Source organism: Vidua chalybeata, chromosome 3 (assembly GCF_026979565.1).
Source record: "Vidua chalybeata isolate OUT-0048 chromosome 3, bVidCha1 merged haplotype, whole genome shotgun sequence".
Lineage (NCBI taxonomy): Eukaryota > Metazoa > Chordata > Aves > Passeriformes > Viduidae > Vidua > Vidua chalybeata.
In genome coordinates, this window is record NC_071532.1 from 47,637,751 (window position 1) to 47,781,929 (window position 144,179).

General features: G+C 36.4%; 1 protein-coding gene across 6 annotated transcripts; it reads right to left on the reverse strand.

Annotated features, from left to right (window-relative positions):
- Nucleotides 1–386: 386 nt before the first annotated feature.
- STXBP5 (syntaxin binding protein 5) lies at nt 387–107,398 on the reverse strand. 6 transcript variants are annotated; one of them, XM_053937936.1, is made up of 29 exons: nt 107,109–107,398; nt 105,219–105,316; nt 78,783–78,864; nt 77,891–77,991; nt 66,352–66,486; nt 65,175–65,238; nt 62,704–62,787; nt 53,653–53,776; nt 52,518–52,596; nt 46,125–46,279; nt 45,020–45,092; nt 42,789–42,936; nt 42,476–42,543; nt 41,387–41,427; nt 40,303–40,523; nt 38,607–38,785; nt 36,689–36,814; nt 36,057–36,208; nt 34,573–34,656; nt 28,713–28,778; nt 25,190–25,249; nt 25,044–25,091; nt 18,188–18,238; nt 13,842–14,081; nt 12,105–12,462; nt 9,523–9,688; nt 8,689–8,800; nt 6,813–7,033; nt 387–6,144 (listed from the first exon to the last, which is right to left on the reverse strand). In XM_053937936.1, the coding sequence occupies exons 1-29, from the start codon at nt 107,259–107,261 to the stop codon at nt 6,103–6,105; spliced, it is 3,531 nt and encodes a 1,176-aa protein (XP_053793911.1). In that variant the 5' UTR covers nt 107,262–107,398; the 3' UTR covers nt 387–6,102. The 6 variants fall into 6 exon arrangements, with proteins under 6 accessions (XP_053793911.1, XP_053793907.1, XP_053793906.1 ...); XM_053937932.1 differs by lacking the exon at nt 34,573–34,656 and having other exon boundaries at nt 28,713–28,775; nt 107,109–107,397; XM_053937931.1 differs by lacking the exon at nt 34,573–34,656 and having other exon boundaries at nt 107,109–107,397.
- Between the last annotated feature and the right edge of the window lie 36,781 nt (nt 107,399–144,179).

The window sequence follows — 144,179 nt, forward strand, 5'->3', positions numbered from 1 at the left end:
TGTAAACACAGCAAAGAAAGAAATACCAGTTTCATCTCTTCTCCCCTTAAACAGTGGATTCTTCATTTAATAGACAAAATGCAGCTACAGAAAATACTTTGCTTTACTGAGTCTGTACAATGAACTCCCATAACTTTTCTGGTAACTTAAAAAGATAACAGGACTTCACATTGTCACCATCAGTATACACATTTCAGAACGTTTTTAGACATGTTTGGGGACATCACTTCAGATGAACCATTTCACACCTCTCAGGGTCCATCAGGGCTACTCCTCATCAGCCAGACTGGCTGCTCTGCTTGCTATAAAGCACAAGTCACACCTTCCTGCTGCTCCAGCCAGCAGAAAAACAACTGGTCAGGAAGAAAAGGAGTAAGCTACACTCATTTCAGGAGAGATTTGAATCGTTTATTTTGCCCAATTAAGAGCCCTTCAGCATAATGACACATTCATATACACATATATGAACATTTTTTTCAGAAACATTAATGTATAATACATTTTAAATTTAAAATACCAGCTGCACAGGTATTTTTATTTACAAAAATATTCCATACTTAATTTTTTAACTTCATTATGATGACATAGTTCAGTCCAAGTACATGTAAGTAAAATAACTCTATGCAATCTAACATAGTTGAGTTTTAACAGTACAGTTTGCAGTTCATATGAAACTATATTTGTAGACAGATGGATTTGCAACCCTACCTAAAAATGCATATTCCAGTAATCATCCTCAGAAGAGCTAGTGGGGCTCAGCAAGACTTAACTGAAGAATAAGTTGCAATGAACGTAAGGGAAAAAGAAAACACACATGTACACACTAACATATACAGAAACAAGAACTGCTACACATTAAGCATGCTTACCCAGATGTGGGCAATGTTAGAAAAATTTACGGATGTATTTTTTTTCCCCCATGGTGCTGGTACAATGAAACAGCAGCATAACTAGAAAGCAGCTTGTTTTCCTAGTTCTAACCACTACAGATAGCAGAGCTCAGGTCTAAAATAACACGGTACTGCTTATTTACAATTCTGTTTTAAAAGGGAATATTTAAAACATGTTCCCACCCCTCTCCCTTTCCATCACCTATGACTGAATGGTAGTGGTAATCCACATACAACTTCTTACATGTTTTCAACTGAAACAGTTTAACTTTTAGTTATTTGCCTGGTAATATGGAACTTAGGTACTAACAGAAAGAAATACAAGTGTCAAACTAACCTACAGCTGTAGGTTAGCTTAAACGGTTCTAGGTGCACATGGAACTACTGAAAGAAATACTGATTGACATCTTTCATTTGATTGTTTGCTGTTTCTGCCTCAATTCTGTTTTTCCTTTCTTTCCACTTTTTAAAAATTTATGCCTACATCTTTAAGTCTAAACTTTATAAGGTATAAAAGAACCCAGAAACAGTACACTCATTGGACTTGAAACAGAAATAAGGTAAATATGTAGCACATCTTTATAATGGGCTTAAGAAGAAGAAATTGGCCCAGGTCAGCTTTTCAATGAAAACTGAGGTAAAACTGGTTTAACTGATTTACCTACACTACACCCTTTCCCCCCCTGATTCTGTTAACTTCCACCCCTCAAGCATCATTAATTTCTGTCTACAGAGTATTTGAAGATTTTGTGGTAGTAGCAAAGTTATCAACATCCACCCAAAAAGACTCAAATCAATTACCCAGGAAATTGGCTGGCATGAGGGAAGATTCAAGTGACAAGTTGCCCTTCTACCTGGAGAAGGAGGCAAGGCACTGCAGTCCTTCCCCCCACACCAGATTCTGTCTGCAGTCAGGGCCTGCCCAGACATGTTAAACCATAAGCAGAAAGTAGAGGGCACTTCAGCCACAGACTTAAGTTTTCCAACACATGTTGGACACATAAAACCCCAACAAAACAAATCCACATAGAAACCAACCCTGATTTACTTGTAAAGAGCTGATGTATAATCAAAATACACAGATTACTCAAAGAAAATGTTTATTGGACAAACCTCACTTCAGTTTTGGAGAATTTTAAAAGTCCAAGAAATAGAGCTGAAAAAAGTCTCTCGTGTGTACCAGAAAAAAACCCAAACCATAGAAAACCAGTCAGCCATGGACTGCAGCTATTGAGAAAACATTAATATTAGGCTAGCTCCCTATTTTCTTGCTCCATACTTGGAGAATTGTTCACGGATGTTCATAATGGGAGGTAAAAATAATTGATTATTTTCTGCAAAGCAAAATGGGCTATTTGTTTTATTTGCTTAGTAATTGTATCATCTCGATATGAGATATGAATGTATTCATAAGCTTAAAACAACTTCTATGGATAATATACATACTTTAAGTACTTTGACTTAAAACTTGAACGTAAGTCTTTTTAAAATTAAAGGTAGAAGTGTACATATAAAAATTATTTAAAACTAAAAGTATATTCTTAAGCAGTATGTATAAATATAACAGATTTCTTTTGTATTATCTAGTAACAAATGCGAAAGTGTTGCAGTAATTTATAAACTGAATGCTGACACAGAATACGTGCCTTTCATTAGATTCTATATCGTATATACATATTTTGCTAAGAAAACACACATTCTAAATAAATCACATAATTAGCAAAGGTGCCTGAAAGTAATCTGTTCTAAAGTCTTTATTGAACATGTGTGTTTATATACAAATAATGAACCTGAACTGCACAAATGCAGAAACAAAATTAAGGAATAACATATCATGATTGAATTAAAGTGCAGGAAAAATTCAAGTTTAAAAGTTCAGGTAAGATCAGTGCCATTAATTAAGAAAAAAAAAAAAAAACAAAACCAAAAAAAACCAAAAACCAAACAAAAATTCCCACCTCTCAAAAAAAAAAAAAAAAAACAAAACCAAAACAACTCTGAACGAAAACACCACAAAAAACAAACCAAATTAAAAAAACCAAAAAATACCAAAAACAAAGCATAGAAAGGAAAATAAAAGGAAAACTTAAAGGGAAAAAAAAAAAAAAAAAAATGAACTTCCTTCCAAAAATCCTCCTTTGGATATAGCTTTCCAATCACCTGCCATGCAAGTACCACCTCAGGCACAAAAACTTTGCATAAAGACAGACAAGGAACACAGCTATATATTATTCTACTTTATAACTGACTGCTGAAGAACAAATTACTGGAGATTCTTGTGGTACAACACTTTCAGATTGATTTGGAATACACACATATTTACACATACCAGGATTCAAAAGTTACGATTTGGCAGGACTAAGGTGAAGAAAAGCTTCTTCATTTTACAGTTCCTAATGAGACACACTACATATAAACAGATAGGTAGCAGCAGGTAGTTTCTTACTTTCATTAAAAAAAAGTAATAGCTCAATTGTATTTTATAGTTTTCCAGACACTCTAAAAATGTCACACAACTAAATTGCTAGTGAAAAAAACAGGGGTGCTTCCCTGCAAGGATTTCAATACACTTTGCTGTACAAAAGGTGCACCACCAATAGCACAGTAAGATGCAATGATGTGTGTGTGATAGCCTTCCTTCTACTGAGAAGGAAAAAGTAACATTTTAGACTAAAATTTTACATAGCCCCTTTTATTGACCAAGAACCATTTGTGTATGTATCTCATGAGAAACCATGTCATTAGTCCTCCTATCTAGTAGCATGCCCTGAACATAAGCACCAGAAGAGATTCAACTACGATAGATTCTGTAACACCAAATAAGCCACTAATCTTCTGGTATGGCCAGATGGTCTCTCATTGCCTCTTATTATTTTGCTTGCTGGTGGTTATCAAATGCATCTTGATGACGAAGTATGCTTTCCTTTCAAGCCAAGGTCATCTTCCATTGAATGATACCATAATTTGTTGAAGAATACTTTTGCAATCCTCTCCCCCACGAGCCTGACCAGATTAATTCCCCAGGATTCTGTTGCCCTGAAATGTACTTTATCTTCAGCAGGTCAAATAATAATGAGTCAACTGAATTTAGAAATGTGAGACAAGGAAGGGGACAAGTGTCATCTAGGGTGGTTTTTTTTGCATGTGGTATGGGTAGTGGTTTATCTCGTTTTCTTCTACCTGGATGTCTCACAAAAGGGTGTTAAATGGGCACTAAATTTGACACTAAAAAAAAAATTAACATTGCATGGCAAACTGAGTTAAGTAACTCAAGTAAACATTGCTATGGGACAGAGTAGCTATGGGACAGAGCTATCAAGAAATCATAATACTGCTTGTTTGAATTGTCATATTCTCATTTTTTAAGTCCTTTGAGCAGTGGGCATAGTAGAGCATGCCCTTTTACTGGCAACACAATTCAACTGTCTTTTTAAAATGTTGTTCTACCTAAAGTGAGAAAATGTATCAGTTGTGCTTCAAAGCCCAGATGTATTTGCCTCTCATTTGAAAAGTGATTTAAGAATCATAAGTAACTTCAATATTTTGCATACTTGAGGTGTTTTGTAAGGTTGCCTTATATGCAACATCACTTCACAATATAAATATAACCAAGGTTTTGCTTCGGGAACATTCAGAAAGTTTGTGAAAAAAGTACACAAAATGCAATGCTTGGAGAAGCAAACCTAAGTGATTAATTTCAGACAATGTAGACCTATCAGCTTCTAAGTACTCCCTTTTATAAAACAAAAACAGTCAATAACTATTCTTACATTGAGGAAAAAGGCCTAAAAGAATTTTTGAAATTAAAGCATTTATTTTAAGGAATCTTCTTTTTTAAATAGAGCCCTGGTCAATCACTCCGATATAGCTTTAGTGCAGTAGCCATTAACAAGTTAGCTTAGCTGTATTATTTACCTCACCCAAATGAAACATTATTTCAGCAATTCCTGAAGTTTTTATGCACACTTTACCACTGCTTACAATGAAAACACTGCTTCAGAGATTAAATCCAAACTTTAGGACAAGTGCCTTTAGTGCTGCATGGGGCTGAGACAGGTACTTGTAAAATAGCACTATCAGCAGAACTTTGCTAAACAACATACTGACAATTATTAAGTATTAGATGCTTGCTTGCCATTATTCATGCATCAGCACCTCCATGGTGTGTAAAAGTTTGAAAACCTGAGTCCAAGGTTATCTGATTTCATAGTAAAGGACTAAAGGGGCATCTAGAACTTAAGTCTTGAGCAAAACTATCCCAGATATTTTAATTAATGGCTGTAAAGATACATTCTGTTAAACATTTATAAAAACTCACAGCATGAATGGAACCCACAGCCAACTCTAAATGTTACACAACCTGAACCAATAACTGTTTTTGGCAAAAATAATATTTAACTGAACAGAAGTTGAAGAATTCTTACCACAAGGAAGATGTTACCACATTTCACATTGCACGGCCATAACACAAACGAAAACTCTCAGCATGACACATTCCAGTCATATTATTCACTTGACTTTTTAATGCAAAAATTATGTATTCTTTTGTTTTGCACGTCACAGAATATGATGTGAATACATCAGGGGTCCAAGAAAAGACTATGCACAGGTCAACTATGTATACAATTTTCAATAAGAAATCTTCCAAGCTTCCAGCTTTTTAAATGAAAGAAATGACAGGAAACTTCAACTCTTCTTCAACAATAATGGCAAATATAGCAAGTCCTAGAGAGGGTAATTGTAAGTCAGCTACTGTCCAGCAAGACAAACAGCTTGATTCCAGCTCTTGGACCCCTGATTTATTGCCTCTCCTTACAGGAGGGTATAACACTGGCAGCAATTACAATAGCACAAAAACGTTTGGCATATGAAATACCAACACAGGATTGACCCTGCATTGCCCCTGCCCATCTCACCACGATTTCCCTTTACTCTCTTTTTCCCATGTTCCAGTTACCTTCTCTGTTCCAACTTTATGCTAACCAACAGCTAGGAAACACTCAAGTTTCTTTCTTTGTATGTGTGTTTCTTAGATATAAAGCTCCTCAGTTAAAGCCAGGACTGAGGTAAAACAGTGTGTCATTTGTGCTAGGAAACAACAGTATCCAATGGTGAATACTCCTTTAAATTTCAGTGGTCCTGCCAAAATTAATGAAAATACAAGATTTTTTTCATCAGGACAAAACTAAACAGATGTGATTGATGAGTGTCATCAGAATTGGTACCACTTCTTGTCTTTGTACTTCAACATCATCTAAAAAAACAAAAAAAATTCTAATTACTGTTTCTGTAATGTTTCTGTAATGTACAATGACACAAACAAATAATATGCTTACAAAGCAGCATGAGAAATAAGGATTTTAGCGAGGCTTTTCAAAGTCACAAACATCGCTGAACACTGAGTGTTTAGCATGATGAATTTTCTAATGGTAGCGTCATTGCTGGTGATCTAGCCTCAGAAAAAGACATTACTGGGAGAATGGAGAGGTTGCACAGGAGTCAGCATGAAAATGGATGAGAACAGCCATTCTATGCTAGTCACTGAGGAAGAAAACTAAGTCACATTCACAGGGTTTGCATACAACTGGATGTTTCTTAAGGACAGCAGGAATCTGACATAAAACATTACTCTTCTTATTAATTCAGTGACAATAAGTAATTTTTTTCAGTAATGGGGATTGAGTTGCACATTTCGAAGCTTACATGTCACTCCAGCAGACTGCATGCTCTAGAGCAATGTGCCATGAGACAAGACTGTTTACAATGAGTACTTAATTGTTAGGAGTGACAAGTGATGGATGAAAGGGAAGCATCCTTTATCAATGATACTGCATGCCCTTTAGATACCTCTAACATGCCTTTGCAGAACTCAGTCACTTGCAGAATTGGCATTTATTTGACAAACAGTTCAGTTTAACATACCTCATGAGCGTGTTTTGAGAAAGAATCAGCACTGTAAAGCATAGCTGCAGTTTTTTCTTCCAGTTCTCCCAGTTTCTGTCCTCTTTCATCCAGTGCTAACCGGGCTCGTGCCAGTTCACCAACTACACCAGATGCTGCTCCTTTGACACCTTCGATACCCCCAGGTCCTGGAATATGCTGGGCAAGACTCCTTGATGCCTTCCCAGATGCTGATTCTCCAACTGGAGGCATTTGCAAAAGCAGCAAATACAGAATAGTAAGTAATTGTATGGTTGTAATGGTTGTAAGAACAAATCAGCACAAATGGTCAGCTGAACAGCTCCAGACTCCAGTGATGGCACTGACTACACTGACTTTGCTCTTAATGGGAGTCACCCAGTTCAGTCTTGACACTTGATATGCCAATCTCAAGCAGAATTGTATAGACTACAGAAATCTGAGTATTTGTTTTAAACAGTGAAATATTGTTTGAATATTTTCTTTTTTTTACCTCTAGGAAAAATAATACTAACTGGTTAAATACATTTTGATGCAGTATTTCAAGACTCTCTGATTTGATTTTATGCTTCTATTAAGAACAATTTACCTTTAAATTAGTATCATAAACATCTTTCTGTGAATTCCCAAAATAAGAGAAATCATTTCACTTATTACAGATTCTGCTGTGACCCTCATGGTAAATATGGCTATTTTAAAGATATTCTCAAATGTCTTTTGAATTGTCATTGAAGTCTCTGTCAGTTGTTTTTTTTTCATTCATTAGGATTTTTTTCTTCGATTCAATACTATTTTCCTTCTAAAGATCCAAGCCCAAACTTAATGGTGGAAACTTGACATGATATAAAGAGATAGCTTCTAAAGCTACATGGTATTTTTCCTCTGTCTTATTCATATTAAATTATAATTCGTGCACATAAATTTCTCTACTGGAATACTTGACCACCCTTCCATAGTATTATATACATATATATATATATATATATATATATATAAAATGTTTATATATATATATATATATATACCCAAAAAAAGAAACCTTTGACACAAAAAGTGACCTCTAAATATCTGATATTTGCTCAAAATGTATAGGCTTTATTCTGTAGAGATCAAAAGAACCAGCATAAAAGAAAGGATTGGCAGGGCACCTTGTCCATTTTGACAGATACATTTCACATTAATAAGAAAAAGGTTCTTAAAAAGAAGCTTGCATAATATGGTGTTGCATCTAGCAAATATCTAAATAAATAAATGGAAGCTATTTTCCTTCAATATATTAAAGTGCTTAATGTCACCACAGTAAGAAAAAGTAATCAAAAAAAAAAAAGAGAAAATTATAAAGCAATGGAAATTTTGCCAAATCTGAATTTTACTGTCCTATAAACAGAGGACTGAATTGAAATATACAGTTCTGCCCTTGCTGTCATTTCTAAGGCAGCTCTACACAAGCAAAACATGGAAAATCTGGCAAATAACTCAAGTAGAGTGAAATTTTAATTTTCTCGCTGTCCAGAATAGAATTCTCCAAAAGCAGTGCCTTTCAGTTTACCAGCATAAATAGAATCATGGTCAGTACTACATGCTTCATAAAGATGAATAAAAATAAGATTATAAAACAAGAAATGGGACAACTTATCTACTGCTGAATAGATGAGCTAAAAGAACCTGTGGAAAAAAAAAAACAACAACATACCAAGCTTTTCTGATTTTGTTGGTAAGGTATACAACACAAAATCTATGAAAAAAATATTTGTCACTCCCTATTTTACTCTCCTCTTCACAAAGGTAATGTTCCATGAACACAGGTAATACATTTACCAAGGATCACTAGCTTCCTTGGGAAGAAATACCAGAAAAATAACAATTAATAAAAACTTACAGAGTTCTTCTCTGTCAAGTGACTGTGCCCCACCTCCAAACAGGCCTTTGAAGAAGCCCCTGTTTGGTGCTTCTGGTGTTTCTACAAGAGTGAAGAGCTCACCCAACATTTCCTTTGCAATGAAAATGAGACATAACAAGGCATAAATTACTAAAAAGAATGGAATATTCTTGCACTTTCAGGATTTATTTAATGGATTTAAATTTCAAAATAAATATGCTTTAATGGGCATCTGTCTTGGCAAGGTGATGTAGGAAATAGAAAAATAAAAACATATTAAGAAATTTGTCCAAACCATCTGCTTCTGATGGTTTCATGCTTAGAGCTCATGGAATTCATGAAGCAAATGCTTCATGATTGCTCAGAAGCAAAGAAATGCATTCAAGTAAAGCTTATTTTTGCCTCAGCAACTTGGACAAGGCTCCTGACTTTGTTCTATTGAAACTGCATCTACAAATACTTATTTCCATGTAGCAGCATGAAAGTAGAGCCTGCAACTCTGCTATTTTGTTATTCTATACAACTACCAACCCGAAGCACAACAGAATTTTTCAAGCTGTTAATACCCCTGAAACATAATAGCTTTCTTCAAATATCCTAAGTTGGCATTCCCCACTTGTGTCAGCACACACCTCCCCCAGTGTCAACTGATCAAGGGAATTTTAACTGCATGTTAAAGGAGGAAATTTCCTGTTGATCAAAATGAAATTAAGAAAGCAACTGATTCAGCTACAATAGAATGGATGAAACAAAAAAATTTAAGGTAGAAGTGATTCATTCAGAATCAGACTGTACAGTGAAGGGAAAAGTGATATTTTAAAAAGAGTTCATTACCTGAAGATTTTCACATGTTTCTTGGCTGTAGGTGAGCCTCTGTATTTCAGTTGGTGAGACAAGATAGAGTGCTTGTCCATTATCAGTGAAGCAGAACGTTCTGGCTATCCGCATATTGGTGAGCGGCAGGTAATACACATCCAACAATGGCCTTAAACTTGGCAAACTTAAGGAAAAGAATTTAAAAGTCCATTAAATATAGCAGAAATGTCTCTTATTCATCAAATGGCTCATTTTTAAACTGCAATACATAATTTTTTCTCTTCACCATCTGCATGAGTACCACATAAAAAGGTGCCATTTAATGACATTACAGAATCTCAAAACATGAGATTTTTCAAGGCAGCACCTCAAAAGTGAAATTTAAACATCTGCATCACAGATGCATTTAAAAGTATCTTTTAAAATGATAGTCTGAGCATATAAATCACAAATTCAGTATTTAATGAATTAGGCATTACTTAATAATTACCAAGGTATTCTGATAAGTATCTACCAATAGTTTACAATGAAACATCCTGTCTCTTCTCTCAGGTTAATAATTTCTCCTTGACTAAAAATACAAGTCCATAAGTTCTCTCCTTGAGAAAATTTAGAAATAGAACATGAATGTTCTGTCAAAGAAAAGCAGAATACAGTAGCCTCAAACAATCTTATGAATTAAGTCCCCTTTTTTCTCCAACTAGATGTTGAAGAGAAAGTCCTCTTAGAGCAAAGTTTGCTTACCTTGTATTTTCTGATTCTGTACATGTAACTGCAGAACTTACTGTATCAATCTACTGAAGAAGAGACAGCACATTTGGGCTAGAACAATATTCCCCTACGAAACATTCCTCTCCCTTAATGGGACAAAACACCTAATTTCTTGACAAGTAGAACCCAAAATAAACCACTGTCTCAAACACCCCCTATGAAGTTCTTCTAAAATAATTACAGAAATTGTTAGCTGCCAATGTCCCAATAATACAATAAACAGCTTCTGCTGCAGACACCATCCACATAAGATTATTAATTCTAGACACTAAAAAACCAGCAAAAGGGCAAACTGAAATTAAGACTAAAGAAAGATGTAGTAACCACAACAGTATCAGGCTGCCTTGTTTTGTTTTTCTTTTTCTTTTTTTGTTCTTTTGATGCTTTGATTGCCTTTGGAGGCAAGTAAGAAATAAAAAGCAATATTCTCTTGTAAACATATCACCCAGATATGACACCTCTGCCGTGCATGTATCTAAAATAAGAATATTCCTAAGAGTCAGTAACAGGAAAGTGTTTTTCTTCAGATCAATGGGAGCATAAAACATTCTTACAGCTTTAAAACACAAAAACATTAGATTTGCCAGGACAAGCATGACATCAATGAGAGCATTTTCATTGTTTCTGTTACAGATTTGTTTGTTACAAAGTCCTATCTGAATCTATATCAATCGTTAAGTACTGGGCATCTTGGGTATGATACAGTGCTCTGACAACTTTACATGAACTACATGTAAGATCCATCCCCAACAGCAATTCATGCTTACAAAATGGAGCTCAGCACTGGAGTCCAACTTCTCCACACAAGGTAACAATTCAGCATTTATAATTTAGCCCGTATGTAGAGTTATTAGAGAACAAGTTGAATCCTGAAGAAGACAGGACTTTTTTCAATATATGGTATCTGAACATTACTAAGTATAGTTTTAATTAGGAAAAAACCCTGCAAGGTGAGCAGCATTTTGTAGAGATGTTTAGAATACATAAAACATGGGATATACACTAATGGAGTTACAGACTTACATACTACAACTAAATAACAAGTTTCAATTGTATCAGTTTTAGCTTTACACCTAACAACTTCCTAAAGAAATATTTTTTTACAGAATTTTCCAAGCTGAAAGCTTCTTTTGGCAACCTTAAAATAATCTTTTAGGAACTTTACTGGCATAAGGTTACAGGGCCATTCATCTTATCATCAGGCCACAACTAAACTGCAGGTGCAAGTACATACACACTGCTGGTTCAGAATAGAACCAGCACTTAGAAATATTCAGCACTTAGAAATATTTAAGATAAAGGACATGAAAATTACACAGGTGACCTGTAAGTAAATTTAAACACTAATACTAGTACTACACATGTTTAAACTCATAACTTAAATCCCTTACTTTAGATGACTTATTACTATACAACTGCTAGCAGTTAATTTTGCCTTCATAGCCTAAGTTTAAGGCCTTTAAGACACAAGCAAGCTACACAAGAAAATATTGAGGCATAAGTGTGATGCAAATAGCTGCACAAAAACAGGCAGAGTTCTCGTCAGGTACAAGCTAAAGGTCTGATTCAATGCAGTTTTCTCCATCAGGAAGTAAATTCAACTTTTAGACAAACTCAGTGTAGCTTGAGCTAAAGTGGTAAACTCTTTCATGTGTTAAAAACATAACTAATAGGAATGTGCAATCAAAACTATTCAGGCTCAAGTGTTAGAGAATCATCAACCCTGAGTGAATGTCATTTTTTAAAAATTCATCATCCTGTGGAAAAGGAACCTGTGTAGCAGAAGCCTATTTCTTTTTATATTTAAGTTACTATCGAACAGGTCTTACCTAAAAGTCATAATATGTCCATTGGCACAAAAACATGCAAGGCAGATACTGTTACTCAACGACACTATGTCTCCACGAAGAACAAAAGAAGTCTCTGTTATATTTTGCTTATAAATACAGTTCTGGGATGGCAGTGAGATAACTTTTGCTTGCTTTTCTGAACATATCACTGCATATTGGTTTTCACTGATTTCCTGAGAGGAAGAAGGGGACACTGAGACAGGTCGTCGCTTTTTTGCTTTTTCATCTTTATCTTCATAGTGTTCTCTCCAGGTTTCATGTGCTGGTGGGACCAAAGATCCTGTGGTGTCCAAAAAAGCCATTCTCAAGATTGCCCCTTTTAGCCTCAGGATGGTTCCTAGGAAAGAGTATTTGAGCACATTTCTAAAACAGTTCTCCTAAATTGCTTTTCAAGCTACAAAATATTCCTTTAAGAAGCTAGGAGAATGGAAAGAAAACAAGAACTTCAGTTTGCCTCCCTATGAAAACAGATGTACAGCAACCTTGGGCATTTATCTAAAAACCAGTGAAGCACAAATGTAATCAGGAAAATGTTAAACCAGTTTTCAAGGGTAAAGTGGGTGCATACTCTTTCATTAACTTCAAGGGAAACGTATTTGTATTTAAGTTCAGTGTCTCAAATGCAACTCATTCTCTCCTGATGAATACACAATATGTTTAATATCAACAATAAATGTTATTAGTCAAAGGTGAGCACCACCTTTTCCTTCAACTGGTTCAGAAACAAACATGCATTTTTTTATTTCTCCCCTACAGTTCACACTTGAATCCACTTCTTTAGCTTGAAATGAAAAAGTTTTCCTCCTTACTGTTCTAATCACTGTCTCTGTAAGCCAGACCTTAAGCAAATAAATTTTATTTTACTTTAATTCATTCACATGTAAGTAACAATATGAACATTTGCTAAGTACAAAATATAAAGCAATATCTTTTAAGGATTATGCTGCAGATCCAAAAGGGAAACACACTACCTAGCCTGCAGCATTGCCTTTATGACCAAATGTTACCAAATCTGACCACTGCTGCCAATACCTCACCCAATGGGCACAAATCTCATATATGGTCTAGATGTCCACTCCTCATCATTCCTACAATCAAATAGCATTGCAATTTGTATGTTTGATACCATCTGTGTAGCAAAATAGACATGTTCTGCATGAGACAGTGGTAGCAGGAAAGCTGAATCTACAACTAACAGTCTATCCAATAAACCACTAATACATAATTACAACAAAATCAGTTGCTGCATCAGAAAAACAAGATACATGGCCTTACACAGCAATCCAAATGAATGTATTTATAACTAATATTTCAAGCTAGTTGTTCAATTTACAGCCTTAGTTGTCACTCCCTTTTCTTGCTGCAGGAATACTGATTGATTCTTACCTCATGACTAAAAAACAGTAATAAACGGAGCATTTGATACTATTCATCTCTTCTGCTATCTCTGTTTAACAGCTGCAAACATTGTTTTCTCAGCAAGTAAACACTCAAGTTACATTTTATGAAACTGTACTTTCCATTTTTCCAAGTTGAGAAACTCTGGTAACAAAGTAACCAATCCAGCTTCTTAAACTTACGAGCTAAATCAATGCAATATATATTTTTAATTAATCAATAATTGAAAAGAAAACCCCAAACAGTTTCTTAAAAAATATGAAGAATGACAACAATACTTTATCAAAGCGTACTTTAGCCTGTCTGCTTTGTACATACCACTAGGAGAAACAATTACTGGCTGAAGAAGTCTTTGCTCTCCTCCTGGGGGTAAGTTCAGTACAATGACAAGCACTGTACCCAGCGTGGTGCCAACCCACAGGCAAGGGGAAGGCGATGTGTCAGCCTTTCTTGTGAAAGTCTCACAAAAATGAAGAGCTGAAATTGCCTCGCGGGACTCTTTATCAATGCTAGTTACACTAGAACTCCGGGATCGACTGAAAGAGTTGTCTTTGACATCTGAAAATAAATCAGTATTAATTAAAAAGAATGGCAAATCGGAGGGATTAAGAGAATTTAATTTTTTTTTTTTTTTGTTCTTTAGCATCAACTGTATACTAACTATAATGTTACTGATTTTTGTAGTCCTATTCTTCCTTAGTCATATTTCCTTATTCCCCAATTTCCAGCTGTTTCTTGAGCAAAGCACCCAATATTTGTTGCAGAGGTTGCCATTAGGTAGTTATCATGAACAATTTTAAGGCATATTTCTGTTTTCTAGAGCCAGAGAATAATAGTCATCAAGTGGTATTCCTTTAAAAGGTTGAATAACAAACCTCTCTGCCAATTAGCTGATTGAGCAGATGAAAAAAACATTGGCTCCCATGGAACACAGTTAACTAATCTCAGGAAAATACAACTATTTTACTTTAGGAAATGCAGTGACATGTGCACAGCATGATAGGATGGAACCTGTAATGACTCACAATATTGTTCCACTTTAGGAAACTGTGTGCAGGAGATCTAACAGGCTATTTACACACCCCCAAACTTTTAGTAAGAGGAAAACAAATGCTACCAAATGCCACCTGGTACTGCTATGCAAAGCTGAAGATTTCCACTGGGACTGCTGTGCATAGTGCCAGTAATAGCATTAAAGCTGTTCTGGACGTCTTACTCGCTTGTTTAGCAACAAGCGAATTCTAACGTTAACAAAAGTAAATGCGCTGCTCCACTCTTGCTGTATGCTATCTGTAGGTGTGGCAATATCTGATCCATCAGCAGACACTGAATTTATCTATGCATTCACAAATTAATGCTGTACTTTCTTATTTCGTAATTGCAAAGTTTTAGCACAAGACAGCCCTCACCAGCAAAAAGTTGGATGCAATCTATACTGTGCTTTTTAAAAAAATGACTCAAAAATATTTTGAGTAGGGTATAGACGCAATTGACATTTTAAAGCAGGATTAGGAGCTAAAGAACAACATTCAACCATGTACTGTTTGGAACTACTACTATGTTAGTTTCATTAAATTATTGAAAAACTTTCTACAAAGAATATCCAACATGCATTTGGAAAGCACACATACTAGATTTCAACTGACTAAACACACACATCCACTTAACACAAACAGTGAATCTTCTCAGGAATTGCCTCATTCCAACAAGGATAGAAAAAAAACACTGTCCTGTTGAATTTTAGCTGTCAAATATGAAACAAGAATTATAGGAACTAAATCAATCAGATGTTGACATACTAAGTTTTCACATTAAAAACAATAAATCCAGTGTAAAATAATGAAAACAATAATTTGTTTTTATAAGTCTTCTAATGACCACCACCTCTTATGATGCTTGATTTTTTCAGGCTTGAGTATTTACTAATGTTTTTTTTCAACTTTAACATGGATTAATCAGTCTGAATATAATCAATCATATAGTAACTGCAATAAGCATAGCTTTACATGTGTATTTGTGTGTTCTACCTATTTGATTTGAAGCACATGTGTTCAAATTCCAGAAGCATTGGAATGGACAGGAGAAAACCAATGAAAACTAACTTGTCAGACATATGGACATTTTTGAGAGCGGACAATCCATTCAGAAGAGAGAACAGAGGGTTGAAAGTTTAATTGCTTTAGTGCATCCTATTTATCCTCAAGTTAAGGAAGAAGTTTGTAAATGGATTAGATTTAGATGAAGAGGAAGGAACAGCAGTGTGATGAATCACTACACACCACCAGAAGGATGGAAAGATGAGGCTCTTTTGAGGAAGTAAAGCAAGGAATAGCACCTAGTGGCAATAGCATCTTAATCACTGGATTAGAACATTGAAAAACAATGGTATAATGCAGGCAAGGGTATGATCAAGACAACTTCTGTTTTAGAAAGTGGAGAATAAATACAGAAACACATACTTCAGATTTTTATCTGTTCAGAGAGGAAAAGGAGCTGGTTAAAGATCTAAAGACAGAAAATTAATTTGAAAGAACAAGATCATGAAAGAGTAAGTTTCAAGAAGCCATGGAAAGAAATGAGAGACAATGATAAGGATAATGAATTTAGGAGAAAGGCATTTCAGCTGTCTCCTACAGCCAGTAGATATGGCCACATAAGTGACAAAAATACAAGCAAGCCAACACTGAAGAACACTATGCAAAAGGTATATCACTATGAGAAAAAATAGGAGCAAAATTAAATGTAACTGCTTAAGGAAGTGATTTACAGACCTGAAAACCTACAATAATTTTACACAGAACAAAATGAGGTTTCTAAGCACAGATATTCACATACATGCAAAGTCAAAACCAGTCAAAGGCTATTACAATTCAGAAGGTACAAACTATTTTGAGTTTATCAGAAATGATGTGATAAAAAATCCATTATTTCAGTAGAAGGAACAGCAAATATTAAGTGATGTAGAAAACACTGTAACTCTTTCAAGATTGGAAAATGCTGAAAAAAACTTTCAACATTCACTTTTCACCACTCTTCATTAGGAAAAAGTAACACTTCCAAGTACTTTTGCCATCAAGGAACTGTGAGTAAAACAGCAGAATTACAATTGGTTGATACATAAGTATAAATGTGTTTCAGTTTGCAAAGTATGAAATTCACCCTACACCAAAAATTATCCCTAAACCATTAGTAAACATAGCATGGAATCCCAGAAACATATTGAAAAGAGTAATCAAATTCTTCAGCTCTTCTGTGCCAACATGGCCACAGTCAAATTGCTCTAGTTCCAGACACTGAGCTTAGAAAGATGAGGAAAAATTCCCAGAGGAGATTAACAGAAGCCACCTCAGGTTTAGATAACTTAACCTAAAGAAGAAGGAATTCTGTAAAGAAAAAAAATCTGTAAAAATGAAATTAGAGATATGATGACAGATTTCAACAGCATAAAAAAATTACTAAAAAAGATAGGGAATGCATGTTATCCCTGTTTATCATGGAAAGGACAAGAACAAGTTAATATGGAAGCAAGGAAGATGGATTAAATAACAGGAAATCTGTCTAATTAGACTATACAACATTGAAACTTTGTCTCTGGTGTATTTCTAAATAACTTTTTTATTAGAGGCTCATGAATAGATCAGAGGTTAAATTGTCAAAATATCTGTATCCCTGACAAAGGATCCTTGCCAATCCTTGGATAAGGAACCTCTGAGAATTGCTTCCAACTTAACATTTCTCCAAGAGGGGCAAGCTGTAATTGTAAATCAGGGTGGTCCAGCATAGTTTCAGGATATACCAGTGCCACAGACTTATGCCCTTCTTGACAGCAGCAGCACCTGGCAAACACAGTGCTACAGCTGCCATCTGATCCTGGCTGTCTTCTGCTGGGCTGGTGGTGGCAATTCTGCTGCAGAGAGAGGAGCAAGCTGTGGCGGGCAGATGCCAGCTGCATTTATTACTGTAGGTTTACAGTTGTCCCCCATCATCTTCAGAGAACAAGTCAGAGGAGCTGGATCTGATCTAACAGCTGGCAGTCAAAGTATTTAAAAAACCCCAAGCGACTCGTTTGTACATTGTTTTAGTTAGGCAACACAATGATCTTTAGTACTACAGACCTCACAACTGAACTGATCTTTATTTTAAAAGTTACTGTGTGTTTTCAAGAAAAATGAATTCTCAGACTGGTCATCCATCCGAACAGCTGTATATTATTTTACTTTAGAGAGAGTGGTCACAAGACAATTAATATTTATAAAACTATAGCCAACTATTTGTTGGGAACACCTCAACATATCCTGTTAAGATATTTCATTTTTCAGTTTAAAGCGTATCAGATGGTCCTAAACAGGCAGCAGTTTTCTTAATAAGCTGTGTGCTTATTCACGCTTTTGCTATCACAGCACGACTGATAAAGTGAGTGACAGATACCTAAAAATTATGATGAAAATTTGATAAGCCATATACAGGAACTGCAGGCTTACCTTATGATGACAGCAATGACCTTTTGTGCCTGAGAGTCCCCAAAAAGAATGGAATTAAAATTTTATTTCTACACTTCAGATAAATGCAACATGAAGTCATGATAGCTTACATAATTTAGGCCTCTTACTTTAACATACTCACATTCAGATTTAGTAAGAATAAAATCAACTATATAAACTTACCTAAATCAGGCTTTAACTCAGTAGGCAAACTTAGCTTCCTGGACATCTTTGCTGAAAAGTGAAGTATATCTTTTTTTTAAAAAGAAGAAACATAATTTTGCTGGTCCTTATTTGCTTCTTTTGCAATATTTAATATATAATTATTCATTACATTCACTGAGGTACTTTAAAGGATTTCCACTAAAGTAGAGCCTCACTTCCTCAAGTGAGGGGTGCAAACTAGGTCATGGAAGACAGCAAAATCCCTAAATACAGCATCTTATGACTTTTGCTGAGCTTGATTTCTCTTCAGGCAGGACTTTAATGGATTGGATGAACTTGGCTTTGGCTCAACCTCAAGTTTTAACTCCTCAGGTAAGAGGTAAGAATTGCAAGGATGTGCACTGATTCTTACAGTTACAAAAAGTTAAGATCCCATCCCCCTTTCTTATACCCTACTTTCTAATCAAACCTGAGACATTTAAAATAGAAAAAAAGAACTTGAAATTACACTAAAATTAATGCACATGTGTAAAAAGCTAATCACCTGAGAGAAAATCCACAACCTGAGAACAATGAAGACATTACAGAGAATAATCAGAAAATAAGCAGCGTACAAATGCTTGCAACACATTTAAAAAAACCAGAAAGATTTTGATAATACTGCTCAAGTGAAAAACAGCACTTCAACTCATACTTGACTTAGAAATTCTTTTTATAGGAATGGAAATCTTGCAGTCCATTTAAACTGCAGTACAATACAAACAAATGCTGCTACAAAAAACATCACAAGCTAGTAGGCATACATACCACTTCCATCTTACTATAATTACTGGAGAAAGAGTTGTTTTGATATAGTTCATCTGCTAGATCAGGACTACACTCTAAATTTATTTCCCAGCCACATGCTTCAGCTTTGATGTATCATTAAATTCTTTATGATCTTGCATGGGTAATACTTCTTTTCCTAAAGTAGATACTGAGCTTAGCCTCATAATTCTAGGAGTACCTTGTAATGGATCCCACTCAAAGCAGCCTGAATCCTGCTGCTTTTCTCTGTTAAAATTGGAGTTACCTATTTCTAATTATCACTTTAACAGAAATCATTCCAATTTCTACATATCCTGAAGAACAGCATGTGACTTAAAGTTAGTTCCACTCCTTCCAAAAGTGAAATACTTCACTGTATCATCTATTATGCTCATCAATATTGCAAATTCTAGTCATCTGAATAGTTGAACAGTTTTATTCCTGTCATACATCGTAAAAATTTGAGAACAAGACTCCAGAAATAATCTTCTAATTACCTTTATGTGTGAATGTTAAAAGTATGCTTGAATTAAACTGAAATTACTTACTCGCAGGCAGAAATGCTAATCACTTATTTTAGTGCAGGCTGAAACTGAAAAAGGCAGCCTGACTAAGTATTTTCTACCCTCATCCTTGCTTCAGCACTGGCAAATACCTAATTTAATGGTGAGGCCAAAACTCATCTAAATGAGGTTTCTGCCAAGGGTTGCACCCAAATAAGATTAACTCGTATTTCAGATCAGAGCTCAGAGATAGGAAGAACAGAAAACCAGGGTACACAACAGCACTAATGACAAGGAGCCCATCTTTTTGCTATCAGCTTGAACTTAAATCAGCTTCCAGAGAGATAATGAAATCTCATCTGGAATGGTGAATTACAAGATGGGCATTCCTCAAAACACTTGTTTTTTCTGTTAGACATTTAAATAGTAAGAGCTGAGATACTGAACAAAACTTCAAGTACATACTCAGAAAATAACTGGAACTATTTTTGGTTTCTAGCAGCTTTCACCATGTGTAAATAAACTATTCAACTAATTGAAGACCAGTACAGTCACTTTTTGCTTTTCAAATAGAAACATTTGGCACAATCTTAACAACTGGGAGAAAACTGACCAAAAAAAAGAAAAAAATTCCAAAGTTACAGATAATATAACATGTAATAGCAAGTATAGGCAAATTGTATTGGATTCTGAGAGCCAATCCAGTTTTAGCTTTTTGTTCCTTAGTGAAAGGCCAGCTGTGTGAACTAGGCTGGTAAGATAAAACAAATTTGTCAGACAATTTTCAACATACACTGAACTATGTCTCATTAATAGGACAAGAGGATACAAGAATTGTTAAAAAGGATATAATTACTGGAAATCGTGAATTACTATGCTATGCAAAAAAACCCCAACGTTTCAAAACATATGTTAATGTGTCAGAAACCTCAATAATTCAAATGTAAATGAGAAATAAGAATCTATTCCAACAGCAATGGTGCCATCTTGTGTTTAAACAAGAAACTGCCTAAATATGCAGTAAGAAAATAGGAATATTTCACCAGCTAAGCCCTTTAAAACTAACATTAATTACTCAGTATAAAAAAAAAAAAAAACCTGCGTGCATTCACATTGGCTTAAGTTTTACAATTTTTGACAAATTCAGTTTTTTATGCCTCAGATGAAAACCAGCAACATGCTAGATATCTTGTACAAAGCAAGAGACATAAATCAGAAAAATGGAAGATACAGGATGGAGATCTACAAAGAGAGATCTCAGTGTCAGGCTTTTCACTCCAGCTGTACAACAGGGCAGAGGTGATGCTGACTGCTGCTGCTGCACGTGGCTGACTTCAAGTAGTAGCTGTCATATCAGAGTTCAATAACTCCCTTGGGGGTGGTGGTTGCTGCAGCATTTATAGCCCAGAGAGAGATCTGGGATCTGTTGTGCTCCTCCTGGCACATTGCTGCTCAAGGCAACAGTGACTGTTTTGCCTGGGTTTAGTCCTACATTTAATATTTCTCTATATTAGAAAACCTGGAGTAATACACAGGTGCACACACATGTTCTGTCAATATATATAATTAGGTATCATATTAGAGAACTGTCCAAACCCAGGTATTCTTGGAGATTTCTCACAGGTCAGGCTTGGGAAGGTAGGTGTTAAAATATGAAAGACTTTCTTTCCATAACATGTTATGTGTCAGTATAGCAGGAACAACCTTCAATTCAATGAAGAAAACCTGAAGCCTGAGAAGGCTTTTCAATAGGAAGCTGTTGCTTAGAAGCAACAGTTACATTTCCTTTGCAGTGAGTTATCCTGAGCTGATACTTTAAAATGTATAGCACATCAGTTTGAAAGTTCTACAGTGACTTCTCCTTCATTGCTTTTATTTTCAAATAAAATTCTAAAGATTATAAAACACATGTTTCTTGGAGCTTTGACAACCAAGAGAACAACTTATGAAGCCTATTTCATATAACATCACATGAGAAATAACTAAGCAGCTTAGAATTTTTTAGAGACACCAAATCTCCCTAATTATTCTCTATTTGACAACTACACAAAGTGAAATATTTACACTATCAATTAACTAATGTTGAAATCTCTAAAATTCACATGAGAATAATAAAACCATTTCACAAGAAACTGTAAAAAAACATGTACTTGGATACCTCAAAATTAGATCAAAGGATTAAAAACACATTGAAAGAAATGGTCTTTGACATTAGGGCAAATAAGAACTTATGAACATCTGAAAATTTGATTCAATGAAAACAGCTGTAATGGTCAATTATTATAGCAATGTTTGAAAAATTTAGGTATACGCTTAGAATGTAAGAAATGTGCGAAACCTCTGTCAGTACTAACAGCAGGGATCACAAAAGTTTGGAACTAAATCTACTCTGTTTAAGTCTGTTTACTAATACTCTTTGCAATTGTTTTTAAATTTGTAAAGTGCAAGAAATAAATAAGACAAATTTTCCTGAGAATTATTTGACACATAGGCTACTAGAACAGTTATAAATGTTTTAAAATCTACCATATTTTGCAGGCACCTTTACTAAAGGTTTTTCCAGAAATGGTTGTTACATCTTAACTTCCAACACAGTTTGTAGCTATAATATTTAATTATCTGTATCTACAGCTGAAGATTTTGCTTCCACTGAAGTTGGATCCCAATGTCTTTCTATAAAAATGACACAGCCTTAGAAAATAAGTACTTCCTACCAATTCTTCTTTCTGCAAATTCATTTACATTAAGTATATTCCTTCATATTACTTCACAGCATATTGCTTATACCTTCAAATATGTGACATTTATAAGAGAATGGGCTGGATTCAATAACGGCCACAGTACTTTCTAAAATTTCTAGAAATGCTTATTTACATCAAGTATCTCAATATCTCCAAGGAAACAATTAACTATGATTTTTTTGAGGTTCATCTTTGATGCAAACCAAAGGGAAACATGACCCAGAAGCAACACAATTCACAACAGGTCTTTAACTTGATTTACTATCCATTCCTTAGCACAGAGCATTCACAGTTGTGTATTTAGAAGAAGAAAACAAACCAGACCAACTAATCTAAATGTGGGTGCATGAAGCATTTGCATATTGTTTTATAGAAATCTGCAGAATTTTATAGAAATCTGCAGAAATGAAAATGCTTTACATCAGTTGCAATAAAGTGATAAATTGACAATGGCTTCATGTTTATAATTGTGTGTGTGATGTTACCACCTTGCAGCCCTACCACTGAAATGAAATTACTTCACACTTTGCTAGCAGCATTCCCTTGCTTCTTGTTCCCATGCTGCAAACACAGGAGTGATATTAACATCAACTGAAATTACCAACGGAAATGAATTTAATTCTATTTTGCACCACATTTAGCAGGTTGTATTTTACACATTGACAAGGAATGGAAAGAACTTGAACTGATTGCTCTGTGTGCCAGTGCAGAGAGCTATAACCATGCCATATACATCAAATACCTCAAATCCATCCCTAATCACACAGTTGATGGCAAATAATTTGTTTCACACAACATGATGATGTTGATGACAGTGACATATTTCACAAAACTCATTGTCCATGCACCCTTGGTTGTCAATTCAGTTTAAAACAATGAAAAGCAAAAACATGCAACTATTAACACAGGAAAGGTGCTTTATTTACATGAAAAAGCTTAAAAGTAAGTTCAGAAAGAGCTAGAATAAGCATGTCAGATAAGCTATAGAAAACATGGTAGCAAAACAACCACATTCAGTGCACAGCAAATCACTCAAAACTAGGAAAATGCAAAATAAATAATTATCTTTAAGCTTCCAATAAACTGTGCAAATTACACAAATCACAGTCTAACTTACACCCTGAAGAATGCATTGCTTATAAATAAATGTTTTGCTTTTTTTAGCTGTGAAAAACATTCCTAATACTTTCAGTTGAAAGGCTTCCATCTGAAACAGCTGTAAATGGCTCAATACAATCCTCATTGGCATACTTTATTAATGGTCTAACATAACCCTTTGAAAAGAATTGAAATAAAAAAAGAGGTCACAGTCAGTCAAATTTTCCATGTGTTTTGCACAAGACAGTGTGTTTCATGTTCAAAAGAGACAAAAGGGAAACATTGCCTCAATGGACATTGATATAACATGCACAAGACTAGGTGTTCTTTTTCTCAACCTGAACATTAGATTCTAGTTACCCTGAAAATCCTTTAGGGGAATTAATGCTCATGTAAAAGACACTAATTTCTTTTTTAATTACAGATGAATTCACATAATGTATTATTGATGGCCATTTGCTTTCTTGACATATTCAGACTTTAGCTGCCCCAAAATTAATTTTCCCTGCCATTTCTGATGTCATTGAAAGAACGTCTCAACATAGAGCAAAAATATGTACAGTACTTTCTCATTCTGTACTTCAAATTTCAAGGATTACTTGAAATTCTTGAGGATCTGTACCTCAATTTTCAAGGATTTAAAGTATTACATTGTCATACTCTTGTTTGTCTCCCTGAACTTCGAATGATTCTTTGCCTCAAATACTGAATTATGATGAAAGGGATTACTATTTTAGGATAAAATTGAAATTGCCAAATAGAAAAACCAAAGGGAGACTTCAAGAAAAGCAATCTCTTCCTCCCTTGTCTCAAGCTATGCTTCCACGCAACCTGTGATATAGTAGCTTAGCAACCAGTTTTACTATAATTTCAACCTAAACTGACTGAAGAGATAAAATGAAATTATCCTACAATGATATACTGATTTGCTAAATGAAAACAAAAAGAACATTAGCAAAGTGATTCTGCAATCAAAGTAACCATATCCCAGTTAAGGAAGAAGAGTCCCTTTCCCAAAGCTAAATCATACAGCCTCTTGCTTTCATTTATTTAATGAGCCAGTTGTCAGAAGCAGAGTTATTTTCATTTTAGCCATGAAAGGGTTCAATCTAACTGCTTACAACATATCCCAAGGCAATTTTGTTGCCAAATTAAGACACAAGTCTAGAGCTGGTAGGGTATTGTATCACTGTTGGATGCAGGAAAGTAAAGAGAGTTCTGGAGCAGCAGTAGGGAATACTTATATATGTACAAGCCAGTCCTCTTCCAAATGAATGAATGCAACCATGATAGTGCCTCATTCCTGACCATAGCGAAAATCTGACCATTTGGCTATGAATACAACATATAAAAAAGAAATGGCATCAGCCATATGTTCCCAAAACCAGCGCACGTTCGCAAAAGTAGCGGAATCATGTTGTGACTTGCATAGACTGAACTCTTACTATGTATCAGAATTTTACCCATCCAGAAAAACAGAGAAGTGCAACTGCAAAATCAGAGAATTTAAATCACCGATATCCTTGATTTTTTTTATATTATTGTGCTCAGTGTATTTAATACAGAAGCAGTCCATAGAATTACCAATTAGCATAAAGAATGAAAGAATTAATAACAGAATGCTTTCAAATTTGATTGTTATTTTGCCTAATTTTTTGCTGCTGGGTTAGTGCTGCATAGAATAAGGCACTGAATTAGAAAGAGTAGATTTTTTCTAGCTCCTACCTATGTCATTGGTTACCATCTTGGAAAACTTTCTGCTTTTGGTCTTCACTGTAAATAATATTATAATAAAAAAAAAAAATCAATCTAAGTGTATCAAAAGGTGAACTAAAGAAAAAATAAGACTAAAGAAAAGAAAAATACTGTACCCTTTTCTATAAAATTATTCATTTTTTGTTCATCATCAGAATTGTTAGGTGAACCAGAACCTACAAGTGGAGACAGAATGAAATGGATATACATTTGACATGAATGAAGGGGCTATATCTTTGACACAAAAATCAATGTATACACTTAAAATATACATATATCACACAATATATGTATACATATATTATACAAAATTATATACAGGATCTGAGTTTAACAAAGATACAAAGAAAATATCAAATACTGATATTCGTATTCTCTGTAGCTGTATTAGATATTATAAAGTACAAATTACTTTGGCATGACACAGTTCTGGCATACTGGAATTAGCCACAGTGAGTTTACTGCTAGAAATAATGCCCTCATTGAACAAATGTTTACACTGAATAACTAAATGGCTCCACTAATCATTGCTCCAGACACGAGATTAGCCTAAATTATGAACAGAGATTAGCCTAAGTTATGATTCACAAAACACAGCTGTAACAGTAAACACAAGTCTTATAAATCTGTTTGGTTTTTTTTTTTTTTCCCCAATGCAGTAAATTATTATTGGACCACAGTTCTTCAACTACTCTGCAGACAACTCTGAGCCGATAGTGCCACCTGGATTTTTCTGTATCCCAACCCTGAAAAACTGATCTTAGCAATAGACCACAACTTCAGGCTTACCACTGTCATGAAATTAAAACATTGCCAGGAAATTAAAATAATTAATCTAAAAAATTTTAAAATTTAATTGGATTTTATATTGTGGAAGTGTAAAACCAGAATAGAACACAAGCATTTTAGCACTTCTGAAGACAAAAACTTGATAGTTTAAATGCTACACAGTCTTTTAGGTCAGATAAATGCTCCCAGAGTCTAAGCCTATTACTGCTTGGCATCTATAGAAAATGCAGGAGGTAGGACTATTCCTCCTGCATTTTCACAGTATTTCTATAGTTCTGTGTTAGTGAAACTGTAGGATATTCTCCTAACTTGCATAGGCAGGCAGTCCCTTCCAATCTTCTCATCTATATAACCACCCACTGGAGGAAGTCTAATGGAAGTTACCTTCCACTTTGCTTTACGTGGACATGGAAAGGTGGATTTGAGCAATTGCAGACTTCAGTCCAAACAGTGACTGATCTCTTTTACAGAACACATTGTAACAATGAACACCAATATGGCATTCAATTGCCAATCCCATCCCTCTAATCTTAGAGCTAGTAACACACAAACATTTTGTGTTTGTGTATTTTCCTCTTAACTAGAAAGCCTCTAGACTGCAAAAAAGTTTCCTTAAATTTAGCCTCCATCCTTCTTCTCAAGCTTGCCAATATTCTGCAGCAAATTTCTAAAAAAGGTCCCCTCTTACCTCTGAGAGCTAAATGCCACTTTCAAGCTTGTTTTCAGTCTTGTGCTTTTGCCCAGAAAATGTATAAAACTCAAACCAAACCTAAGGAATTAGTTCTTCTCTCTTCACAAACATCAACAAATTACTTCCATACCAGGGTGGTGCATCCAAGATCTTTTTCAAAGCAAAAGTTGAGAAGTCTACCACAAGCTTGATCTCATACACTGAGAGCAGAGGGCAGAATCATGGGAAGCAAGGTACAGTCCAGCCTCGCTACTAGAAGTTTCTATTTTACAGGAGAATGCAAGGGTTACATTCCCCCTCTATCTTTTGTCCATTCACTATTTTTGATACTTTAGGTATTATTTTTTTAATCTTCTTCAGCTCAGACTCAACTCAAACAGGCAGGGGGAAGGTAGGGGAAGCCAATCGTTAAATTTAGGAGTTTTCCATAAACCTTAATTTTCATCTTTGGAGTTGCCTTCATTGCACTGTTGTGGAAGTGGTGAATTGAGTTTTACTCCACTTCAACACCCAGTTATGAAGAATGCTCTTGTTTAAACTACACAGTGTTTTAAGTGGCATAAGTTAGGAGTTGTTTGGGCTAACATTTGGGTGATTCTGGAGCAGGGGGGAAAAAATTATACACATTAAAGGTTACGATTCATTAGCTGTTAATTGCAGACATTTTATAGCAGTGTTTCAGAACCTATATTTAGTCCAGACGTTTTAAGTGGGTCCAAATCAAATACCATAGTGAATTGATAACTATGCTCAACCTTGACAGACAAAGGATTTACTGCAACTGCAGTAATGCATAGCAAACTGTTTACAGGCATTGGTGTCAGTATGTAAAAATGAAATAGGAAACATGCACTTTATTCTCAACACCATAAAAAAGCTTTCATTATAAACTATACTGAAGTTGATGACTCCAGCACACCAATACTTAGCAACACGGATTTGTCATGAAATCACATCTTCGGGTAAGACTTTTAATTAAAACTCACAGCTAGGTTTTGCTTTAATTATAAATAAATCAAATTTACTCTAAGAAAGAGCTAGCAAAAATGAAAATGACAATGATTGATCTAGACAAGTGTTTTGCACAATTTAAAAGGAACATCAAAAGACAATTGTCAAATCAGAAATCAAAATTTGTGTTAAAATTTCTACTAACATAAATTAGTAGAATTTATGTTAAAAATTCTACTAATTTTTACTTTAGAAAAATTTACATTTTTCTAATGTAAAATTTCTGCAAACACAATTTCTACATTGTGTTTGTAGCACAAAACATTGTGCTACAAACACAAGGTTTTGGTTAGTTATGCTTTCAATTTGGCTTTGAAAGATACATGCTACAGTAGAAAAGGAACCTATCTTTAGAATCCCATCTTAATTAGCATTTTACACTACATACGTGCTTCATTTAAATCTGCAGTTGAGTCCTTTAACCTTGAGTAGTTTTGAATGAAACAAAATGACATCTTTAGAAGTTCTCAGAGCAATAAGTAAAGATAAGTGACAAGTTTTAGCTACTACAAAAACTATTCACTCCTTACATTGACATGCATTATTAAGTATTTACATGGTTATAGCCTCAACTAGCCAATATGAAAATAATAAATCTTGAAAGTTTCATTTAAAATATTCACATACAGGAGTAGCAACTGGAAAACTAAAAAAAAAAAGAAAAAAAGGGGTGAAAGAGGAGGAATATTAAGTAGGGAACTCCTACTTTCTTAGGATGCTGCTGTCTGAAGACCTCTGATTCCACAGAAAAAATAGTAATTTGCCACTTATAAGGAAGCAGAAGTAAACTTGCTCAGAAATAACCTCTACTACTTTTGAGGAATACGAAATACAATCACATGAACGATTACAGGAATCTGTGCATCTCTTGTCAATGCTTCAAAATTCCATTGTGCAGTATATTCCCTGAGGCATAAATATTTCAGTCTATTCTCTCTTCAATCATCTTTTTGACATATTCCTATTGCATCTCTTAAGTCAGCCTTGTTTTAAAAATGCAGTTGTGCAAGATGGCAAAATTTATGACAGTTCAACCAGTTTGTGAGAGGACAACAGGTTTTATATAATTACTTAATTAGTAAGTTAACCTCATGCATGTCATCTTCTGGGAAAATAAGAAGCTGAAGATCAGGGAAAGTTATGATTACCTGACGTGGGTGACTTGCAGCGGTCTTCTGGCACCACTGTACCTTCATTTATATCACAAAGACCTGCTGAAACACAAAACCAGTGTATTATAAATACAGTTCCCATTTCATTTTTACTTCTACTGCAGTCAGGAACTTCATTTCTTATTAGAGACAAACAAGGCAGTTGTGATAGAATTTCTGTTACATACTACTTTTTTTGACATTACCTACAGTAACTGTAGAGTCGCTTCATACTACTAAAGCTTTCTTTGCAAAATATACTCAATAAATTTCAGTGAAAACCACTATACTTTCAGCTAGACAAACTCGTCAGAACAGTTAATTATTTACATGCTACAGGTATATATTAAGCCTAGACATAATTTCTTTTGAAAAAATATCAGAGTTAAATTAAAAATGTAATTGCAAAAGAAAATCATATAAAATAGGATCTTGAAGATTACAAGCACATTACATGTGAAACTACAGTGCCTTTTTTCAAACTATTTTTGCACTGTTGCAGTGATATGCCTTGTATTTGCCAATTTGTATTGATTGCCAAGTTAATTTTCCAGAAAAACTCCTTATTGGTATCACTTACAGAATTCAGGTCTTAGGATGTTTAGATAGGTGTTCTCCCTTGCATAGAGGAGTTTCACTAAATTTCTTACATCATCAAATCTGATCAATTTGAAAAACTGCAGTACGTTAACATCTGAAAGCTAATTCCTTTCATTCCAGTGAAGGAAATAAAACCTAGTCATGCTCAATCAGATGCAAAAGATGGAAGCTGCCTCAAAATGGTCCTGAATATTATTCCATTACATAAATTAAAAGTATACAAGAAATTTTTCTTTTTGACAAGAAATTGCTGTCAGGACTGCCCACAACTAAGAGAAGCGCATTTTGTGGATATTTTAAGGTTAGTAATGCATCTTCAAGTTTATATAATGAAGCTTTCCTTCAGAAATTTCATTATGTGATACTAATGCAAACAAGCATGTAAAACTGAAGAGTAATAGCTAAGAAATATTTGCTAAAATTACAGAGTTTTGCATGCACACAAATATTTCCAATACTCAAAAAGTTTGAGTGGCAATGGTAATGGCTAAAGCAAGAAAGGTATCACATGGAAAGCCTGTCTATACAACTGCACACTACACATTCACAAGTGCATCTGTACATATCTGTTAACAAACAAAAAATACAACAGCTCTACTCCATCAAAGCTTTAAAATTTCCAAACATTAAACTAGTAGTAGTTTAAAGGGAAAAAGGTTCTCCTGAAATAACATATCAATGTGGAACATATTGAAAGTATGTTACATTAACAGTTCCATTTATCCAAAATAGTCTCTTTTAAGATTACTAAGAGCATGAATAGTTTAAACCCCAAAACTCAATGACTAGAATTGTCAAATGACCTTAAGGCTTTGTTAACCTTACATTTAACAGTCCTGGAACCAATTTAAATTTTAAAATGTCAAATGAAATTCCAGGTGGAAGTGAGATCCTTCTACTACACAGGAGAAAGAAAAGAGCAATTAATTTAGTCATCTGTCAGTAAATCAATGAACACTATGGGATAATCAGAGCTTTACATCAGAGTTTTAAACAGGCATGGGAGACTAAATGTTTTGACCTAGACAGGATTGTGTAAAAAGATTTTTGAAAAATCCTAAAGTTGCTTTCACAACAAGCAATACAAGTTTCAGATGATAGCTGTGCTGGAGGATAAACCCATATTGTGCTCTTAGAAGTAGTTGCCCCCTCAGGAGCCAAACTAAAATTCACACATGCAGTTCAGGAACACAATTTCCTCTTTTCCAATAAAAATTAATTCTTTACCTTCAAAGGAAGAGTTTAACTTATTGTACTAGTTCCCCTATGAAAATTCATTAATTGACAGCAATAATCTTTAGCCAAGAATGAAGACACCTGCACACTTGAATTCTTTGTAGGAACTCTCAAGGCTATAATTTGATTAATATACATCTTAATTAATAATATGAATAAGTGTGCATTATGCTAATGATTATGGCATGTAAATCTTGGATATCTGTTCATAGCCATTACTGCTATTACTAAGGAGAGAAAGGAACACGAATAGATTAAAAGTAATTTTAGCTATGATTTTATTAGTAATTAAACCAAGCAGAGTATAACAAGAATGATCTAAGTTTGTGAACTAGGAGGCTCTGCCCATGACCAAGCTGAAGAAACTTGCTATTAATTTTAAAACCCTAGGTATCCTGATAGAAGCACTGGCAGCAAGACAACTCTTCTGGAAAAAATTATCTAGTTTCAGGTTTATAGCATCCATGCAAATTGCTATGAATTACAAAAGAAAATTGATCCAAGACTTTCTGTTTCAGAAATACAAAAACTATATCCTTCTACAACACCAATATATGTACAAGTGACCTTCTAATAAGCTTTTAGTTTACCTCTGCAAACTCCAGAAGCAAGAAAATTGAAAACTCTCCAAATTACCAAAAATCAAATAATGTCATTAAAGACATCATTACCATGCTGCATTAAAAACTCCACAGAATTACAGCTGCAATTAACTGACATATAAAGTTTCATGAGACTTAGTCAGTTTTTTGCACAAGCTTTAAGCAGACACATCACAGACGTACTTAGAACTTGACTGGAAAATAGAAAAAATTATTAAAAATTAAAAATTATAACTAAAACTAACTTGATAAGATCTAAAAGTTAGAATTAAAAACAAGCTGAAGAACAGGGTCAAAAAAAAATCCCCAAGCCCAATGATCAAACTTTCTGATACAGTTTCAGCCTTGGCTGATGTCAGTCACAGCTGATGTTGGTCTCATGACATTAAAGTTAAAAATTCAAATAGTGCATGAAAGAGGAAGGGAAAAAAAACATGACCAAGCAACTCCAGAAGAGTTCTGGGCATATATTTTCTTCCAATTTGTCTCAACCCCACTTTTTGAATCACTCATAGATTACTGTCAAAAAGCTTTTTGATGTAAAGTAAAAATTTTTAAAAGTCACATGCATGTAAGAACTGCTTCAGTTTTGTCAGAAACTTGAACTGTCTCTGGTAGAACAAAGAAATCCTAACTTTTAAAGACTTGTTCTAAATTGCACTAATCAAAAAGTCACATAAAATCTTGTAACTCTCACCAACAGTAATTTGCAAAAAAAAAGAGTTATGATTCATGTTCTGTGTGAACTTATGGAACTGAGAAGGAAAAAATAACAGCTATATAAATCTTGGTGTTTCATCATGAAATTATGACCTGTCTCATTTTTTTTATCAGTACTGATTTAATGACTCCTGTCTTATTTAGCGAAGAGAATATCAAGCAAAGGTCGCCTAACAGTGTAAGCCTCCCATCATGTGTAGTTGTCATCGCAGTATAACCTTTCACTTACACATTTCATGTCTTTGGGCACATGGCCAAAGTTGATTTTCTACACCCTCCCCCCTCACTATTAGACTCTGAAGGCAAGCGTTGATTTTGTTTTTAACCTTGACAAGCACCTGATGACACTGTCTGGTAGGCCTTAACAAAACACATATACTGCATGCTTCACAAACTAAAAATTGCCACCCAAAACATGTGAGTAGTATACCTGGTATGAATCACTGATAAATTCCAAAACACGATCTCAACTGGGAGCTTCTATCTGTAGAGCTAGCCTGAAATGACATTTTACAGTCTAGCTAGTGTAGAGAGCCTTGTCTCTAAATAGATGCTGCTTTAAGACGGGAATCTGAATTTCTTTTCTGAGTAGAAAAAATAAGATGACAGAGAAATACATCATATTCTTGCAACACAAGAGAAGGGAAAAAAGCTCGCGTTTCCATTCATATTTTAGAAGATACGTAACTCTTATTCTATGAAATTTTTTAAAAGATGCTTTTGTAAATTTTTAATTGTTTGATTAAGGACATACCATTTACTAAATCTTAAGTACGTTGGCAGATACTGATAATCTATTGAATTGATACTTTATGCTGAAAAATACAGTACACCCAGGTTTTTAACGAAGAAGGACCAATCCTTCCTGCCTTTTCTGGACATGGTTGAATGCACCATGTACCATGTACATGTACCATGTACCATAGCAATATGCTGCTCTGTTGCAGGCTGCCTGAATGCATATGTAAGCTAATAAGATTTTTTTCCTTAAATACACTGTTGTTATCTCAAAGAATAGGAATCTTCTAAACCAATCACATTAGATAGAAAACCACTTTTTCTAGGAAGATTTAAATATTAAGTACTAGTACTCCCTGAAGATTATTAGTTGTATAGCCATTGAAAATATCTTATTCATAGATAAAAATAATTTTGAAGTATTAAAATAGAAATGTTTTCAAGATAGAGATTCAATGAAGGCACATCTTTCAAAGCAAAAACAAGGAAGCATAAGCTCCTTGCATTTTTGTAAACACTAAATGCAGATAGTGAATGCCCAAGAAAGGGAGAATGCAAAATCCAGAAGTGTTCTATCTTATATAGTTCCAATCCTATAAATAAATCAAAGGGTAGTACTTAAATGTAGCAGACTCATTATTTGTGGAAAATTATTGAAGCAGTTATTGAAGTCTGGGCAACACATACACTGAAAGAACTACAAATAACGAGAAACATTAAATGATTAATTAAAGAAATTATTTTCAATTTTTAAAATGACTGTAGCTCAGTTAATCCAGATACTGTCAGGATGGTAAACAGAAAGAGAATTACATGGTTATGAAATTAACTTGGGTACAAAACTTGTTTAAACTTATTCCTAAATAAAATAGTCCAAGTAAATTCAGCTTTACAATATTTACTAGTTTTGGAATTTCTACCCATCTTTTTCTTTTTTTCAAAACAATCATCAATCAGCATCAGATCCTGGTTTTCAGTTCTGTATCATCTTAAGGTGGAGGCATTTCTTTTATGCCTAGCTCCCTTTCTGCCATGGCAGTAGAGGAGGAAATGCTATAGAGAAAGCAGTATTTGGCAATTGAGACTATCCTCTGAGATGTAGTTCTTTTTTCTTGTTGGGAGAAAAGAAATAGCAGAACTAAGACTTGGACCACAATTTCAAGTTTGTTTTGCAGTTTTGTTCATTTGTTGTTTTCCTTTATAAATTCCATTTATACAGTAGCTTAATTTGCTCTACTTCATTTAAAAAAAGGCTGAGATTATCTACCTCTGCCTCAGGGCTGCAGAAAATTGGCATCCTAAGAAAAGGAACAATGCTATGCTTTTAAAAAATAAGCTTTACATTCTCCAGATTCTTGGATGCTGTGAATGATGCTGTAAGCCAGACTCTCTCAGGTAATTCATGGTTCTGATGGCTTATCTTCCTCATACAGATACCTGAACTTCAAAACTGCTTGGGAACTGAACAGGACTGTTCACAAACACCTCTTAATCCCTATAAACAACATTTTTTTAAAAGTAACTTTTCACTTTTAGAAGAAGAATCTCTCTGCAATCACAATGTTTATTCTTATCATTGCTCCAAATACTCTATACCTTTTTCTACCAGAAAGGGAACCCAGCAAGGAAAGCTGCTAGTAAAATAAAACTACATTTGCGAGTAAGATCTTAGCTGTATAAACATCAGCAAATTTTGAGATAGGATCTCCTTTTGATTTTGAGATTTATTTATTTAAAAACACAAAATACAGAGACTACTATAGTTGCTTTTTTCCTTTAAATTTCTTTTAAACATATCATGAACAAGAAATACAATGGATGCAGGACAGATTGAAATCAGTTTTTATAAGTACAACAATTACTTAAATAGAACTAAAGAAAATAATAATGGTGAGTGAAGAAAACAAAAAAAATCAAGTTCAGATGCTCAAACAATATTTGAATGCCATGAGATGACTTACTTATATAAGAGGTGCGAAGCTTTTTCACAGACTCTGAATATAAGTTAGAAAGGCCGCACATGCAAGAAGCCACAGTCAGCATACCTTCATGAAGCAATAAGAAAAGGAAAGACGGAGACACTAACAGTACATTTGAGACAGAAAAGCCAGCCAAGTAACTTGTACAACAAGGTTATTAAAATGCCATTGCCATGCAGATTGTTAGTATCAGAAGATAAGATGAAAAAAATATGACTTCATCTAACAGCTATATTAATGAGCAAAACGGACTTTCATCTTAGAGACACAGTTGAAACACAGAGTTATGTGAATCCAATTTATTGGATAAAAAAAAACAACTGTTAAGAAAACAAAGGCAAGTGATGTTTAAAGCTCCAAAAGGCAGTTTATAATCTATATGCATGAGGCAGAATTTTAAACCCTTTACTCCCAGGACAAATTAACACAGTCAAACAGTAAAGCTATTTCTTTCTCTAACAGTTTATATCACACAAGAAAATATTTTATCTGACAGGGTACCGACTGTGTATGTTCTGCTCTATATGAATGATTTTTAGATCCAATTCTTCAGCTGAAATAAGCTGACTAGTGTTAACTGGATCTTTTTCAAACCATCCATTTACTAAAACACCTCCTAAAACATCCATTTCAATTTGAATAAAATTTTACCTGAAGAACTTACAAGGACTTTACTCTGGATCTCTGAAAGAAATTAACACTCAATCATGAGAAAGGGTTTTTTTGAACAGTTTATTATTATGTCTTTTGCTGTTTTCTGAAATAACTTAGGACTATCCATGATACATCAAGGAGAAGAAAATTTTAAAATACTAAATTTTCCTTTTGGTTACAAAAAGCTTTGCATTTTGAAAAGTCACTTTCATATTAGCTGAAAAAGAACAATCTTCAGCATATTTTAAAATCAAAGTCCTTTATTTCTATTTCAAAGAGATTTATTTTACCAGTTTGTATGTAGAAGTTTATTTTGTTCATTTCAAAGGTTTCCTTTCAAGCATAACATAACAGTATTAACAAAATAACATGATTTAGCTCATCAGGGACATTTTTAGTCAAATTTTAAAATAGGAAGCCAAAAGATCCCAGCAAACACTCAGGCTATCTGCAAACATTAATGAATTTATACAAATATGTGATATGGGTACTAGTTTTATCAGAAATATCAGGATACTTCCACATGCTGTGTAAATTCTTGTAAACTGCATAAATCCATTGTAAATTTATATTTTTTCTTAAAATAAACATTACACTGAAAAACAAGTAATGGTATGAAGCATCAGTAGATTCCACTAAGCAATAATTTTTAAGGAAAGATGAATTAACAAAGCTGCAATAGTGACATTAGCAACAGATCAAGAAGAAAGAAAACCACAGAGAAGAATGTTTATATTCAAAGAATACACACTAAGACTAGATGACCAATCGTGCCTTTCTTCTGAGCTTAAAATATGTTTTGGGTTACTCACCTCCAGATGGTTGCCGAGTTTTCCGGGGAGATCGTGGCTCCCTGCGGTAGGGATCATTGGAGCCATACAGTTCAATAGTGCCTAGATTCAAGAGCACGGTCTTCTGGAGGTAATCAACCATGGCAATACCATTACAGTTTCCAAAAACTACTCTGGAAAAAGAGAAGTTAAAGGAAAGACAATGCTAATTAAATGCTGGTAACATTTCACACAAATATTTTTTGCAGTTCGGTTTTTAATACTTCCTAATTTTTAGGAATTATCCCAGATTACACTTACTTATAAATTTGTATTTTAGAGCGTAGTATTGATTAATTGTTCTCTTGTAAAAACATGGTATCAAGTAGAACAGACCACTGTCAGTGTCCTTGCCAACCTGACACAGAGTCTTAAGTGACACTTACTCTTGGCTGTACAGTCCCAGATAAGAAAGAATGATGCTGATTTGCCTCTGCTGTTAGCATCATCAGTATCTGCCATGACCCAAAAGGAATTCTCTCAGAATCACAAGAAACTGATTACCTCTATGTTGCTGTGCAGCTCACGTGAACACACACAGAAGACTCAATTTTAATGGATAGTTTTAAACCACTTTGATGGAATAATGAAAGAACTGTGTAGAATATACTTACAGGCCATATGCTGAGTTGATGGCTAAGCTGGTTATCTGTTGAGGAGGTTCTCCACTCACCCACACCAGCTGGATAACAAGCTCAATTTGGTAGCCTGGAGACTGCTTGAGAGGAGAATTTTTAACTCTGCAAAGTAAACAAAACATGGCATCTCCATTGTCTCAATTTTTTCCTAATGGGATCAAAATTCATTAAATTCTACACCCTGCTGGATTTTAAAATGTTGGAAAATGGTAAAAACTATGATCAAAAGCAAATAAAAGCAACCAGAAAAAAAAGCCACATTGAAAATGGGAATTCACTTCTTTTGATTCACTACCTAATTGAAAACTAATTGAACAATGATCACAAATGTTTCTTTTTTTCCAACCTCAGAACAAGGCATAACAGTGCTATTATGCTGTATTTCCTTGAATAGATACAGGTGTATAGTCAGTGTCTAAAAAAGGTGTTACCTATTTTTTTTTCAGAGTTTCCAAAAGAACTCTGATTTAGAGAACACAAGGGGGTAAGAGGTTTATGTAGAATAAGCACAATGAAAAGGGAAACAGAAGTACAATATATTGAGATAAATGCAAATAAAAAGCTGATGATATGGCAAAACCAAAATGAAAACAAGTCAATTATTGCAATGGTAGACCAATTGTATGCAATGAACCTAGGACTGGGAGAATTGAAATTGCTGTAAAGACTTTTTTTTCATGCTGACAAATACACTTATACATTTTTTTTACATGAAAAAAGTTACGTAGAACAAGCTCCTGTTTCCTGAATTCCACTTATTTTACCCATTTATTCTCACTAATGGATATTTTGGTTTGACAATATTTTACATAGGATTAGAATTTCTATTTTATATATTAATAGTCTATTTTCTTTTCTATTATTCTATTTTCAATTTTTCTACTTAGAAGAGTTTCCTTCAGAAATACACCTCTCCAACTCAGTATAATCAATACATTTTGAAAACTCTTACCCAAATAAAGCAACCCTATCAGAATTATTTTCTGGATGGATACATTCAAAGAATTAAAATCCAAGCTGGGATCTTAAACTTCAGAAAACAAGGTATATTCTTAGCTTTATATCTCTAGATACATATTACATATTTCTTACATTCTGTTAGAAAAAGTAATGGCTCATAAGTCACATAATGCACTCTTGTAGGAGAGTAAAAAAAGATAGACTTTCTTAACTCAAATTTCTCTAAATGGGTAAAAACTCACACAAAGAAGCTCACAGAAAAAAACTCACAATTTAAAAAGATCAAAAAACTTGTCAAAGACCTACACTATTAGGCATCACGCAAAGTGAAGATCCATGAAAAAGGGACATTTAATTAATTCTGTTTCCAAAATGCAAAGTTGTTCCCCTGGAGGATTTTCAAAGATATATATTTATAAGCCTAAAGAGTTAGCACTCAGCTAGCTATCTGTAAGAATTTTCACTTCTGATTTGTTTCTAAAACTTCAGGCTCTGCAAAACTAACAAGTGAAACATATTCAGACATACTTGGTCTAAAGATAAGGAGAGCCACAAAACATTAATTTTCCTATTCATTTCAAGGACAATAAGATATCAAAGTGACTGAACTGCTGCTATTAAAAACTGTTTGCTCTAAGGCACAATCATCTACAGCTATACTAACATCTATGCCAAATTTTCCTAAAATAAGGTAAATACAAAAGCAAGGTTTTTTTTTTTTTAAGTCCGCTTAAGAAGTTTAAAAAAATAGGATTGCAATAACTATTTCTTAAAACAGAGTTCAAATTTCAGATACTTGGAAAACTTTGCTCTACAAAATAACACATTTTCACCAGTAATGACATATCTGTAACAATATCAAAGTAGATATACTCTAATTCACATATTCTTGCAATGCTTCAGACACACTGAAAGTATAAAAGAATATACTTACTTTAAACATGGGACATTATCACGAAGTCCATCAGATGAACTGCTACTAGTAGATGGATGAGACTGGGGAACAATGGATTGGGGATTGGAACCTGTGCCTGGAGTTGGTACAGGTGGCACCTGCTCACCATCTGGCGTTTCAACATCATTTATTTCATATAGGAGACGTACTTCCAGCATCTGTTAATTAAAGGAAAGAAAAATATCAGTCAAGTCTGCCTTTCAAAACATTGACTATGAAATCAATGAAATGCAACTGAAGGTAGTAGTGATAAAAGTGACATCCAGAACTCTTCTATCTTTTGAAAGATAACAGTTTAATAAACAGTGTAACAAAAACACACGTAGTTTTCAGAAATAGTCATACTATTACAGACTGAATATCTGAAGATTGCTAGAACTTGAATGTCTGATGTATTTCCCAGTTTTTAAAAGTTTGCTTCTTAATAGCAAATGAAATTAAATACTGGACCCATTTAATTATCATTCTGCTGACATACATTCTCAGTTATGAAGATGACTTGGTTTATGTACTTCAGGAATGGTAAAACAGAGCTAAAGCCACACAGACAGCTAAACTTCTACTGTTACTGATGTAATACTGTACATATGGTGACTTAGTTCAGTGTTTGGTGTTGTGTTGAACTGGATCATACATTTTAAAGACTTGTACGCTCATAATGACTTTAGATTTCCTTCTCCAGGATCTGTAACAACATCATAAGTAACTGCAGTGCAGTGTAAAGGAAGTTTTCAAGTGTTTTATTATCATCTGCAAAATAGAACTTAACTCATTGACTATAGAACATAGAACCATATAGTATTTTTAAAACATTGAAATGTACTGAAGACTACCGTAATTGGGGCTGAGTAAAAAAAATTGGTTAGAAAAAAAACTTATTCCCTAAGAAGGGAATGTACTTGCACATAAAAAACACACATAAAAAAAGCCCCACATCTCAGGTCCTTAAACTACGACTTACAAGCGAGCAGAACAGGGAGGGGATGGTGTGTGTGTGTGTTGGAGGAAGGAGGTGAGAGGAAAAAAAAACAACTACATTACAATTAACACTTAGAACAGGCAATACTTTATAATTAAATGTTAGGTTTTAGCTAATACATTCAAATACATAAATTTGCACGTGTGCGTTTCTGATTTAACAAGAAACTTCTCAACTTACTCTTGCAAAAGAATCATTGTATCTTATACAGAATAAAACAGTGACACAGCAAAGTTCTTGACAGATTTCAGGGCATGTTTGGCACATTTTTTCCTCTTCTAGCTCTGCATACTGCAGAAGTTTTGACAGGACAGATGATAATTATGAGGACTCAAGGGACCAACTCCCTAAATGCTTCGAAATTCTTCAACTCCATAGCTCATTCACTTCTGTTACATTTTACCTTTGATACAGCCAAGTTTTAATCCACTATTTGTTTTGATACACCAAAGAATGATTATTGGCTCCAAAACCGCAAAAAGTCACTGAAAACCAGTATCTCAATGTGCAATATTTACTTTTGTTGAATTTCATAATTAGTTACTTTCTCTCCAAAAACCTAGATTTCTGTTTTGAGTAAATTATTTTTGCCCATTTCACTAATATAATTAAAGACAAAAAAAAATTAAGAAATTGCTAGAACAGTCTTATTATAGCTAAATCCTGCAAAGTTAAAAAATGGTCATAATTCTTTACCGGAATGACTTCTGTCGTCACTTCCTGCTTGCTGAACCTATAAATAATGACATGTGCAGAAACTCCAGCTATGCACAGCATTCTACTTTCTGGACACCATGAGATGATCTGAATAGCGTATGGATCTTCATCTACTATATCTGTGTTTGGCCTGTCATCTTTATTCCGTGATTTTTCAAATACTTTGGCTGTTTTTAGCTTATAGAGTACTTGCAGCGTTACTAGAACAAAGCAAAAGAGAAAGATTAGTTTTGATCTAACCATATAGCTAATTCTTGAATTGTATCCTTCTCAATTGGAATTTTAATTCTGTGTTAGATTTTCTTTCAACTATCTTCATGCTGATTTCAAACTTCACAGGCATATTATCTGATCAATGGCCCAAAATACTGCTATAAATACTAATCACAACATTAGGAAAACCTAAATTATAGCATCCTTTCTCCTCTTACATATTTCATTGGTTTTATCTGAATCACATTTCCCTAGTTCATCAGTAAGATTGTCATATTAGAAAGACTCAAAAGTTTTTGAATCAATAAAGAGGATACTTGCAATTTCTTCCTTAATAGGTTTATTTTTCTGTTATAGAAAGAAACTAAGTATCTTTAACAGAATTTCCTTCTGACACATCTGTGCTGAACAGAATTTTTAAGCATATAATCAAGCAGGTTTGGCTTACCCCCCCCTCTTTCCCAGGTTCCACTCCCACTCTGAACCGAAATTAAAGATCTGTAACACTTCAAACAGTCCTCCTCCCAGCTTTTAAACATATACATTGCATCTGTTCCCTCCCACAACCACACACGCCTTTGCCTTTTGGAATCTCACCAGTTTTCCACAAGTTTTGAAAGACAACTGATGATGATTCCAAGACTGCTTTAAACAGCTTCTTAAGTACCAAGAGTAAGGTTAGTTCCAATTACAGCAATTCAAACAACTAACTTTGTGCAATCATTTCTACTTTGAATTCTTGCTGCATTTTACACTGTGTGTTGTGTAGAATATCAGATGTAATTGACCCTTTAACTGAAGAGGAAAAATCTAAAACTGCACAGGAAAAATCTCTACTGAAAACACTTACTTGCTGATGCATCCCAAAACTTGATTGATCCATCAGCATGCCTATGAAATATAAAAGAAATAATGAGATGATTAAATGATTAGTTGGAGTGCTTGACTTCTATGGGAAAGCACACAGTTAACATTCTATTTTTATTAGTCTTTTTAGTAACACTTTATTTTCACAATTTATTAAAAGCTGATATTTTATCAACATGTGTTCCAATTACTTTGGACAGAAGAGACTAGAAAAACATTTAAAAGCTAACGTCCTGATGATCCTACAGTAACATATTCATTTACTATTTTAAATCCTGAGGCATACCTTACCATGCACTGTTTTTTGAAAGATGCCCTACATTACGAGCGGCACTTATAAAGAAGATGCCTAAATATACAGTATCCCACTGTTAATGAGTCACCTAACTTATTTATTTAGCCTTGAGTTTGAGGATCAGATGACCATATTTTTTCACGACTGTCTGAAAGTCTCTGCAATGTGTAGTACAAGCTAACAGTAATCCTAATTAGGGCTAATGGGCTGTTCTAAAACCACTTTAGTAGTCCTCTCACTTTCAGTGATACACTGCACAGTTATAAATTAAATTTCACTTATGTTCCTTACAGTACTATTAGAAAGATCAGTCTCCAAATTACCAGATTTAAGTATTTGCTTGTCCTTTTTGAGATAAAAAAATGGCTTCTCTTTGAGAACTGAACTCAATAACTACTTAATGGACTACAATGCTTTAAAACGACACTCAGGTATTTTGCAAAAATCAAAGAAAAAAAAGGTGATTTTTTGATCCAAGATACTTTGATGCCAAGCACATGTAATCACAATACCATCTAATAATAATAATAAATTAATAATAATAATAATAATAGTACCTGTGAAACACCTGCTATCATTTTGTTACTACCTTCCCTTCCACATTCTGCTTTACTTTCTCAGTAACACGTAAAGGAGATTATGCCAAGGACATGTCTGGTGATCATAATTTTATTAATCACTCAAACCACTCATACAAAACAATGTTTTAAAAGAGAAACAAAAAATTTACACTTCTACTTAATAAGCTAAGAAAGTTAAGACTGTGGTATCACTTACCCTGTAATAATTATCTCTGAATAGCTCTGAGTGATCACACCCCAGTTGCCTCCACTGATAGGCCATTCCTGGAAGATTAACAAATACACTGAGGAAGAAAATATCATACAGTGCAAAGTTAAGGCAAATTACTGCAGATACTGCAGATCCTCCCCAGACATTATCCACATACATCCATCCTCCCCTCCTATAAGCCATTGTCAAAGGCAGGCTGAGTCAGGCGAAGCTTTGGTCTTAGTATGGCCACTCCTGTTATTCAGAGCTTGTGATTACCAATATTTTAAAATACTAACGTGTGTAGTAGATGTTGTACCTTCTTACTGTAACCTTGACGTTTCTGTCGAGCACCAACTGAATAGAGTGCAGGTATGAGATCCACTGGACAATCAGCAAAATATTCACAACAGGTAACTGGAGACTCGTGTATAGTCAAAGGATAGGGATTCTCAAATATAGGATACCTTTAAAGCAAGAAAGAGGTTAACTGTTAATCTAGGGAAAACTTTTTTTTTTAAGTGCAGAACACAAGTAAAACACTAAGGACTAAGCTGGCATTCTTTTCATACAGAGAAAAATATCAAATTAGACTATGAACAAATACACTAGACAACTTTACTGCTCATCCAGTGCTAGCAGTGTAGCACTCTACATGGAACCTAAAGTTTGTACAGCTTTTAGAGTTTTTCTAGAACACTAGTATTCCCTGTCGGTTTATATTTTCAAGCTTATGAATTTAACAGCCTGTGGAAAAAAATAAGCTGCCAAGTCTCAGTTGTAGTAACATGGAGCTATGAATTTATTTCTAACTCTTCAGTCTATTCTTCTAGGGATAAAGACAGGAAGACTCCCATCTCACTTTGTATTAGCACACTGTACTAAAACAGAAAGTTGTCCAGCATTTTGCATGGATAAATTTTGCTTAATCCACTTGCAACTCCAAGATCACTTTCTGAAAATTACACATGCACTCAGTTACCAACTCGAAGAACATACACATACATGCACCCCACCACTACCTCCGTCTGAAAAGTGACAGAGGCTTAATGAGGAAAAAGGTCAACAATACTAACAGAGGTAAATGTATCTGTGTTCAGAGAACATTTATCTCCAGAGAAATGCATGCTATACATTTTAAGTTTTTTTGCTGTACGTTTTATCTCCCCTTTTTTGGTGGAGGTGAAAAGACACAGCTTCTCAACCCATCTAAAGGAAAAATTAACAACAACAGATGAAAACATTATGTACACCAGGAACTTTATACAGTGCTATATGGAAAGCTACAAATATATTTTAAAAATTACATGCAGAAGAGGCTTAACAAAATATGACAAAACCCTGAGAACACAAGGTAAAAGGAAGCCTGTCAATTTTTTTGGTATTAATTTTATTTCTTTTTCAGGTGTCAAACAACTAATAGTTTGCAAGTCAATCATAACAAAGACCAGTGTAAAAACATAAACCGCTTAAGATCTTTCAGTATAAAATAGAATAAGCTTTAACATAACTTCAAATTTCAGGCACTTCAAACTAAATATGAATGTTGACACTTCATGCTATTGATATATCAGAAACAAGTTTTGGATACAGCATACCGCCATGTAACATTTGGAAAACCTAAATGAAATTGTTCAATAGCTGATATTAGGACAAAACTTGATCTTCCAAATTCCATAGAATCTTCATTATCTAAGATGTCACCATTTACAGGTTTTTGTTTTGCCTTAGAAGAATGTTCTTCACAAAGATTTTTCTCCATTGACCATTGGAGATTTTTAATCAGGAACAGTACCAAGGTCTTACCTAATTCCTCTGCTCCTGATCCCTTAACAGCTAGTTTCTACTGCCTATACAAATTTCTATACCCTTCATAAAAACAATTTATAGTGTCTAGAATTTTTAATCACCATGGAGTATGGACTACTCCATGGACAAAGCAACAGGAGACTCAACATTTTAGGCAGGTATTATTTGTGAATACTGCAATAGCACACTCCTTTTAAGCAATTTCTTACCACAGATGTAAACCATAGAGTAGATGTTATAATTCAAATTTTATATATATGATATTATTGCATCAGTATGGAGTTACTTTAAGCAATACAGGTAGTAATTTATTTGGCAATAAGATCAGCAAATATTTCAGTGATGACAACAGCCAAAATTACTTGGGTTACCTGATCAGTTCTTCTCCCTGCTGCCTTCCTCAAAACTGCAAGCTCCCCAAAACTTCAAACTCCCCTCACAACACTAAGGAATCAACTTGAAAATAAACTGTGATACTTAAAAAGCAGAAGTGATCTATGAATAATTTTGGTCAGTCAATCAAGCCTGGAAAAAGTCACCTAGATGATACTCTACTCATCTACTACACATTAACTTGAAAAAAGTTGATATAAGAGGATTGTCAGTTCATTTGCACAAATTTTATATTTAATATTCAAAATTTTATGTTCTGAGGTATTAGGTTAGACTAAAAAGCAATAAAGTAGAACAGTAGGCTGATCACTGCACCCAGCGATTGAAAAGACTACGGAAGATTCTTACCCATTTTGTGCAAGGTCAATCAGTACTAAGTCCTTTTCTAGGAGAACAACTACAGCATACGGCTCCTGAAAGTCTGAAAACAACAACAAAACATTACCTATTGGTAAATGGAGCCCATGCATGTACAGCCTCAAGAATGGAATCAGTGCTTGCGCTCTGGCAGCTGAGATTAGAGAGCCACTTAGATTACTATAGTTTTTGAAGATATTTTATACACACAGACTCCTGAATCATCCAAGTTAAGTTTGGAAAAATCATGTTATTTTATTCAATATTCCCAACAGCTCAAATAACAGAAAAAGGAGCATGCAGAGTAAATTCTATAAGCAGGTTATATGAGTGAAAGAGCCAATTTCTGAGTAACATCCTCCCTCCCCTAAACTGCATTTCCTCATATTCAGTGGGCTTTAAGTTTTACTTGCTTACAAAATGGCTTAAAAGACAGCTGACTTGACAGTAAAATAAGAAATGTGAAAAAGTTTTCAAAGTTTAAATTGCCCTCTTTCAGCCAGAACTCAAATTCCAAGCTAAACAGTTTAATGTACTCTGATGGAAGCTGACAGCTAAAACCATTGGAATCATCAGCAAAATAATAGTATTAATCTGACATAACTACCTAACCTATGATAAGAAATTCCCTGCTGCAGAAGAGAGATTACAGGTTAGTGATGAAATCCATCTAAGTGTTGGAATGAATAAAGCCACTAAAAGCTTAAAATAATACAAAAATGCTCCTCATGGTTTAGCACTGACTGGAAAGGCCTTATGCGCCCAAATATCCAGAGATGCACACATCTGCTCCAGTAACTACAGCTTAAAGTTGTAATGCTTTTGGTCTGCACATGCTTTTGAGATTAAAAAGAAAAAAAACATGCTATGAGTAATTGGCTTTTTTTTTCTAGATGCAAAATTGGCTTTATAATGAACTATTCTATTCATGTTTTGGCAAGTAAACCGCACTTCAGACAATAGGGATAACAGATGTTGCTGCTGCAGTCTGATCCCCAGAGATAAAACAGAAAGACAATAGTAACAAATATTCTGATGGGATAAAACTCCAGAGATAAGAAGTCAAGGAACAGAGAAAAATCTTTACAGAGCCTACCATTAGGATATGGTGTTTCACACAGGGTTAGAAAATCAACAATAGAATAATCCATTTCTAGCACAGCAGTACTTTTCCCATGCATGACTGTTAAACAGGGTCTTCTTCCTACAGTGTCATATGACAAGCCTCCTGATAGAATGATGAAAGGCTCCCTGGAATAAAGCAGAAGCATTTAGGATCAAGTCAGGATAACATGCTAAAAAGAGGCTGGGCAGGTTTTGCAACCTTATGATAAAGTTCAATGAAATATCATTAAGCAGAGATCAAGTAAAAATAATGCAAACCAGCTCTCATGAAATATACAGCTTGGGTATGTATGTCAAATCTTATTCTAATTCATGTTTAAGTCAGACATCTCCTCCAAGCATTTTGTTGACTTAACCAATCTTTATAACTCCTTGGCAAGATGAGATAATTTTAGAAAAAATTTTATTACTTTAGAGTTGTTTCTTTTCTACTGAATTGCAGATTCAGATTTGCCAAAAGTCCCATTTTTCCATAACATAAAACACCCCAGCAAAATCAGGAAGAAAGAATCCCATTTACTTGCTTTACAGTAATATGACTGTCTTGGAGATGCAAGCAACTGCTTGATAAGCTTTTAAAACATAACATCTTTTAAGTAACATCACACATTTACTCCAGATGTTTTTTCCATTTTTCCCCCTACCACCATGCACAAAATTCAAGAAACTACTTTGTCATATATTATTCTAACTGTAAAATCAAATAGCTGAGTAGAGCAAAGCAGAGATATTTCTTCTAGTCTTGAGAAGAGATTAGAAACTTCCTTTTTTTTGAAAAAGCCTTTGCAGCAACATACTTTTAAATACATCCATATATTTCCAATATGCACATAATGTACAGTGTACTATTTCATTTATTGAAAAACAAGATTAAGTATATATATTCATTTTACCAGGTATTTTCTTATTTCCTGATTGTCAAGAATCATTCATTTTAATACCGCTTATTTTTGAAATAGGACATAATCCTTTTTAAAGAGTAGACTGACTGTAAGTATGCATCTCAAAAAATAAATGTTACTCATTACTGACTATTGCCTGAAATTTCACATTATATTTCTGAAGGAAAAATAGGCACTTTGAATATCTATCAGTTCCCTCTGATCTACTTTTATGTTCACTTTCAGTAGAAATTCTACCCTTCATTTGCATCTTCATTGGTAGTAGCTAGCATATGAGTATCTGGAGAAAATTTCTACAGAAAAAAACCTATCCTTATATTGTAAAAAGAGAGGAAACTGTTTTTTTTTTTTTTTTAATCCTTTCCTATAATACCATATTTTCCATACAGTCTAAATGGCTTTCCATAGCTGGCATTTGAAACACAAAGTGAGACTAGATACATCTGAATTCTTGAAAACTATATAATAAGGGTTTGATTTACGCACATGCTGCAGTTCATGAGTTTAAGACATGGCTGAAATGTACTTTGTGTTTGTAGCACTGAAGGCAAAGCAGACTGAGATAAGCCTCCAGCTTCTACAAGTATTTCACAATCTGCTTGATCTTCCAGAAAGACCTATGACCGAAGATTTGATAGGATCAAGGAGCACTGCTGGCCGAGGAAGAGACCTCAAAGGAATGGCCATAAATCAGGCTATGGGTCCATCAAATTCAATATCCTGCCTCCAACAGTAGCCCAGAATGTATCTCTAGAAGAGGATTAAGTTTTCTCTGAGTCTTCATTTAATCTCAGCTCCATACTGAAACTTCACACAATCTTTTATGGTCAGGTCCATGAAGAAATTTCAAGAAAGTTATACACTTCAACTTAGTCTGGTATTTTTCAGAATGTCAGTGAAGAGAAAAACACTGGTAAGGTCTCATTGTGTTGGAATGATTTATTGCAGTATTTTTTTGTCTAAAGAAATCATCAGATTTTTTAAACAATAATGCTGCCAGGACAATTCATAGTAGTTATCAGATTTGCACATTCACTGGGATCAACTGACAGTAACAAAGTAACAAATTTCAATTTTTAGTTTTCAAACATCACAGTGATAATTGTATGTCAGCTTCTCCAGGTTTTTATTTCTCAAGGTAATCAAACTACTTTGGGTAGGCTTGCCAGATGCAAGGAATGGAAGAGCTACGAATAGAGAACATTGATCTGTCATACAGATTTTCCACAAATGAATCGAAGATTAAACCTGACTTGAGTCTGCCACAAAGACCACTAAAAGTTTGTGTATGAATTTTTCATATTTTCATGAAACCATGGATTTACCATGAACACAAACTGTGCATTTTCTAATTAAAGTGTTGCCCTTCAGCTGTGATACATATTAAAAGGTTAGTTAGATCAATTAGAATCATCAATTAGAAATACATAATTTAAAATAAAAATTTAGAAGATTTGTACTTTATATAATAGATGAGACTGATTAAACTTTGTGAATTACAGTTTACCTACCTGTTGCCTTCTGCTGAGAAGGCAGGTGACCTGGTTTCAAGACACAGCACGGCAACCTGGCCTCACCCGGGTCACTCGGGCCACCGACATGCACAGACACCAATGTGGTGGATGGTCAAAATGGCATTTATTACCTTATCTCGTGTGGTTAAATAGTCAAGGGGGCTTTACTACATCAAAGGGGGACGGCTAGGGTAAGGAGTGGAGAACTACTGGAGTTAGGAGGGGCTACACATCTCAGGGGTGATTGATTACATATTGCAGGATGAGGGGGGAAGGGTATTGCTTTCCGTTACATCCCGAAATCTTCCGTTCGCCTGTCCCTATCTACCACACCTACCTGAAACAATGACAGACATTTAAAAAAACACAGGGTTTAGATCTTAGAGAATTGCTTTATAGCATTTTTAGCAGCTGCTCATACAGAGATTCTTTGAAACATTTCGGCTTCAGCAGGTTTGCAAGTAATCCCCTTACATTAATTTCTAGTGAAATATGTAGAATTACTTGGAGAATACTATGTGAAATTGACTATAAAAAGGGGGCAACAGGTCATTGAAAAAAAATTCAGAAACCACAGGATTAGGTCTTGCAATGTATGAAAACATAATACAATTGAGAGTTGAATGGCTCACAACCCAGGAGGATATTTCTATTCCATTTTAGAAGTAAACTGTCAAGTGTGAGCCAGCTTCTGACAATTCAGATGTGTGAGAGAAAGGCATATAGAGAAATCAGGTCATTGGCACCATCTGGCTTACTTTTCAAACCATGAGTAAATCTGTGGAGAACTTAGTCCTAGTATGAAGATGGAAAAGACTTCGAGAGTTAGTTTACCTTAATACCTGAAGTCCTGAAGTAGTAGTGAAGATAAAACTATGAATTTATTTTGGGAAGTGTGGTTTTAAACCAATAATCTGGCACAAGAAAATAGCACTATTCAAACTAAATGAACAGATTAACAGTTTTTCCTTAGTGGGAGGCATCATCACTAAAGTAACCTCAGGATCCCAAGCACATACAACATCTCACTAAGATGACTCAGTCAGTCAATGACAGCTGCATCAGCTCCCAAGACAAAACCCTTCTGAATTATGTTTTACTTGGAGACTTTGGAGCTCTAATTTCTATTAGATGCAGGCAATTTTACCATAATGCTAATACCAACAATAGTAAATACTGTAGGGCACTGAACCTGCACACAACGTGGAAAGTGGCATCAAAAAGGACTGAATCTGGAGGGGGAGGGAGTGGCACAAGGAAACTTGAGAGTGTCTCTAGATTCACTTTAGACAGAAGAGGTACGCATAAAAAGCAATATGGGAACCAGTTCAGAAAGCTTGAAAGGTAAGCTACCTTTGAAATTCAGTGCTTCTGAAAAGGATGAAGTATTTTAGATGAAGAGTGGCTGCAGTACAGTGACATTATTCTCTGAGATTGCAAAATAATGCTGCTTTGCACAAGGAATATACAAAGAATGTACCTTTTTCACTCCTTATTTATCAATAGTAACCTTTCTCCCAGAAATAAAGCTACAGACATACCCTTGTTGTAGGGTAAGTTACTTTGGCTCTGGACACTTCACCTTTTGCACTATTTGCAGCAAACTTAAAAACCAAACCAACCAAACAAAAAGTAACAGAAACCCCCACAAAGTTAGCAAATAAATAGGCAGCCCATAAAAGCCAGGAACAGCCTCATGTCCTCCTTTTGTCCTGACCCCAGTTTTACAATATGGAAAACAAAATGCAGGAGAAAAAAAAAAAAGTGAGAAGGAATTAATAAGGGCTGCAAAAGTAAAAAGAATAGTGTCTGTAACGCTTAATATAGGTTGCCATTGGTTATGGTCCTTCCTTTTGCATGGTTCTGAACCCCTTTTCCCCAAAACTCGCTTACTAAAAGCAGTAAAAAAACCAGTTCAGATAATATCAATTAAATGTTTTCCACTGGAGGAGATACTGAAACAGATGTAGATCTTTGAGCTTTATCTATCTCTAGATAGATAAGGGAGAAACAAAAAAGGGGTGATAGAAAGATGTTCAAAATAGAGCATGGAAAGAGTGAACATTTTTTCCTAATAAAGATTTGAAATATAACTTAAATAAGCATTAAATACTATCTCTTAAATGTAAGCTTTTCTGCTTTGTTTTGTTTTCTTCTGATTTTTTATAATTTGTTTTTTAAGAACAGTTATAGTGAACTGCTATAGAAAATTTATTTGATGTTTCTTACATTGTTTCTGTAGCCTGAAGAATTTTATCCTGTCCAGAAATGATTCTCCACTGTGCTACAGACATTAAACCATGAATAAGAAATGACAGCACTTTAGATAAAAGTTAAAATCTTATCTTGCACATACTTAAACAATTCCAAATGATAAATAGAAAATCTACCAAAAATTTAGGTATTGAAAGATAGTTCTGTCTTGACTTAAAATTCTTGTAAGATTACAAGTGAAACTGAAAATTGAAGTGCAACCTAAAGTACACATAGTAGTAAATGAAAGGAGATTTCCAGTGCTCTGCTTCTCCACCAGAGTGCAGATTGGTGAGGTTTTGCTTGTTGCAGGTTTGTTTTTTTTTCCCCTCTCTTGCTTAAAGTTCAGGAACAGTTATCAATAATTGTAGATTTGATAGTAGACTGAAGATAGAAAACATTAGAGAGAAGAGTAAATCGAAATGTATCAAAACATTCAGTTTGGATAAACACCAGAAAGTGAGAGGTGCAACAGAAAAAGAAAGCCAAATCAGGAAATAGTAGTTTCCCCAAAGCACCAAGAATTATTACAAATTATACTAGAATAAACTCCTTCTTAAACTATGTGAAAAGTCAAGCAGTTTTCATATTGTAATACTATGTCACAGGATAAGCTCCAAACTAATTGTCTCCTTCAGAGTGACTATTCATAATAAATGAAGGCTTTTGATTGCAGAAATTGTAACTTGCTGAAGCTGAGATTTCTTGATTATCTCTCTTTAGATCAGCTTTTGATATTTCAATTGAGAAAGGATTACGCAGATAGATGTACTTTTGCAAGTAAAATATAGCTCTACAGATGATGATAGATTTTTATAAAACTGGGAACTAGCCAGTTTTAGGTTTCTATTTACCTCATTTTTAGCAGAAAATAAAAATACCTACAGCCAGTCATGAGTATATAAACACAATACTGTACTGTATAATTTAATTAACCATCTTCTACAGATTTGAATGCCTGAAAAGCAAATAAAAATGGTACACAAACCCCCCAAATATAAAAGAAAACAAACAAACAAAAAAATCAGCTTTTGCAAATAGCTGAACAGATTTCCATGAATATTTTATCTTTATATTGCACTTTTTACTCAAACACTTTAGAACCATAAATGAAAGAAACTGCACACAGTTCAGGAAATCCATCCATCCTAATCACAATCTTGATAACAAAACATGCTGCTCTATACATCTTGTAATTCCATCTGAGCCTCTTGTTGCAATTACTGCTTTGTTACATTTTTAATATGCATATTTAAGCATATTTCACTGCATAAATTACTTCACTCTACTAGAAAAACTTCTGTTAATAACATTTTAGAGGGGAGGAACATGCATTCAAAATTAAGAATATTCAATTTGGGATACTATTTGTCAAAGTTCAATTTATTATATCTGTGTTTTGATGTCTTCTGTGCTATATCAGCATTTTTTTCTTCAGGACTCTCAAAAAATTGAGGAAAAACACATACAAGTTTTAGTAGCATGAAAGCAGAGTGTAGATAATGCATTAGCAGCATCGTTGTTTTGTATACAGTAATTTATTCACACAAATGTTTGTATTTTATTCATAATATCTGATTCATCAAAGCTAAAACAAAGCTGTACCATTAGAATATGCGCCCCAACAACTGGGAAACAAAGTCCATTCCCAGAGTGTTGCACATATGTTCATTTTGCATACAAAACAAGTCTTACCCAGCTCTAGTTGTTTTATATTCCACCTTAAGAATAGGTTTGCAGGGTTCTGGCTTCTTTCCATCCTTCAGCTGCTTTCCTAAAGTAAATGATTTTCCTGTGTTAATCTTGCAGTACCGTAACATTATGGCAAGTAATGAAATTCACTGTGCAGCTTGAGAAGTATAACATTCACACAACATATATTCAACACCTTTGACAGTTATAGAGTATGCCTTGGAATAATATAATTAAAGATTTGTTAAAGCTCTGAACACACCAACTTAGAAAGTTTAGGAAAAGGAACAACTCTAAACCTGACTGCTGTAGAAAAATTGTTTTCAAACGTATAATCCTCCCCTAAAGTGCTGTTTTAAGTAGCACTAGGCGATTTAAAATTTATGTTGTGTCTACCCTTTTGCAATTAAAATTGGTCAGCTTACAAGTAAAGTGAGGTTTATCCTGAGTATTATCCTTAAAGGCTGAGACTTCAATTGAGCATGAAAAGCCTGCTCTCTCTCAACTGTTTGATTATCCTCACTGACACCGACACATTTAAAAAACTTAAGTAAATAAGTTGCTAAGACATGAAATAGAGACATGCACAGCATGCAAGCCTGGAATTTATGTACAATTTACTTGAAGAACAGCAGTATATTTCACAGAAGAACAACAACATGTAATGTTAATTTCCTAGACGAACATTAATGAAAGACCTCTCAGAAGTGGGAACATCTTATCAGATGCCATTCTTGTTCTGTTACAAACCCTTCCAAAAATTTATGTGATAATCTACACATTTATACATAAAACAGGTACTTGCTCATATTTATTTTAAACAACATATGGGATTGTAATATAAGCAAAAAGCAAGTCCTGCAAAATATGCATTCGTTAACTCTGAGATCAGTGTCATTGTGTAAAAGACAAGCTCAAAGTTTAGAGAATTAGAGAAAGCTGGACTGATTTGGATTCTTATTTCATAAAGATTTTTCTTTTTCAAGTGAAATCTATGAGAAACTGGCATGTCTGAGAAAGATTTTTACTGTATTGCAAGTGCACTTTTAATGTTTTTTGCAAAACATGCTTCTATTAAAAACAAGTTCTCTATGTTTTAAGAGCTGTCAAGTGCAGTGGGTAACCATTTTCATCTTACCATGTGGAGTGATTGTCTGGAATGGTTTGGTAGGAGATTTTACATTCCATATGGTCAAGGTACCATCTGAGTGACTACAAATGAATTGTTTTCCTTCATGATGCCAAGCCACAGAGTGGATAGCCTATGCAAGAAAAAGGAGAACAACATAAGTCATGTATCTTATTATCATTTTATTCTTATACCTTCCTCAATTACATTAAACAGAAAACATCAATTAGAAAAATTACTAATTAAATAACACTTATCCCTATTATGTCCTTATTTACCCATGTCACCTTTTCCTTACATAACTAGCACTTTCAGACACTTTACCCATCAAAAATACTGTCTTCACAGTAGTGACCTGTTTGTGGGGAGCAAGGGGGGAACCCACCCTCTTCAGGATAGTACTGAAGTATTCTTCCATGAAGGTTAGCATGAAGAGAATAACTGCAAGCATTTATTTAAGCTTTGCTAACCAAAATCTTTCATAATTGGGAAAAACGTATTGTCCAGACAAAAAACATGGGATGAGATTATTAAGTTCAAGTATTACATATAGTTTTGAGATGTTTGTGTGGATGTGCACAAGAGGTCAAAATGTGCACATTGGGTCAAAACTTCCATAAAATAAGAATTGAAGTAACAAGACTTTTTTGAAATTACGATGATGAAAGCAAAGTATTAGCTTGGATGCTCCAATATTGCAATGGCAGCTTCAAGGTTCAGGAAAGCACAGGAATCAACTCATTCCATAAAAACCATCTCTAGACTCCTAAAATTAGGAGTGGAACAATTATACAATGCCATAAAAAAGCTACAGAAAATAGCTAAATAAATAAAATCTAGTTGCTGCCTCAGGCAAGAGGAAAGTAAACAATGATGCAAAGAATATAAATAAGGCAAAAATATTAACTAGCAATAAAAGATTGGTGCCATTTCTGCTTCCAGCATCTCTATTAGTACATGGAGATATTATGAAAGCATTAGATGATATTCAAGGGAATTTTAGTTATATAGCATGAAAGCATCAGTAAATAATGAAACCTGAAAGTATTTCTCTACCACCCAGAAGGTGCAAAAGGTACTATTAACAGCAAGAAACACAGAACTTTGGTATTACTGAAAAGGTAGGTTTTATGATGAAGACATTATTCTAAGTAAGATACATAAGCACGTGCTGAATAAGTAAAAACTGATGGACTCTACAATACCCTCAGTGGATAGCTTCAGTGGTGAATCTGCCTGTAAAAAGGGCTTACACTCACTCCAGCTCTGCAGGGACCTTGGGATTTCCTCTGTGAGGAAACCTGGATTGGTGAGCAGTAGCAAACCGTAACCAGCAATGACAGCTTAAGCAGTAATTACTGGGTGAAGAGCACATTTCAAGACAGATCCAAGTGAGCTTCGCTCAAACTGGTTATACACAGATGAGGTCTTCATATTTCATGAAGTTATACAGAGAGACACAGTTTACAGCAAACTGAATGGGAGAATCCAGAGTTTAAATGACAGAGGAAAATGGCTATGTTACATAAGTCTAAAGTCTCCAGTAAAAATTTCCCCAATATAGATTAACATCTAGATATATGTAAACTACAGATTAAGTTTAGCATTTCTTTGTGAAATTTAATATTGTTCCCTATGTATTGTGGAATCACTATAGATTTTGTTAAGACAGATTCTGTGTACCGGTATCACATCTACACATGTAGCTCAGAAACAAACCTACATGCCTTACATGATGTCCCCTACTATCAAAGTTAAATACTCTTGCTCATTCTGCCTGTCAAATTTTTATATAGCAAAAGCTGGTATTATAAAAGAAACCTTGCATAAATATTGGATTTTTATTTACCAACATTATACCAAATAAAGCAAGGGATCAACAATTTTGAGACTCAGTAAAGAGAAGGTCGCATTTAAAAAACCTCATCACTGACAAAATAAATGTCTACAGCAGGCTTAGCAATACAATATAATCAGTACATTTTACATAATCTCCCATATGAAGTCTAACCCTGACAACAGTAGGCAGCCCATAATGTAAATGAAACATTTTGATCCACATTTATGTAGAAATAGGTCTTAAGAACTAGTAAGAAAGCAAGCTTCATAAAAGGAAGGAAGAATAAATCTAAGAAATGAGCACTTCTTCCTTTTCTTGAAAAAGAATGTCAAGGGAAGGGAAATGCAACAACTTGTAACTGTTGAAACAGCATTAATGCTTAAGAAGATAAAAAGATCTGAGCACAAAGGAGAAGGATGACTGCTCTCACTTTCTGCAAGGAACAAGGAGGTAAAAAAAAAAATCTCTGAAAAGAACAATGAGCCTTTTGGTTTTATGGCTATTTACTGCCTAGTTTTAGTCTCTTTAGTTTTAGAGTCACTTGCTATATCTAGTAATGCAGCTAAATATTTTTCAAAATGTAACTGAAATATATCTTTTATGCTTTTTAAAATAATCCAACTAACAACTCTTTGGGCAGGGTATGATAAACTTTTATATAGAGCAATATCCTTTGCTATCACACAATTCATAAATTCTTGTAAGCCTAAAAAATAAAAAAACAACTCCATAAGTAGCTCCGGCACTATCTCAAGGTACACAACAAGCTAGCCTAGTGTCAAGACAGTTATAATGAAAAGACTACAATAGCCTTAAGTAGTACTAGTTAGCTGACAGCACTAGTTGTTGACTACCAAGAGTCTCAATCACCAAAACAAAACCAATATCTGAAAAATCATCTCTATACACAAGAACAAAAAGGTTTTGACATTTTTTCCAGAGTTAATATTAGTGCTGGAATTTGGAGGAATGCATAAAATAGAAAAATGAAGCAGAATCCACTGAGTCTGCAAAACTACAGAAATCTTCTAAGACACTAAAGAGCCACTAGGAGTAATATATTTTTATTCTAATATTTTACACAAAACTTACTGATGCAGAATAAAAGTCTCTGTTTTAATCCTAATTCTCATCATGATTAAAACTACCTGTTTTCTTTTTGGTACCATAATGCAGCAGTATGCTTATATCAGCTGGTGCAGATCTAACTGTGTCTCAAATCTTTTTTTGGTCATATGGGACCAGAAAGTAACCCCTTATAACAAGATCATACCCAAGTATCACAGAGGATTGTTGTTATATTAAGGCATTCGTATCCATAATTGGAGTTGTCTGCACAGGTAAACCGAGTCCCGACCTTACTTTTGTTCTGAGTCCCTCCATTTACAAACATGACCCACATACAGGGAATCTTTACTCAAACAGAAAGAACTCTAATAAAAAAGCAACCAACTTTGTCTAGATAAAACTTTATATTTAATTAATTACCACTGAAGGTTACTTATTAGACGTATTCCTACTATCCCCTTCACTTTAATTCAAATTTAAGTTACCTGTTCTGGACTCTAAGGAAGTTTGTTTCAAAACTTCTGAGACCGTTATGTATTTTCTGGGGGAGTGGGGAATTGAATCTTACTGTTTTGACTAACAACACAATTAATCTTGCTGTCCTACATATGCATAAACTTTATTAGAAATTGTAAAAACTATCCCTCAGTTTTATGTAGAGACAGGCTGTACACAAACACAAAATCAATTCACCCTCTGTTCCAGAAAGATGATACCATGTGGAAAAATTACTGCTATGCTGCCTGCAAAGAAGGTGAGTATACCTGATTTTAAGACAAAAACACTTCTGCAGCAACTGCAGCAGTTAACTGAGGAAGACTTTGCAATCACAAATAAACCAAAAAAGTCTGAGGAGCAAAATTAAAAGCATTTATATGCAAGACTCCTACAGAAATATCTTAAGTAGATCACTAGCTTTTCAAGAGATTATTGCATGCTTAAAAACATTTTCTGAAATTTATTTTTACTTCTGCAATAGCTTGTAAATAGCCCTAGAAATAGCTATTATTCTTGGTACTTTTAAGAGGTACAAAAATGAATAATTTAAATGCAGACTTGCAATTTAAGAAACAAGTTCATCAATAAAGACTGAAGCTTTTACGGTATTTTTCCATCAGGGGAATTTAGCTGTTTTAATTCATTAAATACTGATACAAATAATCCCATTCTTTTAAATTCATACAGGCTTATTTTAGCCCTACAGCTGATAACATGCATATGATTTTGGAACATTTTGAGATCACGTCTCATCTGTCATGGTTTAACCCCAGCCAGTAGCCAGGCACCACACAGCTGCTCATTCACCAGTAAGATGCGAGGTAGAATCAGAAAAAATGGTACAACTCGTGGGTTGAGGTAAGAACAGTATAATAATTGCAATAAAAAAAAGTAATCAGCACAACTAAAACATTAGCATGTTATCAAAGTTGTTCATAGTGAATCTAAACACACAGCTCTTTGTCAGGTACTAGAAAGAAGATTAAACCTATTCCAGCCAAAACCAGAACAGTGCATGGAAGATTTCAATGATATAAACACAAAAGTTATTAATTTAAGCAGTTTACCTTGTTTTCAAGAGAAAATTTTTAATCCATTTTTCTAACACTGAATTTAGACTACTGAAAATATGGAATGCACTAGAGACATTGATAAGTCTTTTCATTATTCTTTGGATTTCTCAATGATCCTTTACTCTCTTGTGACATTAATTGAGCTTGAAATACACTGTCTTTGCGTGACTGGCAAAGTCCATGATTAGTTATTCTGCAAACCAGACTGGTTATTTACCATATCTTATCCAGATTTCACAGCCTTATTATGACAGTCCTTTAATTTCCATGGATATGGGCAGCATTTTTGCTTAAACATGAATGGATGATGATACTGACTCCTTTTCTACCAGTTCACCAAAATATACAAAGAAAGTATTTTAAAGCTTGGGAGTACCTATGCTAACTTTCTTGTCAACAACCTAAGGAAGGGAAAAAAATGCTGTGAAAAGAAGAAAATAAACAAAAAAATGTAGCTACCAAAACTTAAGTGACAATACAACATGAAGACTGTTTCAATGAAATGAAATACATTGCCACACTTTGGTTTCTGGCAAGTCGCATATCAGGGTTGTTTCTCTTTCCCCTGTCCTCTTAATTCCACAAGCTACTTTGACATGGTTTTAATGCTCTAAAATAATCTGTTACACTCAACCATGTACCAGAACACTGAGTCTAAAAATAGTAATCTATAATGCATTCTAGTTAATGCTGTCAAAGCTTACTTGACATCAGAACAAACAAAATATTACTTGAAGAAGGGACTTGATTATAAAACCAGCTTTAGTTTTCAGAAGTTACAGTTGAGGGAATAGGGTTTTTTTTTGTTTTTAGGAAAAAGCAATACTTGAGAAATTTGTTTCATTTCTTTCATGAACATACAGGTTGGGAAATGACTGCAATATAAACTGTATTTCACATAACAAATGCACAGCTTACTTTCCTTAAATTCCCAATGTCTGCATATAAAAGGCTTAAGAGTGGTGCAAAAGGAAATTAGTTTTACTGTTTCATTGAGCCTGCCCAAGACAAAAGGGATGTTTTGAGTTCAGGGTTTCAAAAACATTTTCTAAGCAAAAGTTGATTCAGAGTTGCAGTTCCACTATGTACAAATAATTTCATCCAAAGTCTCTGAAAAAGAATGTTACATTTGTGCATTATTCTAACTAATTCTAAATATTCAAAATATTACTGTAATAGTAAAAAATATACACTACTTTAAATTAAGGATTTAATTCATAATATGGAAAGATCAAGTATAAATTATAGCTGAGTTCTCTGAATTTTTTTGTAAGTAGAATGTTCTGGAGGGAAGACTATGCCAGCAATCAGCACTAACACTAATCATGACCTAGAGCTGCATCTCCTAGCCACCGTTAATGTTACCTACCTGCTCCTGTCCTTGGGGTGAGTGTCCTTGTGTTGCAGCTATTAGCCCAGGGTGCTGGGAAGGCACACGTGTTCAGACAGGAATAAAGTGTGCACAGTGTTCCACTAACCTGGCTTTCAGGCAACAACTCAAGACTGCCCTACCACAATATAGGAATTTTCTTCAAGAAAGCCTCCTAAAGGTCAGGCCATTTGAAATGAAATCAAGCAGGAAGCTACAAACCCATATAATTGGATTCAACATCTTCCCTCAGGAAATAACAGATATCTTTCCACAGACCTCTGGACACACAGGGATTTTGACCCTCATTATGATGTTCCTCTGCTAAGGAAGAAAGGATGACATTTGGATCCCTGAACACATCCGAACTTTTGAGTTAAGAAAGTTGCATCAAATGATGGTGAAAGACTACACAGACCTTCAAGTTACACGCTTTAATAATAACATCAACTACAAAGTGATGAGAGAGGAGGAAACCTAACCAATGGCAAAGTTCCTACCAAACATTCTTTATGGTATCAATGTCCTGGCCACCCTGCTCATGATGCCTGAGGAAGCCTAGCCATCCACTAAGATGGCAAGTGTGACAAGATTGGACTAAGTAGCTCTCCTCTTACTGGTTGTCAACTCCACACTCAGAAGAGCTCTCATCAAGAACAAGTGCAGAACCAAGCGTATAAATCCCGAGGCTTAAAATCCTGCTCCTGCTACCGGGCAGAATGTCACATGCATTACCCTTGGTGAGAGAAGAAATGAAGCATGTTGTGACATTAGATGCTCCCTGTCCCTTGAGGGTAGGTTGGCACACATGTTCATGACAGAACACAGCCCTTACAGTCAGTGCATGAAAGAAGTTCTCTAACACCATGAAACCAGGAAATCAACAAGAAACTAGCTAGAAAGATTTTCTGCACAGAAATGTCCAAATTAGCACAGTTTATTAGCAGGAAACAAAATGGCAAAGAACTTTCTTTGCTCTGCGTTGCAGTAACCAGAGACAGAGGAGATCTCTTGAGACAAGGCACTGCTCCACTCTTCCACTCTGAGTCTTCTGTGCGAGCACTCTCGTGAGCAAGGAAACCACTACATTACTAGACGGTCATTTTTTTTCTCTTCCCTTCCTAACTAAGTTATGATAAACACATTTCTTTACCAAGGGTCTGACCTGAGATATTTCATTACCTCTTCTGCAACCAAAAAAACTCATACTAAATACCTAGATGCATTCACTTCTCAATCCTAAAGAAAATCAAAAGATGCAACACCTGAACTATTCACTGATCTCTGCAGCCTCTCAAGTCAGAATTGGTTCCAAAAAGTACTGAGACAGATATTAAGTCAATTTTTAAATAGATGAACCACAAAATAATAATAATAAAAAAAAAAACATAATAAGCAGCATGGTGTCTACCTTCGGTAATTTTCTAGAAACTGCAACAAAATTTTAAAAAAGAACAGAAGTAATTGACATATAGATGAGTATAATACATCAGATAGAAGTTGTCAACATGCTTTTTGTGAGAGGTAATTATAGTCAAACAAACCTCCAAGAATGGTAACAGGCATGAGGTTCATGGAAACACCACTTAAGCTGTCTACAACATTTTCAAAGTCCTTGAACAACGTTATCTCAAAGGAAACTAAAACTAAACAGATTAGATAGCTTTGAACAAAAACATAACTGGTTAAGGAAGTAAAGTAATCTGAAATAAAGACAGGCTGGCACTAATTGATTAGTTCATGGATGAAGCTAAATGGTAGATACCCTCAGGGATCTCATCTGCTCAGTTTATTCATAAGCAACTTAGAAAATTAGAACAACAATATTAAGACGGTAAAGTCTGCTGACAGTACCAAACCACACTCAAAGCAGAAATCAGGATTTCAGTGAAAAACTGCAGAAAGACTTTAATTTTTACTGTCCAACTATGTCAATGACAAACAATGCCTAAATGTCAGGACTTCAACCTGACAAGTAACACCTGAAGAACAAGTCTGCTTTAATAGTTGGTTGTTTCAAGGAAGCATCTACTTTATATTTGCAGCATCAAAAGGCTAATCCAATATCAAGATGAAGAGAAAGAGAGAGCAAGACCAAAGACAATTATTCCACATGCCCGCATCTTCATATATACTATGCTGCTGTATTTCTGTTTTACAAAACAAAGACAAAATAGAATGGTTAAAAAAGTTAGAGAACACAACAAGTAAGAGGTCTAGGAAGAAGAAGATGATAAAGACATGAGTAAATTCACAAAAAAAAAATAAAATGATAAAGGTAATTAATTAGGTTCATGCAATGAAAATGGAAGGGAGAAAAATTGTTCTTTATATAACACATTCTGTGGCTTATATGGACATTTCTGATGATCTAAGGGTTAGACTACTTCAGAGCCTCCTCCTCCAAGCAAGGATTGGTAGAATACACACAAGTACAAGTACTGAGCCAGAGCTGCCAGCAAAAAACCCCAACAACCCTGCTCCCCTCCCCCAACAAAAACCCTAAAGCTGATACTGAACAATGACAAAGCCATTTTACAGTCAACAAAATGTAATCAAGACCAATTTTATATTATTTTAAATTAAATACACCTACTTGCATATTATGCTTAAATACATCTACTTGCATATTATGCTGACTCATTTTTGTTAATCTCAGTTGTTCAAAAAGTCTATTCTCTCAAGAATCAAGTTTTAAAGAAATGAACGTCACCTAATGTCATTATTTTTTTTAAACCTCATGCAGTTGTATTTCAAAGAGAATTGATCTTGATCTTATTCTACAGAGAAAATGTGGTTAGAGAAATGTTGTAGTGAGACTATTTATTTAGTGGTTTCTCCCCCAGTTCCCACAATATGTGAGAGATTCCAAATTACAGAAATTGCTAAACCATCTTGTTTCAACTTAAGCCCTTAACAGAGGTGAAAGTCACATGATTAACAGAAAAAATACCTAAGAGCTTAGTGAAGAAATCCAATCCATGCCACCATTCATTATTTTATAAACTTAAACTCAGTGAAGTTATTTGGTCTGAAGTTTATTATCCAAGCCCTACTGCTCTTTTAGAGAAAATTTCCAGTACTTGCAATTTCGAAGAGACCTACTTATTGATCCACTGGGGACAGAAGCAGGAGATTAAAAAATAATAAAAGTCACTATTTGAGTACTGAATTATATCCTCAGAGTAAGTAATGCAGATGAAAAATGTTACCTCATCATGTGTATATCTGTAATCTGCCTTCTTTGACTTCAGGTCCCATAATACCACCGTCCCAGATTCAAAGCCAATCAGAAGCTGCATTAAGAAGATACATTAATTCTTTATAAGGAAAATCAAAATGATATCATTTGCAATGCCTGAGGTTCTCGTCCCAAAAGATATGCAGCATAATAGTACATATAGTAACTGCAAGTAGTTATACAAACAAAAATTAGAGGCAAAGGCTTTAATGTTAGAAAGGTTTACTTTGTAAACCTTTGTTAGAAGGGTACTTTCTACTTTATTAGAAAGGCACTTATTGTCCTCAAGTTCCAGAAAACATAATGGACATTCATACAAAATTAGAAATAAATGAAAGCATCCTTCTGAAGTTTCCTTGGAAATCACTTTGAATTGTAGAAAGATCTATATTAACCCTTGCTATGTGTATTCCACCCTGAGTGAAAATAAGAGGTGTTGAAAAGGAGAACTTCATTGTGCATTTTCCTCACTGGAATTCATTCTGCTTAAATTTGCTGGAAGAATACAATATTCCCCCTGAAGTTCTCAGTAAGAATTCATATAAAGAAACTATGTACTATGAGGTTTCTCCAGAAGTTAATCACAATTGAGATACCTGGCTGAAGGAACCACAGAAATATTATTTGTTCATAGAAAGAAAGCTAGATAAACTAAACTAGACAATTTCCCAAATAATCTTTTTGCAAGAAGCAAGTTTAAATCTTTACTGCAGGGAGTGAAGACTCAAATTGCTCATAAAAGTTGGTCTAACAAATCATTGAGTATCTAAGTGTTTTGGTCTCTTATCTTAATGGAAAAAAAAATAAATAAACAAACCATATCCAACATAAGAAAGTAGTAACAATCGAGTGCCAGACCTAGAGGTTTTGCCTGGACAGTCTTTTCAGCATGTTAAGATTTTCAAGGTGCACATTTGTCTCCAGTACAAAAATAACAGATCTCCTACAAGCTTACTAATAAAATATTTCATCTCTTTCAGTGCTATACAGCACTAAAATATAATAAATATTAGACACGTTTGATCTAGTAAAAGCGAATATTTAATTTTTCCCATTAACATTATGCATATTATTATTTTCAATTATCTTGCCTATCATATGCCATATATTATAATTTTTCTATTTTAACTCAAAACAGTAGAAAAACCACCATGATTAGAAAGCTAAAAGCATGAATAAATTTTAAAAGTGCATACATGGGTGACTTTTGCAACTACACAGGGTTTTTTTAGTAATGTATTTCTTACGAGAAATAAGAAAAGCGTAAGGTCAAGATTTCAAAACACTGATTGACAGCCTGATGAATAAAACCAGTAATTTTTAAACTTTAACTGATAATAATTAGATGAGGGATGGAATACATCAAAATAAATTGATCACTTGTATTTCCTGAAATTACAACAGCTTCATTGCATTCATATGCTAGAGTCCATAAGTCTGGAACGTGATCCAAACCTAATTCTACAGAGAAACCCATTAGTTATGCACTTACTGCAGTGAGCTCCATACTAATGAAAAAACCTCTACTCATTAAATTCTCAGCTGGACTGAAACCTCAAGTGTTTAGGATACAAGCTGATAACTAGCTAAAGCTTTCAAACCACTGCTAAGACAATAGGATCATTCCCTCCCTCCAATTTAATCTACTACTGTTGAAAAACAGAGTAGATAAAAAATATTTCTCCAGCATATGTAGAACGCTAGTAAGCAAAATGGTATGTCACAGGACAAGGACTCCTGTCTTGCAAGGGCTTCAAGAACATGCACTGTGAAACTTCTTGTTAAGATGAACAGATGATTATGTTAATACTATCTCATAAAAATGAAAATACAAGACTAATACATAGATCTTTCTCACATATTTTGCTTTACTTTTCTGAAATAACTTGTTTTTCTGTAGGCCAGTTGCATCAGCAAACAACACCTAGTGATTATAATAAATGACCCAATATGGTAGTATGAGTTAGATGTCAAATTCCACAAAACCCTGTCTCAGATTAGTTAATCTAAAGTCTAAGTACATGGTATTCTATATAAATATGCTATATAAATAAGCATTTTAAAGTTGTGAAATAACACACAAGAGTATGATAAAGTGGAATTAATTTGCATCATACTTTAAGCACTCTAGTTATGACTGATGGGTTTTTTGGTAACATCTTAATTTTTATCACCATAAGTATAAGTCTTTGCTTTTATTTCCAAAAATTTTGCTGCTAATCATTTTCATCTGTGTGTTTTCAAATGCTTCTGATAACAAGATGATTAATTCCAGTAATGTGTCCTACAGTCACACCTGTACTTTGCTTTCTGTTACTTTCAGGGCTTAAAACCTTTGTTGTTCTCATATACTTAATCCTTCCTTAAATAGCAGTGCTATCTATCCTTTAAAAAAGTCTTGCTGTGAAAATAACATATTGAAGAGTCTTTAAAATATCCTACCTTTCCTTCATCCATTGGATTGTCACTAATGTGGACAACAGGTCCTGGGTGAGATTTGGATGACCTAAAAAAGAAATATTTTCATTAAAAAAAAAATGTCCCCTACCCTAAATGGTATCTCAAAATGATTTGAAGTAATACAGATTCTGCAGATACAGACCCCAAGGAAGCAAGTTGTGACATTTCAAAATGAAGTTACTTTTACTTTTATCTTCAAGTCCATAAATAGTGTGTCTGTTTGTAGACACTTAGTTTCTGTCTTAAGGAAAGACTAATTTACTGCCTATCAACAACAACAAAAAATACCATTTGCTTTAAACATTTTATCTTAACATCTCTTGTCACAGAATTGACACTGTAGGATAACATGTTTACTTTTACACCGGAATAAGGGTTTTGACATTATCCATAAACTGCCCAAGATGGCCATTGTTACAATAATACAGAATCAACACTTTATGTGGACTTCTTGCTATTGAAGAAGACAGACTAATAAAGAGGTGTATTTGCTTCAACACCCTTTGGCAAGTGATAGACTTCATGCATTTTTGAAAGAAGATGTACTGGGAACAAAACATCAGCACAAGAAACAGCAGCATACAACTACATCTTTCCCCCACAAACCACTATACTTGTACATACAATTTTAATACTGAAAACAGGAGATGCGGTGACAATAGCTATAAAATGTATTTTGGTCTTGGAACAGACTTATTTAAATCTGCATTTCAGAAAGTCACTTCCAACTCATAATACATCAGCCCTCTTAAAAAAATGCATTATCTTTACACTTTGGTCTTTAATCCTTAACTGCAGAAGTGACATGTCTGTCCAAGTACCAGCCACACCATATTTTAATGCATATTATTTTTTCTTCTATTTTATCCCCACACATAGTGATTTTTACATCTATTTCTATACTATTTTGTCTATTTCCATGTCTATCCCAGGAACTATGATAAAATACTGCTAAAAGGCAGAAACATATATTAACGTTAGCACTTGACATGCGTGAAAATAAAAATATCTACATAACTATGTACTTTGATAGTGTATGTAGTGCAGTAAGATGAATATGGAGGCCTCTCTAGATAACAATGATATTCCTGCAACTGATGTTAACATCTGGCACATTGGTGTTGCCTCCCCTCCGCGGACAAAAATTTGTTAAACTCACAGTTCAATGGCTTTATTCCACATGATGACATAGCCTGAGAGAGTAAATGATTCCACATTGACAATGTGAATGTTTCCTCTTTCAGTGCCCACATATAGCCATTTGCTTTGGAAAGGCAGGTGACAAAATGTTATCCTGGAAGAGAAAGCCACGAAAAAGGAATTAAAGAAATGTCTCTTTGTTATCCTACATTGCAAGGTTTATGCTACCAAAAGGCAGAAATAAGGCAATAGGCAAACAGGAATATATAAGACAAGTTTGAGGTACTTTCAGACAAAGTAGAACCTTAGGCTGAATAAAAAAATAGAAAGCAAGGTATTCTAAAACTCAAAAATCATTAAAAGAATTACAGTCACCTTTAAAAATTATTGAATGTATTTGATTGCTGTTATGTCAAACTTAAAATACAATACTCCTATAGTCTATAAATCTCCCTTTGGAATCTATCTACTTTCAAGTTTTAAAGAACAAAGGATTTTAGAAGTTTTCTTATACAGATAAGGCTGATTTCAAGTAAGGAGACAGACAAAAGATATAACTCAAGAAATGTAAGTTCACATGTAATTCAAATTAATGCCTCAAGAGCAAACCTTAGAATAATCCTAAACAATTATAAAAGTAATTTTAAAAGTAGTTTAAATTTCAGGCCGCAGCTTTACTTCAATCATGTTTTAATTTTCTGCCTTTTAGTTTTTTCTTCTGCTAGAAGGGTGTACCTGCACAAGACGTACCAGCAAAGGACTCCTCTTTGACTGTAGCACAAATATTAGCATTTGAAAACCTGATTATTTGTGCACCCTTGGGTCCTGATTACTGTTGACTATTTCTTCAAGATAAGGAAATAATGTCTGTACAAACTGACAGAATGCTAACTTGAAACTGGAGTCTAGAAACTTTCTGGAAACTCTTGGAAACCATTTTAATGGAAACCATTAAAATGGAAACCATTTTAATCTGACAGGGTCTGACATTGAAAGAAATCGCCAAATTACTTAGCTATCAAACTTGGGCTTTCAGAAATGCTTTAGTGATAAGGTAAAACAATTTTTCAACAAGAATTTGTTCTGTCAGCTCTAATCCTTAGCTTCACAATTTTTTATGGTCTTGTTTTCTCCCAATTGGGTTGCTTATTGCCAAATCCATGCATCACTTCACAAGCCTGTTAAGTGTTTATGCAAAGAACAGCTTTAGATCCTTTGCATCAGATGCTGCATAGGCACACCAACTTGAGCTGAAAGGAAAAGCTAACAGCAGCAAGAGAGAAATTTCTGTGGCTAAGAGATGTTAATTTTCAGGTTTCAAAAGTTAAAACTTCTGTAGCGATACTACCTGGATTCAGAAGTGTACCATCTTGGGGTTTTTTCACTTATTTCTTCCTACTTAGAAAATGGACTTTGCTCAAGCAAATACCTCTTCTATCTGGTTTCCAACTCAATTTCTTTTACTTGAATATTTATACCAAAAGGCTGCACTTTTTCATTGATGTTTGACAGAAACAAAATACTACATACATGATTTAAAATGCCCTTCCAACTCAACTTGCAGAGAGTGTAACACATTTAACAAAGCACACTAATCTGCAATCACAGGTTGAAAACTTGTGTTTCCCCAACATTCTTAAAAAAAAAAAGCATTTTGATGGAAGCTAAATCACATACATTGATACACATTCTTCCTAGGCAGGCAGATAATGTATGCAATGATAAGCATAAACCTTCAGCACTCTGCAATACCACAGCAGCCTTTTGTGCCAGCACTCCACATGCCAGACACAGCTGGCAACCAGATCAGTTGGATCCAAAATCATGGCCTAGCAGCCAGAAAAAATAATCAGTAGCAGGGCTGTAGGCTTGTCTTGATTAGCAAGTTAATATTGTTAATTACAGTTGTCCAACACTTTGTTACAAAAACCAATCTATTTCACATCATTTAAAGTGGGCAAAAATAAAAGTTTGGCCTTCAGCTTTGACTGTTATAGCCCAAGGGTAACATTTAAAGAAGCTTCTCAATATTCTTGATTCTCTTCTTAAATATGCAGGGATATTCAATTTACTGTCACCTTTGTGCAACTGAGATTAATTTTGTCAAGAGTTAGCCAACAACAAACTGATTCCATACTAATAGTAAACGAAGAGAACAAATAGCTTCACAAAATATTTACAAACTCGAAGGCCAGAGGTTGAAAAGACTTCAAAATTGAAAGAAAGGCACATAATAGAGTTCTTAACCTTATTCTTCAAAGCATTTTACCATTCTTCTACAAACAGACTTGTGTGATTTTTCTGTAAACTAAAAAAAATATTCCTATTCCTGGATGTTTTATTTCACAGCAAAACTAGTTAAATCCAAAAGGAATGGCATGCTGATCCTGATTGAACCAACATTTCTCCCTGAATGTAGTAAATGTTACTCCATTTGCAAATAAAAAAAAAATTACTATTTTATTTTCTTAATAGAAAAACTGTATGTCTTCCAACTTTCAGAAACTCCGCTATAATTTGACTTAATGACTCATTTCAGATAAAAATTTACAGAATAATATTTCCAACATCAAAGTTCATGCACTGAGCTTCCCTTCTCACTAATTAAGGCTTCACCTTAAGCTACGTATACTTTAAACATCCTCAGAAGTGTTACAGCCCTCTTAAAAACTAAAAATCAATGAAGCTAGGACCATCTGAATGGCCTGAGCAGCCTTGTTAGCTCTGCTGAGAATTGGACTGATGATTGAAGGGATTCCAACTCCTTTTGCAGGATGGAAGCAAAAGGTTAGAGTCTTCTTGGTAGTGATGCAGTACCTGCTTATTTGACACTTGGCCACAGACAGCATTTTTTTGTTCTGAAAAATGCAGATTTTTCTTTCAGAAATCTATATTTTTGCCACAAGATTAGAATACGCTTCATCCATAATGTATTTTAAGATCAACAGAAGCAGAATTGGCCATATAATCCTCTAGCCATTTCTACAACTCGAGCAGTCTTCCCCCTCCCTCCCTGCCATTTGTGAATGGACATATACATAAAAGTGGAAAATGTAATCAATTGTTGAGAACACATCAAAAAGACAACAGACGAAAAAATTTTGTATTTTTCTTTCTTGCACACAAACCCCAACTGCCCAAAAACAATGTAGCAGTCAAAAACAGACTGCCATACTTTTCTCCTGTAGCAAGCCAATCTGCCCAGAAATACTAGCATCTATGATTTAAAATTGTCAAGTTTTGTACATCTAAAGCAACAGCCTGGGATTGTTGGTGGCAGCAGCCACAGAAAGCAGGCTTTTGCAGGCAGTTATTTCATGGCACAACAGATTCCTTATGTTGTCTCCAAGGCAATTTCAGCTCCCTCAGTAAGCATAGTACATTTTGTGAAACAGACCAATCTGTTGGTCCAGAAGACCAATAGACCAAAACAGACCAAAGTTTTAGCATAAACCAGTACAGGGCACAGCATGTCATTTCAAATATTTCACTTTCCCATATCTTCACAAAGAGAAAGATCCCTTTTAAAAAAAAAATCTTTAAGGAGATTTACTTTTTCAACATGAAATCTACAGCAAGATTTTAGTAAAAACTAACATCACCACTAAAATTAAGCACTGTTATAAAACCCCAAAGCAGTCAGGGTAGTTTTAAATTCTCCTGTAGATGTAGTTTACTGTAAGCACAAAATCTTCATCTTCACCACACACATATTTGCAAAGATGCTCCCTCTCCACCCTTCAAAAAAAAAAAAAAAAAAAAATACAAACCTAAGATTCTTCTTTCTTGCAAAATGAATTTGATAAAGTTGAACCAATAGTTCAAGAAAACAAAATTATATACAGAAAAGCAAATGACACACCCAGAGGGAAAAACAATGATAAAATATTTACTGTTTTTATACTAATTTAAATTATTTTAGGATATTGTTTATCCTAAAGTCCTAGAAATGAGAGGAGATTATTCAGTAAGTTTTTTGTTAACCTGCTGAAAGCATTCTCTTTCTTAACTGCAGACCATGTATATTTTCTGATAATCTGTCAAAGATATAAAAAAAAATCTTAATTGCTGCTGTTTTACAACATATATCAAAATAATTAATTCAGCAAGTGATAATACTCCCTACAGGAATTTAATTACAGAAATATTAAAGAACACAACCTATTAAATTAATACTTTATTCAAATAATTAGTTTTTTAAGAGGAAATATTAAGGAAAAATGGCAGGCTGCTAACTTGACTGTATTATTATGACAGCAGAAATCCTTCCAAATTAATCTTTACCTTTGCCTAGTCTACTGCACTATGAAGCATTATACATTCTTCAGAATTTTTCACTGCTTTAACGAAGCACAGTGACAAATACTTTGAAATATGACAAACACTGATAACAGGTTTTATTGTTAAGTCACTAAAATATTTCTAGTGCCTCAGGCTATCATTATAGGTCTGCAGTAACTGTAAGTACACAGCTGCTCAGATCATTATCATATAGGCAAAATAAAAGCAAAATATTAAGCTATCAAAGCTGTATTCTGCACACCTTTATCCTCAAACTTTCATGTATGAGATAGCACCACGTAAAATTCAGAAGCTGAGAAGTTTAATTCTGATGTTAGTGTGGACTCCAAATCCACAGACTCTTGTCAAAGTCCTCCATGGGCTTTAAAAGTCAAAAGCCAGTGTCAAAATGGCATTCTGATGGAAGCAAGCAGTAGCTTTGATACTGACTGCTGCAAAAGGGTCTTTTTCCACATCTCATAACTTCAATAAGCTTAGAACATCTGCCTGTACAAAAAAGGCCTCAAAGACCAGAAGGCATAAGCAGAGGAAGAAATCCTCTTCAATGTATCCCAAAAATGTTCCACCAAAAGAACATGTGGGTAAATGCAGTATATCATAGGAACTGAACCAGGTACTTAATTTCCAGTTCTATCCCTCAACAGTACTCCAAATGGTGCTTCCCCAAATCCATTGACTTGAACTGCTGCCTCTTCAGGCAGCTGAGAAGCACCTGAGTTCAGTATCTGAATTGTGGTGGACACCAGGGGTGTCAAGGTAAAGCCAAGTGTCAGAGCAAGAGACTCAACTATCTTGGGACGGCACAAAAAGTAACCAGACCATTGGAATGTCAGACACACCAAGAGTTCACTAATACATAGTGCAGGATATTTCATCATCGGTAAGAAAGTTTCAGATTTTTTGAGTGTTTAGTGTAAATTCTTTCAATACTGAAAAATTCCCTTAGTTTTCAAATCAGTTGCCTCAAAAGACATGCAGGGAGTCACAAACTCAAACTGCAGAAAAAACATGGCTATATCAGAGATGTAGCCCTACCACACAAGGCAAAAAAATTATTCCTATCACTGATGGAGAAGCCAGTCATTTAGGCAGAACTTAAAGACTACAGGTCAAATTCTGCTCAAGAATGTGGCAGATGGCCATTATATGCCTCATATCACTGTGAAAGTCAGTGTAAAAAGTATAGCTAACAGGGCAACTGAGGCAATTTAAAAACCATTTTTCCTAAATTTTAAATTTCTGAGTGACAAGACTTGGCATTTCGGTTCTGCCTCAGTGCTAAAGGCAGAAGAAGGCAGCTGATGCAACTGCAGTTCCATGAGCCACACTGAGACGTGGAACTCTGCATGCACGCATGGCCTCAAGGAAACATTTTTCAAAGCAATTTGATCCTTGTGAAAGAAACATTCACATATATAACAAATCCAGACAGCCAATATGTTAATTTTCTTCTGCTAGTTTCTTGAAACAAGATCAAATTCCTTCTGAAATTGCATGCCCTAGTGAATCACCACTGAGTTAAAATTTTAAGCTCACTAGGTAAAAGGCTTTACATGACACAATCAAGGCAAGGAGACCTGGTGATCATTGCCTCTCACTCTGAAGAAAGTCAGGTGGTGTCTATCACCACCTGCTTTCACAGGCAAGACAACCTGTACGTCCTTCTGTTATCCACAAAGTGGCAGAATTGGCCAGTTTATAAATTCAAAGTGAAAGAAAACTTCCAAGTCTGCTAAGGCACAGACTGAGTAGAAAGTTACAGTATCTAACAAGGTAACATATGTGCCAACAGAAGTTTAAAATCTTATTATTAATAAGTAAATAGAAGCGGGATTTTCCACTCTCCATAGACAGTGTTCCAAACACAATGCTAAAGCTGCTGTTTACAACAGGATAAAAAGCCAAAGGTATTTTAAGTATAATTTTGTAACTCTGAATTATGCAGTTTCATGTTGAGGAAAACTATTTAAATCCCACAGCACAGAAGCTGACATATTAAAAATTAAACTGCTGTCAAGGCATTCAGAGATCAATATGCAGAGCAGTCATACAAAACACTCAGTTCTATTTTTATGCCATTCTTGCTTTGTGACTTAGCATAAAGACAAACTTTCTTTTGGCATTAGAAGAGGGAATGTCAACTCAGGAAGGATGTAAGTCTTGGCTAATAAAACAAATTTTTCACACTTGTATACAAAGCTGGTTTGCTTTGGCTGGCAAAGGGGCCTCAAATTTGTCATCCCATGCTACTACTTCTTTTTTCAATCAAGTTAGTCTGTCACTCCACCCTCTCAAATAGGATCTGTCAAAGTCCCTGGCTTGGCCCTGACATGTTTGACTTTTCATACCTTAGATCAGCATCAAGTTTAACAGTTTCTGCATTGCAGGAAACTAAAGCCAGATTAGTTATATATGTATCTCACGACATGCTTTCAATATTTACTCTAATAAGATGTTTTAACTACACTTATTTCAGAGCTAGCCTAGTGAAACATTTATATTTACTACTGAGTTAAAGCAAGTTTGACATTAATCTTGCATTACTTGTTAACACACAACAATCTTGTGTTTCAGATACTTATACACAGATATATAGATGGCAAAGGAAATAGTGATCAACTTAAGTCATCTTAGAGAAGTGAAAACCTGAGACATTAAGTTCACACACTGAATTATGCATTCTGAAAAGAGGTAGTATTTAGACACTTTTGCATAACAAGTCAACAAACAACTGTTCCACATCATTATGCATTTTTGTCCTGGCCCCTACACACCACTTCGCACAGACAAAGAACAGTGGCCAAGCATGACATTGGTCTACCATCAATGACATCTGTCAGTAACTTCAGCTAGCTGATTTTTTAGACATCTAAAACCTCACCAATTTCTGCTTCAGAAGACTTGCTTCAAATTACTAACCATCACTGCTACAAAAGGCAGTCAGGAGCTATGAATCCATTAATGCTCAGTTTGTTATCTACAAATTCTTTACTAATATAAATGATTCAAGAGAAAGCAGCATCTTTCAGGACTCTTGGCCACTGCTTTTAAAGAAATATTTTGCTCAAATCTAAGATTGATGTAAGTTACCCAAAGACATTTTCCACATATTAGAACAAAGCCTGTAATGGCATAGAATCATATTAAAAACAATCAGCTCTTTCTCACCACTCCCTGTTCTTAAAAGTAATGAGTAGAAAAGCAAGAATTCACATCATTTTCCTGTCATATACTAGAGACTGCATTCTGAAACAATTTACAGATTTACAGATTTAAAATTCAAATTTTCAGATAAGTTTACAAAATATTTACTCACATAACAGAAGCATTTACAAACAACCTAGCTCTGGGCTTTGTATCTTAAGATGTTTAAAACACCTGAAAGTGAGGTAACAAAATTCAATTACCAACAGGATGAACAAATATGAAATCTAGAAATTGTGTTGTTAGACATCAGGCAGTAGTTCTTCCACATGACTAAAAGAAGGGAATTAGGCAGAGCTGTTAAAAGGCTGTGCCAGAAGACTACAGAATTAATTCCTGAAGTCATAGCCTTATCACTTGATTTTCGTAATTCATTTTTTTAAACACAGTTAAAGAATAGTTTTCAAAACTAAGAAAATCCTTTCATCTGGGTAACTGGTAACTGGGTAACTGCCACAGTTAGCTTTCTATGCTAAAGACAACTTTTTAGATCAAATCTAAACCTTACATATAAAGTTGTTATTTAGAAAGAAAATCTGAAGTAAAATTTGCCTGTGACAGTTTAAAGTTCAATTCCTGTTAAATAAGACACAAATACTGCTTTTTTGCAATTTCAACACACTTCCAGAGAAACTTAATCAGTTAAATAATTTTAAACCTTCACCTCAACAGAGTCCTAGAGCCAATATTGATGCCACTACAATCATTGCTTTGGTCATATAATGAGTTCCAAGATATTTAATCTCCCTTCACAAACTGACCAAGTATCATTAGAGAAGACAGTTAAAAGGCTGTGTTGTATTGCACAAAACACTTCAAATAAGTTCTGTTTGAGAAGTTAGTTATCCTTATGTCTTAATCCCTAGGTTTATAACAGCTTCATGACTTGAGAACGTAGAAGCTGAAAGGAGCTGACTTTAGTCGTGGTATGGGTTTTGGTGCTGCATGCCTCTGCCACTCAGGACACCGATTTCTCTGATCTGAGAAATGCTCATTAAGCCCCAGCCTCGATGAACTGCACTTGGACTAAACTCCCCTTGAGCTTATCAGAAACACTGTCTGCTCCCAGGAACTAACAGGTGTCTAACGAACATCTGCTTTTAACAAACAGCCTTGGATTTTTTTTTTTTTTTTTTTTTTTTTTTTTTTTTTTTTTTTTGTAATAACAACTCAAGTGGAATAATATTTTCGTTGTTGAACAGTCAAAGGAAGTTACCAACTCAAATTGGCCAAGATGGAAAATTACTACAACTAAAGCCCATTCTCTTGCTACCTTATAAACAGTGGTTCAAAGTGAGACCCTTTTGAGCTCCTGATTATAAGGGGCTAATGTGTATTAAAGCCCATTGTTTAACCAGCCTATAAACAGCAGTCCACAGTGAGATCCCTTTGAGCTCTTGATTCCCAGAACACAGGGGCTAATGTGTATGTCTCAAACACAGATAACTGGATGGTTGTGGAGCCAGCCAAGGACTGTTATTACTAACAGACAAGAACTGCTGGTAAATGCAAGGACTATTGGTATTAACACACCATGAGAAAGAAAAAGGTTTGGCTGGAGAAGGGGGGGTCAAGTGAAGATAAAGAGGCACTTTTCCTTTAGAAAGAACACAACACAGTACACTGCAGGAATGAAGTGGCAGGAAGTGGACATGGATTATAGAGTGGGATTAAAACCACCAAAGACCTCCAAAGCCCTCTGACACATTTCCAGAAAGGCCTGACAGAACGGACTGTGCATAACTAATTTACATCATGAACACTCTCCTCAACAAACTTAGTTGTTAATATACAGCATAAAATTGACCTAAGAAAACCCCATTTACTTAGGATTCATATAGCACACTGAAACTATTAGGTATAATGAATTACAAAGAACTGAGTGTTATAAAGGCCTCTATTTAGAATTCTTCAACAGTGAATTTTTTGCAGTTCAAGTTCAAATTAGAATATTCACCTGAAAATGAAATTACATATTATTTTATAAAGTTGTATTTTATAAATTAGTCAAAAGTAAACAGAATATTTGATAACACTTAACAGTCATCCAGCATGGCCTAAGTGGCTATGACAAGGTACAGATCTGGAAACCTTAAGTGTTCTGGCTACTTTTATATATTATTATAATAGATATTTTAAAAATAAAATTGCTGGAAGAATAAGCCCTTGTCTCAAGCTATGCTTACACCACTCATGGCAGCTATGGTGCTCTCATTACCTACCTTGGCAAGACCGGATTAGTAACTAAGTCAGCCACTAAAGCAACATCAATGATTGAGACTCCTTTCTACCCCCACTCAAATGTCTGTGATGGATTTTGCTACTGACATTATATTTACAGAAAAAGGATAGTTTAAAACTTTCACTTTGCTTAACCAAAGATATCCACATATCTAAAACTCTAAGCCAGCCTACAAGAGATTCACACACAATCAGAATCACCTCCTCAGGTCTCTGTTTTAAAGCATTAGTAAGAAGCCCATGTTCAAGTGTGGTTTCAGGATACAAACCCTAATTTTACACTGCCACTTAAGTAGACAATGCAAGTAAGAGAAGAGTCACTGAAAAAAAGGAAGGGAGAAGTAGGAAATTCAGTTTGGACACACTATTGTATCTCTTACACTTGGACAATCCTCATTAAATTAGTGGTTATAAATTGCATTTCCCTCCATTTGACGTCTATGCTGCATAAAGAAACACTGCCACTTCTTTGGGGCAGAAAATTTGCCTCTGTCAACAAAGCTTTCTGTTTCCTGTATAACAGATCAGAATCACAGAATTGTCTGGGCCTGAAGGGGTCATTAAAGATCACCTAGTCCAACTCACCTGCTGTGGGCAGGGACATCTTTCAGTAGATAGTTGAGCAAAACCCCATACAACCTGTTCTAGAACACTTCCAGGGATGAGGCACCCACTACTTTTCTGGGCAATCAGTTACAGTGCCTCACCACACTCACAGTCAAGGATTTCTTTCAATATCCAATCTAAATCTACCCTCTTTTACTTTAAAGTCATTACCCTTTGTCCTATTCCTACAGGCCCAGGTCAGATTTTATGCATAGTGATCATAGAAATAATTTCAAAAGGGACTTAGAATCACTTAATCCTCTATAAAAAGAAACCCCAGTAATCTGCATTAATGTTGTTCCTGATGAATTTGTTCATAACCTGCTCTTTAAAACTATAAGGTTAGCATTTCATCCACCCAACAATTTATTTAGCACTTTGCATGACACTACATTAGAAGGTATTACATAGGTATCTAACTTTTTATATTGCTATTTATTATTTAAAATGTATTACTTCCTGCCCTATTCAAAAGAAATACAAGTGACAGATTATTCTGTGTTTTTGCTAGCATCCTCTGAGCTCCCCAAACAGTCCATCTCTAATGCATACTCTTCAAAAGTAAACACAACATCCCACTGAGACTTTACATATAACGGAAAAGAAGGCATATCTCCTAAAAGGGAAGGAATACTTGCTTTTAAAACAAACAACATGTTCTTCAGAAATTTAGTCAACTGACTTTTAGAAATTTAATCTTAAATATCTCTCTCTAGCTTGCTTACAATTCTATTACTTGAGTATAAAAATTCTTAGTCAAAATACAAGTGGCTTTCAGCTACTCTGATATAAACAAGAGCTCTAACACTGCTGAATTCTGCTTTGCCATCAAGGGAGAAAAGATTCCAGGTAAAAAAATTGAACCAGATTTCCTGGTTGTCTCGTTGGTGTACACACTTTTTCTTGTTCCAAAATTCCTCAGAAGACATCCATTCAAATTATTCTGTCCCTCCACATTTTAAAGATATGAAAATTGATGTTCAGCAATGCAGCACATAAAGTGATAGAAAAGGCATCTCAGTTTAGGTCACTAGAGTGTTTTATTCACAACTACTTTGGGGCCCAACAGATTGAAACTCAAATCCAGTATAAACCCAGTTTCAAGTATAAACCAAGTTATGACTTTGTCTGCATCAGTAAGATCTGATCTTACAGTAGCATGCAATGTGGCGCTAAAGGGCGCTGCAATAATAACCAATCCCTACCGTTCCCGGTTAAATTTGAGTGAATGAAGAATAGCCGGCCTCTTCTGGCGCAAGTTCCACAGGTGTAAGGTGTCATCAGCCAAGGCACTCACAAGAGCTCCCTAGAAGAACAAAAATGTTTTAGTCAACCTGTTTTCATAGCCCTAGGAACAGCGTAGCATCACAGTGGAAATACATTATATATTTATTACCAGGATTAAAAAAATGTATAAGCATGTGCATCAGCACCACAGCACAGATAAGTCCTAAGTAGTAGGAATGAGATAAGTGATGTGGTCACATGTTGTTCAGCTCACTCATGTTTGGTTCAGTGCTATACTGAGAGGTGATGGGGAAGTAGCTTTTTCTAGTGTGTGCTCATTAGCTTCCTCATGTCCATCTCTGCAGAGAAACCAGGCAATGAACTGCTAATATCTGTGTGCTGACAAAGCTAGCAAGATCCATCTAAAAACCTGTCCCTAGCTCAAGAACAGCACTGCTGTCAGATCTCAGCTGCTACATCCCTAGAAACACACATCTGAAACTGAGGCAACATTATTCAGTTCATGTCTAAGTAACTCTATCAAAATAAAATTAACTACCTATTGAAATTTGTAGTATTATTGAAAAAGTACTTCACCACTTACAGGCATAACTTGGAATGTTCAAGGACACAAAAAGATATTCCTAGTTCTTGCTTATAGCAAAAGAGTACTCTAGTGACAAAGATATTTTCATGAGTTAGTCAAGCATTTTCCAAAACTAAAAAAATTATTTTTTTTATAATAGTTACTACAGTTTGCTATTTGTGCTACATCACTTTTATAAACTAATTTTAATGCTTGCTAAATGAAAAATTAAAGAAAATGTGCTCCACATCCTCTCTGAATTACACATAAATCATATTACTAACCTCATTAATCAGGAACTGAAGTTGGATTACTGCAGCTCCACTGTCATGTTGACAGTAGCATTCAACTCCTGGCCGACCAAAGCTGGAATTAGTACCATTAAGGAATAATTGTTGCATGTAACAAACAAAACACACAGCATAACCAACATTTTCACTTTCACTAATACCACATTCACACAGGCTAACATCCTGCTTCTAGCTAGTGCCCTCAACATATCTAACCACACAGAGCTGAATAGTTACCAAAATAGTAATTTATAAATGCCACAAAGTAACACAAAGAAATTAAAAGACCAACCTTGAAATATAAAAATTATGTGTAAGTGCTTAACTTACAGAGATTTAAGGGATTCTTCATCATGAAGAACTTGAAGAATGATGAAGCAGTTATTTTAGCAATGTTAAATATCAGGACTAGAATTAAAGGAAGTTAATCTAAATAAGCATCATAAACAAATGATTACATTTTTCAAATGCCAAAGGATCTTTTTCTCCATTTAAACATAACTTAAGGATGAAAAGAGCTGGAAAATGCAAGGCACATTAAAAAAAATCTGCTGTGACAGAGAAGATCGGTAGTCAAAATATGGAGGAATCAATGGGAAATTATGCATAATGTAAATTTTCAGGATCTCTGTATCAAGACTTCCTGGATTCACACCAGCTATGAGATAGCAAAAGCTTGCTCCTTTTCACTCTCACACATAAATCAGTCCTATCCTTCCATAACGAATACTGATGGAAGCTGCAGCAAAACAGATTCTTTCACTTCTCCATACTTAATTCATTTTTAGTTGCAAACATTCTGTATTTTAAATGTAGTTATGCCCCTGCTTCTGATAAAAAATTAAGTTCTCCAACATCTAGGAGACTGAGCAGAAATAAGAGAGGAATTAAGCAAACTGATCAGTATTTCACCATCATTGTGTACCCAGGGTTTCTGGACTATAATTTGCCAGAGCTGAACACTTCTTGCTTTAAAGAAGCGCCTTAGCTTTAGGAAGAAATTATTCCAAAGCTTTATGCAAAACAGGGAATATATGTACGATTTTTTCTCTCAGTATATGCTAAAAATTAATAAAACAGTATAATTCTCACCCATTCTGCAATTGTCATTTACTGAGAAATTGCTGAACAAAACCAAAGCAGATAATACGTACATCCTCAAAAAACACGCGCATTCAGGCTACAGACAGTTGAAAGGCTGAAAAGACTATTAGGCTACATGCAAATCAAAACTCAAACACACCTCCTGCTCAGCCTCTAAATTGGTAAAATAAGAAAGTACAACAACAGCAGGGAGAAGTCTGCTCCAACACACTGCTATATTTTAACTTTTAAACTTGAATCACATTCCTCTAGACTAATGAATCTGCATAACATCCAGCTAAGTGGTGAGATATACACTAGACAGATGTTGAATAATCCACCAAATTTAATACCAGCTTTCTTCCCCAAACAGAATTAGTAATTTAATTCTGTTCTGCCATGGAAGGACTTTAAGAGTCAGGGAGCCTCACCTGGTTTTTTGCTTTTATTTTCCATTCTTATCAATGAGTTTTTTTACAAAGACATTGCCTGTATTCCAGTCACAGTTTATAGCTTAAAAAACAAAAAGAAGTGTGGAGAGGGTGTTGTCCCCATAAACGATACCTTCCTACACAAACTCAGAATACTTTAAATGTGAAGTCATCGCTTTTACATTAACTATGGATTGACTAAACAATTTGCCAGACTGAAAAACCCTACAAGTAATAAGTTTCAGAGCTGATTGCCTTCGGCCTTGCTCGCACATCTGCATTCGCTTGAATTAATAACTATTTGCACGAGTACACAAAAACTATTTTCAAATGCTTACAGGAATTGAATTTTAAAACTTGTTTATCTTCACTGACACAGGTAGTTTTCTAAAAAAAGATTTTCCCAGCCCCTCCCTGGAACGATATTTTCCAACATAATTAAACCTTGTTTGTAAACCTGGAGTTTATTTGGAATTAAGACTCTAAAGCTACCTTGCTTCAAAATAAGAGTAATATGACCCAGAAAAACAAGTCCATAGACTGCTCAAGTTACTTCTTCCTTCAAATTCTATTCCTCAGATGCTTTCTGCAAGCACTTCTGATGCTAATATTTCTGAAAGTACTGTTATAACTAGTCAGTAAAAATTTCATTCTTAAGAATATTTCAGTGTTTCCTTAAACAAAAAATTCTTCCACATTTTCCAGGACACCTGAACCATTTTCAAGAAATCAGTAAATATGCAGCACTAGAAGTAAGATTACCCAAGTTTTAAATATTCAGAGCAAATCTCTCTTTGACAAATTAGTGCAAACCTCACATCCAGATGTGAAAATAGCTTGGCCTCTTCTATAGTGCTCGCTGTCATTAAAAATTAAAAAAAAAATAGTCCTTGCAGCTAGTCTTATTTAGTTCCTTTACTCAAGGATTATGTCATCTTCACTTTTTCACCTAGTAGCTAAAATTATTCTTCTCATCTCAAATTAATGTCATCCTCCTAACCAGCATTAATCTTCTTTTCTAAAGCAATGCAAAGCCTCCCAGTTTTGCGGGGTATGCTGAATTGAAAAAGCACGTCACAAAGGCTGACTGTAGAAGGATAATACAAGCCTGCTTCAGTACATGTGAAGCATTTCTCAACCACACAAAACAGGCAGCAGCCCAGGGAATGCAGTTTGCCCAAATCCACTGCATTTGTGTATGTGTGCTTTAGGCAAGAGAGCTCACTGTACTAAGCAGTGATCATCTACTACATCATCGTTCCCAGAACAGGCAAAAATTATAATGAATAATGACAAGATGAGCAAATGATTTAAATTTTGTAGACAGGAAAAACTCTATACCAAAGACCTTGGGTAGCTCTAGAGGAAATACTCTGCTCTGAGCAGTTTTCTAATCAAAGACCCATCCCTGCTCCTTCAATTCCAAGCAGCTTATTCTACTATTCCTGCTTCATCCCCGATTCAAAATATTGACAAATTGGATAAATTAATAGCTTCTAAACTGTACCTTTGAATATTGCTCCCATGTTCCCCACTGCCATTTGGAAATTAACCCTGGAAGACACTAGTATTTCATTGTCTTCACTGCATCTTTCTTGAGAAAACAAGAGACAACAGCTGTGCCTGAGAGAAGAAAAAGAGAACATTCTCATGTCCTAGCATTAGTGCTCATTTTCATAACTGCTAGAAGTGCAGGTAATACACAAAGAAATCACAGTATGACCTTAATATCACATAAGACTAAATTCACTTTAATTTATGAGAAAAAGCAACATTTCCTAAAGGTATTTTTTCAAACAAGCTTCAGACCTAAGCTTCCACTTCAAGCATTTCTCTTAGCAATATGCAAGTTGTCTCCTTAAAAATACTCTTTTTTAAAGTGATTACCATTATTTATAGCTTAGCTACATGGTAGCAACAGTCAGTGCACATCTACCCTTAGAAATCACATTTGATAGAGAAAATTAATTCCATAATGTTAATGAAAGTCAGAGAAAACCAATTTTTTTTTTTTTTTAATTCTTTAGTTACTCTAAGTAGACCTAGGGAGTATCAGGGACAACTTCTTGACATCTGACATACAAGACAGTCCAAAATCCATAGCTATCAATTCAACCCTTAGCATAAGGCAGTCATCAAAAAAATCACAGAATCATTTAGATTTAAAAAGACCTCTAAGTTAATAAAATCCAACCTTTGACCAATCACCACCTTACCAACTGGAGTATGGCTCTAAGTCCAGTCTTTTCCTGAACACCTCCAGGGATGACTTCACTGCCTCCCTGGGAAGCCCATTCCAATAGTTTAACAACCATTCCAAAGGTTTAATAACCTTTTCCATTATAGAATTTTTTCTGGTATTGAAACTAAACCTCCCCTGGCATAGCTTGAGGCTATGCTCTCTTGTGTTGTCATGAGTTGCCTGGGAGAAGAGGCTGACCCTCACTTGGCTACAGCCTCCTTCCAGGCAGTTATAGAGAATGGTAGAGTCTCCTAGGACCCTGAGCCTCCTTTTCTCCAAGCTAAACATACACGGCTCCCCCAGCTGCTCATCGTAGCACTTGTGCTACAGACCCTTCACCAGCCTCAATGCCCTTCTCTGGACATGCTCCAACACCTCAATGCCCTTGTAGTGAGGGGCCCAAAACTGAACACAGGATTTGATGTGTGGCCTCACCAGCGCTGAGTACAGGGGGACAGTCACTGCCCTGGCCCTGCTGGCCGCACTGCTGCTGATACAGGCCAGGATGCCATTGGCCTTCCCGGCCACACACTGGCTGATGTTCAGTTGGCTGTCAAAAAACACCCCCAGGTCCTTTCCCATTGCACAGCTTTCCAGCCACTTTTCCCCAAGCCTTCAGCATTGCACGGGGCTGTTGTGATTGAAGTGCAAGCCCTGGCACTCAGCCTTGTTGAACCTCACAGCACTGGCCTCAGTACATCGATTCAGCCTGTCCAGATTCCTCTGCAGAGCCTCCACCAGATCAACATTCCCATCCAACTTAGTGTCAACTCATTGAGGGTGCACTCGATCCCCTCATCCAGATCATGAGTAAACATATAAAACAGAACTGGCCCCAACACTGAGGCCTGAGCACTTGTGACTGAACACCAACTAAATACAACACCATTTACCACCACCCTCTAGTCTGGTCATCCAGGCAGTTTTTAACCCAGCAAAGAGTCCACCTGTCCAACCCATGGGCAGCCAGTTTCTCCAGAAGAATGCTGCGAGAAACAGAGCCAAAAGCTTTACTAAAGTCCAGCTAGACACCATCCACAGCCTTGCCCCTCATGCATGACACCCAATTTCCTAAACTCAGCACTGGCTGGGCTTGACCCCTTGGCTCCCCTTTGACTGCTATTAGATCACACTCAAGATCACCTGTTCCAGAACCTTCCTGGACAGCAAAGTCAGGCTAACAGGCTTGTAGTTCCACAGATCCTTCTTCCAGCCCTTCTTGTGGACAAGAACACCACATTGGCCAACCTCCAGTTGTCCTTCCTGGATAGCCAGGACTGATGATAAATGATGGAGAGCAGCTGTGCGAGCTCCTCTGCCAGCTCCCTCAGTACACTTAGATGAATCCTATCCAGTCCCATACACTTATGAGTGCCTAAATGGCTCAGCAGGTCACTAACTACTTCATCCTGGATTACAGGGGGTTTATTCTGCTTCCTGTCCCTGTCTTTCAGCTCAGGAGACTGGTTACCCTGAGGTATACACACACATTTATAATTTAAATTATTTTCCAAACTATCACCACACAGATATTTGCATCTTTTTTTTATTACACTGTGATAAAAAGTCTTGATAATACAGCAAAGACAGACCAGGTACCATATTTGCCACTGTTACAATAGCTCATGAGTATTAAGACAAAACTGAAACTGCAGCAGCTTTTAATATTCATTCCTAGATCCTTCTCAAAACTATAGCCGTAACACCTAACAGTCCTTAAACATTTGACAATTTTGACAAAAAAGATCATTGTCTAGAGAAAGACACAAACCACTGATTTGAATTGCATACAAAACACTAAAACTAGTAGATCACTCAATGTATTCTTATATATAGCACTCCACAGCATACAGCCCTCCAGGACTGCACAATATACCTGCATATTTTACTACAGTCAAGTATGTGTAGCAGTTTTTCACTTAATCAGACCCCAAATAATTAAAAATTATAAAAAAATAATTTTTATAACTGTATCTCACAAAATCTAATGAGTACTATTACTTTCACACACGTAACCTACAACAACCATCTCAAAGAACAATCTGTCAAGACACAGTTATTTAGCAAGAAGGAGTTATTCAAAAACTCAGAAAGTTTTTCTAGACAGTCAAACACTGTCTAGAAAATACACTTTGACCTTTCACATCCATGTACTACACATAATAATATATAATTTGTTCTTTTGGTGGCGGGGGGAGGATAAGGAGTGAGCAAGGGCAATAACAGGTACAACATTTTAAAAATTGATGTTAGATCCTATTACAAATATCATAGTAGTTTAACAGGATATAGCAAATTACTGCTGCTGTTTGCTATTGCTTTAGAACTTCCATTGAAGTGGTAACTAAACAACTGGCTGCAAGTTGAATTTCTCAGCTTCCAAATCAGCTACCAATAATATTCATTCCTGCATAAGTACAGATCAGCTTCCTGAAATATTCACTTGGCTTATAGAAAAATGCTCAGCTCCTTTAAACATTAGAAGCCAAACGATTCCATGTTATCTTGCAAAGAAACCTATCTCAGACTGATAGAGTAAAAAGAAGCTGTTTCGAAAAGTACCAAAGTCTATAGATCTCAGCAAAAGTTGGTTACGTGGTTTTTGTATAAAGTAGTTGTAAAATGTTAAAGTACCAACCCACCCTCTTTTGCCTCAATTTGCATGAGTTTTGTATTTTAAAATTAAACAATGCCTGAACTAGTCTGCATGTAAACTGATAGGGAACAGGTAGGGAGCAGTAACTAAAGTACACTTTTTAAGAACAACAGACAGGGGTCAAAGCACTTTCTTAAACTTCAAAATTGCTTACATAAATATGTACAAATACAGCATTTCCCAAGCAGCTATGAAAAGTGCCAGCAAATTTTCTGTAAAGGCTGTATTTCATAGAATTTTCTCAGAGCTGCCAGTGAGAGGCAATCGTTCATTGGAACAAGATGTAATTGAGCAGTACAAATGCAAACAGGATTAAAAAAAAACCCAAAAAAAAAAAGATTTAAAATTAAACAAGAAACAAGATTGGTTTTAATGATAAGTTTCTATATGTACAACTCACAGATAGCAAAGCATGCTATTAAACGAAGAGGTAAAAACATCAATTTAGACCAAACAAGAAAAAAACTAAAAAGACTACAAGCTTTCCTTGGTTTTACTTACTTTACAGCTTTCTGATACAGGTTGTACTCCTTTAGTCTAAGACCTCTATTTCAGCACTAACAATGCAAAGAAGGTGACTAATCCAGTACTTTTTCTGGGTGGGATGGAAGAGAGCAGCAGAACACAAGGGTAGGCAACTTACAAATACTGGTTTCTACAACTACACAAGATGCAGTGAAATAGGTGGTAACTGCTAATTCAGTAAAGTTTTTCCAAAGGCTGCATATGTAAGAGTAAATCCAGGAAATAATTACCTATTTTTAAGAACTTCATCAAAATTCACATGTAAAACCTTTGTATTCTGTTGCATGCTTCCAAGACCTGCTCACCTGTCACCCATTTAATCCAGTTTAGTTTCAAGTCAAATTTCAACATGTTATTACATACTATATCAGAATATTAATAATTAATCAGGCTTTTCCTCTTTACATGCATAGCTTCTTGGCCAAGAATAAAGACGGGCATTCTATGCTCCTAGAACTGAGGTATACTTGGAATAAGAATGAAGTCTCTTCTCAGAGTCCAGATATTTTGTACAAACATTGCCAAAAGCAGCATTAAGAAGTGTAATGTTCTAGAACTAGATGCTAAGTGAATTATATACTTATTTAATTTAGCTTATGAAAACATAAATAACCTTGGATATTATCTAATAAAAGGACAATTTAACATTTTCAAAGAACATAGCCAATCCTTACCCAATCAATTATTGTCTGTCATCACCTATTTCTGACTGTAAAGCATTTTGCTAGGTCCAAAAATCTCTCTTCATTCACACAGCATGACCTAAAATAGCTCCCTTAACTCTTGTCTGACAAGCAAAGTCTCTTCAGTTATTTCCACATCACCAACCATTAGATAGAAGTGACAGAAGACCAACTGTAATCACCAGTCATTCTATCTCAACTTTGTTCACATACAAGCCCATTCTCTAATCCTCCCCCCACAAACTTCATAGCAGTGAGTGTAGTCTCCTGAGCAGTTTTACTTGTACCTCATCAGCCCTTTACACCATTAGGGGTTATTTAAAATAAGACCACAGGTACTGTTACCACTCTTCATGCAGCCACTTTTACTCACTTGCTTTGATTAAGGCAGCAGAAAAAGCAGGTGACCTAGGCATAGGAAGAGGTCTTCTAGAAGATCTCAAATTAAAATGAAAGTTGGTCACATCTATGAATTTCTCCCCCAGACTTTGCTGTAGTTTCTCTCTCAGTACTGATATCAGCTCCTTCCTTTGGACACAGTTCTTTAGCACTTGACTTTTGGATGAGGTTTAATCCACCCTTCTACTTCTCACACCATTTTGCATTGTAGTAATGATGGAAATTGTAGGAGGAGGGGTTGGGGAAGGCAGTCTAGGGTTGCCATGGGAAATAGCAGTTGTATGAGTCCTCCACCCCCTTTTGTAAGAGAATTGTACCCTCCCCCGTCCTGTCAGTTATTGTTCAAGTCTGCCCCTTAGCCTAGAATCTTCTCTGTTCCGCGTTTTCCCTTTGGTTCTTCCACCAAGAACACTCCTTTCCCTTTTCCCCACTGGTTAATGTTATATCTCCCCTCCCTTTAGCCTTTTCCCGATTGTACCCTCGTATGCTAAACCCTCCTACCCCTACGCAGTAAAAGAATCCTCACCCCGCCCTTCGGGGCTCTCGGAATCTGCCTCCCTTCTGCTCGTTGTCTCCCTGTTTGCCCCTTCTGCGACCCTTCAATAAACGAGCAGGATTTCAGCGGCCCGAGTGTCCCTCCCGTTCTTCCGGTGGACCCTCAGATGTACCAGCTATCCGAGCTTTGTGCCGAGTGGCTAAAAGCCCCCACGGCTCGGCAGAAATAACTTCCTCTTCCCAACATGCTTCTGAAGAAAGTTTAATCACTGGAAGTTTTATCAATAGAGTAACACAGGTATACCATGTTTCTGCTTACATAGCTTTTTGAAGTAGTTACCAGCAAAGTCACTTGTTGAAGCACTAAGCAGGTCAAGGCTTACAAGTACCAACACTTCCATGGCCTGGGCAAGATGGAGAAATTTAGACCCCAAATCCAGGTGGCAGGTACAAGTTTACCTCTTCTGTCTGTACCAAATTTATAGGACAATCTGTCCCCAGACTCATAGCAGTCTTTCAGCTATGAGCCTGGGGACAGACAAGCTGAAAGACCTTCCAAATATCCCATGTAATGTTCACAGGCACAGCATCACAAAAAGCTGCTATTGCTTTTTAAGTATTTCAGCTAGCAGTCTCTAAACTCTAGTAATTCAAACATAATGGAATAACTGGGTCTTGCGACAAAATTTCCCTCATCTGCCCAAAGCAGAAGTAGACACTTCTTAAATAGTATCATTCAAAATGACACTAAAAAATTGCTAAAATTAGCCTCAAGTGTGAGCAATCACAGCTATCCTTTAATTGCTACTTTAAGTATTTTGTAACTCTAAGACTGCTTTTCACTTTATCTTACTTTAAACCTCCTCCACTTCAGGTTCCACTTCAGCATAATTTTTAGTTTTGCGTATCACCAAAAGACTGAGAAACTTATTATTTCACTGTTATCAAAATAATAGCGACCATTTTATAGGTTTGCGCAAAATTACCACCACAAATGAAAACCAAGGTACAATTCCAAAAATTCAGTAGATGGCACTATTCCACAAAAATCAAGAGAAGAAACTATGTCCTCACATAAACAAGGGGTACCATGGAGCTAGAACTCTTACTTTAAATATTCAAAAACTAATGTCCACTCATTAGAGTACATTGCATTTTTTCATGCTTTTCATAGAACACGGAAAAATACATGCCAAAACATTAAAAGAAATTACTGTTTTGTGGAAATAAGTGTAATTTTACATAGCTATTTTACTTGATGAGGCATTTCTACTATTATACAGAGCTGCACTTCACACCACAAAAATAGTGCATACCAGTGTTGCAAAAAGTAATATTTTTATGGTTTGTATTTACCAGAAATCCAATTTGACACATAATATTAAGAGGTTGACATTGTCCCTAGAAGTTGCTTACACAACCCTAATTCACATCTCCTCAAATCCATGATGGTAATTTATTTTTAAAATTTAATGCACTAGCTCAGCATCAATTGTAAATGTTTTGCATTATTCAGCTTAATTTTTTTAAGTGTCAAAAAGATAAGTGGCCACTATCAGGATGATAGTGAAATTACCAGATATTAAAAAATGGCATTAAAACATGCATCTTCACTATTATTAAGTTGTAAAGCATAGCCCTAAAAATAACTCCACCCATTCCATCTTAACTGTTCTCTTAAAATTTGTTGCAGGTGCCAAATTAAATCCTGTAGTTTGCTTCTTTCTCAGAGTACTTGAGGACTTCAGATGGGTCCTTTCCTTAACCCCAAGAAATGCACCACTGGACAGTGCCCAGAAGTTCCCACAGGAGTACAAATACAGAGCTACTGTTTTGCACAAGCTGTGAGTTTTAGAAACCCAAGGGTTTTTCTAAGTGCTGGGAAGAGGAAAATTCAAACAGTGTTATGGGATTTCCAAGAATCCAAGGCCCAATTTAAGACAACAACAAGATGGAATACAGATCATCAACAGAAAAAGCACAGTCCAAGGTACTTCTTCTGTACATCTTTCCTACAGTTTTTCCTAGTAGGTACTTTAAGATGGAGGGAAGGTATTACCTTGCAACTGTAGCCTTAGTGATTTTTTTCCCTGATACTTTAGAGACTCTCCCCATCTCTTATTCACTTTACTTCCAGGGCTTGTCAGATTCCAAGTGATGTCTGATACTTCAGGCAGTGCTTATCTGCCCTGCTATTACAAGAATGTTTGGTTTACTAGCAGAACAAACAAATAATCTGAGTCTGAAGAGTTATTTCAATCAACTTTGACTAAAGAGAAAGAAATCTTCAGATAATACTTTTTCATAAATTTCATGAAAATATGAAACAAAAAAGAGTGGAGAAAGGAAGATGGAAAGAAGGGGAAAAAGCCAGATTAGACCCATATCCCATCCAAAGCATTACCTCAGTGTCCTAAAATGTCCTCAGTGTCCTGTGACTCTTTGTAGTCACAGGAAGCACTTCAAGAGTTACAACACATATGTAACAGCACTACAAGATTGAGTCATACAGTAGAAAGTTTGACAGTGAAAATGTCTGTGTTTCCTCTAGATAAATGTATCCAAAATTATCCAAAATGTACTTCACATAGCTGAAACCATTCCAGTTCCAAAGGTGCCATATACAGCAAATTGTTGCTTCGAGCCTCTCAAAGATACAGAGGGGCTACTGATGCTGTACAGAACTTTCTAGTTTCTTCCACAATCCTGCACCTTAACAGAAATATCTACCAATATTTCTGCATCATAAGACAGTCTTAATAAAAAATACAAGCACTGAAGGTTTATAGTAAGATCTCTGACTGATTGGGAGCAAGGAAAGGTTCAAGGCTTTGGGTTCGTAAAAAAACTTGAGCATTTATATGCACTTCCTGCATAGTAAAGGAAAAGCTGCAGAAACAGTAGAGGTTTTCCTTTCCATAAAGCACTTCCATCTCCTTTACTACCACCCTGCTCCCCAAATACCAGGAGAACACATTCACATTTCCAATGTTCCTCTCACCTTTTTTACCATGGCAAAGAGAAGGCAATGTAAAGAGCAAGTCTGCACAAAGATATGCTAGAAGAAAAGTACAGCCAGATTCCTCAAAATTATTACCTACAAAGTGACTGTTGTTAAAGTACAAAACTAAGGAAGTTTCAACTCTTTTTCAAGCAACTTGGTTCCCACTGGAACATTCAGCAACACAGTTACACAAGAACCGCTTAGAAGAAAGTGAAATGGCTGCTGTTCAGTTAAAAGATAAAACCTACCAATTATGGATATTCCAAGAAAGTAACCTCGATCATCACCACTAGTCACAGTACTACCCCATATAGAAAATTTAAAAAGGAAAAAAATCACTTGCTGTTTGAGGCAGACGATAACCACAGCCCAGAGCTTTACTGAGGTTTTAATGTTAAAGCCTGTAGTTACAGATGTCAAATACACAAGGTTTCCTACCTTCTCTATGGAAGTTTCCAGCTGTGAAAAAGGGCACTTCAGAAATGCCATTACATGAAAATATCCAAGGGCTCACACAAAAGAAAAGCATTGTCTGCAGCAGGATTCTTCATCTAACCTCAAGATAATTTCTAAGCACCAAATCCAGATAAATTCAGACACGCTTTGAGTCAGAACTTCCATTTATGCATCACACTTCAATGTTTAATGTTTTTTGATTAAATACTTAGTTTAATGTTTTGAGTGTCAGAAGCTTTTTCTACTCAGCAATAGATAAAATGAAATTAATTAATTTTAGAAGTTCACTTCTATAATGCCTTCCATCAAAAATCTGAGAGGAAAACAGATTTAATTGTCAGCCAGCTACAACTCACTAGAAGTTGTAAAATGTGTAAGTTTTATGTATGCTCTGCATGGTGAGGAATAAAAACCACATGAGGCTTAAATACAAGATGGAACATCTGAGCTGATATGTGTCAGACAAGTCACCTGAGGTGCTCCTCGAACATTTACTAGAGGAAAAAAAAAAAAAAAACAAACACGGGGGAAAACTACTGTTTCCAACATTTCACTAGAAAAGTTTGATGAATATATACTGCCTTTATAAGGTACTGTTTAAAGTTTATTTCTTCTTTCAAATGTCAGCAGCATAGCAGAATGGCAATGAAACAGGAACAAATAATCCCATTGTATATTTACAGTGTCCAATAGCTCTGTGTGAATTAAAAAAAATTAAAAAAAAAAAAAAAAACCAAAAAACAAACAAACAAACAAAAAAGAACATTAGACTTCCTGATGGTAATGAACTCCACCAGAACAAAATTCAAGCCACATATGTATTAAGAGAAAAAGCTAAGGAACCTTTTCCAGTTAACTGCATGGAGATTCACTTCAGTTCTTTGAAATGTAATAAATCTGAAAGTGTTTCACCTGCAAAGCATCCCTACTTCTTTTGTAACAAAGGACTATAAAAGTTCCCAATTGATATATTAAGCACTGCAACCTGAAGTTTCAATACTACTCATTTTTCCCTCACACACGCAGTCTGCTCAACTTCCTAAACTTCACAAGTCTGCAGAGAACTAGTGGTCTTCAAATTCACTGTCAGGACAAAGACATTTCAACACAATCAAGCCTTACCTCTCCTCATAAACCACATCCATGCACAAACTTGATCCTCTTGAAGCACAGACAAGTTAAATCATTCACCCCAGATCACCAGAGATGTAGAATAATTACATTCCTGAAAACTATTAATGGACAAAGGCTACAGTTAATTCTACTAGAAAAAGCACTATACTATAAAGCACACCTGAAAAACTAAGATAAGTATTTTTTAAGGATTATTTTCTGAAAAGAAACCAGAAAAGATGCTGAAAAATTTAAAGATTATATTTTAAAGGAAAAGTAGGAATTATTTCTATTATCCAACAATTTGTAATAAGAAAAAACAGCAACTATAAAAGAAACAATATAATCTCCTTGAATAAAAATGAAGGAATAAATATTTATTAGTGGCCTGTTGCAAAAATCCAGGATGAAACCTATTTTACTGAAAACCACCGTGATAAACTGATACATGTATTCCAGTCTAACATCAAGAAAATTAGTACACTGAATGGCATTTATTAGTAGTCATTAAAAAAGACAGCCAGGGATCTAATATACCAAATAATAGCTGTGAGCAGCACTGAGCTACTAAGATACTTTAGATTGCTAAATATGTTTAAAAGTTGCTGTTAGGAGCTGAAAATTATATTTTTATAGCAGTTCACTATCATTCATACAGAATGTACTTACACTGATCATCTTTACATATTGTCCATTAAAACACTAAGACAACGCTAACAAGTATGCAGAACTGAGTTTAATTTCATCATAAGTGAACTTCCCCCAAATTAACTACAGTTGTATAATTTACAGTTATTGTCTGTACTACAGCAAATAAACACAGGTAGAGAATCCTCTGGTATTCTAAAACTTTTGGGGTGGTATTTTTGTAGAATGAACTATAAGAAAAAAGCTTTCAAACTATGCTTTTTAATATTTTACCTGTATTGTAATCAAAGACTGCATAATTCAAGTTTGACATGAAATACAATTTCAGAAATATTTTGCAAGAATGGTCTCTTTGTATGAGTCTTTCTACAGCAAGTGAGATTACACTCCTAGAAATGCCAGTCCATTACTCAGTATATGAAAATAGCAAGCATTAGCAGTATCTTCTTTGTCAAATTGGTTACAATTACTCTGGTAGCACACTGTGACCATTGGGTAATGGCACAGAGTAGCATTTCTCCTTTAAAACTTACTCAAGGGCATTGTTTTCTGAACTTGCCCAGCACTGTGTTCTCATTGCAACAGTAACTTCCCCCGCAAACAAAAAATTGAAGGCAGAGAACATCATCAGATCGCAGCGTGATCATCACACTCCCATCTGCACAACAGCTTCCTTGATAAACTCACCATTACACCACTTCAGCAGTCTTGGCATTTTACTTTTTATCATTCCATTAATACATTTTCATCAACTGTTCAGGCATCTCAATTTTCAGCTTTAGTAGCAAAGAGGTTTCCTTACTGACAAGGAAAGAGAAGAGCTAAGAAAATTATAAGTTGTGTCCAGAAAATGATAACAATATGAAGTACTGAGTTGAAATGAAGACATGCTTCTGGTCATATGCTATGATATAAAATTGCAGTTTCTAACTATTTTGAAACCAAACTTAATTGTCAGCATTATCCAATGTGCTGCTTCCCTCACTGGGAATTGCCAAGAGAAAGAACAGATCATCAAAAGTCAATAAAGTTAATTTGGAAAATGCCACTTCCTCCCTACTTTTTTTCCTTAAATCCAGAACACCATTTATTTGATCTGGAAATTATTGCAGAGAATACACCGGGGGAAAAAAAAGTTCTTTTAAACTGCCAGAGTTCAAATGTAGTTTTTGTCCTTTGCTACTCAGGTAAGGAACAGGATTGTATAAGTTAACTCCTGCTGCCTCTCCTCTAAAATATGTATAAATCAATTTTTTTCCTTTTTTTTTTTTTTTTTTTATTAACCCTTTGATTATTAACATAACTGAGACTATATTCACAATACTTTCATGGACCAGGTCTGTAAGAAAACAGGTATAACATCCTAGGCGGCCATATGTACTGAGGGCAATTGAAAAAAAATGTGGACCTATACCTTTGTTTAGTTTTTTTTTTTTTTAAACTAAAGACAGAGAAGCACAAAAGTTTAAGAAAATGGTAGTATTCTTTGTCAGTGGCTGTTACTTGAGCTCTATTTCCTTTGACCAAAAGCCCTTATGAAAACATGGGGACATGACTAACAAGCAATTACTAACTGCTTTCGACATGTAGGCTACCTGATAGCTCTCCTTCCTGGTGAGTGTTAGTAACTCACCAGGATGTTCTAAAAGGCTGTATTTCCCATTATTATTTTAAAGAATGAGGGGATATTCACCATGCCAGCTTTTTTTTTTTGCTTTTTTTTTTTGCTTTTTTTTTTTTTTTTTTGTGATTTTCCTTTGTATCTGACATTCAGGGGTGGCTGTGGAGGTAATCTTACTGCATCAGTTTACTACACAGATTTGGAACACATATAAAAGGGAATGCCAGGCAAGTTATTGTTTTGCAGTCCATTCTCCATATTAATAAGCATCACTAAAGCTTAGGAACTGTAACTCTAACAGTTGAACCTACATTACAAAGTCCAGTTAAGAATGTTTTTCAATTGTGAGGATGAACATCTGCTCTGTTTAACAAGGTAGTATGGCTGGATAGAGCATATGCTAAAAAAAATTAAGGCATGCTAATACTATCAATTGAACATTAAGTGCTCACAAAAAAATTAGTATTCCATCTTTTTCCCTAATGACCAAGTTGGAAAATGCAAATAGGTCCATCTGCTGCTACTGACAAGGAATCATTGTTACTAGTTGGGAAAGAGGGAGGGCCTATAGTAGAAACTTATTAAAAACATTGGACACCAGATGGATTACCTCTTTAGTTGGCTACTCTTGAAGTGTTACATTTATCATTATTATGTGAACCAAAAATCTAATAAGGTTACTTGTACATATACAGAGTACAAGCCAGACACCAGCTTCAAGAGGCTAAAAAAACCCTGCTTAAATAATATGAATCACACAAAATAAAATAATAGCTCACTAAGCAGAAGTACAAATATATGGCTTCATTTGGATACGCACCCTCTCTTTAGTTCCCTGGCTTACAAAGTTCCAAAGTTAAATTCCTGTGGAGTTTATATGACAATATAAAGCATTAAATGACAATTAATTCTTGGAGAATCTGTGAGAGATACCTCAGAAAAGGGCGAGTTTGATCTACAGCTTTCTTGGTGGAGAACCTAGCCTCCATTCTCCAGCAGCACTGCTTGAAAAAGCACTGTGCGGTTTGAGGGGGATGGGCTAAAGACATACTGTGAACCATTATTATATCAATCCTAGAAGAAAATTAAACTTCAGGTTTTCTAAACCTAAATCAGGTTGTGTTACTACCTTTTTTAAGGTGTTCATGAAACTAAATTCATTTAGTAAAACCGGCAAATAAAGTAGCCTTGACTTATTTCTATCAAGCTGTAAACTCCTCTCTGTACAACAGCAATCAAATAATTGATTTGGCAAACTGCAACACTTCAGACTGCCCTTTTTCACATATTACAAGATCTGCATCATTATTATTATAAAAACTTCTGGTTTTCTGTTTTGAAGAAGCCATCTGGACACAAACCTGAGTCATGTGCTCTAGCAGGGTCTGTTTGAGTGGGGGAGATGCACTAGATGACCTCCTGTGGTAACATCCAACTTTACTCATTCTGTGATTCTGTGAACCTGGCATTCCTGAAAAGCACTTTATTTTCTATACTTGCAGACACACATTTCTAGTTCCACCTACTTTCACTATTCTTGGCACTTGAAATAGAATTCATTTAGAATATAATATTTATTTTTTATAATACTTAGAATACCTCTAAGTAACTGGAAAAAAAAAATCTCAAAACTTTCAAGTAAAAATCCGTAAGTTTAAAACTATTTAATCTTAGCATTAAGCATACTAAGACTATGGATGGAAAACTGTGCAGGACCTACTCCTGATATTGAAAAAAAATTTACTAATACAGTATTAAAATCAAACTTAATTCAGCAATTGATATAGTTGCCTCAATACAAGCACTACCAATAACTAGATTTTTTTGTTTAAGCAAAGCTTAGGGATTCAAAATACACTGAATCATTGCATAAAGTGAACAAGTTAAAATAAGTAGTACATAGACCAAGGATGTCCTCCAGTTGTGAAGATCTTGACACAAAGCTAGTTTTAGAATTTCTTAAAAGGAGAGATTTTTAAGTGGAAGACAAAATGGTTCTCATTTGTGTCAGTCTTAAACTGAACATCATTGTTCCAGAACTAAACAACAGCCACAGAAAAAGTAATTTCATAAATACATTGTAAAAATCACAAGGAATCAGGATTCAGTATGAGTCCCCAGATCCTGACAGAACTGCTACATATTTTAGAAATTTACTAAATAAGGCATTATACCACTCTACCACTCCTCCTTCCAAAATATTTCTGTTTCAACTATTTCCAAGACCTTAATTATTTTAATGTGTCTAAATCCAGTGATACAAATACCACTGACAGAGATACAAATTATGTCATTAGACAATCACCTGTATTTGCACTGAAAGTCAACAGCGGTGGTAACTTAGTGCTTCCTTTGATAAACACACAAGCTATACAATTACCCAGTGCTTATGATAGAAACGTTGACATGAATGGGGCCATTAAGTTATCAGGAATTCTAGGAGGCTGCACTTGACTGGCATTCAACTACCAATTACAATAGCACAACTGAAACTTATGGGTCAGCAAAACAAGGGAACTCCAAAAGTTGCTGGCAGACAGCACACAGGCAGTGGGTATGCAATGCGGTTTTGCCTCAGAAGTAACACAAACCTGTTCCCCAGGCTGGCAAACAAATTACTACATGTCAAAGAACTACATCTCTGGGAAAGCAGAGTCTTGTCTACTTAATGAGATGAACTTAGCAGGATCAAGAACCACAATTTTTCAAAAAAACTATGATCAGTTTGATGGTACACTTTAAGATAGGCACATTGAGAGCAGGAACAGGAAGAAGGAAGACCCAACAGATTAAAGACCTACCACAGTATTAACTCTTTCAAAACTATTAGGTACTCCAATATTTTTCAAAATGTAAAACCATTACCAGATAGCTAAGATCAAGGGCAAAGTGAACTATTCCCAAAATCCATGTCCTGCAGTTCTGTTTATCTTTATATTGAATGTAACAATTTGCAAGTTTTGTTCTGTTTCTCACTGAGGTTCTACATAGATAAACCAGCTTCTAGTCACCTTAAATTTACTGTGTAAGAATACTTACCTTTGCCTTTTGAAACCTTTGTAGAACAAAGGGACCTAGACACTTAGAAGTCTAATGCAGTTACAAAATTTCTGTCAAACAAAGTTTCGTAAGAAAGGGTTTGCAACCTTGATTTGTGCCTTCATGCTTTCTTTATCACATCTCAAATCTTAAGCTGCTTCTACTCTTCCAGATGTGACTTGACTAAAACTGTTCATGTCATCTCCTGCAGCAATAATGCTACTTCAGTTCTAAAAGCCATTCCACAGTGATCAAGAAAAAACAAATCTAGTAAAATGCCAAATTAAGATCTTAGTGAATTGAGCAGCATACCACAAGTCTGAAAGCCTAAGCTGGGCTCCAGCCATCCAATGTCCTCTTACAGTTTAGCCTAACCTCATCAGGTCACACGATCCATGTATCACCTCCGTGTTTCACAAATAGCAAAGTGGTACAAGGAAACAAACTATGCTAGTGCTACAGTAACCTGCAGCCTTACAAACTTTGCTTCCAAATACTTCCTTCCCCAGGTTCACCATGACCCAGCAAGTTTGAAGCTGTAAGGCTATATCCATTAAGTTTCTGCTCTGTCAGTAAAATACCTAGAGGGAAGTTTTCTTCGTACATTTTTGTAGATTATAGTATGAGTTTCAATACAGTTATACTTCACGTATTCTTGAACAAAAGGAATTACTAACAGAAGTTGCATTAGTAAAATAAAAGTATATGCAATAACACTCCCAAATGAAAGACCTGCTGCTTCCCCACAGCCACAGTTGCCACAGCGTGGCCCTACCTGGAGTCCCTTCAGAGATAAACCTGCTCTAACATGGCTTTACCCATGTCTGCAGTCCTTCCAGGGGAATACCTGCCCTCATGTGGGATTATCCATGGCCACACACTTTCAGGTGCTCCAGCGTGGATTTATCCACAGGCACTGATGCGTCAGTATCTGCCTGCTGCAGCACAGACATATCCCTGGGCCTCCATCCCTTCAGAGGTATTCCCGCTGCTGTACTGTCACAGCCACAGCCACAGCCACTTCCAGATTGTCCTGACTGACACAGATCCACCTGCTCCCACATGGACTCATCCATGGGTCAGGTCCCTTTGACTGAAGCTCACAGCACAGTCCCAGCCAGCCGGGCCAGCAGCACAGACACACAGCGAGTCCCTGGCCACCTGCCAGCCTGGCACATCCCGCTGCTGTTATCACAGTGTTCCCAGGCACAGCACAGTGAGGCGATAAAGCAGCACAGCAGCAGCAAGAGCAAAAGCCAGCCACTAATGAGCACTGGACCCTAATGTACAGTCAGGCAAGCAAGGCTCCTGACAAGCACCTGCCAATTAATAGCTAATCAGCAATTACAGCTATACATTCAATCTAGCACATTCCCGTCAAACCTGTCATTATCTCAAATCCTTTGAGCTGCACATTGGTGTCATAAAGGATTGTTGCAGTTTAACCCTATCTGGCAACTAGGCTCCACACAGACACTTGCTCACTGCCTCCAGGGAGATGGGGAAATAAAATTGGAAAAGAGAGAAAATTCACAGTTTGAGATAAAGAATGTTTAATGGACAGAGCAAAAACCACCCAGCAGCACACAAGCAAGGCAAAACAAGGAATTAATTCACTGTTTCCTGTGGGTGGGCTGGAGCCACCTCCAGGAAAGAAGGGCTCCATCATGTGTAACAGTGACTTGAGAAGGCTAATGTCATCACTTCAAACACCCTTTCCTCCTTTTTTTTCCAGTTTTATATCCTGAAAATGACACCATATGGTATAGAATATCCTTTGGGTCAGCTGTCCTGGGCTATGTCCCCTCCCAACTACTTGTGCACACCCAGGCTGCTCATTGGTAGGGTGGGGTGAGAGGCAGAAAAGTCCTTGGCTCTGTATAAACTCTGCTCAGCAATAAGAAAAACATCCCCGCATTATCACGACTGTTTCCAGCACAAATCCAAAACACAGCCTCATACAGCTACTGTGAAGAAAACTAACTTTACTCCAGCCAAAACCAGCACACTAAGTTTCCCAACAAGTAAAACCACAGATTTAAAAAGAACACCATCCTATTTATTATAAAGAATTCAGTCAAAGCTTTCTCTGTGTAGGACTCAATTGTTTTAATTCCATGCACTTTTAGAAGATACATGCCTCACCATGCCATTTTGGCCCTATTTCATTTCAGAACACCCAAAAGTAGCTGATTTTCTTCATTTAGAGGATGGGAATTTTTCACTAAGATAACAATAGCCATGTGAACAAAGTGCTGGATGATATGACAAGAAATGCAGTGTTACAAGAAACGGAAATGTGACAAGATTAACATATGCTTTAAGCAAAGTAGTTTTCCCGTTTGAACTACTTTGTGTGAACTGAGTGGCAAGGTAGACAACAAACATTTTAGTAATAATAAATAATCAGTGCGTCTCTAAATGACACTACTGCAATATTTTTAATAGCTTTACAAAGAACTCTTCCCAAAACAGGCATATTTATTCAAAGTCCGGAACACCAGTGACAAGGGTTGAGACCATTTTCTTCAGTGTACAAATGCCAAAAGACCCTGACCATCCACGAAAGAGTAGTTCAGTTCAAATTTGGTGTGTTCACAGAATCAACAGAATTACAGAGTAATTTAGGTCAGAAAGGGTCACCCAGCTTCATCTGGTTCAGCATCCCACTTGAAGACGTGCCAACATCAGTTGGATGCTCAGTTGTTTACAAAACTGATATCTTTGCATACTCTAAACAACTCCAGCCACTGTCCTACTGCCAGTGTAGAGCTACTATAGAGAAGAAAGAACAAGTATAGAATTACTTCAATAAAAAAATACCCAAAAAGTAAAAAACCCAACACACAAATATCTCAAGCTGATATTTCCATAAGGAGCAAAATCAGTCAGACTGCCTTGCAAAGTCTGAATGATCCAAAGGAGAAATAATTTTAATGGCTATAATCACATCACAACTTGGAAATACTATTTTGTTAGAGCTTCAGAGAATTCACCAAATTGCTTGAATTTTGTAGTATACATCTACAGCAAAGCTATCCAGATGCTGCAACAAGCACTTCATCAGAAACTGACTGCATGGAACCACATACCCAGGCTTTTGAGGTATTTTGTTTTAAAAGAAAAAAAAAAAAAAAAGTGAGTTCTCAAAAAGGCTGGAGAATGGAAATCACAGACAACAAGCCTTATATACCCCAAACACATAAAAACTTCAGCCATTTGCTTGCATAAGTCATATTTTAGTGCTGAAAAGACTGGGGAAATTAACACACTGACATTCAGGATGATTGGAATATTCAGATTTTTAATGACAGAATGATGAACAATCTAATTTTTCTCCTTCCTGTGAACTTGGGTTGTAAGAGGGCAAAAAAAGCGCCAAACATTAATTAAATAACCTATTCTGCTTGGGAATAAAGAATAGGAGGCACAATTTTGTCTGTGTGGAAGGTACAACACTTACTCTTATTCCCTTCATTCTCAATTATTTCTAGTGAAAATGGTCTTCCTTTCTAGAACTCCCTCTAGCAAGAGAGAGGCTGAACTTCATGCTGAAAATGCATATTTTTAAGGCACAAAGCACCAGTAGATATTGTATTTATGTTGGGAGACTAACACAAAATATCTAATTTGATATATTGTCCTAGTTTTACTATAGAAAAATTAAAGTGCAGAAAAATTAAGAAACTTATTTAAACATCAGGGCAGGAGAATTAATGTTACAGTATTATATTTCTGCTTTAGTTTCAAAGATTTCTGCTTTAGCTTCAAAGATGATTCTACCTTATAAAAGCAAATAAAAAAACTTGCCTATTATTATTAATTGTACAGGGCCCTGGATTTAAAACTTCTGAGGAAACACCATCCTAAAGGCAAAAGAAATCCTGAAAAAGTTCATTATATCTTTCTCTAGCCTCTTCAGAGTTTACACATCCCCCTGTTCAGATCACATTAGGCTTCCAGAGGGCCTTCTAAGTAGAAGAGCAAAAGCAATGAAGAGCACAGAAGCAGGGCTATTACTTATGACACTGAGCACTGTCAGGACGTCATGGGGCAAAGTCTAACAGATTACACCAAGTTAAACCTTGAGTAGATAAACTGAACTCTAACTCATTAGAAGGTTTTGATATCTGCTGGGAAAACAAAGCGCAGCCAACTATGCACAAAGCTTTCTTAAGACCAAAGACTATATGTCCTACTGCAATAGTTCAGTTATGCACCGAGAAGAAGCACAGCATAGATGAATTCTTAACTACTTGATATCTCACACATTTCGACAGTACATCAAGAGGTGAAAGCCACCCTGGTAACAGCAGCTAAATCCCTTCAAGTATGGAGAAAACCAATGATACTGACCTGCAGTGACAAAAGAGGCCACCAGCAGCTTGCACTGACCATAGCAGTTTGAAATCAATAGTGAGCACAATTACTCCCTGTGGGGAGCACATCCACAAAAATCCAGCACAGAGGAGAGGGAGCCTGAGGCAGAGTTGCCACAAAAGAGCCAAGCAGGCCACCAGCCAAGACACACACACCTCAAACAGCTGCAAAAAGTATCCTCCAACCACACCACAAACTCAGAAGAACAATTGGACCAAATCATTTGAGATTTTATGTCACTCAGCACAGTGCTTCTGGCCTTGTGTCTACATCATCCCTCAACTTCCCTTGCAACAGAGAAAACAGAATCCAACAGCTTAACTGCTTTTAACAGATCTTAATGTCAGGAAGAGGGTCACATCAAGTGGCTCAAGGTTTCTAATCTACTAAGCTACTCACTTTTTAACTTTTCCTTATATACCATAAAGTAACTAAGCTGCTGTTCATAGCTGAGAACAGAACTTCTGTTATTAATTGCTAAAAATGTTCTTTTTGGGGTGGGGAAATGCTTCTCTAATTAAGGATCTGTCTGCCTCCAAAAATTTTGGTTTTAAATCTCCTAGATAAATAAGAATTAGAAGTGTTTCTTAGTAACTCATCAAGCTTTTTAAAATGAATAAAAAGGAGGGATATACTGCTCAAGTTAAACCAGTGAATAATCTCAAACAAACTTTCATGACTCATAAGGTTAAACTTTTACACTAAAAGCAGTCTCTTCCTAGTATTTTTACGGACATCTCTCCCTCTTAAAACTGCTGCTTATAGGCACAGAATGGCAAAGCTGCCCCCCCCCCCGCATACTATGTTACCAACTACACCCATCAAGCCTAGAGGCAAAAAATATTAAGAGAGTAGTAATTCTACTTCTAATCCCATCAGTGCAACATGACGCCTATAATTTAGGTACTTTCATTTTTACAATTACTTTGTGGATTTAGGGAATTTGATACAATGTTGATGTTTAGTATATTTATCCATTAAGATAAAGAAAGACAAGATCATTGAACTGGCAGTATATTTGTAACCACAGATTTTGGTTCTTCAGAAAAAGCTTCAGTTCTGTTTTTACAAATCATTTTAACTGTACTGCAAACATTTAGTACTTGTGTATAAGAAGTCACTCTGTTCTTCCAGCAGTGGTTACAGAGGCCTCATAAAGAAGAGTAAGATAAGAGTGTGATTTAGAAAACTCCTCACATTAACCTGTTCTGAACAACACTGGTTCAGAACTTCAAATACCCAATTTGAAGACTGATCAAATACAGAGAATCTCTGTAAAGAGTCTGATAAATAGTCCAAAGACAAATCAGGACTGTAACATTGATTTCCTCACATATTAATGAAATCTCGAACAGGTTCTCACTCCATGATTTAAGACTATTTTGGCTTTAATACCCTTCCCAAGAAAACATCAAACTTGTTTCCCCGTCCTTCAGATTACTTGCAACAGAGAGCATAAAAAGATGTACCTATACTTGAAGACACAAGGAAAACACTAATATCCACCTCCCATTTGCTGGTAGGCAATGAAAGAAACACTATCATTCCTTTACTTCTACTCTCACAACATGAACACAGAAAAAAATTAGGACTGACTTCCATTGCACTTTCATGATTTTTCAATGAATAACACTTTACTGACACTCAGTCTTTCTAGTCCATAGCTTATTTCAATTGAAAACATTTTTGCAGCTTTAAAGAGTAAGGGGATCCCACTTTAATGAACCCTTGCACGTAATTTATTATTCATAAAAACCTTAGTGGGCAAAGCATCTTGAGGGTTGGCTCTATCTTTGAGCAGCAGAATGAAATAAGCACTTCTTGCAAGCTTCACTCTTACCCACTCTTCTCAAACCAGCAGAAAGTAAGAGGCTGCTTTTACATTGGGAATAGTCCGAGTCTATTCCTTCTGCCTGCATTTCTCCATCACAATGAGGAGGTAATCACAGGAGATGCAAATTCTGCAGTACTGTCTGGTTACAGGGCTACTCTATCAGCAGAGGGCTTTTAACCCTGTCTTCCAAGAAGCAAGAGCTATATCAAAGTACTAAGAAGCATATTCATCTTCATCAAGTTAGAAGAGCACTAACATTTCAGCCTCTGCATGAAACTTCTTTCCTTCCTTTAGAAAACACATTTTCTGTCATTTTCTCACAGTAATGCTTTCTTCCCAAACAATCTTGCAATACCTCTCTCAATTATTTAGAGAGCAATTCACACTCCATGAATTCACAGGTGTGCGTAGCCATGGATGAGTGCCCAGAAATAGGTTTTGTTGAGTCATCATTATCCAAACTGCAACATCATGTTCCCCAAAATTACAGGTGAGTAAGCTCTAAACAAGTACATTTTGATCTCTTCTGTTCCTCCAAACCAAGTTCTTATTTCTGTGTCTCTTTTTGCTTTCTCACCTATTCTACCAATACAAGAGTAATTAACACCACCCATACACATTTCACTCTTCATTTAAGTCACTCTATAACCTCTTAAAAAAGAAAATTTATTAAATTAAGTGTAGTTTCAAATATGGCATTAAGAACGTTGCATTATTACCTCTATTCCTCATGCTCTGAGTTAAGAAATCTGGAGCATTCATAACAGAAATATAGTTTTCTAGTTGTAGTTTTTCAACTTTTAAAAGTCAATCTTCTTATGGCAATTAACCTAGTGATATATCAGAAAGAAACAAAAAAAGGTCTACTTGGAGACTAATATAAACACCAAAGGAAATTGTTAGATTTACCTATGTTTAAAGAGGATTAAGTCAATTTCTCTAGCAAGATGGCCCTAAGCCTTCCCCATAATGTTTAGAATTCCATCAATTTCAGGACAACAAAGAAGTCAATTCATTCTCTTATGCTGACAAGTAAAGGTTCTGACAACAGCATGTGGATTAAAGAATCTACAGGACACCTTCTTTTAAAAATAAAAGTTTAAACCCATATGTTGTTACATGGCTTGGATAGTAGCATATGGCTGTGGTACCATATGGCTGTAAACATATGGGTAGTTCACTTTCTAGTGAACAAGAAGAAGCAGGGTTACTAGTGCTTTACTTCACAAATGCATTCTGCTTCTCTCTGTCACTTGGAAGCTTTTAGCAAGATACAATCCCTGTACCTTTTACTGTCCCCACTTGAAACCCTCATTTGGCAACACGGTAGTAGAAGGTCACTAGAGCATTACAAAGTTTATCTTAAGGACAAGCCCACCACCCAACAAAAGCCCAACCAAAAGCCCTACAAAAAAAAAAAAAAAAAAAAAAAAAAAAAAAAAAAAAAAAAAAAAAAAAACCAACCAAACACCACCTCACCAAGCAGCACAGACAGAATGCTTCAACCCCAGAGGATAGAGCAGAACAACAAAACAGAGCTCAGCCCACGTCTCTCTTTAGATTTGCAGTCAGCTGCTGTAAATTGTCAGCACACTAGTAACCCTGTACAAAACTTATCTATTACCTTGAGATAATGGCAACTGAGCAGCCATACCATCGCACAGAACAGCTGAGCCACCCACCAACAGCAAAGAGAGTTTGCTGTTTTTCTCCCCTCCTGCATACCTGGTTCCCACCAGACTTCTGAATGGTTCCAGCAGCTGAATCAAGACATCACCTGTGTGAGGTGCACTAAATCCACTTCAGAATACAAAAGGATACAGCCTTAGTGCTCCAGTCTGAGTCCCAATGGCCAGTATTTTCTGAACCGGATCAAATGCCAAGGCTGAAGGTTGATAGGGGAAACCGTGGCGTACAGTCTAACAAGTCAGAGCAGCGCAGTAACAATGGGTCAAGCAGGACACCAAAAATAAAAACAATCAAGACTGTATGTTAGAGAACAGGATTCAGTGTTAATCACAATTTAAAAATGAACTACAAAGCAATTTAATCATAAACTGAGAAAATCACCTGCTTTACACAAACCAGTTACAAAAGATTTTTAAAGTCATAATTACTCATTCATCTTCGAGCATCAAGTGACAGACTTTCTGAAACTTAATTTGAGTCTTAACATTTCTTCTGTGTAAAGACTGTATCAACTCAGCATTTCATTTTTTCATCTACCTCATTCCCTGAGTAATCTTATTTTCAGCTCTAACAAAGACGCTAAACTATTAAAATCTGAGATGTTCCTAGCAAGTTTGGCAACAAAGCCAGACTAATCATCAGAACTACTATAAACTTGCTTTTCTGAGAATCACTTCAATTTCAATCCAACAGACCCAACATGACAGTGCATCTCAGCTCAGTAAAGAAAAAAATAGCAACTTGAGCTTGACAGAACCAATCTCTCAGCCTCTACTTCCCTCAAAGAGAACAGGCAGCCCCAGAATTGACCAAACCAAAAAATACCTCGTTGAAAAAAAGCAAACCCCCTCAACCATGGGATTCTTTCTTAATATGGACCTATTGGCACATTTAGCTTTCTTGGTTAGCCAAGACTAATTTGGTAATTGACCAAGCAATGACTCCATTAAACTTCTCAGGCTGCAATTAATCAGAACTGAGAACATAATACAATTGTCACCTACTCTTACTTCCATTCTAAATGCATGCATCCCAAGGCATATAAATGGCAGCTTTTCCATTTCTAAGGCTTTCGTTTAAAGCAGAGGTATTTCAGGACCTCATAAACACATATCAAACTTCTGATATACTCCTTGTAGTTCACTGAAGTTGCAGGCATACCCCACAACTCCCTGTATTCCACAACTGAATAAAGTCTAACTGGCAACAGCTCTGCTCTTTTCCATATCCTTCATGACCAACTCCTGAAAGCAGCAGAAATGCCTGCAATACACAAAAAACCAAAGGAGAGTCCACAAACAAGCTCATCCATGTCAAGCTAGGCCATGAGTGCACTGCAAATATAAAAATAAGTATTGATATTCCAATCAGTTTTTATTCCTCTTGATACAGCTAGTGGTTAATTCGCTGCATCATTTTCTGAAGCGTGCAGACACAAACTGCAGTTATCGTATCACACACAAGCAAATAAATAAACGGGAACTTCATCTCTAGATAGGATTTGCAATAGTAGCATCACCAACTTGGCAACACACTGCAATGAAACTACCACAAACATTGAAAGCCTTTTTCAGGCGTAAAGGAACAGGCTAAATGATTTCCAAATCATGCAGAGGGACAGCTTCCCTGTCCTTCGGGCCCATTAGCAGAGGCTTCTACTCAAACGCCACGATAATCAGATCTGCACTACAGCTAAGCATCACTCCTTTCCCCATCCATCCAACTCTTTCTACGAAGCCTTAGTGAACACTGTCAGGATTACTCGCACGAAGGAGTCTAGACGACGACAAACCCCGAAACTCTCCAAGAAAGACGACTAAAGAAATCCAGCAAGACCTGTACAGCTACACCCACCGCTTTCTTCCCGTCTTCGCCCCCGAAATAATCAATCCAAACACGTAAACACTAGCGGCGGGTAGGCTCAGCGAGGTCGGTACGGAGAAGCAAACCCCGCAGCGCCCATCGCGGCGGCGCGCCCCCTTCCCCGGCCGCCCGTCGGCTCGGGCTGCAGCATTCATTCACCTTGCAGAGCTGGAAGTGCTCGGACTGGAGCGTCTCCTGGATTTCGGTCTCCCGGTTCCCCGCCTGCTGCTGCTGCGCGGCGGACGACGCCGAGGCGACGGCAGAGACCGCCGTCAGGCCGTCCAGCACCTTCCTGATGTTAAATTTCCTCATGGTCCTCGGCGGCGGCGCTCCCGCTCTCCCCGGCCTCGCCGCCGCCGCGCTGTCACCGCCGCGCCGCCCGCCCCGCAGGCGGCAGACGAGCCCCCGCCAGGGAGGGCGGTGCAGGGGCGGCCCGCGGTCGGGGGCGCCGCGCTCCTCCTCGTCCGCGGGGAGAGCGGCGAGGCGTCAGTCCGGCAGCGCAGGGGCGCTTCTCATCGAGGCCCGCGGGCTCGGAGACGGAGACTGGAGCCAAGCAAACAGGAGTCGGTCAGCCCACCGAGCGCCGCCACCGCCGGTCCCACGCTCGCCGCCCGCGGCCGCCCCGCGCCCTGCCCGCCGGAGAAGGCGGCTCGCCCCGGGCCCAGCCGGCCCCGCCCCGGCCACCCCTCCCGCCGCCGGGGCTGTGCGGACTGCCTCGCCTCGCCTCTCCTCCCCGCGGAGACCCCGCGCCGCCCGCACAGCCCCCTCACATCGTGGCGGCCGCCGCTGTCACCCGTCCGCGTGCGCGCGCGCGCGTGTGTGTGTGCGTGCGTGTGCCGGTCCCCTCCTGCCGCCGCAGCCTCTCCCCCCGCGGCGGCAGCAGCCGCCCGCCCCGCGGCTCGGCTGGGCTCAGCACCCTCCGCCTCCTCCCCAGAGCTGCGTGTGCCGCCAGCCAGTCACCAGCGGGGCTTCTCCCGGCTGCTGCCAGCGCCTGCCGCTGCCCGCCCCCACAACCATCCTCCTCCTCCTGCCGCGGAGGGAGCCTCCCCCGCCTCTCGGTCGCTCCCCCTTGCCTGACAACGCGGAGCGCAGCGCCCCGGGGAGGAGGAGCGGCGGCGGCGATACCGCGGCGCCCGGCCCGGTAGCGGCGGGGCGACCGCTCATGCGCGCTGAGAGCGGCGGCGCCCGGATGTGGCGGAGCCGCTCCCCCCGCCCCGCCGCGCCGTGCGGGGCGCGGCGGGGCGGCCGGGCCCGAACGCTGTGCACCGGCAGGGCGGAGGCTGCGGCAGGTAACAGGTGGTGGCGGCCAGAGGCTGCCGCGGGCAGCGCCGTCCCTGCCGTCGGCGCGGCGCTGGAGGCGCTCGACGGCTGCGGCGCAGCCGGGCTCCGGTTGGCTTCCCGCGGGAGATCCCTCGCGGCTGCGGCTCGTCCCGGGCGGCGGGGCTGGTGCGGACCGCGGCCGGAGCAGCGCCGGCGGATCTCGCGGCGGGGCCGGGCTGGGCGGCGGCAGCCGCCGGAGCCGGGATGGCACGGAGCGGCGGCGGAGCCGCGGGCGAGCCCAGAGGAGGGGTGCGATCCCCCCGTGCCACTCACCCCGAGCGCCCTGCTGGTTCTGCGGCCCCGGCCCGGGAGCGCTCGCTGTGCGGCTGAACAGAGGGCTGCGGCCGAGCTGCCCAACACCGCCCGGCAGAGTCACGGCCAGCCCTGGCGTCGCAAGGCGAGCGCCGGGGTTACGAAGGTGCTTCCATTCATTTTTACGGCTGCAAAACCAATTTAAACAGGTGGCACAGAGCCAAACGTTTCCTTCTCATAGCCTCTGTTGTACAGTATTCTGTGTTTGCTTTTATTTTTCTTTTACTGCTAGGCTGTAGTTTGGGATTATCTAGTCACTGGTCAAGCAGTAGATATTATTCGTCTCAGTCATGTTTCTTTGTTCATGAAGGTCATAATTATTTGTGACTCATTAGTGAACTTCTTTTCAGCTAAAATTAACTGATCAATCTCTTTTGGAGGGAAAACTTGTAGAGACGTGAATCAGTCAAGACGATGGCTCACATTTCCTGTCCTCACCATGAATGCCTTTGCAGCAGAAGGCTCTGCACACTGGAAAGTGGTCCTTTCAGGTGGTGTTTCCAGCCTGATGGCCAGACACGCTGTGTTAGCCCAGTGTCTGGTGTCGTAGTGCACTGAGGGATGAATGTAATCAGAATGCAGCAGAATCGCTACAGAGCAGCCAGAAGTAAAAAATCTCAGAAGTAAAAATCCCACAAACTCTTCTTAGACCTGTAAGTTCTTGTTAATTTATAGTTTAATTTAGCTGTATTACCAACAAGTATATGATGTACAAGCATTTGAAAGAAACCAAGACAGTCCACATATTCTTGCAAAGTGAACTTAGAGAGCTGTTCCTTCTGTTACTAGGACAGAAATGTTGGACATTTCCTGAAATCATCTTGGTAAAATGTGAAAGAATGCTTCCAAAGATGGCAAAAGTCCTAGGAAAAAGAAAGAAGTAAACTTAAATGAGGTTCAGTAAATACCTGGTGTGAAAATCAACTTAATTTTAAGAGATAAATATGTGCAGATTCAGCATGTCTTTAATTATCTGTAACATATTTTAGCTAACTCTCTATAAGTTACAGAAGTAATGCCTATTTTCCCATCTATTCCTACATGCTTATTATAACACACTGAACTGGGAAGAAAACTGGTAGAACTTGGCCAAGTTTGAATGGTAAACATAAGTTGTTATGTTACAGGTAAAAGACAGGTACACATATAACTTTAAGAATGTCCTTCTGTTCATTATGTTTTAGGCCAGGCTCTGCAAACACCCGAGATACAACTTGGATAGTACAACTAACTTTTTTAAAATTTTTTATAGGAATATTAATCACAGCAACAGCCTCCTCAAAACTGGGTGATGAATTAAAGGACATTAAAAGCTCTCTTTTTTGCATACTTCAGTCTCTTTCTTTTTCTTACTTTCCATATACTTGGTCTGTGAATGCATTCTTTATTTGATCTGTACATTTTTAGAGGAAAGATTGGATTTGTTTTTCAGTTTACATTAGCACCTAAGAGGAGCACCTCATTCATTATTGCAACCTTGTATTGATACGTGGAAACATTGAGGCAAGTCATACAATATACACTAGGTTGGACCAACACTAGTTCCTCTCCCTCATGCCTTCAGGTTAATGCCATTAAAGGAATCAGTGTTCTCTGGGACTTCAGCTTTTCCTGTAAAAATGTTTAAAATTTTTTTCTCCATCAAATTAGTGAAAAAATTTGTTGAGTTCACTAGGACATCAGCTGGAACAGTAAAAGGCCTTTTAATATTATAGTTCAGTAAATATCCTCTTCATTTCTCAGGATATAGCTGCTGTATTTGAGAGCTTCTTTGGGCCCTCTAGCACTTTCACAATAACCACATCCTGCTTTAAAAACAAGACCATTCTGCTTAACCTCCTTCATGCTGCCCACTCAGACGTTCCAGCCTCCAGTGTCAGAAATCACTTTATACCTCAGTCCAAAGTTTTATACCTCAATCCAAAGTCCAGTATCTTACAAAGCTACACAAGAAGCAGTCAGACCCAACTAGTGTGCAATGTTGTTGTACTCAATTATGACAGAGTCCAGCTGGGACAGAGCCCGTGTTAAATGTTCACAAGTTTCTTAGGTCCCAGCAGTGCTGTGGAAATCCCTGCCATCAAATGAATCCACATTGCTTACGTTCTTTGCCTGTCATTTCTTACTGATCTTGTTATCTAAGGCTGCTAGAAAATGAGAGAGGGGATCACTTGCTCATTTCTTGATTGGTATTCTACAGATACCACATAAACAGCCTCTGTTTCTAATAGGTATCTGAGACAATGGGGCATTAAGTGTTCTACGTATCAGTGCCCACAGGCCATTAGTTAGTATAGGTCAGACTTGTTGGGTCTTTTGCCTCAAGATATTCACAATAACATTACAGGTGACTGTAGGGTGCATTTATCACTGTGCTTATGAGCCTTCCTGGTTGGTTTTTGGGAAGGTTGGTTGGTTGTTTTTGTGGACTGATGTATCACCAGTGTTACCTTGAAGAAGAAAGGAATGATTGTAGTCCCACATGAGCCAGGATGAGTAAAAGCCCACCCAATTATAGTGTATTCTAAAATTTGTTGGAATAATCAAGAGCAGTGGGTAGGTAATGAAGTGAAAGGTCCACATATGGTGTTTGTCATTAGTTTGTACATGAGCCCGAAAAGTGTTACTGATTGTGTCCAGAGAAGGCTGCAGGGGATTTGCACACCTTGCAATTTTTTTGGTAATTATTGCAATACTCAGTGTATATGAGAAATGGATCATCAGAAGTTACCTCAAGATCCCTGCTTGGCCTTTAACAGCACTAACGCTTTTGAAAGTCAGTCAATCCAGACTTTGAAGTCTAAGAAGCACACTTAGCTTTCCTGAGAACTTCTTAAGGTGCTTAGTCACTGCAGTCAGGATTGCCTGAGCCCTAGCCAAACATTTCCTCGCCTTAAATAGAAAGAAACTTGGAAACATTTCTGGACTAATCTTATTCAGATTGTTCTACTCAAATGTATTGGACAGGGCAGTGTAACCACAGCTCCCAGTAAGTTTTGGAATCTTTCCTGCCTGCTGGGAAACTGCTCAAGCTTTCTAGACTTAGAGCTGTTGCCAAACAAACATCTGTGATTTTTTTCCCCACAATAATCTGCACTGGTGATGAATCCTAAGGAGGACTTCCAGCTGCAGGTGAGTTTTTTGATTTTTCTGCAGCTTGGTTTGAATAAGCCATAAACAAGACAGAAACTAAGAGCATGTGTCAGTTGGCTGGTCAGGAAAAAAAAGCTATGCTAGTGCTCACCAGAACCACAGCTGGAGGTGAACTGTTTACTGTTTTTAAATTCACCCATTTCAGAAACATCCTGATGGACCATGACACTGATATAATGAGTTTCTGCATTTGGAAGCCTATGTGGTCCTTGGGAGGCACAGAGATCATGGGGGATCCATAATAAAAGAGCAATGGAACAGCATGACTAGCACTCATATAAGGATGCCATCAGGCTGTATGCACATATATGACAGAGAGAGATCTGCAGCTGCAGAGTCTGCACCAACATTCCTGCACATTCAGCTTGGGTCAGCAAATAGAATGACAGGTGCATACATTGGTTGTTGAAATCTGAATTGGCAGGGCTCTGCAGTGCTGATCTATGCAACCAGCACAGCAAATAATATACTAGTGCCCATTTAGCTGTTGTGCAAAGCTATAGCATGGCAGCAGAAAGGCATGGATGTCTTGGAAGAGTTTGAAGAATTGTTGCCAGTTGTGCACTGTGGGTCTCTGACTGCTGGCCACTAGCAGTGACAAGAGGGAAGCAGCTGCGATGCACGAGCAAGGGAGAGTACATAAGGCAAAAGGGAGGAATGACAGCAGCACTGCACGATGGAAACGTGAGAAGGTGGTTGTGCAGTGTTCTTCTCAGTATCTCTTTGCACCTTTGTCCCACCACTGTCATGCTGCACCAGACTAAGGCAGTGTCAGGTATTAAACTGTGCACTAAAATTTACTGCATCTAATGAAAATACCCATGTTACTTATTGAAGTGCAGTGTTGTACTTAGGCTCATAAAATTCACATCTGTTATACTTCGGATCTGACCCTTTGTCAATTTATTCCATTCCTTACTAATTATAGTTTTTGTGGATTTTTTTGTGTATGAGTTGATTTCATAATATTTATCTCAAACTGAAGGGGTTTCAGTCTCTATGTTTTTAGGAAAATCATTACTCAGGTAGTGTTAGTGGATGGTCAAGATTTACAGAAGGAGCAGTTAATACATATATTCAACATTTAGGTTTGCTTAATGCGTTGTAGGCCTTTAGATGCCAAAGTAAAATTACAAATAATTATACTAAGGAACTTCTAATTTTATCATGATCTATGCAACACTACAAATAATGATACTGAGGAATTTATAATTTTTACATGACTTATGCAATCACTTCAACATGTAATTAACCTGATGTTTCCTTCAATTCAATCTGGGCACCTTATTAACAGTATGTATAAGATTAAGCTACATCATGAGAAGACGTGGTTTACTCCACTGACAGAACGACATGCTCATTACCAGTATCATTATTTGCCTTCTGTTGTATTGCTTCTGTAATTCCATCTATTCTGATGGATATTTGAGACATATTAATGCAGAGTCATATTAGCACAGAATAACTGAGGCGAGAAGGGATCTCTGTGATCATCTGGTCCACTGGTCTACTCAAGTCATAAATTCAATGTAGCTTCAAAGTCAGAGCATGTTGCTTACAGTCATGTCTAATTTTTGCATGCCTCCCAAGATGGAGATTCTGTAATCTCTGGGTTGGTTTTTTTTTTGTTGGTTTTTTTTTTTTTTTTGGTTTGGTTTGGTTTGGGTTTTTTGCTTTATTACAAAATAAAATTACAATTTCACATTCCATGTACTGCATTTCGATTTTCTAGGTTTTACATTAATAGCAGCCCTAAGTCAGTATTAAAACCTCAGACATACAATACTAGTCAAAACAGGTTTTTAATAACTTGAGGCTATTATCCATCTGGAAAAATATGGGCCAATACTTTACTGAATAATGAATATTGTTTCATATGGATTTATCATACACATTTTATAGTTTTCAGTCAAGTATATTACAAATGCTTCTTATTACAGTGCTACTTTATGTCCTGTGTGAAGTAAATATGAATTACAATCTGTCTCCATTAAAAGACAGCAAAGTATTAGAAGTGAAATCAACAAAAGCTTTATAAAGTAGCCAAATTAAGATGAAGTATGAGTGTCTGCCAAGTGAGGAAGGTTCATTTTGTACTAAATGAATTAAAGCTAAAATATGATGGACAAAACAAATTTATCCATTCTGAAAACAGAATTATACTGGTGCAATGTCTTTCAAATACCGTGATCTGTTTATATGGAGTACTTTGTGTGAAGTATAGCATTTCAGGCAGGATCTTTCATCAGATGATTGTCAAACACAAGAAAAAAAATCCTTTTTTTAACTGTCATTCTAATTACAATGCATTAGTCGGAAGGTCTGTTGTACAGTAGTTTAACAAATTAGACAAGTACTAAGACTACAGAAACATTAGGCCTTTGTTAAAAATAGCTAGTATTTTACTGGTATTTCTCTTCTTGCTTTAAATTAAAAGTGGTGAATTAAATAAACCGCAAAGCTAAGCATGCAAGCGAGTGGACAATCCCTTTAAAGATGCTGAAGCTAGAAGATCCAAAATGCATCAATGCTTCATTTAATTTTAGGCTCTCATTTTTTTAATACAGTTATTTTTATCCATGTTACCATTTTTCTGTGACTGTAATCCCTTCTTCAGTATAATAACACCAGATACATATTTAAATTTTATTATTAGCTCCATCCTGTGAGAAGATTTCAGATATCAAGACAATTAAAACATTCACCATAAAAGTATGAGCATTCTAACATGCATTCTAGCATGCTCTTAACTTCATATGCCTCTTCCTGCATCTTCCCCCCTCCCTCCCAACTGGTGAGATAGGAGGTGAAATGCAACGACAGCTGAGACATTTGAAAGAAAACACTGGTGTGCTCCAATTTAAGAACAACATAATAATCTGAAATTAACAAGGTAAATAGTTGTTTCAGAGAAAGTAAACAGTTAAGAAGGCAAATGGGTAGGAGAAGCCTAGAGTATGCAGAACAGAATCCAATTTATTAGAGTCAGTGATGCTGACAATTCTCATTTCTCCCATTCTTTAATTTTTCTTAGGGTCTGTCCCAGGACACTACTAATCAGTGAGCTTCTTGAGTTGGTTTTAGATCCAACTGGTGACTTAGTCTAAGACTTTTTGAAGTCCTAATTGAGGCAATTGAACTTTGACATGAGGTAGGTGATTGAGTTAAAGTCTAGAGGAAATTGTAAGCTTTAACTAGATCAGCTCAGCAAGCTCCATAGTGCATGACATTGTTGTGACCAAAATTCAGACCTATTGCTGAGATTGTGTTCAGCAACTTGATGTATTATCACAGTTTTCAGCTTTACTTCAGGCAAGGTGTGTAAGAAGTCATTAATATCTGCTCCTTCAAATCTCCCTGTGAGTCAGCATCCCTTCTGCTGCAGCACTCCAGTCAGGCTGGTTCCAGCGTCAGTTAGGAATAGCCAACATTTATGAATTATACCTGTATTCTATAGCCCATTACCATGTAGATGCTCAGTTTGAGAGGATGTTTCCTGAGTAACACTGGGAGAAAAACTTGGCACAGGCCCCCCCACTCCTCAGGCACAACTGACAGGTTAATGGGAAAAAAAAGATTGCCTTAATTTTAGCAACTGGAAATTGAGATACACACACAAGGCGAGTGGTGCTGGTTTAGCTGTGCAAGTCTGTGGTACAGCCTGTACTGCTGTGTGCAGCTGTGCCTAAATTACAATCTGCAGTAGGAGCCATTTAATTTGCATTGATCTGCATCTCTCTCCTTACAAGAGCAAGTAGCTTCCCTGGAACAATGTTGAGGTGTGTCTGGAGGAATCACAGAGGCTGCTGGCACAGCCTGAGGTTACCCACAGCTCTGTCTCCCAGCTAGGAAATGGAGATCCTCTCCACAGCCAGCCCCACTCCCTCAGTCCTTCTGCTCAGGACACCTTCTCCTGGTGGAGTCTGAGTGGCCCTTATTTACATTCTGAAGATTTTAAGGCAAAAATGGCAGCTAAGCTTTTGAAAAACAATCCAGCCTAACTAATATCCCTCTCTATTCCCCATCCCCGTAAGTATCCAAGGCCAAGATGGTCAGGGCTTTGAGCAACCTGGTCTAGTGGAAGGTGTCTGTCCATGACAGAGTGGTTGAAACTACATGATCTTTGAATTCCCTTCCAACCCAATGTTTTTCTGTGATAATACTGAACTGCACTAATTCTGGGCCATGAAGGTTTCTTTGTAAAGATGGTTTAACACGTAGTCAGGGCACTGTGCGAGGGCTGGTGGCTCTGTGGGTCACCGGTGGCTGCTTATGGGAGTCCATTGGCACAGCCTGGAAACCAGGATGTGAGACATCCACCAGCCAGGAGAAGGCAGTCATGAGGCCCTAGGGCAGCCCCAAACTAGGGCACCATGGGGAACCTCCATGGGGATGTGTCAAGGCTGGGCTGGGACACGGGCCCATGGCTGGGCAGCACCATGGCGAGCTGCAGAATGGCCTCGCTGCAACATTTCTGGGACAGGAGCCAATGACTCCAGGTGCTGACATGGGTCCTGTGTCATGGGAAGCCCTGGGGACTGGCAGGGACAGTCAGGGCCAGGAGTGCCCCCAGGGCTCAGGCATTTTTATGCATACATCTAGAGCAGCAATTCATATCTGAAGAGCAGTCTTATGTCTTATTTTTCTAGGTCATGAATATTTTTGTCTAGAAGTCCAGCAAAAGCAGATTTTTTTGAAGATAAAGGTACACCTTTTATATTTATCCCATAAATAACCATTATATCAACTGTCAGTGAGTTATTTTCTTGCTCTGTATCTATATTTTGCTGATATATTCTCCATATATCGGCGGATATATTTGTGCCTTCTGTCTTGCTCCTGGATATGCCATTCAGGTTTGGAGACACTCCTGGACACACTGAATTTCAGGAATCCCTTAGAGCTACCACACAGAAGATCCATGAGGCTGCTTTATCTTTCAGAAAGTACTTTGAAATACTTTTGTCTGCCTTGCTGATCCCACAGTAAACACAGTTCTTTAGAATCAAGAACTTAGGCCACTGAATAGTATTTTCAAAGAATTATTCCTGTTTAAGCATAAATTTATTGAAGTATATATCTAACAAATGGATTCTTAATGCCTGTGACTTTGGAGCTTTCAGGTGTTGACAGATGTATTGAAAAGGTGTCCTTCCAGAAAAAAAAAAAAAAAGCATATTAGGGTTCTATCATAAAGTAACTGCTGAAATGAAACATACAAGCATTAACAAACATTGCCTTAAACCCCCCTGTAAATGAAACTGTTCACATAATGCTGAGGAATAATGCTTTGTTCCTCACACCCTTTGAAAGCATGGTATCTTTGAGCTAAGTAAACGATTAAGTGGAATAAGAAGTTTATCTCCCTATTATGATCTGCGTAGGTTCTTATTACTGTGACTGAGATCTGCATTCAGCACTGTAACTCTCATATGCAGCTTGTTTTCGCTCAGTCTCTACAGAGAATTATGTGAGCAGTATAAGTCTTCCCTTTGGTAGTTTTCTTTGAGTTGGAGAGTATCCGCTGCTGTATTTTTGTACAAGAGAAGGTATGCTCAAAGAAATATGCCTTGCACTTCAGCAGAAAATGATAATATTTGTGACAATACCTATTTCATGAAAATTGTAAATTTAATTTAGTGAAGAAATAGGACTTTGTGTAAACAATAAAGGAAAAGCTTTCATTAAGCTGAAAGCAGAGAGAAATTTTTCTTCTGTGAATGTACATAGAGTAAGTAAATACATAAATAGCAGTGTTGTTTAAACAGATTTTCCCCATAGAACTCTTGCTGCCCAAAACCCATAGGAGAGTTCAAGCAGTGAAATTTATGTCCAGTAGAAGTAAAACATTCTAAAATTTAATAGTAACAAATTATGTTCATGTATTTTCATGCTGAAAAATATCAAAATTAAACTAATTAAAAGAAGAGCATAAATAGATGAAAGCAAGTTTCTGCTTTGCATACATTTTTGAAAATGATCTTATTCTACCACAACCTAATATTTAGTTTCTGAAGTAATTATGAGGATTCTGTAGTGTCTGTGTAATAAACATACAACTTCAAACAGGGTTTACATACCCCACTCTGTCCAGTCAGAACAAGATGGATATTTCTCTTGCATCATACAAAGTATGCAAGTGGGTAAAAAATAGTGTGATCTGGAGGTCAATGACTTCCAGTTCCAGTGGATTAACAGAGAAACACATCCCAAAACTGAAGATCCTTTGGTCAAGGTCTCTTCTTCCAGCTCCTTCCTGTTTGCATGTGGAATTGTGAGCACTTCAGCTGACCTCAGCTGCACAGTATTCTATGAGTGAGAGCTATGCAAAGGACTGTGTAACCCTCCACAGCCCGATATTTTAATGGTTTTTTTCAGTTAGTCTTCTTTTATTCAACACAGACCCCTCAAATCTTCGCTTTATTACTCTAGTTTAGAAGTCCTTGACCTCAGCTAGGCTTTAAAATGGAGAAAAAATGGGGGAGTTGTGTATTGTATTAATTATCACTTTTCTTATAGTGTATTAATTTCTTTACCTTCCCAACACAGAGCACATGCTGTAGCAAAAGAATCTACACAAACAAACAAAACCCCACGACAACTACAAAACCCAAGAAAACCAACCAAAACAAAAAAAACGTAACAGAAATTAAAATAATGGATCTGAATTGATATACCTTATACATGGAAAACTTAAATGTCACAGGTGATTGTTTTGAAAGAAAAGAAGAGCACTCTTTCTTACTGAAATATCTTTGTACACATAAGAACTATTTCACATGTCTGAGGTTACTCTTAAGTATATTTGCTTTCTTGACCTTACACTGAGAGCAGCCTCAGGGTGAAGAATTTATCTCTAACAGAGGAAAAACCCCTCTACAAATAAAGTGAATAACCCTCCCCTGCTTTACTGTCTGGAACAATTTAGTGAAATGTAGATTGTCAAAGATAAAGGAAAACTTGGTGTGCTCTATTTAGTCTCTAGCAATGTCCATCCGATCATGTATTACGTAAAAAAAAGTAATTGAGTAGACCTGTGTAAAAGACAAAAAAAGAAAATAAAAAACCCCTCAGATATAAGTAGCAACTTCAAAACAATAATAATGTTAACAAAATAGTTCAACATAAGATTAATATGTACATTTACATATATTTATTTATGATCTTGAAAAGACATTTTATGGCATCTAGGCAAGATAACTAGTCAGAAGACTTCACAAAACTAAAAAGAGCCATATGAATAGTAAAATAAAATGCTTGTAAATTCATATATACAGTGGGAAAATTTCAAATAAAAATATGAATATTTATTTTCATGTTCTAGATTACCAGCATCATGCCTGTAGAAAGCTCAGGGAGAAGCTATGCTTGGTAATAGCAAATCAATTAATCTATTTCTAAATTTCTAGAAAATACTAGTGCGTATTGGACTGAGAGTGAACTTTATCATTCTAAACACTATTGTGAAATGAAAATAGGTAAGGAGACTGGCTTGTTTAGGAGAATTGTAAGATACTGGAGAGTAGGTCTACATCACTGAGGAAAGAGATGAATCAAGGAGGCATTAGTTATATACAAATAATAGTGAAAAAGGGATGGTTACAAGGGGTTATGACAAGGGGATGTGTTTATACTTGGTATAAAAAATGGAAAAATAAAAAACTGGAAAATACTGAATTAAGAGCTAACAAATTAAAAATTGACAACAGGCTATATCTCTTATACTATACCAAATGAAGCGATGTAATTTAATGGAAAAAAAATTGATCAGCCAAGAGCTGTGAAAGATTTTTGAAGATATTTGGATGAGCAATAAGCACATCTGCTGATAATTATGCAACAACTTTGAAAAATATTGCATATAGACACTCATGACCAAATTAATCAGAATTTTGCTGGAGTAGGGTAGGAATTGCTTCTGCTGAGGAATGAGTTGCATTTCTTCATTTTGGAGGCATTTTCCTAACTTCCTGTCCCCAATATTGTCTGCTGCCAGATACAAGATTATATGGACCACTGATTTAATTCCATTGGTAAACTGCTGTTCTACTCCCAAGTAAAGCAACATTTATTTATTTTGTCATAGCTTTTTTACTTATGGCGGAGTTTCTTTTTGTTTACAATGCTTATAAGTATCCAGATCTCTTTATTGTTAGGAATTCCCTGATTTATGGTACTTCCCTTCATATTTTGGAATAAGCATATCCCATCCTCTAAACAATATGAATGGGACAATTCATCACTTTTTAAGTAACATAAATTAGAAAAAATCCCTGTATTATTTATGTGTGTTTGAGAAATCATGTTAAAATTATATATATTGTGCAAACACTGTATCTGACCTTTAAAAACTTAGGAATATTTGGACAAGAATCCTGGAAGACACTTGAAATTCAAGCAGCACTTATGCCTGGATATCTTTAGGAGAAATTTTCAGCATGTATAAAGAAATGTCTGTTTCTCTGAAATATTTGCACTGTTTCTGGATTGAAGGGAGTTATGAAGGACGTGCACTTTTAAATCTAAAAGCTGTTTACAGACCACTGAACATATATATGGTTCTTTAAATATCCTTTACTGAATTATAGGCTTAGCATGACCATTCAGATCCATGATTTTAACAGCATATCTGAGTTTTTCCACTGTGTTGAGATTTGAGAGTAAGCACTGTAGTGGTTATTTCACTCACAAGTTTTCAAATTATCACAATGCTTTTTTCACACCAAAACATTGCAAAGAAATTTACCCTTGAACTATTTGTGTCAAAGCAAGTAAATACTTTGCTTTATATATATATGCATATATAAATATGTATGTATGTATGTAGCATTTTATATATACATTTATTTTGGGTGAATGTTTTTATTGTGGGGATTAGTAATCAAAATAAGAAGGAAAGGAGTGAATCAAATGCTAATCTGAAAATTCAGGGCATCATGCCCTGGAGGTGGGAGATTCAGGCCTTGAAGGGCTGCACTTCCCAATGGTAGGATAACTCACATAAGAAATTCCTGCCACTGGGTATGACTGAATTCCACACAGATATAAAACAGGATTTACTCCATCATTTTTCAGATACTAGAGTGGCACAAACTATAAAATCCCTAATCAGAGACAGAAAACTTGGTTTTTGATAGATGCGTTTACTGAAGTCTACAACTGTCACTAGTCAATTGCCTTGGAGTTTTTCTAGGTTGCTCAGGGCTTTACTCATACTCAGAATCAACATTTTAAAAGCAACTCACCCTGCAAGTAAAACTCAGTGTTTAGGTTATAGTGCTGTCAAAGGACAGGGCCAAAAAAAATATTTACTTCCCCAAATTCCTTTCTACCACAAACTTCTCTTTTGGACTGGACTGTCCCTTGCTCTCAGAATGAAAAAGTAAGAATTTGTGTTCAAAGAAAAAGCACTGAAGAGCTTAAACTCACTATGAAAGTAGGAATCCTCTTGAGTTTTTTGTGTAACACATCAAATGAGAAGGGTCAAAAGAGAGTACAGGCAGTTCTCCTGGGGAGAGATCAAAGAACAAATAAATTCTCTAGACATCTGGAATCCCCTATCAAAGTGAAATCTGTGAAATACACCTGTATAAGCCAGACATGCATTACAGTCAATGGTGTGAAAACACAAAAAATCAGGACAATTACTTCTGATGCTTACTGTGAGAAGACCTTCCACTAAGCCTAATATTTTGTTAGTCTATACAGTCTGATTAAGATAAAATAAAATGAAGTCTCAATAGGTGTCTATATTTAGCCTTCTAACATCATTTGAGACACCTCTCTGCAGGGAACAGGTACCAGGCAGGACAATGATTTGTGAACCTGTTGGTATTCAAAGAGAGCTGAGAGGAAGATAAAACTATTGCATGCTTGAGCATGGTCTGTATGAAAGGAGGCATTAACAATTCTCAGCAGTAATATCTTTCTGATTATTAGTGTGTCTTTGCTAACTTTAGTCAGCCATGAAGAACATACCTAATGATGGTGAGATGGTACATAATGATGTAGGTCTGAAATTTTTAATAGAAACTCTCTGTGTGACAAATGATGTATTAACTTTAACTTGGACTGAGTCTTTAATATCCTGCCCAGTGAAAGAATCTCAGAAGTCTTATGGGTAGTACCAAATTTACAGAAAATGTTCTTGTTAGTCTTTAGAGGTTCTTCGGTTTGATCTTGCAGCTGGTAAGGAAATTAGTAAATTTTGAGGGGTGGACAATCTGGGTTTTACTCCCAAATCTGGGTTTTACTTTCCCAAATATACCAAGAGACTGGTGTGGTAGTTGTTGCAGTCTCTGCACTGGAAATTGTACTTCACTTATCTGCAGTTGAGAATAATATAAAAAAGAAACATTTTTGCCTAAGAAAACTTCCTTTCCTTACATAAAATATTAGGAATATGCGTTTTTTAAAAAGATAATGTGAATTTTAGAAATCTGGTGCCTCTTGATATTCATGTAACAAATTACCTTTTTAAAAAATATTGCATTTGCAAGGCTTGTGTTCAACTTTGTTGATTCTGTTCTGAAAATTAGAATTCCGTGTCTATTGACCATCTGTGCTTTTTTTGGTTTAACTAAAATTTGCCAGATTTATAGATGAAAAAGACTTTCCTAATTGGCAACAAAGCAAATACTGCTTTAGAGAAATGAAAACCAAGACTGGTGTTTTACTGTCTCACATACCATGATGATGGACCGCCCCCTTGGCACCCTAAGCATAACAGAAATAGTTAGTTTGCCTCTAATTACACTGTTTTAATCACACAGTGCATAAGGAAAATGGAATAAGTGTTTTGATTATTGACAGTGTAAAACCCGTTTCATTTTCTTATTGTCTTATTGGAGCTGTGACAAAGCTAAGAAATAAAATGTATATTATACAAAAGTTCATGTGATGTAACTGACTAAAAGCAGAGAACACAGCTGAAGTAGTGCCCCACAATAAATAATAGAATAGAGATACCAAAATCTGAACCTAGCAAGTAAGTGTTAATATTAGGCTGTTGAAAAACAAGAAGTTTCAGTGTGTGTTCCACTTAGGAGAATGAATGCAAACATGCTTATATTTACCTCTAAAGCAGCAAAAGCCAATCTTTGACAATAATTATTTTTTAATGTTAGTGCAGAGCAAATATTTTTTTAACTTATGCAACATAATAGTCAAGATGATCTCAGTAACTATAGACACAATCTTACCACAGGCCACTGCCAAGCCTAATAAAATTGCCTAAGACATCATTTGGCATTATATGCTTTTGATAGACACATTTTAGACACCAAACCTATTATCACTATAAAACTAATAAGTTGTTTGTCTTGAGCAAATTTTAAAAGGTCATAATAATTTTTTTTGCATACTTGTCTGTAAGGAAAATAGTCAAAATACTAATGGATGGAGTGTTGGCTTTCATCAGGGATTTAGCCTAAAACAAGAGCTGTAATATGTGCTATGAGCTCCATTTCTCAAAACTATGTCTTGTTTGCAAATACCATTACTTCAGAATACCCACATTTTATTAGTAACCTCCTATTCTTATCCTAAGTGGTTGGTTACCAAGGAAGTTACATACTGGTAGCCAACAGATTAAAGGTATTTGGCTGCTCAATTCTGTGCTTTTCCTCTCTTAATTTTACTTAGCAGGTGCCTCACCATTCTCATGGGAGACGCTGAAGCAGAAAAAGTGGGGACAATAGGCACAGGGTACATCTTCTGTGTCCTGGACAGGCTGAGCCATTTTTTGACTTTTTCCTGCTGTTTTAATGCATTTTTGAGCTTGCTAATATTACACTTCTGAGAGAATGATGACTTTTGTTTCCAGCTTCCAGAAAAAAGAAGTGCCCTTTGTTTGCAGCCTGTCAATGGAATGACCTTTCCCTCCTGCCAATTTATGCTCAAGAAATACATGTGATTGTTTTCCCTTCACTGCTTGTTTTAAGATCTTCCAAATTTGTTTGATCAATAGTTCAGAAGCTTTCAAACTGACATGAGAAAATACGCATTTTTGCAGACTCATTTTCAGTTGGATCTGAAGCAGATGAAGCTAGAGATCAGCAAGAATTAATCTGTTCTTAATGAAGGAAACTTGCTGAATTTCTATAAATGCTTGCCTATGACACATATCCACAGTTATATAAGCAGTCTGCCATTTATGCAATCCGCTTTGGCAATATTTATATTTGTATTCAAATCTTCCTTGTGAAAATAAATCAAAACATTATAATTGCCGATCAGTCAATAACCTGTCGTTTGGAATGCTACCTCAAAGACAACAACAGCCTTCAAAAGCTGCTATTAGGTTTTCAGAGTTGGCATAGCCAGCAATACTTTCTTTCTGCTAAGTTCAAAGCAGATGTTGTCTTTGTCTTTAATGAAACCATGCAGATGCACCAAAATATATCTGCAAGAAAAATTTATAAAGTAACTTTAGATGCATTCTTGCCTGTTTGGCTACATGGCAGTTATAAATGTACTTGAATGACTTTTGCCTGTACTCCAAGTTCTCTGGCAAACACATGGCCATATGAGCATGGCATTGTATCCAAGCTACAAATCTCTGCTAAGAAGCAGCATATGTTATCCTGAGCACATGTCACATGTTAGCATTGTGATGCTGCTTCATCTGAGCACTGTGATGTATTTCTTTTCTTTTTCTAAGGATCAATACAAAATTGATATTAGGTCCTCTGAAATGAGGGCACATTTCCCATCAGCAGTATCTGCTATCTCCTGTTGCAATGTGTAATGGCCAAGAACATCTACAGTGGAAGCTCAGGCATGTAGAGCTCTTGCCTACATGCAACCAGTTATGCCAGCTATGGGTATCTTAAGTGCTTTTAAATAACACACCTTAGAAACCACTGCCTGCACTATCACTCGTCTTCTTTGAGTGACAGGAAACAGGGATCAGATTTTTAGGTGATTTTATACAGGATTGCTTTTTTGGGTGGCACAACACCTTTCCACTAAGATGACAGATTTTTGATAGATTTTAGCAAGTAGCATGCTCCATGCTGTGCACAGGATGGATTACTTGCTTAATTTGCCAAGTCAGGAGCCATGGCTGCATACATGTATTACATATTAATTGATCTGCACTTCCCTATTGATCTCAAATCTAAAAAAAATCTACATTATATAAATTCCCTGAAAGCTAGGACACACACAGAACTCATAAATGTCATTTTCTAACAGAGGGTAGGTTATACATCAAAGACAGAGCAGTGACAAACAAAGGTGAAGTCCCTTAGCCCCAAAGAAAAAAGTTGAAGAAAATTTTAACCAAATAGTACATGCATGAAGATAAATGCAGGAACAGTTATAGAAGTATAAGTTGTTGTGCTGGGGTAAGTTTGGGTGGTGTCTCTGAGCCCTTAGTAGCCTGTGACCAACAGCTGAATTCCTTTTGCTTTCCATGGGGTATCTCACAGAGATGTGCTGTTCTAGCTGTGCCTCTCAGACATGTTTTGATGGGAGCCATGCTGTCCTTCTACCATCTGGCAGCTGCACCAGGACTACTTCTAAAAGCATCTTAAAATATTATCAGCTCACTCGGTAATTTAGAGGTCATGGCAGTGTTGTTTGCAGCCAAACATGTACTTAGCACAGGCTAAATGAACCTTTGCTTTCAGGCAATTACAGCTTTGATGCAGTAGCACCCTAAACTAACTCTCCATTATCTTCACTGAGTCAATGGTCTGCTGCTGCTGCTTCTGGCCAGAGTGTTCTGGTAGCCTCAGCTGCATAAACCCTTGCCTAAATTTACTTCCTGATGGCAAGCACTTAATCACGTGGCTCCTCAACATTTGCTCTAGAAGATGGCAGTAAACACTCCCAAAGGTGGGAAAAGACCTTTCCTGGAAGTTGCAGGTACCACCCTTCAGGTTTTTATTGCAGCCTCTCAAGGGAGAGTGCTGCCTGAATTGAGAATGCTTCTCCCTCACTGTGTTTCAGTGCTAAGTGCCAGTGATTTAAGGCCAATGTTTGAGGCCATAGCTCTCAAACAAACATGGTCTGTCGCATTAGGATGCAATTCAGAAAGTTGCTCAACTGTTAGTTACTAGTTCTTGGGTAAGAAGTGATGAAACACAATGCAAGTATTTCTAGTCCCTGAAGCTGACTTTGCCTTAAACAGACCTGTTTACTTGGGCAGCTACATGGAGAGGTACAGTCAGCAAAGAGGCAATAAACATCATAATCTTAAACCTCCCAGTAGCACTTATCAAGATTACAGTCTTCCTTCCTTCAGCCCACCCTTCAGCATCCATCTATCCAGACATGCATTCTTGGAGCAAGTGCTGGTACATCTGCTTATTAATGGAATTTTCCATATTCCTACTCAGAGCTACATGGCACTGGAAAGCTGCCATGCTTGTGCCTGGTGTAAGGCTTCAAAATGAGTTTTTGTGCCAAAATACAAGGGTATATGTGACTTACCACAGGTACCAGGTATGCCCTGAAAAATGCGTTGAGATGCTCTCTCTACTAACTTAAAATCCTTTAGCACCTTCAGAGCTGTGCCTTGAATTCAGGTCTGAGCAGCTGGAATGTTGGGTAGAAACATATGCCAGTGGATGGAAAAAAATTATCCATAGTGCAAAAGGGAGCATGGTCTACACTGTAGTCATATCAGCACAGTGTCATCCCAAACTCATTGGGCTTGCTGAGATGTAAAGCTCATTAGTTCATGCACATTGGCTTCCTTTCACAGGCAGGCTGCTTCCTGAGGCTAAACTAGCATGCTGGCACATGTGCTACACCATATTGTCATACCAGCTCATTTGGCAGAGCTCAGACTTGTGCACTCCCCTCCTTGTGTGCTGTAGCTCCCCTCCAGGTATCTGGGAGGGTAACTGATGACTGAGCAATGGCTCTTTACACCAGTACATGCATGGTGCTGGTAAGCATCTACAGTCCTGCCCTTACTGCCTTTAAAAATCTAGTCCTTGATGAATGTAGGATTCCAGAATTGACAGATATCTGAGAATAGCCAGGTGACTGCAGGAGTAGGACAAGACACATTTTTGTGGACCGCTGATAGGGTGAGTCCTTTACAAGATGTGATTGATGCTTTCCCACCTTACACTGATGTTCTCAATAGAAAGGTGGAAGTGCATACATCCAGACAAAATGGTCTTCCATTAACACATCACTTAATGAAAGACCCACATTACTGCTAGTCTTATGACAGCACCCACTTTTAGAATAATTTCTGGACTTTCACTCTCCTTTTCTTTATAACCTCATTTATGTTTGTTCTTAATTATGCTTGGGCTTCTTCATTATCTCCCATATCCCAACAGCCATGATTTTAGCAGCCAATTGCTTGATTTTCTTCTTAGGAGCTAGATAGAACACCTTCCTGTTCAATAATAGGAGAATCCATGCCATGTAAGTAGGCTAGGAGTGCACTATCTTTCAAAGACCACTAACCAGGTAAACAAAACATATCCAAATTAGATGCTCTTCCATGTTTCTCAAATCCTCTTCCAGTCTCCACTGCACCCCTGAAGACCCTTTAACCCTGAATTGCACTCCCACTGCCTATTTCCCTCACTTTTCTCAACCCAGCTCTAGTAGCTCCATGCCAAGATGGCATTTTTGCCACCCCAGAACTGAGCATTACTGTTTCAAAATTTTACTTCTTACTGTTACTGAAAATCCAGTTTTGGACCAGAAATAGGGTTAAGCATGTGTAATCTTAGTGTTTGGATCCTGACAACAACACTGGATCGTGTAAAGGCTTTTTATTTATTTTGTTACTGTTTCTTTTCCTCTTTTCTTCTCATTACTTGGTCTTTTTTAGCTTTCCTCCTCACGTGTAAAATTAAAATAGATATCACTTCAGAACTTTTAGAAAAACTCTCCCTCCACAAAGAAAAAAAAAAAAAAAAAAAGGTCCAAAAAGTCCTAAAAATCCTTCCATACTGTTAATTTCACACCTGCAAAAGCAGACACAAAAAACCCCTACCACCCACTTTTGGTCAATAAATATCATTACTGCAAACAAGCATGAGTTGTTAGAGCTGAAGAAACCAAGATGCGCTTTTGACAGGTTCATTTGGCAGTGTAGGAGGTATTCTACAATTCTAAAAATGTGCTCTATTTTCACAGACATTTTGAGATGTCTCTGTAAGTTCTCTTACAGAAGATGGCCTAGGGCCCATATGGTACAAGTCAATCTGACAGATGTTATATAATAATCTTTCTTGATTAAACTAGTACAAGACATTCTCTTCTCACCAACCAAGTAACAAGAAAGAAAGAACCCATCCATTCTGAAATTAAACACCACCAACTACATAGACATGATAGGGCTAAGGACCTTGCTGTAAAAATGTTCTGGTCATGTTTGGGAAATCCTCGTCCCTCTATGTCCCCTCTATAGGAGGGGTCCATTACCAGAGGAGGTAAAGTATCAAACAGGACTTGTTAGTTCGAAAGCTTACATCCTTGCCATAAATTTGAAAGCCAGATTAAGAAATAGTAATATATACCAAAATAATTCATTAAAAAGAAAGCAGTAGGAAGAGAGGGATTCACTACAGAACTGATAATAATTTAATTACTTTGCACAGAGAAACTGAAAGTAATTAATTTAGTTTATAATATATGTAAAAATTCATATATATAATATATATTATATACCTTATATATATGTAATAACAATAAAACATATATATTTAGAGAAAAATCTGTATTATATTTTTGAGGGTAGAAAAGGTCATCAAATATTTTGTATCAGACATTGCAGAAATAGGAATCAGGTATATTTTGAAATATATATCTCATATATTTTAAAGATGTTATCTATACATACAAAGAATATTTTCCCAAGGGAATTTGCTGAAGAGGCCTTGGGCATGCAGCATCTTCTAGGAGCTCATTATGACTATCACAAAATAAAAAAAACTTCATGCTTTTCTTCAAGTTTCTCAAAATTGCATCTGAATCTCTAAAGCTGTTGATGAGAGAGAGAAGGATGTAATGAGACCATGCCTATATTGCCAACAAAAAAAGACAATTTAGCTCTGAAACATCTGTGCTGATCATCTAAATTAAACATTAAAAAAAAAAACCCAAAACTGTAACTGTCTTTAATGCCTATGGCAGAAAAAGCTTCAAGCTCTTCCACATAGACATTTTATTTTCTTGTACCAAATATGATCACGAAGACTGAAGTTTCTGGTTTTCACTCAGTTCTGAGTTGTTAAAATTGCTTTAAATATTTAAATGCAATTTATGTGTGCAGAGCCTCACCACATTGTGTTGTGATTTTGAACTAATTTTGCAAGCCTGCTTTTTTTGGTATTTTGTGTATATTAGCAGTCATGTGGGGATGACTGTAATTCATTATGTCATGAATAAATTTTTACAAAACTGGATCTTTAGTCTATATCCAGTAAGACTGAATCAAAGGACATTTTATACCATAATGTTTTTCTTGATCTAAAACTTTCTTATGTTTTAGGACTTCTTTCTTTGCTTCTCTCTCTCTCAGAACAGTTAATCATCCTGTCTTGCTTAGCTGGTAAAAAATGTAGGCTTATGTGAACACAGCAACCTCAGACACTGAGGACAGGACCAAAAAATACTCTGGTCTGGTGATACAGCTCTATATCTGTGTCAGGCTTGTCAGTCACTCTCAATTTCATGCTATTTATTCTGATGTGAAGCCATTCAAACACGTAGGAAAACTCCCATTCATTTTATCGGTCTTGGCATGCTTGTCCAAGTCTCAGCTGAAGCAACAATCTTCTGTTCATCTTGTATGAAATTAGACTTCATCTTATTGTACCAGAACCCCCGGGAACTAATTACAAGTCTATTTTTATGGTAAAACAAGCGTATTAAAGGTTTACAAATTGGGTGGATGTTTGCTTTCCTTAGCTCACATACTGTGCTCTGGAGTATTATTCCCACATGTAAACAACACTGCAAATATAAATTGCCTAAGTGGCTTCCCTGTTGTCAGAAACAGCTGTTCAGTGTGCTAGTTACTCCAGCTTTTTTCAAACACAGAAACTAACCCCCTGAACTAGTTCTTTTACAAGTGAATAGCAAAGTGGGATACTGTAGGAATTTATTGCTTCACTAATTTTCTTTGTATTTTAGAGTAAGCGTCCATTCGCAAAATGAATACAGTAATGTTGATTAATCAATCAAAAATCATGGGCCTAAACTGAAGCACTCAAGCATGTGTGTTGCTTAATGCTAAATCTTGCTAAATGCTAATGTGCCTAATGCTAAATCATGTGCTTTACTGTTCTGATAAACAGAGTTCTAACACATCAGCTTTCCCTACATCCTTGTAAGTGGATAAGGATAAATTTGATTCCTTGTATTCGAAGTCCATGTTTTGAACCTTGAAGTATGCTTTTGAAATTCTTAGAGAAGTGGTTGGTTGGTTAGGTTTTTGGTTTTGTTGTTTGGTTGGTTGGTTTTTTTTTTCAAATACAAGGATCAGGTATACCATTGTTTTTTAAAATAAGAAGAGTTGCACATATTATTTGGTAACACAAAGTGACTAAATTTCAGAGAAACACTAGACACCATGAGAATCGTGATAAAACAGTAGCTTTCCAGAAGGGGGAGAGAAAGTCACTGCTAGATTGCAGATAAGGGAACAAAGCATTTGTGTGGATGCTCATATCTATGTGCAACAGCATATGCACAATATACCAGATACACAAATGCTAAAAGGTACAGCTTCCCTGATATCTTTGTATCTCTTTGGCACTCTCCAAATAATAACAACTATTTTCACCTTCTTTAACATTTGAGACTATAAAGATCACAGACAGTGCACAAGAACCATCAGTAAGCACCACCAGTAGAAGATTTAAGCACTCTAACATTGCATTAGTAATATCAAAAATCAGCTATGGCTTTCTACAAATTAATTTTGTGGTAATAATGATTGTCTATCCATTTTTGGCACACTTATTTTAACAGAAATCTCAGCAGCTACAGGAAGAGTTTTTATCTAGGTGGGAATTTCAGAGATGAGACAAATTACAATTAAATGTGACACAAAGAGAAGTTTAAATTGATATTAATGAGGGCCTAGATGATGATGGCATAGTCCAGTGCATATTTCAGCTACTGTGACACCAATACATTGTTTTAAGTAAAACAGAAAGTCTAAGCACTTTGAACAAAGAACATTATCATTGAAATATTAGAAGGATTAACCCCAAAGGAGCTGGGCTTTACCATTGAGATGGAAGGTGTGGTAGACTTGTTTAAACAGGCACTCCTTATTATTGTGCCAGTTGTACCTGTGGTGAACAAACAGGCTTGACTCAACATATTTGTCAAACCTTAAAAAACTGTGTCAATAGCAGCATTGATGGTGCACAGGACTTTGTCAGAAGAAGAAAGATTTAATACCAGACAATGTTCATTTTGTTAGCTATTGCTTCCATAGGCTTATAAAGATCACAAAGTCTGGTAAGAAAACTCAGTTTTGAGTAGCATTTGCATGGTTCCAATCACTGAAAGAAAAATAAAAACTCTCATTTTATCAAGTAGTCCTTTCCTACTATTAAGGTTTACTGAAGTCACATGGAACTGCTATAGGCACTTTCTGGATGACGCTTTCACAACTATTCTGGCTTACCTGCATTGGTAGGGATTGGCCCAGAATACCTGAACTCTAACAAATAGCAGCTGATGTTGAAATTAGATACATAATATAGAAACTACTCCCCAAACTGTTAGTGGTAAACCAAACAAGCAACTAAAAATTAAAAAAAAAAATTCCTTTAAAAGACAATCCTAACAAGGACTTCAGCTCTGACCCTTCCGCCTTTATCAACTAAGAATGTTGCCACAATTCAGACAAAAAGAAGCAACCAGAATTTCAAAACTATTGAAATGAGGGTAGTTTGCAAAAGTGTCTTTTTGAGTGATTTTTTAAAATCTGTAGTTATCCCTGGTGACTCTCTGTACGCAGAAGATCCTAAATAGCTGTGCTAATATGAGTCTAAAGAACCAGTTTGCCTAAAAAACAATAGAAATATTCAGGCAACTGTGATTAAAATTTCATTACTGCTTACTTTATTTCTCATTTTCATTCAAAATTCATGTGAGCTACCTATTCTGGGCAGATATATGTGACCAGGTGCTTTTATAAAGTATCGCTTCATATTCAGACATCAGGTAGCACCAATAAGAAGCAGTAATAATACAGAATAGTGTATGAAAGACAGGAATTGGCTGCCTTATCAAAGGACACTAAATGTTTTTCTCATTAGGCAGCAGATAATATCAAAAGTAATTCAGCAAAAACCAAGTAGTATCTTTATCATTTTTAAAAGTCACCCATAGTGTTTATCCATCATGTTTCATTTCATATTCTTAGCCTAATAATTCCTCAGTTACTACTTATGCTCATTTAAACTTTGTTCTGCTATATCACCTGTTAAATGAATGCAGAACATTTACTCCAAGCTGGTAGTCTGAAATATAGAATTAGAAATAGATTTTATGTGTTCTTCCATTAAAAAAAAAAAAAAAAAAAAAAAAAAAAAAAAAAAACAAACCACCTAAAAAAATTGTTGTCAGTTGGACAACAATTTTGAAGCATAAATAAAATTTGAACACCCCCATCTCCTCTTTATTTCAAAATCTCACACATTCACATCATTTTGACCTTACTAACTTAATGAAATACTCAGTGTTGAGCCAGGCTTACAGTGTGGGGATTCTATAGTGTGAAATTAATGCGCTGGATGGGATTCCTTATATTTGGGAGGCAGTAAGAAGTTTTGTGGGGAGGTGTGAAGTCTACTCATGCCAGTGGAAATGTGTTGTGTGGGCACTGAGGTGCCTTTAAGAGGAATTCCATAATCTGACATTTTCTTGCTTTCAAGAGTTTTCTCTGCATGGATTTCATACTTACTCAACCTTAACTGATTCAAACAAAGTTCTTCTACACATGAATCTGCATGATCAGCGGGGAAGTACTCAAAGTAAGGTTGTTGAAGCCACTCATAGGTTCTGACGCCACAAAAAGCTAAATTCAGCAAGCTCACAATGTACCAACCCTAACCTAGTCTGAATTTGTACCAGAAATACTCCATTAGTCACCATTCGGGCATGATACAGTCTCTGCTACCTGGCAGTGTAGTATGAGTGGGACTAGAAATGTTCAGAACCGTTTACCATTATCTGAAAGCAGGAAAGACTTATCTGCTAAGACTGGGGGGGAGTTTGGTCTGGGATATTTAGTGTTGTTTTCTTTCTGTGTCTAACATTGGAGTCTCTTTCCTTAAAATCTTGAACACCAGCTTTACTTTGCCATGAAATTCATAACACTTCAGTGTAAGTGTGGGTCTGCTAAGGGCATCTGTGTGCATATGTACAACCTACATGTTGAGAAGTACCTTTGTGCTCTCTGGGTGGAAGTTCATGTAAAATTCTTCAACTTTGAATTCTTTATAAAACAGTTAGTCTTTGTTTCAGGTGATTTATGAATTTGCCAAAAGATAAACCAGCACGAAAGTTACTAATTAGCACTGCTATAGTCAGTACATTTCTCAGCTATCACCTCTCAACTTTCACCTCCTCTTTTACCCCTAAAAGGGAATTTCAAACACAAATATGTGTTTGAAAATAAAATACTTCTGGGTACTTATCAAGTTGATTTTGCCTTGCTAAACTTTTCACAAGAACTAAAGGAGAATTATTGTGCTTTTATGAATTTCACAGTGTTTGCAGATAAGTGTTGAACAGGCAGGTAGTACATTTGGAATGTTTTGTGCAGATGTCTGCAGGATGGGTAATACTCCCTGACAAGAGATTTAGCAACTTCTAACACTGTGTTACAATTATACTTTGATAATACCTTACATTTAATTCTACCTCTTTTTAGTGAGCACATAGCTTGGCTAATCTCACTTTATCACACTAGTCTGTTATTTGATCATACTACCAAGTAAATCTTTGATTGAGGGAACAGAGGGATTTTCCTTTTTATTCAATTATTCTCAAACTCAGAAAAACAAAATATCAACTTTTGGCTGGAATATTACTTGCCTAATTTCCACACAAAAGGAATTTTTAGCATGTTTGATCAGAAATTTACTTCAGAATGTGAGCATGGGAAAACGGACAGATATTTCTCATTAAAAAAAAAGGCATTGGTGTTATTCTGAACATCTGTAATGGAGAGATGTTAGAAGCTGAAATTGAGTGAAAAGTGGCTTCAATTTGCTTGAGTTACAGACTGTTAGAAAAAGAACCGTGTACTCGGGCAAAGCAAATTTTTCTTCACTAACATGGCATGCTGTGATGGTTCATGGTTAATATGCCTAAGAGCCAGGGGCTTGAGAAGCATTTTTATGCATTTTCAGATACAGCTGACAAAAAAAACCAAAAAAAAAAAAAAAACCCCAAACTTTGCAAAATGGAAAATAACTCTCAACAAAAATTATTTGCCCTTTGCTGAAGATGTTCAGTGAAATAAACCAAATCCAGGTGTGCAATAATTCTGAAACCTAAAAAAAGTGATTTGATTTTAGTTTTAGGTTTTTTACAGGAGTTGAGAAAGTAATATTGTTACCTACAATAAATTCTTTCTTTTTGCCAAAGGTGTACAGAGTGGAATTGCTCAGTAATGCTGAATACTGTTTAGGAACCCAGCGAGACGGGAGCAGATTCGAGGTGTGTTACACACAGGCTTCCCTCTGACAACCAAGGTGTAAAAGCCACCAGAGTAGGCAATTATGCATCATCCCAGTACATCTGCTCCAGACTCAGGTAACTACAAGTTATGACCAAGGATGTGCTTCTGAAATCAGATGAAAATCAGATGTAGATTGTATCATACTTATTTCTATGATTTTTTTTTTATGTTTGCCTTGCAACAAAATACACAGGGAAAAACTTGGTATAACATGCAGCCCCACATAAGTAAAAAAAAATTATTCAAAAGAAGGTGGAGTTGGTTGGGAAAACAGAGAAAAAGCTATGAATTTTTTGACCAAGCTATATGAACTGGGTAACAGAATTGTTTTGCTACCTGAAATTTTAATGAGTCACCTCCAAAGTAAAGTTGTGTTGATATGAAAACAATGTTTCAAGCATGTTCAGTTGATGTAACTTGAAGTCACTAGTTCGTATAACCAAGGTTTAGACATTGCTTGCAGTATGCAAAATAGCTTAGATGTATATAGGACATAAATGTGGGAAACAGATGGAACACCCAAAAAAAAAGCATATTTAAGAGAAATAATAATTTTTGGAGGAGTTAACTTTCTGCAGTATGATGTGTATTGAAGTTGGGCTGTACTCAGATGAAATAAATGAACAAATTTTTGCATGGAGAAAAATATAACAAAATGCCAACAGATTGCTATGGAGAGTTTGGCAGGAGATAAGTAATGTTATTCACAATAAAAGAACATTAAACTTAGTAATAGCTCCCTGAAATAAACCTTAACACTTGCAACTGTTTGAAAAATACTCAGAGACTGATTAACAGGAAAAAAATTGGATTCCCACAAATTTCAGTGTGACATAGTGTTCAATCATGGAATAGTCTGGGTTGGAAGGAACCTTTACAGGACTTCTAGTCTAATGATCAGGAACATATTCTGCTCAGAGGCCTCACCCTGAAAAACTTTAAAATTTTGTTTCATTACGTTCATTACACATTACATTACTTTTTTTCCCCTTAGCTTCTGGCCTCTGTAAAACTATGGAAAGTAACTCCTTTTCCTGCATTTTGTGGAGAAAACAAACAAACAAACAAAAAGTCCTACAGCTGGAATGGGTCTAATTACAGAATGTTGTTAGTATATCTTTTATATAGTTTTCTATTTGATTTTGAGTATGTTTTACCACTTGTTTTGGTTTAAACACATGAAGATTTCCATTGATTAATAATGTTTTGTTAGAAATACACGGGAGGAAAAGAAGTCTTATGATTGAACTTCAGAAATTTTCAGGTTTTTTACAGATATATTTTCTTACTTTCATGGTATTTCTTTCCATAATAATGTATTAACATAATTGTCATCTTTGCAGACACAAGTATGTTATGTACTGTCACTGCTATTTATATCCTATTTACTTTTAAATATAAATGGCTGTCTAATAATAATGGAGTTATTTTGCCTCTCTGAATCATGGTACCTCTTACTTCAGTAAAGGATTTTTTTTTGTGACAGATGTGAGATCACTTTCTTCATTTTAACCAAAATAGACTATTAATAATTTGTCTGAAAGACCTTTACTTCTTCAACACTATTTTTAGAAACTTAATGTTCAGCACTGTAGCTCTCACACAAGAACACCTTCCAACTCTCATCTACAAGTGCAAGAGAAGACACAGAAGAAAATCAAGGTCATAATTTTTTATCTAAATGTCACATATGAGAGGATAAAACATAATGGCTCCACTTGTGTGTTGGGTCATCTCAGGACAATCTGTAAAGTATTGCATTCTCATTTCAATGTTTTGGGCTGCTTATTCCAGTTTCCTAATGTTCATAATTACACCAGCTTTGAAAATTACCCTTTCACATCTATTGTAACCAACTTAGCCTTAAGAGGTACATACCATTCCTCACCATTCATTCTTAAGAAAATCAAAAGGTTATAGATTCAGCAATTTCACAGCACGTAGATACAATAAACAGCTATGATATTTTTGAGCTTGGCGTTTCAGATGGCAGTTCTGTGTAACCATAAAAAGCCCTTATATCAGAGGATTGTGAGTATTGTTCTTTTATATAACCCATATTGCATATAAACTCCTTGAAGATTAATATTCCCAATCACATACAGAATGTGGCCATCAATTAAAGAACTATGGCTGGAGAGTCACTAACATCTTTAGTTTTACAGTTATGAAATGAAATCAGGTCCCAAATCACAACTGGATGCAAGCATTCATTGAAATTCCAAGATTCTACCCTCTACTTTAGAAAAACACAGCTGCTTTATGAATTTTTAATTTGCTCCTTTTTATATTTCAGGCTTTATTACTCTCTGACATTAGCCAAAATACTATACAAACAGGAACAGATTACTGCAATATATTCAGCTTGTCTTTAATTGGTTCATTCTGGAAATGGGAGAGTCTCCAGGTAAACCTGTGTCATTACAACACGATGCAGTTCATGCTTATAACAATGACTTACAGGAGAGGAAACTACAAAGTTCCCTACACAACTCAAACAAACAAACAACAATAACAAGCTCCAAACCCTTATAGATATTGAGCCACTACTAGGTCTAAGTCCCTCTTTAAAAATATATACTTCTGTATGCCCCTGATTCTCATGGGAACCTTTATGCTTTATGTCTGCATCTCTGTGGGATTCTCACTGTGAATAAAGGCTTGGGTGCATTATTGCTGGATAGCTACAAGCATGGAGGTAACTGAGGGACCTGTATGCCAAGGTGACCTGCAAGTTACTGGGCAAGATCAGGAGGGAGGGGTTTGTCAGTTACCAAATACAGAGCCCAAAAATAATGGAGATCAGGGAGTTCCACAAGCCTCTCTAGGCTTTACTGGGATTGTCTGGTTTTAAGCAGAAACAACAGAAATTGATCTTTCCCCTGAAAACAAACACAAAAAGCATTATTATTCTGAATCTATATACTAGCTGGCACAAGTGGTATTCCCTCGTTTGAACATGCCATGCCAGGAACTGAGATCAGACATGGTGAGCCAGCCATTTCTGCAACCTTCTTACTCATCCATCTCCACATACAGTCAGTTGAAACGGTAATTAAAATGAGGTGTAATGCAAACCTGCTAGTCCCATCAAAATTTGGGATCAGATAATTGGCAGATTACCAGTGATGTGATTACTCCTGCTTATGTGATCTGGTGATACCTAACCACAAGGTCTGGAATATGATTTAGAAGCTATATATAACAGGACACTATTTACAATCTCCAAGATTTTGCTAAGGCACCAGCAGCTTCATATAAAAACTTTTCTGATTAAAGAACACCTAAATCCAAGTAGTTGTTCTTACTACATTACTATGGCTGGATAGTGCCACTGCTTGCTCTTTTAAAATGGATCTGACACTGCTGAAGAGAGGCTTTGCAATGAGTTTACAAATTATGATTAATTGTTTGTGCTTTTCAGTCAAATGTGGCAAGGATTCAAGTTTGCATGTATATAACACACCACACACAGATAAACAGATGTCATTGAGCAGAGTTCTAGATCTTTTGGCATGGATCCTCATCATTGGTATGCATTGTTCGCATTACGTTATTGCATATATACTGTCTCTCAATTATTTTCTTCCTTTTTTATTTTTGTTTTAGAGAAGAGATATACTCCAATTTAAAGTTCGGCATTTTTTAAACAAGTTAAAACAGTCATCTGTAAGGACTGACTTGTTTTTGATTAGGGGATTTTGTGTTTCTTTGAGGTTGGCTTTTTTTGGTTGCCTGGAAAAAAAGCACTTAAAAATTTGAAGAGTGAAAATAATTTTTCCTACTCTGAGCTCACTCAAGAAAGACCAAGTGGAATTTTATCAAATTTTATAAAACATTCACTTTTGAGCCGAGCAAAGTCAGAGGAAAAAATTTCCCCTAAAATGATGGGACCTAATGACAGATTTTAATGAATACAACTCATCAACCATAATATCTTTTAATTGACTAATTGCTCCATGAACTCAGAAGCCACAGAACAGAGAAGGAGCATTGCACTTAGGAAGGGTCACTAACGATTATACTATCCTGCAAACCCCAGGTGAAGTTATGACTTTGGTAGAGATGACCTTTGACACTCGTAAAAAGGGTTCTCGAAAGGCAGTTTGGATAATTTGCCTCTGGGAAGAGTGATAAAGATGCTGATTAAAAAAAGATTTGGTCTCTTAAAGCAGACTACAGAGAAGTTTACAAAGCTTCCCTCCTCTAGGAGCACACTTGTTCCGTTCACATATTCCAGATGGTCACAGCAGAAAATGTGGCCAATCAGAAATAAATTGTTTTCCCCATAAAGTATTAGATTGGACTGGCAAGCTAATAATGAAAGGAATAAAACTGGGACTTGCAAGTAATCAGCTTATATTTGATTAAATATGATACAAATAATCATAACCAATAGATCAAACCAATTGATTAATTAGATGTGTCTAGTAATAGTAGTTATTCTTCGGCAGAATAAAAGCCTCACCTCTATTTGTACATACACAGTGTACTAACACCAAGAAAAGGAAGAAGGTAGTATAGTTCTCTAGGAATATATATATATTTATAGATAAATGAAAGGTAAAAGGAGCCACAAAGAGATCCCTTTAGAAATAAAAAATCTAGGTATGGTAAAGAGAAGAACAAAAATAATGAGAAAAGTGAGGCTGAGGAGAACACTAACACCTTATAAGAAGGTTTATGACCTTTGAAAGTCATTCACTGATTGCAGATGAATGGTGAAAATATTTGTACTTCCTGAATGGCATTATTTCCAGAACAGATTCCCTTGCTCCTACATAAAACAAAACCTGCTCCATCGGTTTTATGTATGCTTTACTTAATGTGCCATGAAACATTACATTAATTTAATGTTGACCAACCTAGCCCAACAACTGGCAATTTTTGCAGGCTTTCCAGCAATCCTTTAAGCTGGGGCTTGAAACATGGTAATTAAATACTTATTCAAAATGCATTAAAATTAAATGTATGGCTCAGGACATTCAGATTTTGAAAACAGTTGGCTGGCTAGGATAAACTGGTACATTCTGAAAGCTTGTATGTTATAGCCATTTGCAAAAGCTAAAGATTTGGCCTTTAGAAAGGAATAAACTTGTCCCATTTATTGTGGATTGATTTATGTTGTTTTAGAAGTGATTTGGTGAGGTTTTTAATTTTTTTTAATGTAATTGTGTGTTCTATGAGAACAACACGGATTCTCCAGAGTAGGACTTGTAAAATTTAATTCCAAAGACTTACATAAATTTTCTGAGGGTGAATCACTGTAATTTGAAGGAAGAGCCCTACCCAGCTGTGCTTCAGGTTTTAAGTAAATAATTTTTTCTGGGTTGGGAAAAAACCTAGCTCCCAAACAAGTTGGAGAGTTAACACCACAGAACAGATACCATTTCTGAGTACCTTGATAAAGCCCTTGTCCTTATTACTTAAGAGTGAAATTTTAAGAGTTGTAAGTTAGACATGTTTGATGAAAACAAGGAGAGACTTACATGCTGAGCGGGAAAACTGCTGAATTTGAAGAGCTTGAGAATCATATCCCACTGCAGGCACTTATGTGGATGTAATACACCTCACAGTATTAAACAGGTGCATGAAGCAGTGCTGTACAAACAATAAGGTCAGGAAGAGCTAAACTCTATCAAGATCTCACTTCCAATATGATCCTCTGATGGTTTCATAGTTCATGATTAACACAGGCCATGACTTAGCAAACCCTGAAATACATTCTTAATTATTTAAGCACTACTACTTATAGTAGACAGTCCTGTAGTTAAAAGTCAAGACTATACTTGCAGTATCACTGCCGTTAGCAAGATTTCCTATTTTGCTTGTCGGAGAGTGGGAAAAAAACCAAAACAAATTCTCCTATTTACTCTTCCTTTGAGAAGAAAATTCTATTCTTCTCCCACATTCTCTTAGCATTTGCATTCTTCTCCATACCCACAATATTAGAAACCACTCACCTGAACAGCCAGCCTGTGTTTCTCAGCTTTCCTCAGAATTAATGGAGAGAAAAGCTCCTTCATGGGGCAGCTTGCAGCAGGAGCTGTGTCCGTGTGAGATGTCTTCTAGAACAGGGCTTTCTGCCCTCTTGTTTACCCAGGTGTATGGGATCAACAGCTAATAAAAATGGCTACACTTGAGTAGCTTAATTGTGCTCTCAACACAGCTTGAAAAGTCAAGGAAAATTTAAACTCCAAAAAAATAAAAAGGTTAACATTCAGAAATAAGGGATTTTTTTTTTCATTTTGTGTGTGTGTGCCTGTACTGCCAGGTTGATTAATATGGGGTTTTGTACATTTGTGTAATATCTGCAGAGATCCAGAAAGCATTCTTGTAGTTTGCAGTGCCTGACACTGTGGATATGTCATATTCCCAAGAATGGGGACAGACTGTGATTCTTGGATAAGTTACACTTTGGTTATTGCAGTAATCTTCTGCCTTTGCAATGCTAAGGGTTTGAAAGCTGCCTTTTTTCCCTGCTGAGATGTTCAGCCAGGTTGTGTTGCTGCATTTAGCAGTCCTCTCGACCCTTCTGCTTGCCCTCACACTGACACCAACTTTTGCTTTAGTCTGCAGGCTGATGTACAGCCTCCAGTAGACAAAGTTGTAGAATTTTTAAGTGGCAAATTACTTGGGTCTCCAAGACCAAACTTACCTTAAGTATTTGGCTCAGTTTTCCATTTATCTGCTGATAACACGTAAAGGGTGTTTTTAGCCACCAATAAATGTGAAAAAATATTGGACTGGTTTTGCAAATATCGTCAATGCCAAAACAAACCTCAGCATAATTCGTTCATGAGTCAGCAAATACGATCTGCCCCGACCTCCTTACCCTCTGTGAGCTAACCATGGCCAAAATGGTGTGAATGACACAATGCTCGCAGCATATCCTTGTAGCTTGATTTGCTTTCTCTTGCAAAAGAAAAAACAAGGGCAAAGGCCCCACTTGCTGAGTTGGCTTGCATGGCCATTCATTACCTCAACTTCACCATGTAAGTATTATTGGAGAGACTATTTTTTCCAACATTAAATAGGATGTGTTGCTAAAAATGAGAGAGGTACCTATTGTCTGAAATTCTTTGAAATGCTAGAAAATTCATTTCCATATAGAAAGTTTTCAAATTATGCCATGAAATATGGATGGACATGACCGTTTCTATTAAAAGCTCACATTTCTTGCATGAAAATGGGGCATTCATATTTAGAACGGCTTTCACAAAGTCTGTTACCAGGCCATGGTGCTACTGAGAATCATACCAGAATGCCAAAAAAACCAGTGTTTTGTTTCCATTCTGTAAGGTTATTTATGACGAAGTTAGGAAAGTGAAATGGAATTAAAACTGGCCAGGGATGTGAAAGGCAACAAGAAGGGCTTCTATAAACAGGTGACAAAAGAAAGACTAGAGAAAATGTGGGCCTATTACTCAATGAGATGGGGGACCTGATTATGCAGTGTAGGACAAGGCTGAAATACTGAATGCTTTCCTTGCTTTAGTCATTACTAGCAAGACTGGCCTTCAGGAATTTCAGGTCCCACAGACCAGGGAGAAAGGCTGGTGGAAGAAAGTTGTGCCCTTGGTGGAAAAAGATGGTTCAGGGAATATTTAAGCAAGCTGTATATGCATAAATCCATGGGCCCTGATAGGATGCACACAACAGTGAGGAGGCTGCCAGAGTTTATTGCAAGGCAATAACCTATAATGAGATATGGTGACCAGGAGAAGTTTCTGAAGACTGGAGGAAAGAAAATGTCATCCCTATCTTCAAAAAAGGAGAGAAGGAGAAACCAAGGAACTACAGGACAGTCAACCCCACCTCAGTCCCTTGGCAGAGAATGGAGCAGCTAATTTTGGGATGCATTTCTGGGCATATTAAGGATAGAAAAATCAGCAGCAGTCAGCATGGCTCCACCAAGGGTAAGTGTTTGACCAAATTGATAAGCTTCTATGAAGAAGTGGCTGGCCTGGTGGATGAGGGAAAAGCAGTGGATATTGTATACCTGGATGTCAATAAGGTATTTAACCCTGTTTCCTATATGATCCTTGTAGACAAGCTTCTGGATGAACAACAGTGAGTTGAAAACTGACTGAATGACCAGGCTTAGAGGGAAGTGCAAATTCTAACTGGAGGCCAGTAACTATTGATGTGTCCCAGGGGTCAATACTAAGTTTAATCATGTTAAATACCTTCATCAGTGACCTAGATGGTAGGACAGCTTGCCCTCAGAAAGTTTGTCGATGACAAAAAACTGGGCATAGTGGCTGATATGCCAGCAGGTTGTCCCACCATCCAGAGGAACCTTGATGGGCTGGAGAAGTGAGCCAACAGAAACCTTATTAAGTTCAACAGGGAAAAATGCAAAGTCCTGCACCTAGGGAGGACCCACCCCATGCTGGAAGACAACCAGCTGGAAAGCAGCTTAGAAGAAAATGGCCTAGGGGTTCTGAATGTGAGCAAGCAATTGCACCCTTGTGGGACAGAAGTCTAAGAGTATCCTCAATTAGAGAAATTATTGCCAGCAAGTGGCAATAATAAACTTCCCATCTACTCAGCACTGGTGAGGACACACCTGGAGCACTCTTTCCAGTTCTGGGCTCTTCAGTACAAGACAGACATGGACATACTGGAGAAAGTCCAATGCACAGCCATGTACATTGGAAGAGACTCAACAATCTCACATATGAGGAAAAGCTGAGAACTCTGGGTCTGTTTAGCCCAAAGAAGAGAAGGATTGGAAAGTTAGTTCCAGAGGACATAAACAGCTGAAGGGAAGATGCAAAGAGGAGCCATGGGCTTTTCATCAGTGATAGTACTAGAGACAGTGGACAGGGACTAATATACAGAAGTTCTGTCAGGAAACACTTTTTCACTGTGAGGGTGCCTGGGCGCTGCCACAGTCAGCAATGAGGTTGTGAAGTCGCCATTGCTAGAGACACCAAAAAGCCATCTGGACATGATCCTGGGCAGCTGGCTCTAAGTGACATTGCTTGAGCAGGAGGCAGTTGGACCAAATGAAAAGTTCAGAAGTCCAGTCTCAACCATTCTGTGATTCTGCACAGTTAAGAGATTAGAGAATTGTATTTGAAGCAAAGAATCAGCGTACTGCTCTCAGACATCCTAACAGAAGCAGCCCTGGGCAGATTTAAGCTGGGAACTTACTGCAGGTTCCTGTGTGCTTTGGGTTCCTGCCAACTTAGAAGGGTGGAAAGCTCTTAGCAGCTTCTGAAAATATGACTAATCCCAGAGGGCACAGATCTGAGTACCACATTTGATCTTTGTTTCTGGAAAAGCTTGCTGTATTTGTATTTTGTAAAGGAGAAGGAAGAGCTTTTTATGTAAAGCTGTTTTAGAAAGAAAATACAGCTTGCCTTGGAAGGCATTCTTGGGTTTGAATTATCAAAATAATTGTGGAGTATTCCTCTCCCTTTGGTTTGTGCAGAGAGAAGATTAAAAATTTAAGTAAATTAGAGATAAGATATTTTAAAGAGCCTTTGATATTCTGTTGGAAATAAACTTTCCAAATTCAGTGTTTTTTCCTTCCTCCAGAGAATGGCAAATTTGCAAACTCAGCATTACCACTAATGTTGCTTATGAAACTTTAACTTAGTCCTCAAAGTTAAAGTCATCCTAAATTCAAGATGCCTTTGATCCAGTCACCTGTAAACTTAGATTTAATGTTCATTTGATCTCCCTTCATATGCACATGGTTCAGGTCATGTTGTTTATCTTTATAGTGGCTGGACATGAAA

Excerpts from the sequence above, each read along its gene's own strand:
- STXBP5 (XM_053937936.1), bottom strand. The coding sequence starts at position 107,261 with ATGAGGAAATTTAACATCAGGAAGGTGCTGGACGGCCTGACGGCGGTC. Across the intron at positions 45,093-46,124 it reads TGAAACACCATATCCTAATG|ACTTTCAGGAGCCGTATGCT; the intron begins GTAGGCTCTGTA and ends TGTTGTTTTCAG. Across the intron at positions 9,689-12,104 it reads GGACATATTATGACTTTTAG|TTTGCCAAGTTTAAGGCCAT; the intron begins GTAAGACCTGTT and ends CTTTTCCTTAAG.